Source organism: Perna viridis, chromosome 7 (assembly GCF_037379345.1).
Source record: "Perna viridis isolate PV_CMFRI_1.1 ecotype Kerala chromosome 7, ASM3737934v1, whole genome shotgun sequence".
In the NCBI taxonomy this organism is placed as follows: Eukaryota; Metazoa; Mollusca; class Bivalvia; order Mytilida; family Mytilidae; genus Perna; species Perna viridis.
In genome coordinates, this window is record NC_142451.1 from 43260918 (window position 1) to 43369107 (window position 108190).

The 108190-nt window shown below is 33.4% G+C and overlaps 7 protein-coding genes and 1 pseudogene across 10 annotated transcripts; 6 read left to right on the forward strand and 2 right to left on the reverse strand.

The window, feature by feature from the left end:
* The first annotated feature begins 338 nt into the window (after positions 1-338).
* LOC148612813 (vesicle-associated membrane protein 4-like) lies at positions 339-10778 on the forward strand. The gene is made up of 7 exons (XM_088594574.1): positions 339-521; positions 1837-1883; positions 3418-3459; positions 4734-4834; positions 6888-6967; positions 9472-9523; positions 10336-10778. The coding sequence occupies exons 1-7, from the start codon at positions 462-464 to the stop codon at positions 10365-10367; spliced, it is 414 nt and encodes a 137-aa protein (XP_088450700.1). The 5' UTR covers positions 339-461; the 3' UTR covers positions 10368-10778.
* An 8099-nt stretch (positions 10779-18877) lies between these two features.
* Positions 18878-21415, forward strand: LOC148612814 (neuronal acetylcholine receptor subunit alpha-6-like; annotated as a pseudogene).
* Positions 21416-23226: 1811 nt separating this feature from the next.
* Positions 23227-24643, forward strand: LOC148612815 (neuronal acetylcholine receptor subunit alpha-6-like). Its single transcript, XM_088594566.1, has one exon. It carries the CDS (start codon positions 23279-23281, stop codon positions 24527-24529), a length of 1251 nt encoding a protein of 416 aa, XP_088450692.1. The 5' UTR covers positions 23227-23278; the 3' UTR covers positions 24530-24643.
* A 6967-nt stretch (positions 24644-31610) lies between these two features.
* Positions 31611-47051, forward strand: LOC148612816 (uncharacterized). Of its 4 annotated transcripts, none has more exons than XM_088594570.1 (10): positions 31611-31741; positions 32645-34430; positions 34945-35052; positions 35892-35999; positions 37865-37972; positions 40473-40580; positions 41351-41458; positions 42713-42811; positions 45419-45541; positions 46908-47051. In XM_088594570.1, the coding sequence occupies exons 3-10, from the start codon at positions 35022-35024 to the stop codon at positions 47036-47038; spliced, it is 816 nt and encodes a 271-aa protein (XP_088450696.1). In that variant the 5' UTR covers positions 31611-31741; positions 32645-34430; positions 34945-35021; the 3' UTR covers positions 47039-47051. The 4 variants fall into 4 exon arrangements, with proteins under 4 accessions (XP_088450696.1, XP_088450698.1, XP_088450697.1 ...); XM_088594572.1 differs by having other exon boundaries at positions 31621-31741; positions 34170-34430; XM_088594571.1 differs by having other exon boundaries at positions 31629-33257; positions 34170-34430.
* An 8983-nt stretch (positions 47052-56034) lies between these two features.
* Positions 56035-66426, reverse strand: LOC148612817 (failed axon connections homolog). Its single transcript, XM_088594568.1, has 6 exons — positions 66211-66426; positions 64724-64853; positions 62625-62821; positions 60862-61058; positions 59941-60057; positions 56035-58065 (listed from the first exon to the last, which is right to left on the reverse strand). Exons 1-6 carry the CDS (start codon positions 66312-66314, stop codon positions 57974-57976), a joined length of 837 nt encoding a protein of 278 aa, XP_088450694.1. The 5' UTR covers positions 66315-66426; the 3' UTR covers positions 56035-57973.
* Positions 66427-70059: 3633 nt separating this feature from the next.
* LOC148612818 (failed axon connections homolog) lies at positions 70060-76109 on the reverse strand. Its single transcript, XM_088594567.1, has 6 exons — positions 75952-76109; positions 74380-74503; positions 73413-73609; positions 71758-71954; positions 71226-71342; positions 70060-70180 (listed from the first exon to the last, which is right to left on the reverse strand). Exons 1-6 carry the CDS (start codon positions 76104-76106, stop codon positions 70089-70091), a joined length of 882 nt encoding a protein of 293 aa, XP_088450693.1. The 5' UTR covers positions 76107-76109; the 3' UTR covers positions 70060-70088.
* Positions 76110-84314: 8205 nt separating this feature from the next.
* Positions 84315-101263, forward strand: LOC148612819 (uncharacterized). Its single transcript, XM_088594563.1, has 8 exons — positions 84315-84400; positions 87391-87437; positions 89253-89358; positions 91471-91692; positions 93418-93561; positions 97140-97812; positions 98570-98640; positions 100125-101263. The coding sequence occupies exons 1-8, from the start codon at positions 84367-84369 to the stop codon at positions 100388-100390; spliced, it is 1563 nt and encodes a 520-aa protein (XP_088450689.1). The 5' UTR covers positions 84315-84366; the 3' UTR covers positions 100391-101263.
* Positions 101264-101266: 3 nt separating this feature from the next.
* LOC148612820 (negative elongation factor B-like) lies at positions 101267-107633 on the forward strand. The gene is made up of 7 exons (XM_088594561.1): positions 101267-103052; positions 103520-103622; positions 104099-104194; positions 105052-105240; positions 106014-106193; positions 106721-106840; positions 107436-107633. Exons 1-7 carry the CDS (start codon positions 102166-102168, stop codon positions 107568-107570), a joined length of 1710 nt encoding a protein of 569 aa, XP_088450687.1. The 5' UTR covers positions 101267-102165; the 3' UTR covers positions 107571-107633.
* The last annotated feature ends 557 nt before the right edge of the window (positions 107634-108190 follow it).

Below are 108190 nucleotides of genomic sequence, written 5' to 3' on the forward strand. Positions count from 1 at the left end.
AATTAATACCTAATTTATACCTCTGTACTTGCTTTCTAGTCGAGATATATATAAAGTAACAGTCATATTATACTATTAATTTTTTATAATCACTAATTTATTTTAGGGGTTACAGACAAAAAAAGGGAGATGGGTATAGTATCTACACAGTATTCTGCACGTAACCGTGATTTTTATAACAGATGATAATTTTTTTTAAAGTTATCTGAAAATACTCAAGGATAAGAACAATCACTACATTGCTTTATTATTGCTTTATCATTTTGTACCGAATATAATTTGACCGAGTGCTCATAATTTCATGGGACGACTTCCTCTTGTATCGAGATGACGAAAGTGGATTATTAAAAATATTACTTCCGGTTTGACTAGACGAAACCACTTGGACGAAACCAAAAACATGCATGTAAAATGGGGTCTTCACACATAAATCGTTAAAACAGTCTTGATTTATCGTCAAGATGCCTCCCAAATTTGTTAGACAACACGAAAACTCGAATCAGTCAAGGAGTGCTGAAACGGTAAAAATGATTATTCTGAACTTATTCAATTACTTCAAACTTAAGAAGTCCAGTCACTCCAGTCCAGTTACTAATGGCATTTGCTGAGGCATTTATTTAATTATTTCTCTGACATTTAAAGGGGGCAGTCAATCAAAATAAAAAAAACAGCCTTCCTTGACATTATATCAATTTGAGTAAATTTCCGATTGCCAACAATTGCAATGTACACATTTGGGATTCAGTGTCTGGAGCTGTTTCGTGGAAAAAAAAACACCCACCACTGAACATACATGTATTTGACAATCATTATCAGAGGACAGCTATGGCATCCCATACTCTTCATTCTATGAATTTTGCACAGATCCAAGATATGCTGCTCAGCATTTGGAAATTAAATGTAATGGGAGACAGAACATGACATTGTCTGATTTTTTCCTCTGACCCTGCAACCCTCCTCTTCATTATTTGCATATTGATATGTCAGGTTGGGGTCAGCATGATGTGCCATACCAGAAGTTGGAGATTCAGTAGTACCGCCCTTCAATCACTTGTAACAACTTTCAAGTTGAAATTGTGCATGTCACACATACTTAGTTCAAATCCAGAATCATTTTCCTGTATGCTGATACAATATTTGCTACAAAAATTACATTTTTTATTGAAGATTTGATCATTTCCATGAGAGACCCTGTTTTGTTGACATTTTTTAATCATAATAGAGAGTAGGTGGAGCTTGTTACTTTTTGTATGCCAAGTCGTTCTGACCCCAACCTGACTTATCAATATCCAAATAAAAAAGAGGAGGGTTGCAAGGTCAGAATAAATTCGGACTTAAAATGATACGAGTCAAAAAAACAAACTTACATGTATAATCTGCCACCAAGGATCGAACCATAGACCAGAGACAAACCAATTCGGCTAAAGAATTAATTTCTTAGCCAATTCAATTAACTGGCTAACTTTAAATCTTACTATCTACTACAGCTCAGGTAGGCTGTCCTGCATACATGTAACCACCACGAAGCATCAAAGTTATCTGAATATGATACCATTTAAATGTCAGGAAAAATTTCTTATCACCTTTGAAAATACAAATTTGTGTTGCACATATAACCCAGTACATGTACATTCTGTATGTTTCCAAAGATACAGGTAAAATATTGCACAATTTTATGGACGTTGAGCTACATTTATGGGGACATCCAATCTACATATATGTTACTGTGCATGTATGTCAAAACAATCTATTTTGATACTACATGTACAATTTAAGTAGTAACATAAAGATTTTTATGTAAACAATAAATTTATCATTAAATGTATTTATTTATAGCGAGCACTGCTTGGTGATGATTCTGATGACGAAGATTTTTTTCTTAAGTAAGTTAGCTAGTGTTCATTGTGTAAATAACAAAAGGAGGCCTAGTATGAAGAATATGTTTTCCTTTTAACGTGTACATGTAATTCATATACGTGGCAATGTGTATATTATTAGCTTGTGATATTGGCCAGTAGTTTGATGCCCAAAAATTCAAGACTAATATTTTTTTATCTTGTCAATTACATGGATTTCCCTCATTGGACTAGAAGACAGAAATAATCTGTATAAACACCCTTACTTCTCTTACTCAGTGTGGAATACTCTCTGACAACAGGTATGCTAAAAACCTTTACAAAATACAGGTACATTGCATTTTATAGTCAGTTAGTTCTGTTTAGATACTGTGATTTATTTCATAGATACTGGTCAGTGATTGGGATTAGAGGGAGCCATGTGCTTTTTATCACATTCCTGCTGAAAATGTCCCATTAGAATCAGAAATGTTTGCTAAGAATGTTAATGAATGGGCCATAGAAATTCTGAAGATCATTAAATATGCCCCATTCTCATACATTTCTACAATAAACGTGTTTCAGTTTTATTTTTTGTATCATATGAATTGAAAATTGCATGACTATGATATGATAATCGTATGTTTTTCACATGCCAAAATTAATGTACGATAATTATTCAACTATCATATACGAATTACCATATGATTGTCATATGATTGCCATATAATTATCATATATGGCACATACATGTATGACTGTGTAAACATTATAGTTTCATAGATATGTGTTATCTATAGTACACTTTTTAAATGCTCATTGTAGTAAAATATTACGATGAAAGAAAAGCAACATTTCAAATGGTTCTTGCCTTTTTGCTGTTACACCAGATTTATCAATGAAGTGTGCAGCTTTTGGAAAGTATAATTTTCAGTCCATTTTTATTCAATAAATACTCTTGGGAAGGTGTTAAAATTTAACCATAAATAAACTAATATTGTGAGGCATTAATAACTTATCCAAGCTATAGATCTTGAGTCAGTAATTATCAGGTCAATTCCAGGGAAAACAAATTCATTGGTCTCACTTATCACTAAATCTAGTTCTATGCATTGTAAGTGCATAATCTGTGTGTATATTGATCATAAATAGTCAAATAAAGCTGTTCTTTAAAACCATATTTGTATTTTAATACAAAAGTGTATGAATATTGTTTACATGTGGGAGTAATTTGCCTCCATATTGTCAGTAAGCAGAAAAGGTAAAAGGTAAAAGGTGCATTTTTAGTTTCATGTATTCAAGTCAATTTCGTGAAAAATTTCTGCAATTATTGTACCATTAGCATAATGAATTTGAAAGCCTAATCGTTCAATCTGCGCAATGGTATGCAACTTTAAGATGTCATTTGTCATGGGAATTCGCAGTGAAACTTTGAAAATTACTTTTTAACAGGTAAAGTCATGGAAATGTTGGAAGTGATTACTGAGATTATTGTACTTTATTAGGTTACCCTGTAACATATTCACACAAAATTATGTTGTATTCATCAAACTATTTTAATATTGAAGAGCTATCATTTCAGAGGCCCAAATGTCAAACCAAAGAATGATCCCAAAATCAACAGGTATGTTACAGTGTAATACATTGAAACCAGTCTTAACTGAAGTATTTACAGATTTTAAATACCCGTCCTTATAAAATTCGGACACTGCTAATGGTGAAGAAAAACCAACCAACCAAACAAACAATGCTTTTTCAGTCTACATATGCTGTACTTTCACATAACAATAATCTTTTCTGCGTTCAGATCAGCACTTTCAAGAAAATCATACATTCATCTGCCATTAAAATCAACCAAATGATGCTAAATCCAAAGTGTCAATTCCATTTACAATCTACATGATTTTTATCTCAAAAGCACAACAACCAAATGAAAAACTGAGACTGTTTCTGAACAAGGAATAAAATTGGTTGGTCAGATATCTGTTTGGTTTACCAAGGTTCAAAATACATTTAAATTGATTTAAGTTTCAGGTTTAGACAGTTTTTGGTTTAGACAGGATTTGGGTTTAGGCAGGTTTTGGTTTAGACAGGTTTTACTGTACTTGAGTTGAAGAGATCACCAATAACTAGTCCCCTTCTAGTACAAATATATTTAAATCCAGATGTAGGCTTGTTAATTGTTGATGTATTGTATTTTCATTTGGAGATTCCCGTAATGTAATGAGATTATACAGTGAAATAAAAACATTTTTATATAACATTTAGTATAATGTTGAAATGACTCATTATCCTAAAATTTTATGTGAAACAGTGGTGACTTTACACAAGATTGTGTTTTTATAAAATATTATTAAAGTATTAATTGTAAAAGATTAATAGGATAATGAATTGGAAATAGTGAGTATAGTGAGTAACCAAAGTATGATCACAATTGCTGACGAATGCCCAGATTTATCAACTGTGTCTCACCAGTTCTGTGCACCAGTTAAATCTTCAAGGGTTCTTGATACAAATGATTATATTTTGGTTATTCATCAAAACAAATTGATTTTTATAGATTATATAGATTTTCTCCGTAATTTATTGCTACATGTATTTTCTTCATAATTTATTGCTACATGTATTTTCAACATAATTTATTGCTACATGTATTTTCAACATAATTTTTTTTCGATTTTGATTTTGTGATCGGCTGGTTGATAGTTGTGTTTTGATGGTTTAGCAGAAGAAAATCTGAGAGTGAAATTATCAAAATTTATTACACAGAGAAGATTTGATCAATAAATACTTTCTGTATAATAATGCCTCTTAAATGTATTGAATTGACATGCTGTAAATTAGTTACATTATAAGATGCAATTGGTATGTTCTTGACAGTTTCCGATTTCATTGTAGATTGCAGACCCAAGTCAATGAAGTGGTTGGTGTAATGCAGAATAACGTGTCAAAAATCATTGACAGAGGAGAAAAACTTGAAGATTTACAAGACAAATCTGGTATACATATATATGTATTAAGGGGGTAGACCTAGGGTAAGGGACACAACTCTTACAAATCAGTGGAACGTTTGTATTCACCCTTTTACATCAATCCGATGTTAGTAGCAAAGTAACTCAGACTTATTCCATTCTGTTTCAAAGGAAATCTTGAAAGGCTTTGGTGAAATTGAATATAATACAAACATTTCACTGATTTCAAGAGTTATTTCCCTTACCCTAGGTCTACCTCTTTAATGTGAAGATAATTCATTAATGATGAGGAATCAGTGCATAGAGTGCAGGGAGGAAATATCAGATTCTTTACCAAAAATTTGGACAAATCTTTCTTTGAACTGCATTTTTTTTATAAGTTTTAAATATAGGGTAATTATTTTTCCCTTAAGCTAAGGGTAAAAAAGGAAAATGAGAGATCATTTACTAGAATACTGATACTGCAGCAGTTTTATGGTTAATATTTTGACAACTGAAAAAAGTATTTTAAAATTTTAAAAAGCATTTTTGAAGGAAAAAAAAATCATTGTGTCCTGAAGGCATTCACTTACCAAACTTCTTTTAGTATTGACTCATTACATTCGCATACATGTATTTGCTTCATGGTGCAGAAAATCCCAATGAACAAATGATCATTTTTCCATCTATATATACAGGTACCATATTTGAACAAAGCTAGAGTCCTTTCTGCATACAGTTCTGTATTTTGGTGAAAATCATACATTCATCTTCCCTCCCCCCTCCCCCACAAAAAAAATCAACCAAATCAAGAACAATAACTCGTCTGAAGTGTCAGTGACATAGTCATTATAAAAGTGCAACAATGGAATGTAAAACTAAGACTGGTAATGTCTTGATACCCCACCCCACCCCAACACCATTTAATAACATCCACCTTTTAACCTCCATATTGATTTATATCAAAATCTAAATGGGGTATACGATAGGAGTATGATATACAGATTCTGTGAAAGATTAGTTAAATTCCATTCAGTGTTGTAGGAGGAGTAACAAGTAAGAGATGGGTCCCCCATGTTCCCATTTTTACAATTGATAAAGTCTATATTTTGCTCTGAAACCCCCAAATTGACAGGAATAAAAATCTAAAGCAAGAGGTATACAATGGGAACATGTAATAAAGATTCTGTGAAAGTTTCAATCTATTTCATTCAGTGGTATAGGAGGAGTAATGGATAAGAGATGGGCCCCATGTCCCCATGATAACAAAGACAAACTCCATATTTTGCTCTGTGAAACCCCCAAATTGATTCAGATCAAAATTTAAAATGGGAGGTGCACAATGGGAACATGTAATAAAGATTCTATGAAAATTTCATTCAATCCCATTCAGTGGTATATGAGGAGTAATGGATAAGAGATGGGCCCCTACTCTTGTGTAATAGAAGGACGGAAGGATACCCTTAAAACTATATACCGCCCACTTTGCAGGGGTATAATAAAGAACAGAGTATATATGTTACTGGAGATACAGAATCCTTTATGCTGATCTTACATGTTTTAAACACAAAAACATATAAATGAAAAATATGTCATGACTCCTATGTGTATTTCATCCTAAACACTTCCATCAAAGAAAGTAGAAATAGAAAAGTCTACCCCAGTATTCTTGGATTCAAATTCACATTATATATCACTTGGAAAAAGTCTTTATGGTGGAAATTTATGCATTACATTACACATTCCCTTCACCAAAGTGAAAACATGAAGTTCTGAAAGGAATTTGCAAAATTTAGAAAGAAGACATTGATTAATAGAAAGTTACTTTAAATGTGGGCATCAATTTTTTGGAATATCCTAATTTAGTTGAATATTTAAGTTGTTGATTACCTGTTCAAAAACGAGCTCTTCCACAATGATTTTTGTGCAACTGTAAAAGCTTTTTTTTTTTAAATCACAAATCACTTTTCCAAGCTGTGGTGAACACTGAAAAAATTCTTAATCAATATGTTTTAAATACTTTATGGATTTGCTCAGATGCTTGTGATTGGTGGATGCCTGGAAAATATATTACTAACAAAGTTTCAAATTTTATTTTTAGAAAGTTTAAGCGACCATTCTGATATGTTTAGAACTAGAGCCAAAGGACTTCATCGACAGATGTGGTGGAAAAACTGTAAGGTAAGAATCCGAAATGGTACAGAGAAATATAGAACTTACTCAAATATCTGACCTGATAGGAAGGGGTAGAGGTCATCCTAGTTGAATACTGGTAAACTGGGAAATTTCACGGTTTCTGCTGTAAATCTGCTTTCGCATGTTTTGAATTCATGATCATCTAACAAATTGTACTGTAATGTTCTTCGAAGAAAATGTTTGTGACAGCTTAATTTTCTTGTTTTGGATCTTGGCGTGGTTTACAGTATGTAAGAATACAGAAGGTATATACTTAGGGAGATCCGTTGACAAAACTAAACTACAAAATACCAAGATCAAAACAAACAACAGGAAGGAATAAAAAATAGATAATTAAGTATTCGCATAGCTGTTTACCTTCCTACATTTAAGGAAGACTCACACAATGTGTATATGTAAAATTTGTGGGAGGTTTTTGTTTAATTTTTTTTTCAGTGAAAAATACTAAATAGTTGACTTTTATCCTTTAGTTTTAAGAGTAATCAAGAGAACCAAGACTCTAGCGTAAATCTAAAGAATGTAATCCTGCCCACATAAGACCATGTCAGTGGGTGAGAATCTTCCAAAGGTTAGGCCAAATAAAAATGAGTGCCATCTTTAAAAAAGATAGCCAACACAGTAAAATTTTGTTCTCTTTACTTAAAATTTTTCTAAATTTCATTCAAGAAAATAACAAAAGGTCAAAGGGTAAACTGTGAAACTATACCGACTGCGTCGGAAAAATAGTCTTGTTTCCTGCTATCAACAAGAAAAAAAAGTAGGGTAGGAAGGGAGGAAAATTATTTTACTTTTTAAAAAGCATTTTACATTGAGTTAATGTGGAAAAAAACTATACTATAATAGTACTTGAGCCAAAATGGCCATGAAATATTTAGGGATAAACTCAGATGTTTGGGAAGGGTGTCAGAAGTTCCTGCTTCTTGCAGGATAAAATTCTTGAACAATTTTACTGATTTATTTCAAAGATTTGAACTTAACTATTTACTTGTATTTGGACATCAATTTTAAGGAGGTAGACCTAAGGCAAGGGACATAACTCATGAAATCAGTGATATGTTTGCATCATACTCAATTTCACCAAAGCGTCTCGAGCTTTCCTTTGAAGCAGAATAACATGAATCCAAGTTAATTAGATGCTTACATAAGATTGATGTAAAATGCTGAATATAAACATTACAATGATTTTTAAGAGTTGTGTCCCTTACCCTAGGTCTACCTCCTTAAGACATTCAGCTGTTTAACTCTGAGCCACATGAGGGCAGATACAAGTATATTTCAGTGTCAACCTGCCCCTTTTCAAGATTTTAATCAAATTCAAGTTGCTCAATTAATATTAGTTTTCTGTGGGTTACCTATCAATATTTTTTTGTGCTTCTGTTTTCTTTACTTTGGTTTTGTCCCTTGGACTTTAATTTCAGTAATAACTATAAATTTTACTTTCTCACTTGAATTACGGACAAAAGAAAGAGATAAATGTTGAATTTCTTGTCCAGAATTATGTCCTTTGATTGCATCAACAAGATTGTATTATGAAATATATATGTATTGCCTTTGGTCACTCAGTCACACCCCAGCTGCCACACTGGTTGAACTACATGTATGTATCAGGTATTTTATTGACATAGCTCCTCTATGACATGTATGACAATTGGTCATTTTGAGGATGATTGGGTTTGACTTTTACTGTTTTATATTATGATATGCTGGTCTGGTATAGATTGTATTATATTGAAGTCATCTCGTCTAGGAATATTAACAAAGGGCGGACAGTGTTTGAATTAGTCCATTGTAGAAGGTTGCTTAAGTCTTGAGATTCTCTTTGAAATTTATTCCATTTCTCAATTTTGTCATGGTGAAAATATAAATATTGCTATAAATGTGGGTCATTTCAAGTGCCTGTATATAAATATTTCAGGAGAACATAAAATTAAATTTCTGAAGGACACAATATCTCTGTGGTGTTGGTCAGCAGTTGTCAGTCTTCTTTTCAAAACTTTTTGCCTCTGACAAAGTCTGTAAGGCCAAAAAATTTGGACCCCATATTTTTATATTTATATATTTTTTTTATGTTGGATTTGTATTTTATTTGTATGTAGTTCTTTTTTACATTTAAACATGGCTGTTGTTCGCTTATTCATTTCTTATATACTTTTAATTTGAGCCACTTCACAACATATATTATTTTTGTAGAATTAATTCCTCTAGCTGAAGGGAAAAACGGTTATTATGAAGCAGTCCTGAGTAAACAGGTGTAACCTTTTATAATTTCTACAAGAAAATTACCAATTAGTGATGCTTGCAAGACCTCAGTGTCCTAGCAAGGGCCTAATGGAGGGTTGCTGCACCCTGCCCCATTCACACCCACACCCCTCTGCCCCTATTGAGTACCCACTGACATGAGCTTTGATTATAATCAAACTATAATGGTAACTTTTTATGAAAACCGCACTGTGTAATACTGAATGATGATGATATATTTTTTTTTTCAGATGAAGCTGGTTATCGTGTTGATAATTCTGATACTGTTGGCAGTGATAATCAGTAAGTATTGATTCAATGCACGGAAACCTGTTTAAACTAAATTTCTTAGTTTATGTTTCACAGTATTTGTATTTAAGAGTTAAACAGAAATGATGGTACTGAAATTTGTAGATAATGTTGCTATTGTTGAAATCTATTTGATGATATATTGAAACTCACAACTTTGTGGTAATTAAAAATTCTTCTATTACTGGGTATCTCATATATAGTAGCTATAGTATCTTGCTGGAAGTCATTGAAGACAATTTAAATGCTTATTTTGTATGCTTGACTAGTGGAAGAAAAAGTCGCTAATCATTCTTTGGATGATTTAAACTGTCCTGCAAGTTCAGGCATTTACAGGACTGAATATTGATTCATTGTGTAAACAGTACCACAGTACAAATGCCAGATTCCACAATTTGTTTACTTGACATTTGGTCAGATAAACAGAAAATAAGAACTGATTGAAATTTACCTGTCATTACATCCGGTCTGGCTAATTTTCAAAAGACTGGCTAAAATGTTACCACATTCAAATTTATAGCAAGAAAAAAGAAATGACAGATATTCAGAATGACAGTATTATTTCGCTTTTTTCTACAATAGATTTTTGTATTTTGCTTTTTTTGCTGTTAAAAAGTCACAAAGATAAATCTTCAAAAACTTAAAAAATAATAAGCCATAAATTGTATGATACATGAATACATGTACACGTATTGTTGATTAATTTTAAGTTTGATTACATTACTCAGTGATAAGGTGGATACTAAAAAAATGAATGCAAATTTATGAGGTATTTAATTCTTTTAATTTTTTTCTTTTCTTTTCAGTTCCAATCATAGTAAAGAGTACACAAAACTAAAAGGGACATACAGAAAATAGTAAAATACAGAAGTGTTCATACTAATATTAACATCATAGATGATATCCTGTTTTTTGATGTGTTATAAATATGTACAAGTGGGGTGGTGTAAATTTCATATTGTACATGTAAATCTGGGAGGTGTAAATTTCGTATTTTACATGTAAATCTGGGAGGTGTAAATTTCGTATCATACATGTTAATTTGGGAGGTGTAAATTTCGTATTGTACATGTAATGCAAAGCATGGAGGTGTTCATTTTCAGAGGCCTGTTATTTATTTGTTTTATTACTAAACTGTGATGCCATGAACAAAATATTAAGTATTTATTATTGTTTTGGAGACCATTATTATGTATGTATATACTTATTTAAATTTTATGCCATTAAATTATCAGATGACTAAACAGAAGCATGTCTTAATGAACAGACAAGTTACAGTTACACTTAAGTAGCACTCCAGCTAAGAATCATGCTAAATGGGATATATTTGGAAAACTGGCATATTTTTTATTAAAGATATATTGTTTTAAAATTAATGTAGTGAACAGAACCTAACATTTGACTTTACATATAATACTTGGTCATAAGAGATTTAACTTATACAGAATGTATTGTAGAATTCAAAATTAAGGGGGATAACTCTGTAAATGACACTGAAACACAATAGAACCTATTGAAATTCTGATGTGAATTATCTTCTAAGACCAGACAGTTTGGAATGAATAATTATACATTTTATTATATAGACTCATTAAGATACTTAATAACAAAAATTTAAAATGTGTAGCCTTTTTTTTGAGGGGTGTAATCACATATTCGAGAATCTGCATTATTCTTAAGAAGATTGCTACTTAAGTAGAATTCATATACAGTAGAACACACCACAAATTATAAAGGATTTACTTCAATCAATATGTAAAAATAAATATCAATGTTTTATAACATCATATAGAAGATAAAGTGATGACTGATTAACTTGAAGTCAGAATAATTTGTCAAATTAAGTAGGGGCAAAATGCCTTACATCAAGCTGTTATGACTGAGCTTGCAAAATAAAAAAATCAGTCTCAGCATGTCGAAATAATACAATGAAGCATCTGTTTCATTGGTCAAATCTTCTCATCCTGAAAAAGCATGAAATATTTTACCGCAAACAATCAATCTTAAAGAACTTCGAGACCGAAATCTTTATTCACCGTTTTCTATGGGAGACAAACAGAACAGCTAAAGTTTACTTAGAACCCCAATAGACAATCCAGTAGAAAAACTAAGAGCAAAGCTCACTAAAAATGTAACAAAGAATATTACCTTAGGTTAACGACAAGACAAGGAAAATAGACACGCACAGTAAAGAGCATGACAACCAAATTAGCACTGCATAGACTCGGAAGTAAAATAAGCAACCCAAACTCCACTAAGAACAGATAGCATGAATCGGGTGCAATGGTAGAGTGAGCTTCCACTGCTTTCCCAGAAAAACCTGTTGAGTTGCTAATAGAATTGAGAAATTGAAAATTATCCAGTGGAAAGTAATCCAAAGTATTTAGTAGCTAATGTAAGTTATCCTCTGGGAAACTCGAGAAACCAAGCTTTGAGAAATTGAAAATCAGTTTTTGGATAGTAATCGAATAGTTATATACTTTTACCAAAGGATAGCTTTATCCAGTGGTAAAATTTAACCAGTATTTTTTACTGGACCAAGTCCATTGATTTTAATGTTTTTACATCGAACTGTGACATGTTTCTTGTAACAGGAACGACCTGCATACACAAATAAAATTTAAAAAAAACAGTTACTTTTAAAAACTGAAGATAAGGGAAATATGACAATGCACACACACACACACACATAAAAAACTAGCGCACTAGCAGTATGAACTACCACAAAAAACACAGATGCTCTTGAAAGAAGTCATGTCCTGCTTCGTCAGCGACTGTCGTTACATTGCAAAATCCAGCCGGGATGAAATTCAATAGGTTGTCAAGATGTGAAACCTTACTGAAGATATTTTGTCTCATCTGTTGGATAGAAACTTCATATCGGTCAATCAAAGTTTGACGATGACCTTTAAACCTCTGTAGATCCTTGGTCTACAAAGAAATTACATGTGCATATGACATGCACTACAGGAACGGAACAACTATGAGTTCTATATTTTGTTGGTTGCATGGTGATGTTTTAATATTGCCATTAAGAATTTTTACAAATATTTTGTTTATTATCTATAATTTGTGTGGTCACTAAATCCGTAAATTATATTTTAATTGTTCCTGTAAATGACGTTTATCTATTTCTACCGCACAACTTTTGGTGTGTTTTTTTTTTCTCAAATATCGTATATATGTACTTGGATGCCAACTTCTTTAAAAACCTGTACATCATACCGAAATTACCAATATTTGTATTCATATGACATTTTTGTGTTCTGGTTGTCTTTCAAGCTTCATGCAGCGACAGATGTTCGTTTCTTCTCTTACTAATCGCTGCATACATGCCTTTCGAATTTCTCGGGTGTTATTTAGATCATAGGTCGTTTAACAATTCGATAACGTCGTGTAAAATTAGTCTTTTTCCCCTGACTTTTCTGAGAGGACTGGCTACAGCGTCTAGAGGGAATTTCGAACGTCAAATGTTGTTCGGTGCTTGGTTGTCTTTGAATTATATATAATAGGATAAAAATTACTAATACTCATACCAAAGGAACAATCATATGAAAATAGGAGATGTATGATTGCCCATGAGACAGTCATCCACCAAAAGCCAAGCAACGAACCTATTTAACTTCTACTAGTTACTACGCGGTCTTCAATGATGGCAAAAGCCATACCATAAAGTAAACCGTGAAAGTCACCAAATTAAATAAAGTGAAATTTTCCATAAAAAATTCTGTCCAGTGGTTTTTGAGAAAAAATGAAAGTAATAATTACAATAAATTTGCAAAATACGTCGTAAAAGTGCAATTACTCAAACACGGCTTAGCAGTTTAAAAAAATTACCACAGACAGATCTCATTATGCTAAACACTTTTACACCCATATTCAGAATTTCGATAAATCTAACGGTTTTTGAGATAAATGAGAAAAACTTGTCTGATCCATATGTTCCATTTTTAGTAATGGCGGCCATGGCTTCCGACGGATCAAAAATCTCAACATCAGGTCTTTGAGGACTACCACAAAGAACATTCATACTATGTTTGGCTCTAATTGGTCTTGTAGTTTCAGAAGAGAAGAGTTTTGAAAAATTGTTAACGAAGACGAGCTACGTCGACGGACGCCAAGCTCGCATTGCCCTTAGAGTCATATGAACTGAAAATGGAAGATGGTTTCTATACGGATGCATTTAGGCTACTAGAATATTATTATCCATGTTAACAATATATATATTTATTTTGTGGTTTGTTGTAGATACATGTTCATGTAGATTCGTTTCAGTTTCTTATGTTTGTTTGTTTAAGGTTCTATATAGGTTTTTGCGTCGACGTCATGACTTATACGTTACATAACATACTATTTCGGAATATCATTGGGAAGAAACTTCTAGTGGTGTGTGTGAAAGGATAAGATATGGTTTGTGATATATAGCAGTTGAACGTGGGTAGTTTCGAGTTTGAGGTTAACAAGAACATAGTCACCAACCATCAAAAGAGGATTCTAACAGATCTTTTGTGCATCAATCTTTTCTTTCCAAAAAGACAGAAATAATAACTGTCATTGTACATTTGGTCATGTATATACTAATCGAGTTTCATAACAATTCTTTAGAAACTCAATTCAAGCTTAAAATGACGACTCGGACGTCGACATTGTGATCGCGTGTTGCGTGTACCGATCCATAATGGTCAGCTTTATTACTTCAAAATGAAGTACGATCAAAAAAAATGCCGAAGCATTTTTTATCCATCTATTACCGAATTACAAAATGCGTCTTAATAAGTGTATAGCGATATCTTAGGTAGGTATGATTTGTCAAAAGAAAAGGGTCGAGTTGAATACGAAGGTACACTGTACCACTTTGTTTTACTTACGTTTCATCAGATAAGATAAACGTCATTGTTAGGACGTCTCCTTATTATTTTGATATACTGAGAAATGTTGAAGATATTCCTGGGACAAATATGGCCTCAATTTCACCACTAATTTCCCTCTGACTACAAACGATTGATTGATTGTTGGGGTTTAACGTCCGAGCAGCAATATTTCAGCTATATTCAGGCGATGAAAATGAAAGGGATGGTAAAATGAACATGAAATGATGATGATGAAATAAAAAAGAAGGATGGGACACGAGGATAATAGGGTTGACAAATTTTGATTGCCACAAGAACAATGGAGGGATGGGTAGGGTCGGGCAATTTAGCCTCCTGTGGCGGAGCGCAAAGGTTCCTACCCTATCGAATACTGCAGCAGGGTACTTTAACGTGCGAGGAACGTGGCATCTTTCCCAACACGGTGCACCACTATGGTTTGCAGTCAGGTTTTCCGTATTATAGCCCGACTACCCCAGTTTTAATTTTATTAATTCTACAGAGAGGGCGAAAATGTCTGGATACTGTTTTGAGATGTTCCCAATGTATTAAAGATAAACTCTATTTACATTGACATGTTGGTCAATAGAAGGACAATAGCCACCTATGCACAATAAGTGATTTAAACTATATAAACGAGTGGACCATATCAAGCGAATCTCAAGTGTTTGTTTATTTTTGCACTCTCTGCAAGATTGGAAAAAAAATAACCCTGCCAAATTATAAGTCAGGACAGTTTTTGATTAAGTTTTATATCAACTTTATGTAACTTTTTCATATCAAGAGAATTCTAAGCCTGAAAAAGTATCTGGATACACAGGTTTGTCCGAAGTCAGAGGGAAATTAGTGGTAAAATTGGGGTCATATTTGTCTAAAGGTAATGATGCACCTTAACATTGTTCAGCGAGTTCTGATTTATACACTTAAATATGAGAGATCTTTTCTGAATAACACCTTATCTTGATTATCGATAACTTTTTTAAGAAATGAATAAACTCTGAATTCATTTTATCAACATCAAATACGATATTAATACTATTTTAAACCAAAAAAAAACGAATTCATACAATTCATACCACATGAATTTATGAATGTTTGATTCTCGAATGACAAATCCCTATAACACCATATAAAAAACCCTAAATAAGCATTTACACACTAGATGTTAATAGTTCTATATGTTCTTTAATAGCGTAATTAGTTATTAATTGTGACGTACAAGGTAAAATTCAAGATAAAATGATCATATTTTATGAAAACATTATCAATCGGTCGAAATAGTACTTATTTTAAAGTAAGCTTCATATCACTGGTCGAAGCGCTGCCTTTAATGACCTAATAATGACACAATAAAGTTGATGTGTTTGATATCTTCAAAAAAAAAAAAGAGTTTAACTACGTGCTTTGGGCTCGATGTAACCGTCTTGAAGGCCTCATGGTAGCTTGCTCGCCTCGCGTGCGTTAAATTATTGGTCCATTTTTGGACGGAGTCGCACCGAAAACATCAGAATTGGTAGTCTTTTCTCAGTCAAGTATTCAGTATTTTAGGTAAAAAGAGAATGAATACTAGTTGGTTGCCGTAGGAGATTAAACTACTACCAATAAATCACTATTGGCTCAGCGGAATTCTCTACAAAATAAAGAAGAGTATTAACTGGGTGTGCCATTTATTCTTTAGTTTTTTTTGTGGAATTCCTTATAGTTTAGTTGAGTTATCTATAGTGTTCTGTGTGTAAACGTCTAAAACGCGATTTATCTGTTTCTTGGCCTAGCATGAGATTCGAAACATATAAAACACTGAGGTTTCATTCCTTGAATAAAACATAGGACTCCTTTAGCTGCTTTGAATACTCTAATAGAACGTATCTGTACAAAATTTGTCTACCTATTTCGATATATTAAGTTTTGACTACTTCTTAAATATAATTTATTCTAATGTAAAGTCTTGAACTTTGTAAGTTTTGAATTCCAATGCTGATGATGAAACGTTACATCTTCAAGCATGAGTACAGTAAACCGAACTTTGCAATATCTTTTTATGAATGGTATTTTTGTATCACTAATAAAATTTGCTTTAAACCGATTTTACTACATAGGTTATTATCAAACCAAATTATCACAGCCACTAAATATGAACACAAATATTTACCGATATAAGGACAAAACATTTTTGTCCGGTAAGCCTCAGATAAATCAAACTTTTAATACTTATTATGAAAGGTGAAAATAAGGAAAATTTTAAATGAACAAGTCATAGACAGTTTAGTCTAACGTTTTTAACGTGTATACTTTATACATTTGTACATAATTTAATGCACTAACAACAAAAATATTTAAAACTCACCACACTTAAATACAATTACAAAATAAAACTGATAAAGTTCATATTTCTATTCTATTATAATCGAAGTTTTATTCTGAGGCTATTTTTAGTGCTTTTTTTTTCTTTTTTTGCCGATATATTTGTGTATGGTATTTGGTGTTTTAAGTTCATAACGAGAATAGGTATGATGAATATGACAAAGAGAAAACAATTTCAACAGAATGAGAATGTCAACCCAAGGCCACCCATTGGTATTCGTTGAACGAAGAGGAAATCCTCATACCTCGGGGTAGGCTGAAGCTGGCCCAAAAACATAAAAAAAAATGTTGCCCTCTATACCCAAGTAACATAAAAATGAACTAAATGAGAATACGAAACAAGACATGCAGAGACCAGAAATTCCTGACTTGTGATATTTTGTATTTTACGAATAACATCCACGTGCAAGTACAATCATTTGAATAAAAAAATGTCTACTTCTTTTTATGTAAGAAGGGTAAGGTAAATGACATTCTATCTTAAGTACATCATGAGTACATTTAGTTCTTTGTACGAATAGTGTGTAAAGTAATGAACATTGCCACTATCAATGGGAATCAATCGTGGAATCAAAAGTATTGGATTGGAACGTTGTTGACATTGCTCTAAGAGTTCTTTTTAGGTATATTTTGAATATTGGCTATTACTTTCTTATAGTTACTTCTTAGCTTATTCTAATATGACGTCTTTAACAGGCTTTGAGACCACAACTGTGGCGATTTTCGATTGCCATATGAGCAGCACGTGACTCATTGGGCATGGCTTGTGTGTGTGTGTAAATTACTGTCCACCTTAATCATGTAAATTCAAGTAATTCATATTTAATAAAGATATTATTAAACATAATGTTTTAGAAAAGTTATATTATATTACGCAAAAATCACTTACACACATACTCGATAGCACTCGCCACGTTCGCCATCATGCATGAAACCAAACAATAACTATCGTCAATGAATGAAATATTGTACCTGTCCATGTGTGAACACTGTGACCTTATAATGCAAACGACTATTGGCATATCTAACCTAACATCGTTCTACTTAATTCGCCCTTTCCTTCATATGGACTAATATGGCTGTGAAAAGTTACCGTAATAGGTCACGAAAATGTTAAAAAAAAAACAAAGTAAAGTTATTGTCCTATTAGGATCGAAATAAATCACGGAATCTTCATTTTATCATTGTTTTTCAACAGACTGACTGTTATAGACACGTAACTCTGAGACTTTACTTTGCTCTGTCACGTGATCTCTTGAAATGTAAACTGTCAATTTCGCTTATATTGCTGTAACCTTGCAAATGTATTTTGATGCCAGATGTCACACAGTAAACTTTAGCATGACCCTGGAGTGTACGTAACATTCACATCCCTCTTGTTGAATGAAGACTTGGTCCACAGGGATTATTGGTAAAAAAGATATGGGTCTCCGAGTTACTTGTCTACTCAGTCTAGTATAAAAATACCAAAATTCTAAAAACAATGTCAACTTTAAGCAAACTTCCGTTTCCACAAAGACATGGTTTGTAAAGTTTTAAAAAATCATCCAAGCTTAAAATATAGACATCGACACAATTTGCAAAAAAAAACTACAACCAAAAAACAAACATAAAGCCGATGATAGACATGTCAGTTCAGATGTAATGTATATTTATTAGCTATGAAATCAATAATTTGAGTCTGTGAATAATAATCTGCATAATAATATCATGACTATTTTGATAGTACTGATATACCTTTAAACATCCAACACTTTTAATCTATTACTCTCATTAAGTTTTAACTATTGATTTGTTTACTCAGTTTCACTATTTTGAACATAAAATAATATTGATAGTTTTAGAATAGAAAAGCTTTAGACATTTTTAAAGTGATGATTAAAGTAATGAACAAAACAAACGTTCTAATTTATTGAAATCTAATATAATCACTGTTTTTATTCATCAGTTAACACTGTGATATAACAATTCCCAATCCACCACAGTTCCAACATTGGTTCTATTGGGAAAAATGTCATCTGTTGTTATTCTGTAATTTAATGAAAATAATAGCTGGTGTACAAAAATACCCATTGACATATATGATACCATCAGTCATAACACTTTGGTTAAAGTGTCGTATTGTTCTGTTTTGTAAGGTTGAGTTACCTTAAGTTTGACTAGAATATAAAAATGTGTAATGCAATTCTAATATTTATGAGCGTTGTTATTTCGTGTACGGGGATTACGAAAACGTCGCCAAATAAACAAATTGAGGATTTGTGGAATAACATAACAAAAGACAGAAACAAAAAGATTAGACCTGTTATGAATACATCTGATCCTGTAGAAGTATATTTTTATTTTCATCTTACTTACATTCAAGGGTTCGATGAAGTCAAAGGAAAATTTAGTGTTCATGGATACTTTGGCGTTCATTGGTATGACCACACAATATCGTGGGACCCGGATGTGTACGGTGTAGAGTCTTTGACCTTTAATGAAGAAGTTTTGTGGAAACCAACATTTGTGTTATCAAATCCACATGGAGATCCTAAAAGGCTTTACGAAGACGATTCTGTAAAACGTGTGTTTCACAATGGCAAAGTGGATTGGTTTCCAAGTGGAACTTTTGACGTCACGTGTTAGGCAGATGTTTTCCGATATCCTTTCGATTCGCAGGAATGTTCGATTTCAGTTATCGTTGAGGTTTATGATATTAAAGAAGTTGAAATCATACCAATAGATTTTTATAACTTTTGGTTTGTCCCTCATAGAACATGGGACTTTGTTGGAAAAACATTTGAAAAAATTGATGCACCTCATTTTGTGTATTTTCGTGTGAATCTAAAAAGGAAACCGTTGTTTTTTGTTTTTAATCTTATTCTTCCGATCGTTTTAATGTGTTTCATGAATCCCTTTGTATTCTTACTCCCGGCAGAAAGTGGTGAACGAATCGGGTATTCTGTAACTGTGCTACTAGCGATCGCTGTATTTCTTACTATTTCATCATCAAGCCTTCCAGCAATATCTGAGCCAATAATACCATCGATATGCATACTTCTTTTCGTTGACGTTGCGTTCAGTGCAACTATTGTTTTGTGTGTGATTGCAACACTCCGTTTCTATTTCCGTAGAGAAGACATCCCAGTATCTAAAGTTGCCCTTGGTTTCGTGAAATACTGCCGATATTTAAGATGCGGTTGCTGTCGTAGGTGTTTCAAGGCCACAGTACTCAAACCACAGGAAAAAGACGTCAAGAACGGTAATGAAATATTGCCAACAGGCGAGTATCAATATAGGGGAACAGATGGCTTCAATCGTAAGTTCATATCGCCCACAGAGAAATTGTCAATATCATGGAAAGATGTCGGACAGGAGTTGGATATAGTTTTTGGTACAACAAGCGGCTTGATTATGATTTTCATGCACCTTCTATACATTATGACAGTGATGGAAGTAATTAAGTGGTAAAGTCTGCTAGAGAGCTTGGTTTTTTGTTGTCATTTTTGTTGTTGTTGTTGTTTTTTTTTTTCGCACCATTAGCCTCAAAGATTTGTTTTATAATTTGACTATGGTTTTGCTAATGAACATTTTGAAGGCAAATGTATGATGTATGAGTAAGTGAATACTATGCAGGAAGTGTAAGTTGTGATTACATCCAAAATACTACTCATTAGTAATCCTTCCGCATCCAAAATGCTGTCAATTAGTAATCTCTACCGCATCCAAAGTGCTTCTAATTAGCAATCTCTACCACATCAAAAATACTTATGATAAGTAATCTCTACCACATCCAAAACACTTCTTATTAGTAACCTCTACCACATCCAAAAAACTGCTTATTTGTAGTCTATACCGCCTCAAAGAATTCTCTTATTATTAGTAATCTCTGCCGCATAAAAAAAAATACTATTAATCTCTTCCGCATCCAAAATACTACATCTTTGTAGTTCCTACCGCATATAAAATACTTCTTCTTCTTATAAGTAATCTCTACCGTATCCAAAATACAACTTATAAGTAATCTCTACTGCATCCAAAACACCACTTATCAATAGTTCCTACTGCATTCAAAATACTACAACTACTTATACGCAATCTCTATCGCATACCATAGTATAGTGTTTCATTTGAATAATGTGATTGTAATATCAATTGTCAATGAATGCTTACTGTTATTTGCAAGCACTTCCCTTTTAATTGTTTGGTGAAATTAGTATGTCACCTTTTTTAAGATTATTGATTCGTACTATTTTTTTTTCTGGACATTGTCTCCTTTGATCTATCGTGTCGCCGAAAACTGTTGAATTTTTGGGGGAAGAATCTCGAGTCCGACGGGCCATTGCATGTAATAAACCAATTCAGAAATTCAATTTCCAAACTCGGTAGCAACGTTGCAATATCCTAGCGTACTCGTAAAATACGTCATTAGCAATAGCAATCCCAGACTGCCATATAGTTCCTGAATCGGTCTTTTATGCATAAATAATTGTTGTGATAAAAAACTTTGACTTCCTTTCCGAATTCATGTGAATTTAACTAACTTCCAATTTAAAAATGAAAGAAAATCAAACAAACTGACGTTAATGATAGTTAATTGTTTAGATTTTTTTTGGCTTGTCCATATATTACACTGGGTTTTATATTTATTCTATCAAGGAGGTAGACCTAGGGTAAGGGACATAACTCTTGAATTCAGTAATATGTTTGTATTATATTCAATTTCACCAAAGCCTTTCAAGCTTTCATTTGAAATAGAATGAAATCAGTTCAAGTTACTTTGATGCTTACATGAGATTGATTTAAAATGGTGAATACAAATGTTCCAATGATTTGTTAGAGTTGTGTCCCTTACCCTAGGTTTACCTCCTTAAATGTAACTAGTAAATAATTTGCCAGAGTGAAGACAAAGGATCGGACAAATATATCACATATATTACTTTTGAAAAATAATACCATCATTGACGATATATTTCCTATAACAAGTTGTACGTGGAGCTTTCTCAATATGAGTTTGCTTAAATGAATTACTAAGTTAATAAATGAAAATGTATCTTACTGAATAAGACTCAATGATACTATTAAGTGTTGAAATGGCATACAAAGACGATAATTATGAATTGGAAAATTCAAAGAGGCTTCACATAGATTAATGATACAAAATTACAAGAAGGCTGGACATGGCAAAATATATTTTAAAAACAGCTGGACGTTCAAAATAGTTACACATAGATGCTTGGCACAAAATTAAAAAAAAAACGAACTGTAGAAATATTTTCATATCGATTCAATACACAAAATGACCTAAAAGGTGGACTTTAAATTAGTTTCGTTCACTCTTACGAGGCAGACTTTTTAGCTGATCTAATCCAAAAGAAAGAATACCGTTTAGATAGATCCTTTAATCTTAGTTTCCGCTACATAGATAACGTATTATCCATAAACAATTCTAGTTTCGTGGATTTGATACATCGCATCTACCTCAAAAGAACTTGAGTTAAAGGATACTACAGACACTGTGGAGTCAGCCTCATATCTTGACCTACACTTAGAAATCGATGGTATCGCGCTAGACTTCTCACAATTAGGCTTCTGGAACAGGGTTATATTGCTACAAGATCGAATTCATCAGTACAGAAGTTTTATGGTCGTCATCATGAACTCGTGGATCGTTACGGTGTATCAACCTGCACCATGAAAACTGATTTGTTCAAAGTATCATAGTTTTCCTTTCCTCTTTCGTCTACCCTACCTTGGACTTGACTTTTTATGAGCAAATTTACTTTTGTTACTTTGTAAGTATTGTTTTAGTTACTTTATCTTCTTTGTTATGATTGTCTAAATCCATGTTTGGTCTTCGTTCTTGGATTACATTCTTTTGATTTCCGCTAGAATCTTAGTTCCATTGATTACTCTTTCAAATCGATACATGATGATATAGTTTGACATTACGTCAATTCGTGACACAAAATTACAAAAAAATACTGGACTGATGAAAAATTTCACATTGATCCATTATCAAACAACGGACTTTTGAAACATCCAGGATAGGAACTAAAACACGAATGTTGCAATCGGTCTATGGACGACATCTTTCTTTTTTAAAGTATGTTTTTGGACAAAAGTTGGTAATTAATAATTTTTCACACAATTAAAAAACATTTCTGTCGCAGAGGTATGAAAGTCCTTCTTTCATAGTTTGAGGGGAAAACTATACAGTTGTATTTCCTCTGTTACCTGAAGTAGTAAAAAGGAAGCCAGTGCGATCAGATCCATTCCTTTTCCTACTGCTGTAAATCATCGCACATTAAGGAACTCAAAGTACACAAATCCATTCCTTTATTATACACATAATTAGTGTGCAAACGTAGTTGACAAAGCAAGCTTTTCATTATATCTAAAATATCGTAAAAGTATTGCTAAAGTGACATTAACGCTCCAGTTGGCACCAATGAGAAAGTGTCTTATTATCCTTTTAATAAAGAGTGACTGTAATTTAAAATGACAACGATTATTTTACAAAATATCATTATTTATTATGTTGTTCTGTAAAGTCGTCACTGTTTTTGCTTGTTTAAAGATTGTTTCTACATATTCAACTGGACATATTGCAGCACTGTGGAATGATATAATAAAAGACCGTAACAAGGAGATACGACCAGCAGAAAAACCATCGGATCCTGTCGTTATATATTTTTACTTCCATCTGACTAATATTCTTGAGTTAAACGAAGTTCAAGGAAAATTATCAATTCGAGGATATTTCGGCGCTCACTGGCATGACTCAACTGTGAAATGGGATCCTAAAGTTTATGGTGTCGAGTCCCTCACTTACAACGAAGAGCTTTTGTGGAAGCCAACTTTCGTGCTTTCTAATCCATTTGGACAGGCACCGAAACTTCACAAAGACGATTCAGTCAAACGCATTCATTACCACGGAAGGGTTGATTGGCTGCCGTCGGGCACATTTGACGTCACTTGCGAGTTTGACGTTTCAGCTTATCCTTTTGACTCACAGAACTGTTTTATCGGTGTAGTAGTGGAAGGATATGCGGAGAGTGAAGTTTTTCTCGTTCCAATAGGTTTTTATACAGACTGGTTGGCTCCACATAGAACTTGGGAGCTGATAGAAAAGAATATAACTAGAATAGGTGTTCCACAAGTAGTATACTTTCACATGACTTTGGAAAGGAAACCTATGTTTTTCGTATTTAATCTTATTCTCCCTATAGTTCTTATGTGCATCATGAATCCGTTTGTATTTCTACTTCCGGCTGAGAGTGGTGAACGGGTTGGATATTCAGTCACTGTTTTATTAGCGATTGCTGTGTTTCTTACGATATCATCATCGAGTCTTCCAGCTGTTTCTGAGCCAATCATTCCTTCAATCTGTATTCTTTTGTTTGTAGATGTTGCTTTTAGTGCTGTGATTGTGTTGATGGTAATATTTACATTGCGCTTCTACTTAAGGGATGAAAATATTCCTGTATCAAAAATATGTGCTATGTTTGTGAAGCTAATGAGATTAATAAGATGCGGATGTTCTCGCAAAGTTAATTCCAACGAACAGGAAAAAGACGAAACTGTATGGACTACAGATGAATATCAGTACCGTGGAATCAAACGGTCTGACCTTGCTTCCATTGAGCCTAATGAAACGGCGGCTGTGACGTGGAAAGATGCAGGACAGGAGCTTGATATCGTTTTCGGTTTATTTAGCGGCATTATCATAGTTGTTGTACATTTAATATACATTCTGGTGGTTTTAGGGGTGATAAAATGGAAATAAAAAGCTTATCTATAGAAAAAAACAATTAAGTAACAACATATACTTACTTTTTAATAAAAAAAAAACTAAGAAAATCACTTTTTATTAATACAGAAAAAGTTAATAAATACTTATGATGTATTTAAGATATAAATTTACCTTACCCATTTTACATAGAAAGAAGTAGACATTTTTTTATTCAAATGATTGGATTTTCAATTGGATGATGTTCGTAAATACAAAATAACACAAGCCAGAAATTTTTGGTCTATGGATGTCTTGTATCGTTTTGTCCGTTTGTTTATTTTTTTATGTTACTTGGGTATATAGGGGAAATTCTTTCGTTTTATGATGTCTTAGGGCCAGCTTCAGCCTACCCTGTGGTATGAGGATTTCCTGGTCGTTCATTGAAGACCAATGGGAAGCCTTGTCATCCTGTTGAGGTTGTTGTCTCTCTGTCATTTTCACAATACCTATTCTCGTTATAAACTTAAAACACAAAATACCTTATACAAAAATATCGGCAAAAAAAAAAAATTATAACAAAGAAACCAAAGCACATTAAAAACACACAAATAGCCAATAATAGAAGGACTGTTCAGGGACATCAAATCCCAAGTACGTAAGTCCAAAACGTGAAAGCAGGAAGTAGAGGCGATCTTCATACACAATGAAGATAACAAAATGAACTGCAATAACATATAAAAACTCAAAAATAAGGAAAACAAGGACAATAAAAATATAAAGCATTTACAATGTGAACTCCATCAAAAAGGTGTTTAAGGGTAAGTTTTAAATTTAAGTATGGTTCTGCCTAAAAACCAGGCAGGGGTGATTCATCATATCTTAAGATAATCAATTAAACTGTATAAATACATTTGTTATGTCCTAACAACAACTCTTCCTACGTTCATATCTTCGGATCTGGCACTTATAGTGAAATATTTTTTGACTGGTTATAGTGTAAAAATTCTGGCGGGAAGTTTTCATGCACTTTTTCTGTAGTAGAACATAACAAAAATTTAAGTGTTAATATCTCCACTGGGCAACTTTCATTTGCATTTATAGTTTTGAATACAGTTTCTATGAGGCCTTCTGAAGGATTTCCAATCTAAAAACATTTGGGTTTTCCTATTCATGTTAAAATATTTTTTGACTTATTATAGTGTAAATATTCTAGCGGAAAATTTTTCAACACATTTTTGTGGTAAACCATACCCAAATTTAAGTTTTGATATCTCCAGTGGACTACTTTTATAATTACTTATATTTCTTAATACCGTTTCTATTGGACCTACAGAATTATTGGCAATACAAAATATTAAGTATTAAGAAATGCATGAATCATCCTTAATAACCATCTGCCTGGTTTTAAGGCCGAGCTGTACTTCAATCACTTTTTATGAGAATACGTATGAGAATACGATGTAACAGTTATACTCGACTGTCTGTGTAACGTGTATGACTAATGATAATATTGGCATTGAGCATGAAACACTTTATGGCAACGTGAACTCTTAATAAAACTTTGATTGTAATAGCTTAGAAATATCACCGTATCAGTTTTTTTTTTTTGTAATTGTATTTAAGTGTGGTAAGTTTTAAATATTTTTGTTGTTAGTGCATTAAATTACAGACAAATGTATAAAGTATACACGTTAAAAACGTTAGACTAAACTGTCTATTACATGTTCATTTAAAATTGTCCTTATTTTCACCTTTCATAATAAGGATTAAAAGTTTGATTTATCTAAGGCTTACCAGACAAAAATGTTTCGTCCTTAGATCGGTAAATATTTGTGTTCATATTAAGTGTTTGTGATAATTTGGTTTCATAATAGGTTTAAAGCAAAGAACGAATGATGATAAGCGATACAAAAAAAAAAAAAAAAAAAAAAAACATTCATAAAATGATATTGCAAAGTTACTGTACTCATGTTTGTAGATGTAACTTCTATTCATCATCATCATCGGAATTCAAAACTTACAAAGTTCAAGATTTAGGAATAAATTATTTTTAAGAAGTATTCGAAACTAAATATACCGACATAGGTAGACAATTCCAGTACAGATAAGTTCTATCAGAGTATTCAAAGGAGCTGAAGGAGTAATGAAGCCTCATTGTTTCATGAGTTTCGTATTTCGTAATAGAGCTGAAGGAGTCCTATGTTTAATCGAAGTAATGAAGCCTCATTGTTTTATGAGTTTCGTACTTCGTAATAGATCAAGAAACAGATAAATCACACTTTAGACTAAGTAAACAAACGGCACACTAAGATAACTAAAATTAACACAAAAAAAACCTAAAGAATAAGTGGGCGAACCTATTTAAGAGTCCCATTTGATTTGTAAAACTTCCGCTGAGCTAATATTGATTCATTGATAATAGTTAAATCTACGGCAACCAACTAGTATTCTCTTTTTACCTAAAATACCAAATGTTTGACTGAGAAGCAGTGACTACCAATTGTAATGTCTCTGTTGCGACTCGGTCGAAAATTGAACCCAAAACCTAACGCATTTGAGGCGAGCACGCTACCATGAGGCTTTCAAGGCGGTTATGTCAAGTCTAAAACAGATAGTTACCATTAGCCTTCTATTTCCATTTTCAATAAAAACTTTTTTAAAAAAGCACACAAATGTTTTTTGACCGGTCGAAGCCATTAAAGGCAGTACTAACAACGAGTGACCTGAAACTTATTTTAAAGTAACAATTATTCGGTCGATTGATAACGTTTTCATAAAATATGATCTTTTTTATCTTGAATATTTACCTTGTACATTTCTGTTAATAACTGATTACGCTATTTAATAACTCATATAACTATTAACATCTAGTATGTAAATGCTTTTACAGAGTTGATCTTTATAAATGCATTGTATTGTGCTTTAGCAGGGAGGTGTCATTCCAGTGTCAAACATTTATCAATTCATGGGGCATGAATTCGGTTTTGTTTAAAATTGTATTAACATCGTATTTCTTGTTGATATGAATTCAGGGTTTGTTCATTTCTTCGAGAAGTTATAGATGATTAAGAAAATGTGTTGTTCAGAAAAAGATCTCTCATATTTAAGTGTATAAATCAAAACTCGCTGAACAATGTTAAGGTTCATCATTATCTTTAGACAAATATGGCCCCAATTTCACCGCTAATTTCCCTCTGACTTCGGACAAACCTGTGTATCCAGATAATTTGTAAGGCATAGCATCCCCTAGATATGAAAAAGTTACATCAAGTTGATATAAAATTAAATCATTGAAATGACCAGCCTTTTGCAGTGTTATTCTTTTTTCAATTCTGCAGTTTGGGAAAATAAAGAAACACCTGAGATTCGCTCGATATGGTCCACTCATTTACACAGTTTAAGATACCTATCGTGTATAGGTGCTATTGTTCTTCTATTGACAAGACTGTCAATGTGAATAGAGTTTATCTTAAATACGTAGGGAACATTTCAAAACATTATCCAGAACTAATTCATTTTCGCCCTCTCTGCAGGAAACAATAAGATTAAAACAGGGAAAGGCCAGTTTTTTATATAATGTTACATCAAATGTACTCAGCTTTCTAGTATCTAGGGGATGCCATGCCTTAAAAGTCTTCTACATACACAGTTTCGTCTGAGGTCATTGGAAAGTTTGTGGTGAAATTGAGGCCATATTTGTCGATCGGTAATGAATCGTAAGGAGGAAGACCTAAGGTATGGGACGCAACCCTTAGAATCCATTGGAACGTTTGTATTCAGCATTTTACATCAATCTCATGTAAGCATGAGTAAGCAAAGTAAATTGAATTGATTTAATTTTGTTTCAAATGAAAGCTTGATACGCTTTGGTGACATTGAATATGATACAAACAAATCACTGCTTTCAAAAGTTATGTCCCTTAATCTGATCGAGTCTACACCCCACCCTTAAACAACTATCCAATATACATATGCTAAGAATAAACTAATTTCGCATGCAAAACATATCGTATTTACGATAACAAGAGCCATAATATTTATAGGTTTTCCTAAATTTGAAGTAACCATCATTCCAATTTTCAACCTTTTCACGCATAAATTAGTAAATAGTACTCGTAATCATTTTTTGACCTTTCACCTCGGTAACAAAGAAATTTTAAAACGTTTAAAAACGGAAATGGACTATTGATATTTATACAGTTTTGAATAAGTTTGTTTATACGTTTCATTGGTACACCATGAGGATCCTTTATATGCATTAGTTTTAAATCAAAGCTGTTTCGCCTTCTCACGTCATTATACCCCTCTCTGTTGCAATCAGGTTGTTTTTCCACAATAAGTAGGTTCGCAGGTCTCTTAAAAACATTCTCTTTGAACTTAAAGTGCTTCATCGAAATGATTTATGTGATGAATTGTACCGAATTTTGTCGTTTCGTTCACTGGCCCATTTTCTGTTTTAAAACTACCTGAAGAGCGATGATCTTTTGTTGATCTGGGTATTATGTGTGTATGTTAAAGTAGTAAGAACAAATCAAAACAAAACAAACAAAAAAAAAACACACAAAAAAAAAAACAGTTGCTGATTTTCATTGTTTAAGCTGTAAATCTGAACCACCATATTGTTTTAGAACAGTTTCATTTCAGTATAGTATTGTAATCATATTCACAAACTTTATATATAACTGGGAACTAGTCTTAGTCATTGGGTTGGACACGAAAGTCTTCAGTACACTTGAAATTTAACTGATTTGTAGCCCGAACAAGGGTGTCTGGCCATGAAAAAAAGGTTCACACATCTATAACCTTTTGATGATAGATGAAACCTTTGACTGCATAGCAAATTTCGTTGGGCAGTTTTTAAGTATCAACTGACGTCAATCACTGTCAAATCCGTACAATCTATAATGTTTAATACAAAAAATACCAGCCATATATGTTGCAAATTTCGATATGTTCCAAAAAATGTTCGGCATCAAACTACAAGTGTACAACTATTTAATTTTGTACAGTGACCATTCCATTAGTTAAACAAATAGATTGCTTCTGATGAATTCTTGTTTTACTTTAATTTTAGCCGAAGGAATAAGCATTTCATAATTAATTGATACTTATAATCATGGCTGTTTTTCACACGTATTCATTTGATCAGGATAGTTATTAAATGCAAAATTCCTTTCCACTCTCGTCTATCGCGGACTTGACAATTTTAAAAGCAATCCGGCGGTTTTTCGAAAAGCAGGGACTGCTTAGCCTAACTATACACCTGATCTATGCTCTCAGTCTTTGTGTGGAGTCCAGGTAGCCTTTTTGTTTATTTTTTTATTTTTTTATTTTTTTTTTTTTTGTGTGGGGAATGAAGGTCCCACGGATATCTTAGCCATTTCTTAATATATCAAAACAATAAGGAGACGCTTATCTGATGAAACGTAAGTAAAACAAGATGATACAATGTACCTTCGTATTCAACAAGTCAAACCTATCCAAGAGATCGCTTGACTTATTAAGACGCTTTTATTATTCGGTAATAGACGGGAGTATTGTTCCGGATAGAACAGGCTTCGGCATATTTTTTTTTATCTTACTTCATTTTCGAAGTAATTAAACTGTCTGTTATGGATCGGTACACGCTAAACATAAGCAGAATGTCGACATTTTGATTTGTTTGATTGTCAAATAAGTAGCACTCCAGCTAAGAATCACGCTAAGAAAATGTGATACATGGTTGGAAAGCCTACATATTTTTACTTTTGATATTTTGTTTAAAATGTTTTAGTAAACAGAAATTAACATTTGGTTTTTCATATAACCCGTGCTCATAGGAGATAAAAATTGTATAGAATGCACTGTAGAATTCGAAAGTAAGGGAGATAACTTTGTAAATGACACTCAAATACAATAGAATCTATTGGATTTTCAATGTTGAATATCTCCTAAGAGCAGGCAGATTTGAATGAATAATTACATATTTCATAATATAGATCCATAAAGCAACTTAATTACAAAGATAAAAATATGTAGCCTTTTTTTTTTTTTGGGTGTATCACATTTTTCAGATTTTGCATGATTCTTACAAAAGACAGATACTTAATTTTTTAAATTTTTACTGTTGTACATGCATCTACAACAAACCACAAAATAAAAAATATGTATTGTTAATATGGATAGTAATATACTTGTAGTCGGAATGCATCCATACAGAAATCGTCTTCCATTTCCAGCTCATCTGGCTGGAAGGGCAATGTGAGCGTTTGCCATCATTTAGCGTCAACAATTTTGCAAAAAACTTATATTCTGAAACTACAAAACCAATTTGAATTAAACTTAGTATGAATGTTTCTTATAGTCTACTCTATACACATGATGTGGGGATTTTTGATACGTCGAAAAACATGGCCGTCGTTGCTAAAAATGCAACAGAGGGACACAAATTGTTCGCATAAATCTTCAAAACAGTTAGGTTTAGCGGAATTCTCACATGGGCGTTAAAGTGTTCAGCACGATGAGATCTATTTGTGGTCATCTTTTGTGTGCAAATCTGCTAAGCTGTGTTTCAGTTTATGCCCTTTACGACGTCGTTTTGCTATATTAAATGTAATTACCTTAAAAAAATTATTCTTAGAAACCACTGGACCAAATTCAATGAAAACTGACATAAAAATTGTCTTAAGCGAATAGTTTAATTGTTTCGTTGCTTGGCTTTTGGTGGAGACTCTCTTTCTATGGCAATCATACGACATCTCCTATTTTTATGAAATTGTTCCTTATGTATGAGCGTTAAGAATTTTTATCCAAGAAAAACATAGCGGCCGTTACAATACATTGAATGTTGCTTAACAAGCCAGGTGAGTGATTCAGCCTATTTAAATCCTCAAGTCTAGGTTGACCATGTCATATCTGGTATGGTAAGGGAGAAGGCAAACTATATAACGGACGTAGTATAGGTTGGTGAAATATGACAGCTGGTAACGTTGACAGAATGCGTTATATGTAATTCAAAGACAACGAAGCTCCAGACAACATCTGACGTTCGAAATACACTCTAGACGCTGTATCTTGCCCTCTCAGAATACTAATAGTCGGGAAAAAGTCCATGATTTTACACGACGCTTTCCGATTGTTAAACGACGTATGATTTGAAAAACGACCGAAAATTTCAAAAGCCTGTCTGCAGTGGTTAGTAAGAGAACAAACGAACGTCTGCCGCTGAGTGGAGCTTTAGTGACAACTCAAATTATAGATATTCAACAAAATATTTGCAAAATGAACGTGAGTTCGATGATATTATTCTTGTTTGTTCAATAGGGCTGGTAATCAAGATCAAGTTTGATGGTAGAATTTCGTAATAGCAAACACTTGTTTTAATTATATACGTGTGTCTTAAAAAAGCTGTTCAAATCCATCAAGGGGGAAAAAGAATTGCAATTGTACATGGAAACAGCGTGTGATGATTATTTAATACCATATTTATTCGGACTATATAAACAGAATGACTGATTGTTGGAGTTTAACACTCGAGCAGCAATATTTCAGCTACATTCCGGTGAAACTAAACTAAACAGAAAGAAAATTAATAAATGTTACAGCAAGCACTTCTTGGTTTAATTCATCATCACTTTCTACAATCAATGTTGCGTATCAGACTCCATGGCAATGGAGACTCCAATGATGGATAACTGAACATTTTGATAAAAGACACACTTTGTTTCACAACCTTTATTTGATCAACCAAAATGAACTTGACATTAAACGATACCTGATGTACTTCCTGCTTCTTATCTGGACATTAATCTATACATAGATGAGATTGGACGTTTGGAATTTAACCTCTATAACAAACGTGATAAGCTTGACTTTCAAATTGTAAACTTCTCTTTTCTTAGTTTCAATATTACAACATCACTAACTAGCCAACAAAGTATACAGCTCATAGTTGTTCCGTTACTGTCGTGTATGTCATATACACATGTAATTTCTTTGTAGACCAAGAATATTGTCTAAATAGCCTCTAAATCAGCAGGGGGTATGGTAAACACTACAGAGATTTAAAAGTCGTCGTCACACTTTAATTGACCGATATGAAGTTTCTATCTAGCAGATGAGACAAAATTTCTTCAGTAACGTTTCACATCTTGACAACTTATTGAATTTGACACCTACTGGATTTTGTAGTGTGACGACAGTCGCTGGTAAAGCAGGACCTGTTTTCCCTTCCAGAACATATCCATTAAAATTACTTTAATTAAATAATTTATTTGACTTTAAAGTGAACTTCGGTTTGAAGATAAGACATACCATTCATCCATGGAAAGAAGGAAACAGTTGTTATGTTTATACTGACTTTTTAGCTCTACATGTCAAAAATACTTGCAGTCAAGTTTCCTTGTTAAAATAAGGTCTCAATATATACTGTTAGCTAAAAATAATCATCAGTAGGGAGCTTTTTGTAATATTTAAAGTGGTGTTCATCCTTTCACTACATGAGCGGGAAATGGCTAAAACAAAATAATAATACATTTATGCCATACCTCAAAATAAATTAAAAAAAATACCTTATACAAAAATATATTAAAACTGCGTATTTTTTGTCACTATTTATTATTATCATTATTATTTCGTTATTTTTAGCTATTATTGCCATTTTCAATGAACGGAATAAACCATTTAATTAAAATATCAAATTTTCGAATGATTCTTAAGTGGACAGTTAGTTGAATACCAATCCATATAAAATTCGGGCACTGTCTACCGTACAGATGTTACAAGCTCCAGAAACACTTTGAAGGTAAGCACATATTCATCTCCTAATTTTAATAAACAAAAAAGTGTAATGAAGTGCCCATGTTATGTATAATCAATATAATTTTATCTCAAAAAGTGCAACACTATAACTGTATAGGCGGTCTGTAACTATTTCTGAATGAGAAATAAAAGTGAATATTGTGGGGTTTTACACATGCACGAATCACCTCCTGTTTGATTTTTATGGAGACTGCTACTTGAATAATTCGGGTTCAACATCCGTACACGAACTTCACGATAAAAAGCTGGTATAAAAAAAACTTCATATGTCAATCAAAGTTCATATTTTACATGTTACACAAAGTTCATGGTTGATTCATGTATTGGCTCTTTATAAAAACGATCTACTGCTCCTTAACTTTAGAACAATGGCTGTGTTCAAACCATTCACGTTCCATTTACTAGGAGCAGTAATTGCCCTTTCAGCCCAAGGTTAGTGTACTTTCTTCATTGGTGAATCCTTTTTTATTAACAATTCGTCGTCTGTACAGCGAATGATATCTTTCATATGAGACATGAAATCGCCATGACTTTGTGAAATCTTGTATATAAAGCCCTTTCGTTTACTTTTTTATGTAGACCTTTTCAGCAAATGTTTCTTTGATTCTCAATAAACACAAGAATTTGTGAATTAATAACTTTTAAAAAACTTATTTAGTGGGTAATAAAATTTGGATAACTGAAATGCAAATCCACGTTTAAACAAACAAACATATAATCCGTGAATTTCTGTTGTTGTTCTTAGTTTCAGACTTCCATCAGGGTTACAGTGGACAAGGAAAACAATACGCTACTGTCAGTCAGTTTTATTATTCTTAGTTTCAGACTTCTATCAGGGTTACAATAGACCTAGAATACAATAAGTAGCAGAAAGTTCCTCTGTGTTTTGTTTCAGACTTTCCGGGGGAACCAGGACAACAATACGTGCCAATTAGTTCCCCTGTTTATGGGGAATACTACGGTTACCAAAAAGCATACCATGGTGGTGGATACAAGGTTATTACACATTATCTGTATCCGGTCAGAGGCAGCATATGTGAACAAGTTGGAGGAGTGTGTAGACGAAGTTGTTACAGTAACGAGATAGGTAACGGTCTCTATACGTATAATGGGTGTCCTCATGGAGAAACTTGTTGCACCGCCAATGAATGCAAAGGTAAGAAATAAACATCATAAAAACTTTATTTTTTTTTTTTTTTTGCAAAGCAATATTTATCAGCATTAATGTCAAGCAATAATCGAAAAGAAAGTTAACACAAAAAAATTGTCACATGTGTTTCCAAATGTTTGTAATCATATGAAAACGTACGCATAGAACCATCAAGGAAATATTCGCTTTTATGCATATCAAAACTCACGATATTAACATATAATTCCAGAATCATGCGAAAGTGATTCTCTTTTCATATTCAAAGGCCAATGTAAATCATATGATTACCATATGTATTCAAATTCTTTTTCTGTCATGGATTAATTCTTTAGTTGTAAAAAAATGTTTTCATGTGTTTTATAGTGTTCCTAAACATATGAAAAACATATTACAAACAACTGATTTTCATGTGTTTTTCAAAACATATGTTGCAATATTTTCTTGTGTACATGCGATTAATGTTTACTCATATGGTAAAAAAAGTCAGTTTTGCCAAATGAATAAGCCTTTTGTAAAATAGATGAAAAGGGATGTAACTGTCGTAGATGGTGTCGGCATGGCGAGGAGGAGGAATGTGGAAAATGTTGTGATAAAAGGATGAAGTGCTGCAAATCGGCGGAATGTGTCTGTAAGTAAATAATTTATTTAACAGTTTCTATCTGGCGTTTCGTCTCATATGTTTTCTTCATTCTGTTATGATTAATAAAAATTATCATCTATTTCAACAGGTAAATCATATAACATTTGGAACAAACCAACACATTAAGTTCTTTATATTGCCAATGAATTGCGTAGATAGCAATGGCGGATCCAGAGGGCGGGAGGCCCCCTTTAGAAAATTGCATTTTTTAAAAATTGTTTAAAAATTGTTCAAGAAACCATCAGAATGCAGGCTTTGAGGTTTAATATTTCAAAATTGTCTTGGGAGCATACCCCCAACCCCTAGCAAATTCGGATCACTTCGTCATTCTCACCGGTGATCCTGTCAAGAAATTTTTTTTGCCCCTCCCCCCTTTATCTAAAAATCTTGATCTGCCACTGGATAGCGTCTAGTATCATAATTATCGTCGTGTCGTGGAATCAGAAAAGTTTATGTTTAAATCGTAAGTGTTATCCTTAATGATTACAAAAACTTGCCAATTTTACTAAAATTTTATTTTTACATTGCTGTCGTGTATTCCATTGACCATAAAATGTCGAATAATAAAAGAACGAACGATACATTGATTCGCTAAAATATCACAATTAACATCTAAGGAATCAAATCAAAGGCGAAGTAGTACTAATCGATTTCCGTTTTTCATAAAAGTGAATGAATAAGTGCTCTTCGAGTGCCATATTTCATGGTTTCGTGGTTTCAATTTAACATGTAAAAACCGACTAAAATTGAAAATTGACATCCGTAATCCCCCTTTGTGCATAATCCATCAATACAAGTAAATTTACATTTCACTTTAATTAAAACAGTGGATAGCACTTGCGATTGCAAAGAGTCATGTGACCTCAGCAAAGAAATGGAAGACGGGACAGGAGAATGTTGCAGTGACGTTAAGAAATGCTGTAGACCATGTGATGGTAAGAGTAGTCACATCAAATAAATTGAAACTAAAATCATACAATAATACGAATTTGTTGCTTAATGAGTTGTAATCCGTAAGTTAGTAACAATTCTCTACCTGAAGATGTCTTATCCATGTTACATGAAAATGTGACGCGTTATTCGATGGAACCATGAAATCATTAAACGTGATAAGGCGAAAACGATATAAACCTTTGAAGAAGAAGGGACGATAAAGGGTCTTATTGACCTAAAATTCGACTGAATATTGATCATAAAGTGTTGAATAATTTTATTGTGAATTTGGAGATTTGAATTCATCACATATGAGAAAACATAATGACTTCTGTTAATTCTTGCATTGAAAAGACAGAAAAATTGCTCGAACTTTACAAATGTTCAGATATTCTGTAAATTCTTGTACTTTTTGACATTTTCTGAACATATGTTTAGCAAAGAAATGGTGTCCACACCCCAAGAAACTACTTTATATTTGGTGAATAAATTCATAATTACATAATTCATCATATGTGAAAATATTAACTTGTTTCTTGGGTGTAGACATAATTTTCTGGATGTAAATATGTTCTAACAAAAACAACAAAATTTACAATTCGCGGCAGTTTTTGTTAAATGACATAAATTGTTGACGTCATTACAGTGAAGTAGCCTTCTTTATTTGGTCTCTGATTCATTAAAAACATTTCGTTAACATGTTAGAAAAAAAGAGGTTTTGAAGGCGTTATATGCCCTTAAAATGTTCATTAGCAGTCCATTTCAATTAAATGATAACTCAACCACAATGAAAATGGAACAATGTATCTGTATTCCTTGATTCTTGTAGTATCAGTGGTCAATTACACTGTAAGAGTGGTGGGCAATTTTATACCATGTCTCATCCATAGCCTGCTTTGTTTAGAGACTGGTACTTGAGCTTTAGCCGTTTAGTTTCTTTTATAAGGCTATGTGCCGTTACCGTTCATTGAAAACTATGCAGATAAATTGAATTGCATTTAATAAGTATATTACTGATCTATGCTTTTTTTCTTTTTGATATTTCAAATAAACGTTTTAAACATGTTAATATACTATATGTATCACTTGGATTTCGTTTTGTAATTTATTTATATTTTGAGTATTAAAAACAACAGCTACAAATAATCTTAAATAATACTGTGTTGAAAGAATAGACATGGATTGTTCGTTTGTTTGTTTTTGGGGTTTAACGCCCGAGCAGCAATATTTCAGCTATATTCAGACGATTGAACGTGAATGCTTAAGTAGCAGTCTGTAAATATCAGAGAGGAGCTGGTTCATACATTTCTAAAGTCCACGAATTTTATTACCCCTCAATGTAAACTATTACCTTCAGTTTTGTCTCGGTTAATAGTTAGTACCTCGAAGTAATCAATTTACTGTTCCCTTCATAACCATTCAACAATTATATATTACTGATCACATGACCATTCTACCATTACATATTACTGACAACATGACCAGACTTAGTTTATCACTCGGTTGATGCACCTTTGAAATAAAATTTTATTGATTGTACATGAAATGAGCGCTTTGAAAGAGTTGTCGTTCTTGATTTGGTTGATTTCGGTTAGAAATGAATGTATGGGTTTCTCTAATATAAAGATGGGTATGAAGAAAGGATTATAGTTTGGTAAAAATATGATGTGTGCAGGCCAAAAAGCATCCTTCGTTTAATGTTATTTTTTTCTTCCGCAACTTGATTCTGTTCTACTATTTGACTATGGTACTTCAAGGGTCTTCCTTGGGTGGATTTTTTTTTCATGTAATCAATCGGTTTGAACAGTTGTAATGTTGGCTGTTGTGTTATTATGTCCATCCTGCTGATACAGACTTCCATTTTCAGAAACAAATGTTTGTGGAAAAAATGGCGGAACTTGTAAATCTTCATGCGGCGATGGGGAAGAAGCAGACGGAACATGTTGTAATGGGGATAAATGCTGTGTCTGTGCAGGTGAATAATATTTCGTCAAATTCATTTCATCAACACTAAACACGATCCTGCATTGAAACTCATTTAAGTACATATAATGATAATCGGTATACTCAGTCAAATATTGACTGACCTCATTACCCTGGCTTGACTTTGCCCGGCTTCGATATTTGCCTGGCCTGGTCTCAATTTTGGTTTGGAATGATCAAACATTGGCTTTGTATGGCTTATATATTTTTATACCTCTCTACAAAAGATCAAATGACAGAAATCAATGTCATTTGTATTAAATCTTTTTAAATCTTAGTTGAAGTCAAGAAAAATTAACATAATTTGCCCCAAAATGAGTATGAAATGTTCTATCAAGGGTTGTATATCGTCTTTGAAATAAATACAGCTCAGCCTAAAAACCAGACAGAGGCTAATAATGGGTGATTCATGTATTTCTTAATCCCAAATAGTTTGATTGCAAATCCTTTTATATGCCTCATATAAACTAGAAATATATGGACAACTAAAAGGAGTCCACTGGAGATATTAAAATTTCTAGTTTTGTTGTGTTCTACTACCGTACAGAAAAGTTAGGGAAAATTTCCCGCCAGATTTTTAAACTATAACCAGTAAAAAATTACTTCAAGATATAAAGAAGATCCCAAATATTTTTTATTGGAAATACTTCGGTAGGCGTTATAGAAACTGTACTAAAAAGTATAAGTACAAATGAAAGCTGCCTACTGGAGATATTACATGTAAGTATTTGTAATAATCAGGCGAAGTGAGAAAATTCAGAAATATGCATGTCAAAACTCCACCGATATGACAATGTAAAATCAGTCAAGGATACTTTCTCTATCTGAAAAGACCATTATTTGATCTCTTTTTGATCATAGTTTTTGACAGAGTTATCTGCCCTAAAAATGTTTATTTCCAGTGCATTTCAATGAAATTGTAACTCAATGGTCCAGCATGATATGGAAAATCTTGTCTGTTTTCCATGATTTTGATGGTACAAATAATCAAATACCACTATCAAAAATATGTTTTTTTCCTACCATGTTTCACCGACTGCCCGATTCTTACAGGGACTGACACTTTACACTTAGATTTTGGTAATGTTCTACTATGTACAGAAAAAATACGGGAGAACTTCCCGCTAGAAGTTTTACAATATAAGCAGTTAAAACAATGTTTCACGATTTAGTAGCAGATCCAAGGACATAGAAATAGGGTTGAATAAATAAATGTATTTACACAGTTTTTAGGCAGAAGCATGCTTAAGTAGCGCCTGCTAGGAAACAAGCAAAATGTGAAACGTCGTTGGAAAGTCTAAATATTTTATTTCTTATATATTACGTTTAAAATGCTTAAGAAAATAGAAAATAACGTGAATTTTCATAGAACCCTTGTTCTATAAGAATTGACTAATTTTTTTTTCATAGCCAATTCCTATAAATTAATTTTAAAACATATTTTTATCTTTAAACATGAGAAAAGTGCCTCTGAATTTAACTGAATAGGGGTGTCAATATTTTTTTTATCTATTTAGATATGACAAAATTACTTTAACCAATCATATTACAATATTTATTTCAAATTACTTTATTAAGAGATAAAAATAATAAAGCATGTACAGTAGAATTCAAAATTTAGGGAGATAACTCTGTAAATGTCACTAAATTACAATAATACCACAACTTTGGTTAATTTTCCATTGCTATATGAGCAGCACGCGACTTAATGGGCGTGGTTTGTGTGTGTTTGTGTAAACTACTGCCCATTTTAAATCATTTAAATAAATACACGTAACATTCTGATGTGCATCAGCTATTTTCTTTCATTTCAGTAGCTTAAAAGAACATCAAATTCATATTCAATAAAAAAAATTCATAATAAATAAACGTTATGTTCTTGAAAAGTTACATTATATGCCGTAAAAATCACTTACACACGTACGCGGTACCACTCGCCACGTACTACGTGCGCCATCATGTATAAAAACAGACAGTAACAATCGCCATTGAATGACACGTCCATATGTGAATACTATGACATAATAATGCAAACAACTATTGCCATGGCTAACATTGTTCTTCTTAATTCGATCTTTCCTTCATTATAAAAAATACAAACCACTAGTTTCACTAGCGACCATTTCGACTGACAAAGGGTAAAGTGTACAGCCAAATATGGTCAAATATGGCGGGTCTAAGGTCACCGTAACAGGTCATTAAAATGTGAAAAAGTACCGTATCGAAATGAATCACCGAAACTCCAGCTTCCGATTTCTTATTTTCATCATACAGCTAGAGAAACTTAATAACAAAAATAAAAAATGTGTCGCATTATTTTTAGGTGTATCACATTTTATATCTTGTCTAAATATAACTGAAATATTGCTGCTCGGACGTTAAACCCCAACAAACAAACAAATATTTTATAGAATTTGCATGATTCTTACAAAGACTGCTACTCAAATAATTTCTCTTTTTCGGTTCAAAACACAATAATATGTGAATTACAGATAAAAAGGGATGTAGATGCATATCAGAGAAAGAAACGTGTCTCTCAAGCGAAATCGAAGATGGGGAATGTTGCGAAACTGGAACGAAATGTTGTATGCAATGCCTTGGTACGTGAATTTATACTATTTTGTTTTAAATGTTAATGTAAGATCTACTTACCACAACCACTCCACGGATAGACTCGTGGTAGCCTGCTCCTCTTGAATGCAGGAGGTCGTAGGTTCGGTTACCTGCAAGATTTACCAAAGATATTTGGTTAAAAATTGGTTGTCAATGAAAGGACAAAAACAAGGTTGACACATAGACGGGCGTTCAGACAGACGGACAAGAGGAGTACACTTACTGTATACCCCTCCTTTTTGACCGGGGTTAAAAAGGGTAGGAAAACACAGATTTTAGCTTGATTAAATATTTTGACATAGTTCAACTTCTAATAAACAAAGAAAATTATTGTTTCCTATTACTTGTTTTGATAATTTTATAATTATTTTGATACAAATATCATGTCACAAGGAAAACGCAAAACTTAAGATTTTGACAAGAGGAACGATTTCTCCTGTCCAATTGATCATTTACCCTTCCTTGACAGGGAAATTCCTTTGTCTTCTTCATATAGTGTATATAATTCTCAATTGTTCGATATGCCCGTCTTTGTGGCGATATTTTAAACTTTAATGAACGAAATCTCTGTTCTTGTTAATGAGAAGTTTCACTTCATTTATTTTGGGGCTTGCTTCATAGTATGGGTTTTGCTATCATTTAAAACCGTGTGGTGACTTGTAGAAGTTTAATTGTTCGTTGCTTGGCATTTGGTAGATGACTATCTCTTTGACATTCATAACACATCTCATATTTTGAATGTACTTACATTTAACAGAGGATGCAGTCTGCGACAGATGTAGCAATACTTGTGACAATAAAACTGAAATTGATTCCGGCCCTTGTTGTTCAAACGGATCGCTGAGGTGTTGTAATGATTGCAAAGGTCTGTATTTGATAATCTCAGGATGAAGTTAAAATAGTCAAAACACATTTGATATAGAGAAAGGATACATTATGTTTAAAAAGAGCAAGGATTCACAAAAAAACGATGATTCATAATTTTAAAATAAGATTTAAAAGAAATAAAATATTATTGCTTTAATAAAACGTTTACTGAATACTTTATTCGTTATTCCCCCATCATCTGTCTATAGATTGTAAATGATATTAGCACTTTACAAGAGTTATCGTTCTTGATTTGGTTGATTTTAGTGGGAGGTTAAAGTGAAGTTTTCTCAAAGGTACAGATCTAAATACAGAAAGGACTATTGTCACATAAAAATATAGCATATGTTTACATCGTCTCATTCATTGTTTTTCCTACACCATAGGCAGTGTCTGAATTTTTTTTTATGGACTGGTATTTACAACAAATATTTCACACCCTGTACTTCAGTTCTTTTTTTTTAAAGCTTTGGTTTTAGTGTAGCATACGTGTATAAGGCAAAACTGTAGTATATCAAATCTATTACACAGAACATTCTTTTCTGGCACCTTGCAAATCAAACAGAAATATGTATTTTCAATGAGCAAATAGTGTTTGAAATGATATAAAATATATTGTCTTTAAATCAAAAACATTTTTTTTTCGCATAAATCTTTATATGGTAAAATTAAAATATCAACATGTTATAGATATTTTAGGCTTTTTTATATAACAAGAAAAACGTTGTGTTCTTTTATTAGTATTTAGCGAAACAGACTATATAATCTTGCCTATTTTAGGCTCAGTTATCTCGAAATTAAAACCGATACACGTATTAGAAATAGAGACCCATAAAATCGATGTACGTGTGAGAAGAAGTGTCGCATAAAACCGATTAACAAAGAAGTAGAGTCGCATAAAATCATTATACGTATGTTAAATAAAGCCGCATAAAACCGATATACGTAGCAGAAGAGTTGCACACAAACCGATATAAGTAAGAGAAATAAATTCACCCAAAGTTTATATACGTATGATTAGTAACATTGCATAAAAACCGATTTACGTTCCAAAAGTAAGAGTCGCAAACAAACCGATATATACATATGAGAAGTAGAGTCACAATAAGTTGCAAGAAAAAAGACTCAACATCTGGCGTTACACTTTATGAAAACGTTATACAATGTCAGTGGCAGTCGACTATTTATCAATTTTCTAAAATCGAACATTTACAGTGTGCATTTTATTTTCTTCATTTTATATATTTTTTAGACTTTTGTAAAGGGGGATGCGTTGATAATGCTGCGTCCTGTCCAGATGGAAAATCAGTCATTGGGCCTTGTTGTGCTGGCAAAAAATGCTGCTCCGAAGGTATGAATGACATATTTGTGCATAAACATACTGGAGTTTATTGAGAGGTAGACGTTAAGAAGAGATAGCGGAAAACAATTGGTCTGCACTATCCTCTTTTGGTCTCTCTACCAGAGACAAATGCATGTGATCTATCGTCTATGTACTGGATTCCGTATCTCCACAAGATTCCATACAAACAACGCTATATAGCTGGATCTACAAAATTTACCATCAAAACGCTTTCAAAACTCTTAACTTCTATACTCTATATGAATTTTCAACACTGTATACTTCTATTCCCCATACTCATTTAAAATCCAGACATGAAACATTATACATCGTTGTTTTTCCAAAAAAAGATGGTACACCTATATACAAATATATAGTTCTTGGTAGATACTTTGTATGAAATAATTCCAAATCATCTTCCAAATATACAGAGGAAGATGTTTACAAAATGCTGAAATTTTTAATCGACAACATATTTGTCCAGTTTGGTGGACGTGATTTTCAACAAACGGTCGGCATTCCAATGGGAACAAATTGTGCTCCATTACTTGTTGACCTATTTCTTCACTCTTATGAGGCTGACTTTATAGCTGATCTGATCAGAAAGAAAGAATATCGTTTGGCTAGATCCTTCAATCTCAGTTTCCGCTATATAAATGACGTATTATCTTTAAACAATCCTAATTTCGGGGATTTGATACATCGCATCTACCCAAAAGAACTTGAGATAAAGGATACTACAGACACTGTAAGGACAGCCTCATATCTTGATCTACACTTAGAAATCGATGGTAAAGGAAAACTATTGACCAAACTTTACGACAAACATGATGACTTTTCATTTAGAATTGTCAACTTTCCTTTCATCTGTGGCAACATCCCTTCAGCACCTGCGTATGGAGTGTTCATATCACAACTCATACGTTATGCCAGAGCTTGCCGAAACTACGCAGACTTTTTGTATCGCGCTAGAACTCTAATAGACAGGCTTCTGGAACAGGGTTATGTTGCTACAAGATTTAAGTCATCACTACAGAAGTTTATGGTCGTCATCATGAACTCGTGGATCGTTATGGTGTATCCATCTGCACCATGAAAGCTGATTTATTCAACAGTTCATAGTTTTCCTTTCCTCGTTTGTCTACCCTAACGAGGTATCCATATGCACCTTGAAAGCTGATTTATTCAACAGGTCAGTTTTCCTTTCCTCGTTTGTCTACCCCGGACTTGACTTTTTATGAACAACTGGGCGGGTGTTTCTAGAAAAGCAGAGGACGCTTACCATACCAATGCACCTGGTCCATGCTCCCAGTTTTTAGTGGAGTCCGAGTTGCTCATTTGCTTTTGTTACTTTGTATGTATTATCTTAGTTACTTTATGTTCTTTGTTGTGTATATCTGTTTTCCATGTCTGGTCTTTGTCCCTGGATTGCATTCTTTTGATTACCGCTATAACCTTGGTTTTCTTGATTACTCTTGATATCTTAATTATAGAAACACAATTAAAATGTATCAAATGAATGGGTATAGACTAGTCAAACCATTTTAGCCTTAATATAATTGAATTGAAGATTTCTTGACTCCAACTTACTGGTGTGCATAAATCCGTCAAAATGAGAACTTTTAAGTAGAACATTTAAATTTTCTCTAGGTTTCTTTGTTGAAAATGGGAAGTAACTCGTGCTGAAACGAAAATATCTGCTACTCAGTAAGGATGACTTCTCCGTAGAAATAGTACTTTGACCCAAATCCTTTAAATCACGGGACTTGCTCCAACTATGAAATATGCATCCCGAATAGTATATAAACACAAAAATGGTGATCCAAGATTTCAGGATGCATTGCTTCAACTCATATTTAAAAAAAAAACGGATATATTACTATTTACTGCTCAGCAATCAACTAAGCAAACGATAAATCTAATAAATAAATACAAGTATCACCATTTAATACTTCTAATTAAATCCAAAGGATGATTTGTGCATCCAATCTCCATATTTCAACAATCGTGGACTGAACGTGAAACTACTGCAACCTTGATATCTCTAGACAGACCGGGTTTGTTCGGCACTGATCACGTTGTTTGTGATAAAACTAAGCCTATAAACTTTCTCAAGCTTTCTAGTGCCACTGAAGATCACAAAATAAAAGCCAAGCAAGACCTGTTTGACTATCAATGAAAATGTAGATTCAATTTCGACCTTGAATGATCATTATTATAAGGCCTTATATAGTCTGTATAGTTGTAGAATGACTTTTTTTAAGAATTATTGCCTTTGAAGGATATATATTGATCCAGGTGAGCGATTCGGGCTTTTAGGAGCCTCTAGTTTGTATCAACATGTCAGCGTATTAGGTTTGTTATACAGGTCTGGCAAATATTCACGAAATATGAGTAATGCTCGTTACGCATCCGCAAAGCTGTTTCCAAGATAATGAACTTATTTGAATAGAGTTGAGAGTGACAAAGATGTGAAAGCTCTGCATATGAAATTGATTCTTCCTATAGAAAACAGAGACATTTAGAGCCATTTTATAAGCAGATGGCTCTATATTGTTTACTTCTGTAACGGTAACAGTATACAGACACTGATATTTTCTTTTTGTCTTCTTACAGAACCTCTTTGTCGTAGCACCGACTATCCGCTCGCATGTGCGTTATCAAGTGATGAAAGATGCACAGGAAACTTTACAAATGGAGTGTGTCCAAAGCCTAATGTAAAATGCTGTCAAGCTGAGTGTATGTATCATTATATTAATGCTTAGCATTGAAGAGTTCATTTTGTAAACTGGAGATGAATGTTGTAAAATAATTAATCAGAATAAAAACACTAAGACTATGATGCCATTTCTCATGTCGCATAAAAATGTTATTTTTTATGTTTAATTTCAAGTTTGGAAAAACAAACATATCAAACGAAAAAAAAATCCCTGAAACAATTAAATTTCTTCTAAAGGCAGACTCTTTCTTATTTTTATCGTAATCAAACCTGGCACAGAAATAGCAATAACTTTAATTATTACAAGCTCGTAAATTCTGTAAAGTTGTTTGTTTTTATTTGTTTCTGTTTTTTTGTAGGTGTTTTTGTTTTGTTTTGTTTTGTTTGTTTGTTTGTTTGTTTGTTTTTATTTGTTTCTGCTTTTTGTAAGTGTTTTCGTTTTTTGTTTTGTTTTGTTTTGTTTTGGTATACAATCAAATACAACTAATATAGAAAGACAGATGTCAATCTTCGTATAATTATTAAAATTTTTGATAGTATGGATGTTATACTCTGAACTTGGAGATATCTTTAACCATGGTTAACCTCGAAGCACATTTTAACTTAACCTCGAATTACAGTTTGTGGTCGCGTAGTGGGCTTACTTAACATGCCGCGTCCAGTTACAGGAGATAAAAATACTATACATTAATTCTTAAATTGATGAAGCTGTTCTTCTAGCTATATAAATACAGTGTGCTTAACAGCCGCTTTTTGTATTTGTGAATTAGTATAAAATCGTCCCATGTTTACTTTTTTTTCATTTTGAGCAACACCAAATGCAGAAAATAGTCACCTAAGTTTAGGTTGCTTCCTAATACGCCTTATATTTGATATTTTTACAATGGAATACAGCTGCATGATAAAAACAATACATATGTATGCCGGAACAAATTCATTTGTAATCGCTACGAAACAGTGGGGAAATCGTTGCTATCATACCTGATTTGCTCGTACAAATAAATTTCATACTTCCCGGCAATTTATTATATAAATTTCATATAAATATGTGTCATTTATTTATGGATATACGTATACAAAATCTTACAATTATCTGATATAGATACTTGTTTATAAATAGTCGTGGTTTAATCGCTCTTTTAGGGTGATTATCACTGCGCAAAATTACACGCGAGGTAAATCAACCCTGTATCGAATGTCTTGTGTAGTTAAGGCAAATCTAGATTGAACAAATAATTCACAGGAAAAACAAACAAACAAACGAGTTTTTTTAGGATAGCAGTACCGCTTATTTAGAGGTTAAAGGTTAATTTTCTCGTTGAAGAGTTTAACATTCAAATGTCAGAAACTTTTACACACCCTTATTTACATTATTAAATATTTCAGGTGGCTACACGTGTAAAAATGAACACGGTGGTGCGTGTATGAAGAACGCAGACTGTAAAGGAGACGCGAAGTCAATAGGCACAACAGATTGTTGCCAGCCCGAGATTTGTTGTGTTGAGGGAGAGAATTGATGATATAAATAAAGGCTAGATTACCAATACTTATCCTTTTTTATCAAATTATAATAAATAGTTTTTTTAATACATAAGGGTGAAAATATTCTTACGACAGGATGTATAATTTGGATAAAAGTAACCAAAACTGTGTTTACCGTTATTTTCTTACAAATAAGTTTACTGATCTCCACGTTAGAGTCTTCAAATGCGCCAACATAAACTGGTTGACATTTGTCAAAATTTTCTCCTTCCATATATACATGCACTATAATACCTAATATCACGGGTGTTATAGAAAACATAGGAGGCTTACCCTATAAATGCTTCTCGTCAATGCTCCAAATTTTAGGGTGAAGATGGTAGGGCATCAGTGATGTATTGGCAAAAGTTTTATTGTGGTTATATATAGAAAACAGGGGACAAATGACAGATCAAACACCAAGAAAGCAAAGACATAAAAGGAACAATAGAAAACTAGAAGTTAACATATAAAAAGGATACTTGAGGTTGACATATAAAAAAGGAAACTTGAGGTTGACATATGAAAAAGGAAACTTGAGGTTGACATATAAAAAGGAAATTAGAAGTTAACATATAAAAAAGAAAACTAGAAGCTGACATATAAAAGGATACTTGAAGTTGACATATGAAAAAGGAAACTTGAAATTGACATATACAATAGAAAGCAAGAAGTTTACATATAAATTTATATAACAAGAATTTCATATAATGGTTACAGTAGGGTCATTTTCTAAAGATGACTTGAATGATACTTATCGCATGGGACAATGATAATTCTAGAATATGAAAAAATATATCTTTTTTTTTCACATCTTGTGAAGATGTTAAAAGATTACGGTGAAAGTAAGAAGACCATAAAAATGGTCGTAATTGGATTGAGGAACATGATATTCATAATCTAGGGAGAGAGACGTAACACAAAACAGACAAAATACCACTCATTATCAATTAAGAGGGAGTCCAGGCAGTGGATGGCACACGACGAGTGTTGTTGTCAAAATGTTTCACCCATTCCATATCACAGATGCATCTTTTCTCAAAGTTGATTGTCAGTTTTTTATTAGCTGCAGTGATTATAGAGAAATTAATTACATAGAAGCATTGAACTTCATTGAAGAAAAGGAGATAACTCTTTAATTTCGGCAAAATTTGGTTGCTTTGTTAGGGAAATTTAAAATTATTTTCTGAGCCATTCATGGTCGATTTAAAACAAACTTTATATTATTCGACATAAATATAATGTATACATTACATTAAAACAAAATATGCAGTAGAATAAATTTTACCCTGTACCATCTAAATCATAGCATCTGCCTGACTCTTACCTGGATAACCTCTTAAAATAATTAACTAAAGTTTACAGAAACAAAAGATTAAATGAGCCACCTTAACTTCACTAAAAACTTACCTTATGTCTAGTAGTCAGATTTCAATTGTTAGTATATATACTCCGGCATATACTCCAACGTAATCGGTTATTCGTACAGAGAACGACACGGAAATGAGCAATAAAAATAAGGGTTAATATATACATAACTGGTATACTTTTTTAATGAACACAGAAAGTCTTTTTAACACATTCAAATTGCAAAAAGAGAGCAAAGCATCCATGTTTTTGTTTGATCAGATCTATGTATCATTTAATATTTTTTATCGGAATTTGCAGTAGTGCATAATCATTCAAAACCCCTAAAACATTGAGGCCTCGGCTTTTCTATTACACATGGGGCTTCCTAGACTTTTGTAAGTCTCATCGGTGCTGGATGTTGTTTCCAATTTCGATGTTTTTGGTGTTCTGTACTTCTGTGTATATATTTCTATTAAAATTGTGAAAATTGGTGAGATAAAGTAATATATATAGGAAATATGATGTCTCTATCCCACATACACTTCGAGTACAAATCAATCCTTCGACAGCAGCAAAAAAGTTACTAGTGAACCCAAACCCCTGAGCACCACTTTTTAAGATGAATCAATATTGCACTTAAAGTTTCTATCCTTCAACAAATGATGAGCATTGTTTTCAATTTTTTCTGCACGTTTGTTTCACAAATACACGTATGTATAATATGACAAAAATAAATAACTCTTTCACTCACATGTATGTTCATTTAGTTTTGAACAAACAGTATAGTATTATACCTAAGGCCGTGGATACTGTCGGGCAGTTGACATTTTCCTCAACTTTTTTAATAAAGAAAAGATCTGTAAGATATTAAAAATAAGTACCTATAGCTAACCTACAGCTTATCCTATTTTCCTCAAGTGTCTTGTCTTGGTACATGTAATGTCTATTCATTATGCCTTAATGGGGAGCTTTTCTAAAGCAGTTTTTAAGATTGACATTGTGTTATTTTCTAAAATAATAAATACAACTATTTTTCTAATTTCAGAGGGTATAATAAAGTTTTACAAATTAATGATGTGCTCAGAATTTAGCTTCATGTTTGTGTAGTTTTTTATTATGAGATGTGGACAAATACATTTTCAGCTGCTTCATACTACACATACATGAACATATACCAGCACTTGAGCATCGCTTTGTTTCATGCTTAATTAGCTAGTGTCTGAGCACACAAAAATAGTATGTTTGCACTTTTGCTTTCTTCTCACAAGTGTTGACCAGTGTAAAGAAGAACCAGTGTATACATCAAGGAAAAAGTGTAACAGTGTCTTTAATAAATGCAATATCTTACATAGTTTAAGACATAACTGTACTTAAAATATACATGTATTTTAACCACATGATATACAGAAACCCCTTTTTGTTGGCAAATTTTGTTACATGTACATATATTTTCATGCAAAATCAGGCAAAAATAAGCAAATTATAGTCTGGCACGGTAGTGTTGTTATGACCTACCCTGTTTTTACTGGTTTTTAAGCCACCCTAGTCAATAATCCCACAGTGGTTTATACTGGTCAATTGAAATTTTGCAGAAAAAGTTAATATATTAAATTCCTACTATATTTAAGTATTCTAAAATATTATTCTTAATATCTCTCTATAAACTATAATAGTTAAGAAAAACAATCCTGTGGACACAAAAAATGGAAAGTTTGCTAATGATATTCCTTTGGGCTTCTTCCATGAATGATTCTAGCTACCTGATGTTTTATAATGATGTCTGGACTCCAATTTCAAATAATCTGAATCACTCTCTATTAATTGATTAATTGATTATGGGCAAATAGTGTTGCATTGTACATTAGAAAACAGATTAGATATTACTATATTACAAATATCATAGTTTCAAGTAATACACAGGCAAATTTGCCACATATGATAATCATATGATGTTCGATTCATATGATAATCATATGACAATCATATGATATTCAACATATGACAATCATATGATATTCAACATATGATAATCATATGATTATCCCATGATTCTCATATGTTAATTTTAGCTTGAAAACATATGACAATCATATGTTTGTGAAAAACATATGATTATCATATGATAATCATGCGATTATCATATGTGAATCGAAATATATGATTACCATGTGGTGCTCAATTCATATGATAATCATATGATGCAAACCATATGATTCTCATGTGTGACACATTTGCCTGTGTACTATACTGCATGTGTAATTAACCACATTATTAAGTACATCGACATGTATCTATTGTAGTTTTCAGTGCAACTTTCCTGTTCACAGAAATAAAAATGTAAATTGGCAAAAATGTGACTACTGTTCTGCGCTAGTATGGTTTACAGTAGACCAATAACCACTTTTAAAAACATTTTAAATCATTGTGTCCATACAAAGTGTATGCACAAATAATGAATACTTTCAACACTTACTTTGCATGAATGTCCATGAAAATCTGCCTTTATGAAAGATTTACCTCCGGCTGCTTTGATTTCGATCACATTTTCTATGCATTTTCATGGACATAGAATTTCTAACCTAATTGACTGGGTCTCTCTTTTGTCATAAAAATCCTGCAACTTACTTCATGGTCAGCATTCTAAATGAATGTATCTGGTATATCTTGAAAAGGAACCATATAGATATTCAGTTACATACGGATTTAAAACACATTTATCTTACTATTTCTTTACATTCCATACATTGTTTACCCTACTGATGCACCTGGTCCATGCTCCCAGTTTTTAGTGGGGTCCGAGTTGCTGATTTGCTTTTGTTACTTTGTATGTATGATTTTAGTTACTTTATGTTCTTTGTTGTGTATGTCTGTTTTCCATGTCTGGTCTTTGTCCCTGGATTACATTGTTTTGATTACCGCTATAACCTTGGTTCCCTTGATTACTCTTTGATTACCGCTATAACCTTGGTTCCCTTGATTACTCTTTGATTACCGCTATAACCTATTTCCCTTGATTACTCTTGCATAATCCAGATAGTTGTTTCTACTAGTGTTCACTAGTATTTGTTCATTTTACACAATTTACAGTAGTTTAAGTTCCAGGTTTATATACAAGAATGCATCTATTCAAATCACAGGTCAACCACAGTGATAGGAATTACAAATTTGAGAATTGACTAATTTCTATCAAAATGTATAAAAATAACATCTCAAAAAACTTTTGGAAAATTTAAATCAGGAATGGCATAAGCATGTCCAAACTGGGACCCTTTATGCTCAAAAAGCTTGGTTGACTATATAGAAATAATTTATTTCAAGATCCACCACTGAATGTGATGAACATGCCGCAGATCCGCCACAGATCCACCACTGAATGTGATTAACATGCTACAGATCCGCCACTGAATGTGATGAACATGCCACATGTCAACATTTTAATACATCCATGTTTGCTACATTTATGTTTGTTTACTACATGTATTTGATTTACTTCTGTGCAAGTAGTTAAAGTAATCAAGGGAACTAAGATTCTAGCGGAAATGAAAAGAAGGTAATCCAGGAACAAATACCAATCGTTGAACACAGTCACACACAACAAAGAACATAAAATAATTGAAAACAATACACACAAAGCAACAAAAGTAAACTCCACCAAAAACGGGGAGCATAGACCAGGTGCATCGGTAGGGTAGGCGTTCTCTGCTTTTCTAAGAGTGAACGGATAGGTCAACAAGTAGAGGAACACAATTTGTTCCCATTGAAATACCGACCGTTTGTTGAATTACGTGTATACCACAATAGACAAAAATGTTGTCGATCAAAAATTCGAGCATTTTGAAAACATCTTCGGTATATTTGGAATTATTTTTTTTTACAAAGTGTGAGGAATCTCTACTACCAAGAACTACATATTTGTATCTAGGTGTAGCGTCATTTTTTGGAGTAACAACGATATAAAAGTTTTTTTAGCCGAAATTTTAACTGAATATAGGGAATAGAAGTATAAAGAGTTGAAAAATCATAGGTGTGAATGCTATTGTATTTCTTGAATTGGGGGTTTCCAGAAGATATTTCTAGTTTTTCAGGATCCACAATGAAATAATACCACTACGGGCGTTACAAGTGTCGTAGTAGGACTGGAGACCTTCTTTAACAGCTGTGAGTATAGAAGTTAAAAATTTAGAAAGATTGAAAGCCGGTCTTTAGTTTGTTTGTTTTTTTTTTGTTTTTTTTGTTTTTTTGTTTGGTTTTTTTTTTTGTTTTTGTTTTTGTTTTTTTGTATTTGTACACATTGCGTGCATTTTATGTAAATTCCCGGGATAAACTTAAACGCACATGAACTGTATAGGGTATACATGTACAAGTACAATGTGTATAACTTAAAAAAAATTGACATGTGTAAAAAATGTTTGTATCAAACATTTGAAAACCTACAGGACCCATCTGGTAATATATACTTACAACGCTCACTAACTGTACATTGCAGGTCCGAAAATCTGTCATTAGAAACACCCGGTATCTTCAATAAGGGAGAGAAATGAACATAAAGTTCTCGAATATGATACTCACGTGCTTACGAATATTTGACCTGGGTCAGGTCAATTAAAAAAATAGTCCTGCTCAAAGAGTCAAAATTCAAATAGTTTAAAGTAAGCATATAATCAAAGAAATATTGCAGTTCAACAAATATCACAAAATCCTTAATGTCATAATACTTCCATGTCTTAAGAAATTTTTTTTTTAAATATTGTAAAAACATCCCATATTAAACTTGACACCGGAGTGTGGATACAGTTGTAATTGAATGATCGGCAGCGGAGCGATATACTTTCGTAAACTTTGCAAGTGGAAATGGGGAGAGTAAAGAGATCAGCCTGCAAAATATTTTGGCGGTTCCATGTAGCATTATCCACTTCCGATTGTATCCCAGTCGCCGACGATCTCCAAGTCAAGTTCGGACTATTGTCTTCCTTGACAATAAAACTAGAATATAGGAGCAATAATAAAGTATTATCCATTTTACAAATGTGAGTACAGACATAAAATTATGGTTGAATCATCCTCACTTGAATCGCAAAAGCCTCGTCCACATTTGGAAGCTATCATATTCATCCAAAAAATACGAACAAAACAAAAAATAAAACAAAAACAGAAATGACAAAAAAAAATAAAATATGTATAAGGAACGCAAGATGATAGGTGCTGGTAACAAAATATTATGTATATCAGAGGCATGCAAATTATACCACCTTATGATTACATGAGGCTTCGATATATGATATGCGGCCGCTAGAAAGGTTTTTGCTTGTCATCGATTCAAAATGATTTGTAACCACCATAACAGCATAGTTTTTTTTTCGCGAAAATATCGCATTATTGTGCGAAGGTTTAGCGTTATTTTGCGAAAGTATCGTGTAATTTCGAAAAGGTATTGCGTTATTACGCAACGGCTAACATTATTTCGCCGAATATTTTTAGTGTACGAAAATTAGCTCAATGGGCTTTCCTATTACTTGTAATGTTCTGTATCGTCAATGTTTGTTGCAGCCACCAACCCCCTCTCTGACTTAATTTAGCCTGTATTTCAGACGAATTAGTATTTATATGAGATAAGAGAAACAACAATGGAGACGGTCTGCATACACAATGTAGACAATACATCTAAGAAAAAAAACTGAAGCACTTGTGTAATCCATCGTGTGAAGAATGTTTTGTTTTTATGTTAAATCAAATATGATAAAGTTATTTTTATAATAACATTGAAATCTACCGTAAGGAAAATATGAATAAAGTGAGAATAGATATTGTGAATATGTCAAAGATACAAAGATCCCACCAGGAGGAAAAGTGCCAACTCTAGGCCACCAATGGGTCTTCAATGAACAACCAGGAAACCCTCATGCCACGGGCTAGGCTGCAGCAGGCCCTAATACAACATTATACTCAGATTCGGCGAAAAATTTGCCTCTATAAACTCAAGCAACATAAAAGTAAACTGAAAGTGAAAACAAGACATACAGAGACCAGAAATTTTTGACAGGCGCAAAAAATACGGCGGGGTTTAAATACTTTGACCTGATAAAACTCCTTCCCTTTTAAATCTGGTCACTGTGTAAAATACTGCACAATTAAACAAACCTAAACATCAGGTCATAAAGATCTGAGTCCTTTTAAAACATAATAAAGAAACTGGTTATACGTTACATGCCAGCTACAAACCAGGTTAAACCTACCAAAGTTATGTCCTCCTTGTATGTAATGTCAATCCCAGTTCTTTCCATGAGAATGATGGTACATCATAAGTCATACGATAAGGACACAATCCTTGTTATGTTTAGAACTGCTTTTAAATATAGTGTGTTAGTTTCTATGAAGATTTTATGAGCGAATCAAAATGCTATCTTTAACTATTTGACAACGATATCGTAACTTTATACCTTACGAAATAGCCTATTCAACGTTTTGGTCAAAATATTGGGTAAGTATTACTTTGTGTAGAATATTGCCATAAAATATAGGGTGGGAGATACCCGCACGTATTAATCGTTTACAAGTACATCTGTATTTGAATCATTTTTTAAAAATCATCACATCAGTTTCCAGCATGACAAAGGACCACCATATATCATATTTTGCATATTGACTGGGTATCAGCCAAAGACTACCATACCACGCCCCAGACGTAGTAGAGGCTAGTTATTGTCCCCGAATTATAATGATATTGCCCCGGACTGATACCTGACTTTCACATTCGGAACATTTAAGCCTGAATCAGTTCAGAGTTTTGATTGTGATTAAATGTTTAACACAGAATAAGATTCTGATACAGAATGAAATTGTTAAAAAAAAAACTTAAAAAATTACCACTTAAATATTTCCTTAATTTGACCCGATTTCCTTAACTAAAAATTAAACAAGAGGTTGCATTTATTGCTATGTCGTGCTAAGAATACCGCCACTCAACATGGAAAGGGAAACACCGAGGCGATCGGTAAACAGGAAGGTGAAGATAGAGGAACATGAATAGGGGAGACACAATACAAGTCATCATGCAAAACCAGTATACGTAATATTTTAGCTTTCTCGCCAATAGGATCGGAGAAACCTGTTACAAAAAGTGTGACGGACACGCAGACGGGCTGACGGATAGACAAGATGATTGCAGTAAAGCCCCTAACAAGTCAAAGAATAGCCGTAGTTTCATTTATGTAAGACCACATAGAATAAATATTTGATGTTATGATCATATCAGTGAACAATCACGTAACTGTGTTAATAATACATACTGAATATTACATGTCAAAATCTGTATCGCATGCTATATCAACCCAAGACTCCTATATCATCCCAAGGGTCAATGGCCTGCGGGTGATATAGGTCGAGGGTTGATACTGCATGTGATACAGATTTCCAGGAGAGAACCTCGTAAGTGTGATTCACTTTTGTTCAATCCCTTTTGTTTATATGCAAATAAAATATGTTTAAACTAAAACAGATTTCCACATGTCAAGTTCATTATATCCTATATATTTCAACCGTACATCAAGTATGGTCTGTAAAGGGGTATGATATAGGGTATGCGATATAGGTCTAGAGATGTGATATAGGTTATGCGATATAGGGTTCAAACAAACAATTATAATGCATATACAAAAAACTTATATTTCAATCTAAATATATGATATAATAAAATAAACAAATTTATTGAACTATATATTTCCTTTCTGAATATATTTCAGGTTTTAACATAAAATATACAACTCTGAAAAAACTTCAATTTCATAATAAGGCGGGCTAATGCCACTTCCCTCTTTCCCTTGACCAACCTATAAAAATATACCTAGTAATAAAAAGAGAATAATAAATGTATGTCCCCAAAAACTATTACATTGAACCTTTCTTATTAAAATAAATTTGTTAGTTACTCAGCTGGTTGTAGTAATTTTTCAAAATCATAAAATTTCTCACCACATACTATAAAATAATTATATTAGTATATTACACTTAATTTGTGTGTTGTGCAATTCCAACCAAGTATATTTACCTTATATCATCAACAAATATCATAATATTATAATCAACACACACTACTGATACAGATTTTAACACGTTTAAAATCCAACAAATATTGACACACATACAATTCAGTTAGGATTGAAATTAAATGATTGACACAGGAAATGAATTTGCCCAGAAATGATGTGGCCCCTTTTTTGCTCCTGATCAGTAGATTACTACAAGTTACAAACTAAATTAACTATCCTTGTCTTCCTCTTACTGTATAGGACTTTAATTTCAAGAGATCTCAAATTATTGTCGGGACATCAGGACAATGCCTGTTTTTGGTCCCTTTTATGGCCCTCACTTTTAAATGATTCAAGTCACAACCCCCGGTAATGGCCCTCCTTTGGTTGTGTGGCACCTTATGATAAATTTCAAAGAAATCCAATCCATTTTACTAAAGTTATTTTCTAAACTTAAAAAAATGCTTGGTTTCTTGCTCCTTTTAGGCCCTCATTCTTTAACAGTTCAAGTCACTACCACAAATTCAACTCAAACTCTCTTTTTGTGGAATAACACATTGTGATAAAATTTAAAACATATGCATTCAGATTTACTCAAGTAACTGTCCGAACAAATATAATGCATTTTCTGGCTCCTTTTTGGCCCCTCATTCCAAAATAGTTCACAGCATAAACCTCAGAATCTTTCCAAGCCTTCCTTTGGTAATATGGCACTTTCTTTTTAATATCAAAAAGATCCATTCACTTGAAGTCATGTTATTGTCCACATAATATCAGTAAAATGATTGTTCTTGGTCTCTTTTTGGCCTCTAATTCCTAAACGGTTCAAGTCACAACTTCCAAAAGTCAATGGCTGCACCTTGTGATATAATTGCTTACAGACCTACACCCTTAAATACTCAAGTTATTGAACACACATCATGAAAATGCTTGTTGCTTTTGTTTTTGCTGTTTGTTGTTGTTTTTTCTTTTTTTTTTTTGTTCTTTTGTTTTATTATTTTTTTTTTGTTTTTGTTTTTTTTTGTTTTTTTGGTTTTTTTTCCGTAATTCCTATACGGTTAAAGTCACAAAATCAATACCAGACTCCCTGTTGTGGTAAGGCACCATGTGATATAATTTCATATAGATCTTTACAGTTATACCGAAGTTATTGAGTGGATGTAGCAGTCTCTAAGGCCGACGAGGACGACAATATACGACCGCAAAATAAAAATGGGTGTACCAAGATTTAATATGTGATAATATGTTTACTGAATCAAATATATTTTTTTAACTAATTTGTCATCAGAGCGCCAAAACTAGCATGTAAGGACACCCCACCTCCCCCCTAAAAAATGAACAAGAACAGCAACTGTTGATTCTCCAGTAGACATTCTAGAATATATATATATACGAATAATTTACACGACAGTTTTTAGACAACAAATATTTAAGATAAAAACTGTTGGCTCTAGATCTGCTCTGCAAGGAAATAAAATGACCTCTCTTGGCAGTTTCTCATGGAATCAAATTCGAATATAAAGGTCAAGCTCGAGTTTAAATAATTCGAATGTACATTTAGTTCACTTTCTGTCGAGTTACGCACTGCTCCCAGTCTGGCCAAAATGATGATTTCATCCTTTCACAATAATCACAGAGATTGTTGTATTCTGAAATCATTAATTCAGGAATTGGTAATTGTAATGGCTGCCAGGGATCTAGGGGAGTTCCAGTCATCGGAACCCCCATATGGAACCCCTCTGGACCCCCTTTCAAAATCTTTAAATCCGCCTCTAGTTTCAGAATGGTGGATTTTTTATTCAATAATAGTTCAGTTATAATTTTGAACGACCGTTGTTTACAAGGACTGAAGGCACTTATAAGCTTGTTTGCTCAACGATATCTTTTCTATTTTTTTTGGGTTTTTTTTGGTAGTGCAGGATTTATTTTTCAACATGACTTGGTGTTTGTGTTGTATATCCTTTGAGCGCTCGGTCATTAAATGTACATAGTATACACGACTTGAGATGGTTCATGAAACCCAGTTTGCATTGTTGGGCAATCTTTGACAATATAAGCTGGTGCCTTATTTCTAGTCTTCCATTGATCAAGAACTTGTAGGTTACTCATTTATTGCCAGAATTCAGAAATGTTATGCCAGTTTGAGTTGTTGAGTAATGTTCCTAAAGTTATGAAAATTGACTTTTATTTTGTGTATAAATGAATTTGAAAAATACAGAGGTAAATTTTCTACAGAATTATTGTATAACATGGAACCTGTGAGTCGATTACCACAAGATACCCCTGAATCCCAAATCATAAAATAACAGTCGTCTAACAGGCAATTGTTGTTCCCCAAGACCGAAATAAAATTCCATAATAGCACACCTTTTTAAAACTTGTTTCGAAATATCGGAGATGAAAATTCGAAAAGTTAAGACTAGCAGACGGTCGGTCAAGAATAAAACACTCTACCCCCTCTTTCAGAACGGATGTATGACATGTATTGTTAACAGACATGAACTGTCATTGATCATTTACTATTCAAATGAAGTCCAAGTTTTTCTTTACTCTGACATATTTGTCCAGTATGGTGGACGTGTTTTTCAACAAACGGTCGGCATTCCAATGGGAAAAAGGGTGCTCCTTTACTTGTTGACCTATTCCTTCCCTCTTATGAGGCTGACTTTATAGCTGATCTTATCAGAAAGAAAGAATATCGTTTGGCTAGATCCTTCAATCTCAGTTTCAGCCATATAGTTGACGTATTATCTTTAAACAATCCTAATTTCGGGAATTTGATACATCGCATCTACCCAAGAGAACTTGAGATAAAGGATACTACAGACACTGTAAAGTCAACCTCATATCTTGATCTACATTTAGAAATCGATGGTAAAGGAAAACTATTGACCAAACTTTACGACAAACATGATGACTTTTCATTCAGAATTGTCAATTTTCCTTTCATCTGTGGCAATATCTCTTCAGCACCTGCGTATGGAGTGTTCATATCACAACTCATACGTTATACCAGAGCTTGCCGAAACTACGCAGACTTTTTTGTATCGCGCTAGAACTCTAACAAATAGGCTTCTGGAACAGGGTTATGTTGCTACAAGATTGAAGTAATCACTACAGAAGTTTTAAGGTCGTCATCATGTACTCGTGGATCGTTATGTGTATCCATCTGCACCATGCAAACTGATTTATTATAGGGGTCATAGTTTTCCTTTCCTCGTTTGTTTACCCCGGACTTGACTTTTTAAGAGCAACTCGGCGGGTGTTTCTAGAAAAGCAGAGGACGCTTACCCTACTGATGCATCTGGTCAATGCTCCCAGTTTTTAGTGGAGTCTAAGTTGCTCATTTGCTTTTGTTACTTTGTATGTATGATTTTAGTTACTTTATGTTCTTTGTTGTGTATGTCTGTTTTCCATGTCTGATCTTTGTCCCTGGATTACATTCATTTGATTACGGCTATAACCTTGGTTCCCTTGATTACTCTTTGATGTTTTTGTACAATATATGTACCACATTAACTTACTTCTGATAATTTCTCCAGCCTTGCTACCAAAGGATTGCCAGTACGCCTGTGAAAGCATCCCGAATATAGAACAATCGGCTTTACACGGTTTGTCTCCTAACAGGAACTTCTTCTTTCCTGAAAATCAATTTAAGATTCCATTTATTTGACATTGAAAAACGTGATGGTTTTCAATGTTGTACAAGATGATGTACTGTATTCATTCAAGGTATTTACATAAACTTAATTGCATCATGGAAATTAGAACAATAAATATACTGACGAAAAATAAATTATTTGTCAAGGATATAATTAGTACAGGATAATCAAATATGATTGCTTACAACTACAATGTATGCTAGTATCTCTGTGAGTGTCAATAACAATTATATTTTTTTCCCTCTGTATTTTTGTTTTTGTTTTATCCTTTTAGTCTCGATCTTCTTTTTAACGCTTTATTTTGTCTTTTTCTTCGATTTTTCACTTAATAATAGTAGACACTTTATAACTTGTAATGTGACTCATGTTTTATTGTAAATGCAAACAAGTTTCATACACATTGTGAAAGGCGATAGCACTTATGATGTCAAATAATGCATTTGTCTCGATATCAAAGTAATGTGACGCTTTTGTGCCATAGAAATTTATATCACTAGGGAATTCAAATACTACACATATAGTGTTTCTAGACCCGGTTTCCAGATCATTACAATTATGCTTTTTCTTCGCAAGAAAGGCAAAAAGATATCTTTATTTGATGTATACTATGTGACTTCACTCTAAAGTTGATTTGTTTAAAGTACAAAAAAAATCAATTAACATTACTTAAAACTTGATAAATAAAACTTTTGTTTTATTAAAAAAAAGAGATTTCGGCGACACTTACAGACCGTGCTTTTCTCTTAACTAAAAACAAACATATTTGACACTTGCATAACATACCTAAGAATATAGATAATGCATTCAGATCAGTATCCAGTATATGGTAAACTTCTTCTTGTGTGTGTCGACCGGTTCCCTGTGCATATAGCATATTTCTAATCTTGCGACGAAAAAAGAATGAAAGTGGAAATGGAAATTTTATTATCTTGAACAATGCTTGTGTTGGTTCATAAAACCATCTGTCTATCACTAGCGTCCTAAAAAGCAAAATATTGCAGTGGGAGATCTACAAGTTTTTTTAATTTTTGTGAGGTTCTTCTATACAAAGAAATGTGACTGGAGTGGAGTAACGGTACTGATAAATCAAAGTCGACCATCAAAATAATCGCAATACTTTAACAACTAATAAAACAAATGCGAAAAATGTCGCCATCGAAATACTGACTGACAATTTAAATGATCTTAATATACGACACGACACTGAATAATCGGCCACCAAAATGTTCGCAATATGGTTTTAAGTTATCAAAGATAATCGTTGAAATAATCGTAAAATGTTCTGACTAATCAAAGATTGTATTTGAAATGATCTAAATAAGGAAATGACTAATAAAAAAATGGACATCGAAATTAATACGGCACGGCTATATCGAAATGAGCACATCCACGCAAACAGAGACATGTATCAAAGTAAAGTGAAATAATTTCCTGTTCAGAAAGCTGGCCGTTTACATGCATACAGGCGGAAATCGAAGGACGGGTGAGCCGGGCGTACCCCATCCCCCAAATTTGAGACGTGAATTCATGATTTTTAGCTCATCTGGTCCTTAGGGCGAAGAGAGCTATTGCCATCACTAGGCGTTTGTCGTCGTCCATGATCGTTAAAACTCTTCTCTGATACAACTTGACCAATTAGAACCATCTTGGTCTAAATACCTTAGGGTGTTCTGCATAGAACTGATATGTTCATTTTTTATCCATCGAAAAACATGGCCACCGATAATAAAATTACAATATATCTCCGCATACATCTCTGCAACCGTTAGGTTTAGCAAAATTCCGCCATAATGTCAAAGTATTCAACATGATGATATCTATCAGAGGTCTATTTTTTGTGTAAATATTTTAAGCCACGTCGGAGTTACTGCCACCTTTTTTGACGTTTTTTCGCTATTTTTATGTTATTTCTTTCATAAATCTTCCCCTCTAACACAAACTTTCCAATTAGAACCAAACTTAAAATGAATGTTCCTTAGGGTGTTCTGTATAGAACAGAAGTGGGAACTTTAGATCCGTAAAAAACATAGCCTCCGTTACTAAAAATAGACCATAGGGGTCAGACAGAAGTTTTTTTTCCATATATATCCAATTAAAACCGCTGGGTTTAGCTAAATTCTGACAAAAGGTTAAAAAAAATATTCAGGACGATAAGATCTATCTGTGGTTAATCTGTTGAGCCATGCTGGATTTATTGCCATTTTTTTACGTTAATTTTTCTATTTTTAATGTTATTTCTATCATGAAATTTTAAATTAATAAAAAAAATTAGAATTGATATGATTATTCCTTAGATGTGCATAAGCTTTAGGAATTTTTATCCAAGAAAAAACATGGCAAAAATACAATGTTGCTTATGGAGCCCTTCAGGTGAGCGATTTAGGCCCTTTAGAGCTTCTAGTTTTACAGATTCTACCCCGAGAAAAGACTTGCCTCGCTTCGCTCGGCATTTAATCATATTATCGCCCCTCCTGACCTGAAATCTTGGATCCGTCCCCGTTATGTGTAGAAAGCTTTATTTGACTGGGCAATTATTTCGTACTTACCAGTATGTATTTTCTTCAAACATTTTCTGAAACGCCCTTGCCAATCCAAGGTCCTTCGGACTAAATGGCTCATCTAAATTAATTCCCAACTTTTTATTCAGGTATTCAATTATAAACTCCGTGTCGGAAATTTGTACACCATTATATTCAATCCATGGAAATTTTCCCTTTTTGCTAGCACTAAAAGTAGCCTCGCTCTACAAAAAAAAAAAAACAGCAACGACTTTGTAATTAACCCGTATATTTATATGATTATTACTTGACTTATCGATTGCCGAGAGACCACCAAGATTTAATGAGTGCGCGGACTTGTTTAAGTCATGTTTCACACACTGTTTTTTAAAACACTCATAGAGAATAAATTATAATTCAATATAAATATATTCACGCCAATTCGTTATGTGGTATTGTATCACTAAAACAATCAAGTATAAATCATAATTGATTACCTTTTTCTTCATGAAAAAAAATAAGGCATTAATGGAACAGACGGATGTACATGGAACTTCGTGCATGTGCCCTCCCCTTTTGAAAGAGTAATCAAGGGAACCAAGATTCTAGCGGAAATCAAAAGAATGTAATCCAGGGACAAAGACCAGACAGGAAAAAGAGACACACACAACAGAGAACATAAAATAACCAAAATAATACGTACAAAGAAACAAAAGTAAATGAGCAACTCGGACTCCACTAAAACTAGGAGCATGGGCCAGGTGCACCGGTAGGGAAAACGTTCTTTGCATTTCTAGAAACACCTGCCGAGTTGCTCACAAAAAGCAAGTCCGAGTCTATGAAAGAGGGAGGGAAATCTATGACAGATTGTACAAATCGTTTCTCCTGGTACAGATGGATACACTGTATAACGATTCACGAGTTCATGAAGACGACCATAAAAATTCTGTAGTGATGATTTAAATTTTGTAGCAACATAACCCTGTTCCAGAAGCCTAGCTGCGGCATGACGTATGAGTTGTGATATGAAAATAAGAAAACTGCGCAAGCAGGTGCTGAAAGGATGTTGCTACATATGAAAGGAAAGTTGACAATACAGAATGAAAAGTCATCGCGTTTGTCGCAAAATTTAGTCAATAGTTTTCCTTTATCGATCTTTAAAATCTTGCATCATCCACTGAGATGTTGATGTTCCTTGGACGACTTGTTTAAATGCAAACAGTATTTACCATCACCTTGATCTAAATAAGAAATCTCCAGGTAAAGGCAAACATAATGTCATCACGCATACCGAACATCTACTTTTCAATAGTCCTTGACATTTTGTATTGGCTTATAGGCCAAGAAGTATGTAAAGAAAATGTTTGGTTGATCAGTTATCTTTCATAATACCAAACTGAAGCAAATATGCAATCACTACATGTATATATCCCATCGAACGGAATATTTAAAAGGTATTGAAGTCCGTTAAATTCAAAATTTAAAAAAAGAAGGAAAATATTTAATCTCAGTTCTGACGCTCATGAAAAGTATTTAACCAAACAGACGGTTCAGCATTTCGTGAGAAAATTCCAATACATAGAATAGGACGATTTAAAATTGCCATGGACTAAAAAAACAAACAAAAAATTCAGCAAATTTCTCCTTTCGACATAACAGAGGTTATTTTTTAGTGCAGCAAAAATGGCCGTGTAGTTCCGCTTGTTTGAAAATATACCTTTCCGTACTAAGTCGTAAGCATACGCGACATATTCTTCCACGAGGTACATTGTAGGAATTAGGTAAAATTAAACAAATATCTACGCGGAAGTGTATATTCGACTATCCCAAAGGGTTTACTTATAAAAAAGGGTTCCGATCCAGAAATTTATAAAAGAGTTCCAGACTAGCAGTGGCTCATTTTTGCCAAACTTTCGCATCAGATTAACAAAATTTTCAAACAATGGTGTTCCTCATTCCCCGCCCTCTGCCTGAATCCGTCCTATATATAGTTTTTTTTCTCAAAATTTGAAACTAGTGAATGTCAACCGTTTTGTGAACTTGAGTTTTCACGCAAAGTAAAATTGTAACGGAAGATGTGTTCCATCCAGCCCCATAGTGCTGACTTTTACGAATTTGTTCAATATAAGACATTTAAATCAATTTACCATGTATGGGATTTTGGTGACCCGGAGGTAAGTTTCTAGCTTAACAGCAAACGGCACCAAGCTTGGAACATCTGGGCCTCTTCCTGGATGGTACAAAATCACAGTGTCACGTGGAAAGTCATTTCGTTTCCTTTGAAAATATACAGGTTATGTGTGATCGTTCTAATGCTTGGTTGTCAATAGATTGTACAATATACTTCATAAATTCTTAAGGGTGCAATCGCTCAAAGAGATCGGAAATCCGATAGAAATTCTTAATTCAACAACTGTGAAAATTTATAAAATTGAGTAAATATTACTTCAACAAAACTGCAATGAAAATTAAATTTACACATATTCGCAAGTGATGCCTCATTAATTTATGTAACCGACTATCGCTGTTTAGTATAGTAGGAAAAATAACCTGTTTAAATGTGCACTAAACTTGCATAATATTCAAATGAAGTTAATTTACAAGTTGTATAGTTAATCGGGTGCGTATAAATTGAGCGACATTGTCTTTTCAGCGACTATCTTTTGAGCGACGCTTTTTGAGTAATTGCGTATATCATTTGGGCGACATCAAATCAGAACAAAATATAAAAACGGCATATAAATTCAGCGACATATTTTTTAATTGATTAAATACAGATGTACATAAAATTCACATAAACGGTCCACCAGTTCGCACTGGTCAAAACTAGCCCTTTCTCGAATGTATTAGTTCAACTTCAGTGAATCGACCAGTACTTTTTCCCTTCTGAATATCACTCAAAAGATTAAACGACAATAAATAAAGACAAAAATATACTAGTGAAATACATTTAAAATGGAGATTGAGAAGTACACAACGAATCGAGGGAAAGAAGATATAGTTGTTGATGGATTTAAGTATAGGCTTGACAAATCATATAGTGGAGATGTATAAAAGCCAAATGCAAAGCCCGATGCAAGACAGATTTAACGGATTTGATGATATTGGATGGACGTAATGAGCATAACCATGAAAAGGAAGAAGAAAGAAAGATACAGAGACACAACATCAGACAAGCTTGCAAGAGAAAAGCTGAAGACGGCATAACAGAACGGCCACACAAGCTAATAGTATATGAAGTTGGGAAAACAGAGAACGCTAGTTTAGTCCCAGAAGATGTTGGCAAACACTATATCCTGCTCAAAATCCTACTTCCATCTCCCCGTGGTGAGCAGGGGACACTGACTAACGGAAGAGGTAATAAGCATTTTTCTCAGGTAAATGTCGCTGAATTTAAAAAATAAAAAGTCGCTCAATTTATATGTGTTTTGTCGCTGAAAAGATCATGTCGCTCAAATTAAAAAAATGCAAAATGTCGCTCAATTCATCATCTCCCAGTTAATCAAAACGAATTGTCCCATTTTATAAATCTGTCTATTACGTTTATGACGTAAAAATGACGTAACATATGTAAAATACAATGTATACTATTAAATGATCGAATAAAGTGACTATAGTGCATGTGCATACTTACATCGTTTTCAGACGGAGACAGACTTTGACGGTCACGGCCACAATCGCTACAGCACCAGCTATTTTAGATGCTAGAAACACTTGGTCCTGGTTTAAGAAGTCCATTATTCGTTAGTTTTTGTCTTTTATAAACATTACACAAATACAAAGGTGTCCATGTAGCTGGTACACATTAGTTAAAAGTAATGTAAAGATAAACGATTTGCATGTTTATGTGTAAATATATACACTTGGGTGCATTTCATATTAGGGTACATCAATCATTTAGTAAGAGAACGTAGAGTGAACGTTGCCCTTAACACGGTTAGTGTCGTTGCGCAAAAAGGGTATACAGAAAAGATGCCGCTTTTAGAAAGATGAAAAATGAAATAGCAGGGATTTAATAACAGGATTAGATACTGAATGGGTACCTCGTCAAAGTCAGTGGGATAGTCACATTGAGGCTTGTCGATTCAAAAAGTAATGGAAACTCAAACTCGTTTTGATAAAAAATCAAGTGAGCAGGTCACAGTAATTTGAAAAATTGTATTATTCTACTCAATGACTAAAGACAAGATTTTTCAGCATATTTTGGTTAAATGTATAATGAATTATGGCATCGAAAAGCGCTGCAAATGCACATTGCAGGGGCAGATAACTCGGTCAAAAACCTCAAATTTCAAACATTCAAAAACAATTTCCAAATAAATATATCCAATAATAAACAGAGCACACTGTTATTTCAAATAAAGAAGACTTCATTGGATGCACTTATATCGTTAGATCAATGTTTTTACTGGTATATTTGGAATGTTTTATCCATATTGCCTGATTCTTGCCAAGACTTGTGCGTGAGTATTTTCTGCATCATAGTCATTTTAACCTGCGTCACCAACGGTGACAGCAGGTCTAGTACCCTCTTCACGCTTACGGGTTCTGTAAAACCCATAACATTCAAACTTTGTACAGTATGAAATACATATTCGATTTGTTCACCTCCTGGGAAATTTGACAAAATTTTACTTTTTCCCTTTTATAGCATGTTGTAATCTGGTTACTCATAAAACCAATGATTTTCATCTTTTGTACTGGTTACATGCAGACATCGAAGATGTGCACCTACTAATTTGGAACAATGTGACAAAAATCATCATTCACGTCATTTTTAGCTCACCTGGTTTGGGCCTGTGAGCTATTCCCATTATTTGGCGTTCGTCTTCGTCGTCGTCGTTGTCGTCGCCTTTAGCAATTTTTCAAAACTCTTATCCTCTGACACTACTTGATCATTCAGAACCAAAGTTAGTGCGAATGTTCCATATGGTATTCTCTCTGGAATTCGATAGGTCGAAAAACATGGCGGCCGTTACTGCAGTTTTTTTTCGCATACATATCCCAAACTGCTGGGTTTAGGTGAATCTGACGGAATTAAATTGTTCAGCATGATGGTATCCACCTGTGGTAAAATTTTCGTTTAAATATGTTAAGCAATGTTGGAGTTGTTGGCCTTTTTAGACGCATTTTTTGCTGTTTTTAATATTATTTTTTTAAAATATTTACCTTTGACACTACAGGACCGATTAGAATCAAACTTGGTATGAATGTTCCAAGGGTATCTGACTAGGACTGATGTCGGAAATCTTTTTATCCGTCGAAAAGACATTACTGCCGTCACAAAAAATAGAACATTAGGGTCAGACAGTAGTTTTTTTTGTATGTCTTCAAAATCGTTCGGTTTAGCCAAATTATGACATGGGGATAGAAGTTTTCAGCATGATTAGATCTGTCTGTATTATAATCAATATATCTACTACAAATACAATATTTTTAGACGCATAAACCATTTAGTTAGAAATGAAAACCTTGCAAGATTATAAATAGTCATCGCTCATAGATATGAAAGCGAGCAATGCTGAGTGCCATTTTGAAGGGTTGTCTTTAGAAATTTCAACGCAAGGCCTGGTGGATCCATATACTAGTATTTACAATAAGGGGCAGTGGTTCCGATCAAGACACTTATATAAAAAAAAGAGGTTTCAGGCGACAGACAAGGACTACACTCCCTGTTCCGGACTAATATTTGTCGCTCATTTTTTTTTGCTAAACTTTTAACAAAAATATAGCATAAAACCCGAAACCACCCTGATCTATTACCCACTGTATCTTATATTTTTATAACGATTACCGCCTGGTGACATTGGAAGCCCGGAAATGACGAAAGAAATGAAACTTTGCTTATGTACCATGGCATAGGAATTTCGATAATACATTTCTCAGGAATGGTATTAGTCTGTGGTCTGGTGATATTGCTTTTTGTAATAATAATTCTATTTGGCTATTTTGCCATGTGTTATAATGATAGAGTTGTAGGTGCTTCAGGGCCATAGAAGTGCATGGCGAGTGTTTCCTTCACCGGACATAATTGTTGAAATTTTATTCTAAGACTTTGGTATTTATTTAAATGTTCGTGCGTGTCTCTAGAACTAGGTATCAAGAAAATAAGCGTTTTTACATTATACACAGGTGTCTATGTGATAATGTGTACGACTTGAGCTACATAGCTTATCAACTGAGAGATGTAGCTAGTTGAGAGGGACAAGTAGGGCATGGTTTATTTCAATGATTGTGGCATAAGATTGAATGATTTGACAGACAGTTTCGATCTGAAGATCTTTAAATCGAATTTCGAATTGAAAATATTGGCACTGGGAAAGGCCATACTTGTAGTTTGTAGTTCAATTATGCAGTATGTTGGATGTTTTGTATTAATTCATCTAGGTGGTCCATGTAAACCATCATCGAACCTAAATATTTCACTAACTGTTGCACTGCATGCTACGATGCATTGCGAATTTTGTTGTATTTTTTAAATGTCCTTCGTAATCAGAATGGTGAATTTAAAACAAAATCAGAGTTCAATATTAACCATTTACAACAAAAAGCCTGTGTTTAGATACGTTTGAATTCGATCCCTGTACTTTCCTTTTATTCCTGCTTTTATCCCATATTTTTGCAATTTGACGGTTATTTGAGGCGTAAAAATTCAAGCGATCGATATAAGTTGATTCAGTACATGAGTACTTTGACTAATATTCATAATGATTTAATGCATGCCTTTAATGTTCTAATTTATATATTGTATATTACTGTAAAACTTGTGTCCTATCCCTTTTGTGAAGTTAAATACAATTGTTGTCAACTAAACTATATCTTTTCGTTTTTTACTTATGTTAAATAAATAAACAAAGTGGGGGTCTGTCGTAATATAAATACTTCAGCACAACAATTTCCTTCATAATCCTTAATTGTTTGATTTCAATTGGTTCAATGTATTTTAGAATATTTTTCCCTCTGTTAGAGCGCATTGCATTATCTAGGAAGAACGTGCATTTATGAGACAATATGTAAAAACAAGACAGATCCAATGAAAACGACAACACATAGTTATAATAATAACAAAATTTGGCCATCCATTGCAGAAGTCTTCTATTGTCACCCTCTTTTGTTAGGTATAAACCTAATAATACAGTTATAAAGTAATATCTTTGAAAAAAAGCCGACCAAGTAAAATTTTCTTCTTTTTAAATCTAAGTATCTACATTTCTTTCAAGAAAATAGCTCATGACAAGCGATTACAAATTTTTGATACATTTTTTTTTCGAACGCCAGTAAGTTATCAGTATTTGGCCAATCGGGAAGCAGAATTTCGATCAAGTGACTTGCGTTTCCATGGAAGAGCGTTCTTAAGGTCAAAGTATAAAAAACGAAACTATACCGACTGCGTCGTAATAAAAGATCGTAAGGCAAAAAATTGGTTTTTACGTTCCGTCCTGTTTATGTATTTAGATATTCATTGTAAGATTTGACAATAAAGTGGTAAAAAATGTGGGAATCTATTTTATTTTAATTAGCCGATCCCTGTGCAGTACATTTGTCCCAGTCAGGCCAAAACCTCGTTTTCATCCTTTCACAGTATTCGCAGACGTTCTGATATTCTGTAACACAAATAAATGTCTTACATTTTTTGGTATCATAAATTTATTATGTTTATAGATTGAGTGCTGGGAATTTGTTTTGTTTTTTCAATGAACTTTCAGGCCAATTGCGGTTGTTTCCAATTTTACATTTTTTGCCTTTATATTGTCACTTGTTATACGGACTTCCCTTCTGACTATTCTTTTTTTTTATTGTCTAGAGTTAATTTGTACAAAATAGCATAGGTTCTTGTAAGACAAACTTATAGTAATTGTGTATGTAAAGAAAGACACCGGAATTCTTACAATCTTGCTTCCTTAACTCAAATTTCGATGAAGCAGCTCGCTTTTTCTTTATTGCACCTAAATATTGTCCATCTTTAATATAAGTTTTCCATGCTGATCGAATTGATTTTTCTTCGCGATATACACAGTCATAGCACCAATGCACGTAGGCAGGCACCGACTAATTATCAGTCACCCACCTATCCGTAGTCACCAATGGTGTGATAGAGGCGTCACACCAACCCAGTAACCACCAGCCATAACTCAGGTTCCCCAGGTTTCGCCATAGCTCGCAGACAACCAACACGATTACGTATAAGTACAACCCGCTCGATGGAGGTTTGAAGACGTAGAGGAGGCTTAATCTATCAGTGCACCTCTTTCAAGTCTGAGTGTTCTGTTGAGACAAAGTTCCCGTATCTAAATATCAGTTTTTGTGAAGTTTCTTCCATATTTTGTGGTCTATATACATGTAGCTTTGATCGCCGATGTTTACGTTCGTTTTAAATTGATCCTTTGTAAAACAAACATTTTATATTTTAAGAAAGATCAAATACTCGTAATCACAGAACTTAGCAATATGTTAATCTTCGTCAATCTTCCTCTTTGATTTGTCTAGAACCAAGAGACTGCCAATAGAATTTTGACAGCTGACCAAACACTGCAGAATCCTCTTTGCATGGTGTGTTTCCATACTTACATTTGTACTTCTACCAAAAAAATTGTGACAGCAGGCCAAACACTGCACAATCCTAATGACATGGTATGTTTCCATACTTACTTCGTATGATTTGCCCAGATTTAGAACCGAAGGACTGCCAATAGAATTGTGACAGCTGACCAAACACTGCACAATCCTCTTGACATGGTGTGTCTCCAAGCATGAACATCTTAGAACCTAAAAATACATCATCTGTATTTGTCATTCAAATTCAAACTGTATGCCATTTTATAAGCAAGACATAGAAGGTAATTATATTTTTGGGCACGGTCGATTTCTACGTCGATAATAAGGTAATAGATGACTATTATAAACAGCCTCCGCAAACATATACTAATGTAACCGCTTGGTCACTCCACTAGCTTATAGCCTGTGCTTGACAGTATAAGAAATAAAGTTCACAGGACGTATGTTCAGTAGACATGTGGTACAACAGAGTAATTAAACATTTCCCTTTTTTAAGAATCTACCAGGAACCTCTTTATCACCAACTGTTTACAATCATGTAATGACCAGAGGATTACTCTGAATTTTTTTTCAGGTTGAACAAAAATTTTCGATTAAAACTGCTATAAGTATATATAAAACTCACCAAGATAATCCGAGAACGCTTTAATATCCTTTTCAAATATATGGTGGACCTCGTCCGGGTTGTGTCGACCCATTCCTTGAGCATATGCCATATTTCTAAGACCACGAACTATGAAATATAGCGTTATAGAGGAAACATGAACTCCTTTGGTGATATTTGATTTCTTGTCATAAACCCACCTATCCATAATTAGAACCCTGAAATATGAAGAATTAGAAGTCATCAAAGTATACTTGCACTTATGGAGTAAAGCCGGTGGCCAATCCGGAGGAGGGGCGAGTTCAGGGCGTTGGCACCCCTTCTTTTTATTGGAAAATTTGTTATTTTCATGTGTAAAATTGACCAAAAAAATGGTAAATAATGTCTTACATGTAGCACCTACCCTTTTTCTGAGGAATCCCGGCTGGCACCCCTCCTTTTCAAAGTGTCAGGATCCGCCCCTGAATACATATAGGCTACTCAGTATTGGAAATCTCTGTGGTGTGGATCGGAAGTTGTCAGTTTTCTTTTCAATATTGTTTGCCCCTGACGAAAGTTGTAAGGCCGAAAATTTGGGCCTATTTTCTATAAAATTTGTACGTTTTATTTATATTCTATTTGTATGTAGTTCTTTTTTTACCTTTTAAAGGTGGCTATTGTTTACTTATTCATTATTCTTATTTACGTTTAATTTAAGCCAATTCACAACATATATTATTTTTATTCACTATTGGTTCGGTTTAATATCAACCCGAGACCTCCGTATTAGCTTTTACCACCTTGCAAATGTCGTTTTGAGGAAACGGTTGAGGGGGTAGATAAAATAGCATTTATAAGTCCTTTATAATATTTTGTAAATAAGTTGTAACAGAACAGATAGTTATGAGTGTGTCGAAATTTCGAGTTGTGGTTATGACTGTTTACGAGTAACGAATTATGAAATCGAGTTAGAGTTCGAGATAAACCTCGATGAAATTTAAAGTTAGATTTGAACTTCGAATGAATCAATATTAAGTAGCAGATAAAAATCAGACAAGTGGTAATTCAAGCATGTCAAAACCCATCGAACAAAGACTTATCATTCCTGATTTGGTTTGATTTGGTTGATTTTAGTGGGAAGTTAAAGTGTAATCTTCTTAAAAGTACAGATCTAAATACAGAAAGGACTATTGTCACATAAAAAATATTGCATATGTAGACCAAAAAAGCATCGTCTGATCCATGGGCTTTTCTACACTATGAATCACTTTACCAAAGGCAGTGTCTGATTTTTATATTGACTAGTACTATTGAATTACTATTTAGTTCGAGTTGGCTTTGCATGGGAAACTGGTCGTCGTTCATGTATTCGCTGGTTTTGTCATTTATCTGAATCGTAACACCCACCTGGGTGCCTGGTTTCATATAGGAATCTGAAATTGAGCATGGTATTGGGAAAAATGTTTCCTTTCATATTCAGCCCCAAAATATCGACTGAGATCGTGATTGTTTTCTCTCCTCTCTATATATAAGACTTCCAAAGTAAGTGTAAGTAGTTACTTGATTTAGTTGGCTATCTTACACATCCACACACACACACACACACACACACACACACACACACACGATTCATTCCGACGCTGATAGCATCAGCTCTCTAGTTACTGTTTACTGTTGAACTAACCACAAGAGCTTACCAATACGTGTTTTCTTCGAACATTTTCTGGAAAGCTCTTGCTATTCCCAGTTCTTTAAGGGAGAATTCTTTGTTCAAGTCGATGTTTAAATGGGTGTTCAGAAACTCAATACAGAATTCGCTATCAGCTATTTCTTCTTCATTGTATTCGATCCAAGGAAACTTCCCTTTTTTACTTCTCTCTCGGCTGTAAACACACTAAGAATTTTTTTCATTATTTTTTTTTTGTTCTGCAACTAATTGTGTAACTGTTTGAATGCCAATGTTTAGTGTCACAAAATGGCACTATCTTTGGACCCCCATTCGTATCAATCAATCATACGACCCTGAATCCCAATAAGTATTTTATCTAACGCTTATTTTCTTACTTCAAATAAAATATGTAATCAAGGTTCTGTGGCAAAACATAAAAAAAAAGAGCTTTGCAAACCAGAGGGGGCATGACTGTAATTTTGCTCATTAACTTCCCAAATTTTGAGATGTTTATTGGATTCTTCTCACATGTACATGACACGTTCATGGATAGTGTCGCAAGTAAGGCAATATGTCCATTTAAGTACCATTCTGTGTAAGAATCTGGCAATGAGTGGCACATCATTTTTCTCAAATTGGTCTTTTTTACCTCAAACATATTCAATACATCTGGAAAATAATCGAAAAGCAATTTAAATTTATCCTGAAGCATTTGTTACTTAGATATTTTTTACTGTTCGTGTAGGAAAATTTTCCCGCCATTTTTCTATAGTACATTTCAATTTTTTTTACCTATCAATATCTTAAAAAGGCCAACTTAGCAAATACTTTGACAATAATTTTTGGAGTTTATGAGGTACAAATACCTGGATAATGAAATAAAATCGCTGCGTTTAATTTTTCCTTCTTGTGCCACATCTTTAACACATTTTGCCTGATTCTTAGAGAGAGCAGTACTTTAAAGGAAGATGATTGGATTCCATGGAAGTACTTACTTTATAGGGTATGTTGGCGAACCGTAGATATGTCTCTAATTTGACGGCAAATGGCACGGTCGACGGAATATTTGGACCTCGCCTTGTAAGGTGCAAAATGACTGTATTCCTTGGTTGTTCTTTTCTATAATCAAATATTTTGCATTGGTAAAATAGAAGATAAAGTATTTACATTCATGTCGATAGAAACTACTCAGTGTTTCCACTGAAAAAGTACAAAGATTAAAAAGGTTGTTTTACAGGGCACACGTAGACAAAAGGATGTTGAAAATTTGCAATTTTTAAATTTATTTAAGATTTTCCGCTTTTGGGTCACGGAACTTCATTCAAAAAGGGGGAATTTCACAATTTTCAAACCATAACTAAATAGTGGTTGCACCTATTTTCTTGAAACTTTGGTGAATTGCTTTATATGATTGATTTGAGCTCCTTTTTCATAAACTGATTTTTATTTTCATTTTTTGTTTATGGGACTTTATTCATAAAAGGATGGAATTCCCATTTTTTGAACATTAACATGAAAATGCTTCAAGCAGTTTTCATGATACTTTCTTAAATAGTTTATTTATATTAGTGGAAGCTCCGTTTTGATTTTTATATAATTTGGATTTTACATTTTTTTTTGAGTTACGGGCCTCTATCCATAAAAAAAATGGAATTCCTATGTTTGCACTGTAACCAGAAAATGATTCAAGAAATTTTCATGATGTTTTGTTAAATTGTTTATTTATATTAGTGTAAGCTCCCTTTTGATTTATATATATTTTGGATTTTACATTTTTGAGTTATGGGACTTAAATTTGGGACAATTTACGCTTTTTTTGGACTGTTTCCATCAAATCCCATGACAGTGTGAATTATTTATTTCTTCTGATCTAGGCTTTTGATACCCTACAGAAACAAAATTCTTGGATTTATAGAAAGCAATTTGTGTGTCCGCCTGTTCGTCTGTTCATTTTATATTTTAAAAGTCTTAAAGTATTTTGGTTTTTTTACCGCTTCCATTCTGATCAAATATGTTATACACATATTCACAATCAAAATTGTAAGCTGTATCATGTTAGAATTGCTCCATCTGCTCAGGATTCGACCTCTAAGAGCATATATAGCTGCGCTCTACGAAGCATTGTATTAATTACGATAAATATTTTTATATCAGTAAAAACTAGTTTTAACTGTCATTTGTATAAAGCAGTCAGAATCTGAGTATGTTTTTGGTGCCCTCAACTTCAAATCCATTTGTTCACGTCTATAAATACCACGTTTCACTAGCTATATACTGTTGAAAATCAACAGTAGGCTATAAGTTTAAATTTTATGTGGATCTTATCATTATCTAATATGTCATGTCCCTCAAGGACCGACAGTAGGTTAAATAAAGATCAATATCTGTTTGTTATCATTGGGATCTAGAACAATAAATGCAGAAATCTGTCGAACAAAACAAAAATCAAGATTTCTTTGCGGGCTTGAAATGGCTAAACCATGAATACATGGCGCACACGTATTTTTCAATGTAAACAGTATTTTGCACAATGAATAAAGCTGCTTTTTTATTCTGAATTTACTTACTTCTTTGGGGGCTTTGTAAACAATATCCATGCAATATAACCTACACCAGATGCTATGACTGTTCCTCCGATTACCTTGCCTACTAGTAAGAGCTTTTCCTCGTTCAAGGCCATTATTTTCTCCCTTGTATGCATAAACATGTAGTTAATGCGCATGAATACATTGTAAACTATATGACCTTTTTCATCTTTGTAAAATGGATGACTTCAAAGAACGCGGATGTTAGCTTATGACTAGTCTAGTAATTTGTCTAGGGCAGTCATTTTGGGGAATTTGTAGCGATAAATAGTTGGGGCACCCATAGGCGGGTCCAAGGGGGAAGCCGTATCCACTGGTACACTGGAAATTATTTTAGTACCTAGATATTCAGTTCCATTTTTGATTGTAAAAGATATCAAGAGACCAGAGAGGGACCAGAAGTCTTCATTTTTATGCTGTGGTGGGTATATGGCGCGGTATTAGGGTAAAAAATACGTATTTATGCATAAATTATGCTTAAATAATTATGCATATGATAAATTCGAATTCTGTATGTGCTAAATTATTCAAGCATATGCTTTGTTCGAGTAAAGGATATGGTTTAATATTTTAGCATACACAAAATTCGATTTATGCATAAATAATTCAGCAGAGGGAAAATTCGAACTTTGCATACAAAAATCGAATGGAGCATATGCTTAAATGCTTATGTTTGACCCTGATACTGCGCCACAGGGGGACTGGAATGAGAAAAAAAAATCAAAATTTGATCGAATTTTTTTTAAACTCAGCCATGTACAGACAAAATTATGAATATTTCCCCCATTACTTGGCAATATAGATTTTCAACTAAAAATTTTTTTGACTCCGGCTCCTGCTGAAAAAAAAAATTCAAAAAATTCAGCCCCCACCTCTCCAAAATGGTCGTTGCCTTTATAACTGGGATATATATACTGTTTGCTTGTTTGTTTTGTTTGTTTTGTTTGTTTGTTTGTTTGTTTGTTCTTTTTTTTTTTGGTAAATTTATTTTTTTTTAAATATCAAAAGATTTCTGAGAAACTTTCGGTTCGCTTTGAATAATGACGTTCGCCGAGGCATTAACTTCACATTTGGCCAGGCGACCAAGCAAAATAAAAATCAGTATCCAGAGACAGCTTAATCATCTGCTTTACCCCAGTGATAATAATTTGAACTACATTGAAAGTACGTCAAAGTCATCGGTCCCTTCTAACTCGGAATTGATCTAACTCAGGTCACCAAATTAAAATCAGATTCTTTTTACCATTAATGCTTTATTCCCAATACCACTCTTTAAACCAGTAATAGCGCGCGCCGCGAAGCGGTGTGAGCTCTACCGTTATTACGTGTACTTTCTAAATTTCTAAAAAATGTTATGTCCCGGAAGTAACAAAAAGTGACTGTCCTTACGGAGAAAATTCATCATTTCCTTCGATCAAACAAATAAAAAAAATATTTGTTAAGATTACGTTTCAGTAAAAGTAGATTCATCTTTTCTGATAATTTTCAAGTCTTTTTCTAATTTATTTTACTTATATAAAGAAGTAAAACTTCGGGAAACACGTGGATGTACGTACGTGTATATTCGCTGTTCCACTACTACTGTTGTCAAAAACCTAACCCACCTCGGAAAAAAAACATAACTCCCATTATAATATCAAAATCGAAGCATGGCTTTTCTAAGATAGGAAAAGCAATCGTTTTCTTGTTTGGAATTAGCAGCTGTCGACTGAATTTGTTTACGTCACACGTAAAATATTCCCACCATCCGTGGAGAATATTTCCGGTATCTGTACAGATTGAAACTGAAATGGATGTTGCTAGATAAAAAATGTCAAGTATTGCGAAGTGCTGTAAAGTTATTGACCATTTCGAGAGCGAGGGGAAAGAGGTATGGGGTTGTAATTTTTTTTTTTTTTTTTTTTTTTTGGGGGGGGGGGGGGGGAATGTTAAAGTTATTCATTTGCACTTGCGAATTTTCATCAGGGTCATCATCAACCCCCCCCCCACACACACACACACACACACACACACGCACACGCACACACACGCACACTCATTGTCATGTCCTTTATTATTTTTACGAGTCTCGCACAATGCCTACCCCATATTAGTATTTTTTCTTCCATTTTACTTATTTGAACGTTTCCTTTTTAAAATGCACGTTTTCTTCGTCAGGCTATGGAACGCCATAACTGTCTTATCTTGTCAATTATCTTTATACGCCGTGGTTTTCTTTATATTCGATACTTTTTTTATTTATATTCGGTTGTATTATCTTTATATGTAGTGGTTTTATCTTGATATGCTGTGAAACGTTTTACCTTTATATTCGGTGGGTTTACCATTATATGCGGTGGTTTAGTCTTTGTATGCAGTGGATTTATCTTTATATGCAGTGGATTTACATTTATATGCAGTGGACTTACATTTATATGCGGTGGTTTCATCTTCATATGCGGTATATTTTTCTACATCAGCACTCTCCTTTATATGCTGTTCAAACTTCATTATATGCTGTAAAGCTTTGATTATCTCAATGCAAGGCTTAAATGCTCGGAACTTTTAAACATGATCAATTTTGTACAGCACATAGTGACATTGTGAAAAAAAAAATAGAGAAAATTTTGCAAGAATTATTCTTCAAGAATCTTGTAGAGTCATTTTAAAGGAAAAAAATAACATCCGACATTATTGGACATCTATTTATTTCTCAAATGGAACAGTTAGGTGTAAAAGATAGATCGGAAATGATGAAATTATGCCTGAAATATATGCCTGAACTTCCTAGGTAGTTAAATGAGTCTACCTGTTCTAGTGCGAACTTTCATATTAAGAAGTAACAGCCCATCAATGTATTGCATTTTTAGCTCACCTGGTACGAGACCACAATTATCTGCCCTTAGCTTTTCGTTGTATGCGAATATAGTTCCTATAATAATAGGGGATTTTTCAAAAATTTTTTAGAAACACTTCCTTTCAGAATTTCTCATACTTTTTGTGCTCAAATGGAAGAGGAATAATGAAATTATTTTAGTAGATGTGTTGAAATGAGAAATTTGACATTTAGGTTGTGATTTGGTGAGGTCAAAAAAGGTCAAGTTTGTGACATCCAGAAGCCATTTTGGGTCATTTTTAGGGGATCTCTGTGTTTATGCATAAAATTTGAAAAAATAATGGTAAATTTGTTTATATTTTTTATATAAGTTGTTGGAAGGTTCAAATTAACGTCCCTGAAAATCTGAATTGAATTGGGCCGGTGGAATTTTTTTAAATTACAGAAAGGCTATAAAGAAGACAGTGGGAAAATTAATTGTGGTTTCGTGCCACCTAAAAATAACTGTTAAAATTGTGTTTTATAACCATTTTTCCCTAGAAAACTTATTGGGGCGTTCTTCATTTGGAGTATTTTAGACGTAGCGTACGGTGTTGGTGTCATATTTGGTAACGTGGAAATCGGCAAAATTCCGACGCCTTTTTTTTGTATTGCGACGTACATCGTTCTATAATTGTAACGTGTAAAAAAGAAGTGTGCTTATTTAATTTTTTACATAAAATAACATTTTTTTTGTAAAAAAAATAATTACATCCTGATATGGTAAATAGTTTGGCATCAACCATTTTAAAATGATTTGAAAGAAATTTTATCCTATGAGAAAAATGTTAGGAATTATGAAAACATATTTCGTGATGCGCTAAAAAAATAAAACACCCTCACTAAAACAGAAAGCCAACAAAACTACAAGCAAAAGAGTCAGTACCCCCCGGAAATCAAATTGTGGAAGCGTATAAAGTGAATTTATTTCTTTCCTATTTGGTTTTATATCTGTAATGTAGATATACATTGTATGTTGAAATTTCCGAATACATGAATACATGCACTCGTTTCGGAATTCTAAGGTCGGTTGCTAAACATAAAACATTGCTTAACATTTCGAGACAACAAAACCTTGGCAAAGCTCCCTCTTTGAGAAAATTTGAGAGCGAAATATCCCGTTTTAATTATACGACGAAAAAACTTGCGGTCGTATAATGTTATGGAGCAGTCGTCGTCGTCGTCGTCTGGGGACACTTTCTTTCCGTGCGATAGCTTTAGTTATAGTTGACGAATTGTTCTGAAATGTTGATTTGATTTTACCAACAACTAAGAAGATTCCTATTTAATTTGGACTTTGTTGCCCTTGCCGCTTTAGAAAAAGGGGACAAAAAGGGTAAAAATACGTGTTTTATTGAAACGTTGATTGTTGTTTTTTTTTTTTCGATTTTAATTATTCTATTTGAAATGTGTTCTTTATTTAATTCGGGTAAACAAATGTACAGCAGATTTTATGTTTTTTGGACCGTTTTCAAGTTACAGGGGGTCAAAGTTGGGCAACATTTTCATATTTATTTTCCCTGTTTTCATTTCAACATTTCTTTCATTATTTTATCAGATTCGCTAAAATCTGTTTTTTAATTCATTACATCCACAGTCGTATTAACTCAATCTAGTATCGTAACTTTTCACTACTTTTTATTGTTTTTAAAATTGACGTTAAAAGAGTTTTTACGTCGCAAAACAGAACATTACTTTGGAAACGTCAAAAATGTGCATTGTGACATTTTTGTTAGACATGGTTTTACATTATATTATAACCCATTTGTTAAGCCAAAGAAAAAAATGAAATGATAAAACCATAGAGGAGGATGAATACATTTTTAAGTATATGATGAAATCGACTCAACACCATTTGCCTTTTTGAACAATTCGTTCGAATTTCGCATGGTGCATGCGTGAATAAATAAAATATACAAACTTTAGATGTTGTGACATTTTGGTTAGACACAGACAAAATTCTGCGCTAAGATACATGTTCAAACAAGTACCACTATTTTTAGAATATACTATCTGCAGCATATATACATGTAAAACTCAAAATTTCATAGTTATTAGTTCACTCAAAGCTAATGAAAAAAGCTTTTGATAAGGATCGGGTAGCACGCAACATGTAGAAAACATCGGGAAAAAGACAACATGATATCACAACATACGTGCGTATTTATCTACTATTAGACAATAAAACTCATTATTTTTTAGAATAAACATGACATTCTGAATATTTATACAGTCCTTTAAGCGTGAATATACTTTTAAAAATACTATTAGTTGTTATAGTTTACAACGGTAAGCAAGAAAGTAGCCAATGGCCTACGTCGAAAAAATTAAGATTTGTGACACAATTGAAATACGGACAAAAAGCCATTTAACAAAAAGACTGATTGAACATTTTATACATATTTTCATTGAGGTTATGTAATAAATTGTCAATATAGTTAATAAAAGTCTCGATTAAAAAAAGCATAATTTAAAAAAAAATGTCTAACATTTTGTCTTCAAATCGATTTCTTTCCATTTTTACTATGTCCACATCAAAGGGGTGATATTCATGATATTGTAATACGCTTTGATCTTATCATTACGTCATGAATAATATGACATCGTCTGCAGCACAAACTGCTCTTCTCAAAAAAAGTTTGTTTTATCAAAATACTCCAAGAAACAACTTAGATATATTGGTGAAATGAGAAGCAAGCATTTCTTAATGTTACCCGTCCACATATGAAAATGGACGTTCTTATGATCGAATAATGCTTTCCCTCCGCAATTAATGGCATCTTTCAAAGATTTATGATTATAATCCAAAAACAACAACCATTTTCGAACATTTTAATATCTATATTGCCTTTTTCTATGTATATTTTTAGGGGAACCCTAAATTGTGACATAAGGTTTTTGTCTATTGAGTCTTTGATATTTATCGTTTTTGTTAAGTGAAACCGATGAATGTCCCGTAAACTATGTTTTTACAATCTGACATAACCCTGATAGTAAATTGAACCCAAAACTATATCAGGAAATAGCTTTTTGTCTTTGAAAAAAGCTTGTGACTACGAAAATTCTTATTATTGTAGGACCAACGTTAGGCCAACGTAGAACCTTTTTATGATATGAAAGTATTTCAAATTTCTAAATGTCGTGTTTAACTATTTGGTTGTCATGTAAAAACCATTTTGGTTAGAAATAAATCAAGAAGAAATATTTACATAACTACAAACTACTACATTGGCCAACGTTGGGCCAACGTCGTCTTGCCAACGCCAACTAAAAGCCAACGAACCAACCATCAGCCAACGTTGGCCCAACGGAGGCATGCTGTCTGGGAAATAATTGTTGTAACTTTGACACATTTCCTCCATCATAGATGGCACGAGACCGCAATTAATTTTCAAGTGCATTTCAATATACACATTTGAGCAGATTAAAAAAATTCCACCGGTGCAAACTGAATAAAACTTCTCTGGCCTAAAGATATGTACAAACAGGATTTTATATATCAATTGTAGAAAATTTTACCATCATTTTCTGAAATTAATACATATAATTCGGAGATGGGGTAAACATGACAAATGAACTGAGTTAAAAGTCCTAAATTTTAACCTTCTTCCACTGAACCAAATCACAACTTTTAGTCAGAATTGATTAATGAAAAAAAATCCCAAGTAATTTTAACCTATTTTCTACCAATTAGAGGCAAAACTTCAGCAAATAAGTTTCCAGTAAAAATATGAAAAAATGTGGAAGGTACCTACTACCAAAGTTGGAACTATATTCGTATACAACGAAAACCAAGGGGAATTAATTGTGTTCTCGTACCAGATAGTGGCAGGGGATGATTTAATTTAATGGAAATGCAAACAAACAACTTATGAGTTGATTGATATGAACCATGATATTATATATGAGACTTTATGTACAATGGTGTAGTTCACTTTGTATTATGGGTGCTGTCATCGTAAAAGACTGAACACAGTGTTGTACATGCATTTGTATGTTTTCATGTGCTGTGCATTATGCCCATAAATGAGCACGAGTATGTACATAGAGTGAATCCATACTCTGATTTTGTCAGTCAAAATTGAGGTCAAAACAATCTCTGTTAGCGATCTTGTGGAAAAAAATCTTTAACAATAAAATCAAATGTTATAGAAATGTTCATAGCCAAGACTCTGACCAAGTGCATCCTGGCCAACACAGGCTATTACAACCTATAAGATGCTGAATTTTAAAGATCAACTTTAATTTATCAATTTATCAACAAATTTAATTTCTTGTAATAACTTCCAAACACTTTAAACAGTCATTTATTCCAAATTTTTCATGAGTTCGGTTGACTTCTCTCAATGCCTGTCTAGACTGTTCGTTAATTAAATGGTGTTGGATACAAGTTTGCAAGTAATTCATCGTATAGCTGCTCCTTTGAAACCTTATCCTTATATGTGTAAAAATAAGGATAGCAAACAAAATCAAAATTATGTTAAAACTGTGATATTTTAAACAAAAATTCCCAATTTACTTGCTATAATGCTTGATAATCTGTCTGATTCTTAAATTTCCCTTTTTAAATATTTTGTCATCGGGACAATAACAACATATTTGCTTGACAATATGATCGATAGAAGAAGATCTCCATAATAAATACCAGGTAGACAATGTGTACAGTTCGTCCAAATTTAATTATGCAGTTCCTTGGCTCATTAGAAAGGTTAGATGCTAAATAAATGTGTTTGAATACACAAAAGCTTGATTGAATTAGGGTATTTAAAAAAACAATGTCTATTACTGGTGAAATGGAAGAAAGTATGAAATTCCGAAAATTCCTCATTTTAAGAATTGAAATTGAAAAATGCTTCCATATGGCAAATATTTCAGGCATAATTTCATCATTTCCGATCTATCTTTTACACCTAACTGTTCTATTTGAGAAATAGATAGATGTCCAATAATGTCGGATGTTATTTTTTTCCTTTAAAATGATTCCATAAGATTCTCGAAGCCTAATTTTTGCAAAATTTTCTCTATTTTTTTTTTCACAATGTCATTATGTACTGTACAAAATTGACCATGTTTAAAAAAATCCGAGCATTTAAGCCTTGCATTGAGACAATCAAAGCTTTTTACAGCATGTAATGAAATTTGAACAGCATATATAGGAGAGTGCTGATGTAGAAAAATACACCGCATATAAAGATGAAACCACCGCATATAAAGGTAAATCCACTGAATATAAAGATAAATCCACCGCATATAAAGATAAAACCACCGCATATAATGGTAAACCCACCGAATATAAAGGTAAAACCACCGCATATCAAGATAAAATCACTACATATAAAGATAATACAACCGCCAATAAATAAGAAAGTATCGAATATAAAGAAAACCACCGCGTATAAATATGATTGACCAGATAAGACAGTTATGGCGTTCCATATCAGGCCCTATATATTTTATTTGGTATGAGGACTTACCAAAAAGGTGCATAACTCTTCCTGCAGGTCAACTTCCGTTTGTTTTCAAGAGGATTCAAAGATATTGTGATGAAAAATATTCACATTTTTCTTCTTTGTTTTGGTAGGTATGAAAGTTTTGTCAATATACTGAAATAAAATTATTGGGCAGAAAGTGATGGTTAACAAGTTAAGTACCTGTCCAAATAAAATTCTGACACTGCCAATGCCGGCAATGCCAATGGTAAAGTGATTCATGGGCCATGTCCATGGTGTAGAAAACCCCACTGAACAAACAATGCTATTTCAGTCTACATAAGCTACACATTCACATAACGATAATCATTTCTGCATTCAGATCTGCATTTTTTTTAGAAAATTATACATTTATCTCCCCCTAAAGTCAACTAAATGAACCCAAATCAAGAACGATAACTCTTTCAAAGTGCAAATAGCATATACAATCTACATAATTTTTATCTCAAAAGTGCAACTTCCAAATGAAAAACTAAAAGTTGTTATGTGATCGGTAGTTGCTTCTGAACAAGAAACAAAACTGAAATCGATGGGTTTTGACATGCAAGAATCACCTTCTGTCTGATTTTAAAAAAGAGTAAAGACTGATCAACACTACTCTTTATTATAGACAGTGGTATAATGTTTACATGCTTAGAACCAGTCTGAAAATTCAAAGCTAATTTGTATTTTCAAGGTCACATATCTGAGAAATAAAAATCTCCAAATCAGATTATTTTACACCATGTTATGATTCATGTGGAGTCAACGTGCAACCGTCTGACGTGACTGACACAATCACATTTTGCTTGCGGACTATATATTTTCAGTAGAGGTAACTCCATGTGAATATTTGTTTTAGGATTTAAAACAAATAAAGGTTTTATTAAATTTTATCAACTTATGTTTCTTGCTCAATCAACAGGGGCTTACTCCATCTATCAAATACGCAAAATATATATCCTCAAACCTAGTTGAGCTGCATATTTGATGGTGGGAACAAGCTTATGTGGCCTGATGCTGTTGAATGATGTTAAGATAGTAGTGAACCACTGTTACCCCCATGGTCACATGGAAGATCGGTATTCCTTTTGACACCATTTTGAATTCATATTTTGTTACAAGAATAATTATTTTAAAAAAAGATAAAACGTCTGCTAAAATGGTTACAGACATTGTTCTTCCCAGTGATAGCTAACTTTCGAAATCGATCAGTTTTCAAGTACACCTACACGTCAAAGATCAAAACAATTGCCCATGTTCTAACATAATTTGGAAACTAATTCATGGATGGTTATTTGGAAATTATTCTTATGCCACTGATCATTTTTTTATTTGCATGTCTATACAGTGCCTTATTATATGTCTGCCCACCTAAGAATCCCGAGCGTCAATGTCGGAAGAAATACATAAATACACCATGCTTGCACAATATGATAGTAGAAAGACAGAACTTTTCTCTAAAATAAGACATGATAAAAAGTAATCTGTAAGAACAATAACCAAAGAAAATGATATGATTTTATTTTTCTACCCACTGTTTATTTAGACTGGATGTCTGTATTATAAATCCGTGCATGTTATCCACTTAACTTCAGAGCAGAAGGCTATTCAGTTGGACACTACTATCAACATTATTAATTTTAGGTAGGAAACTTATATTTCAATATTCAAATCAAAGACTTAAGTCTTCAAAGTCGCTAATCGTCAAATATTCTATGCCACCGATTTTGACTTGCTTTCAGCATCCGAATTGACGTCTAGAATCGAGTGACTTCCGCTGGTTTCCTTGATAAGATTACTCTTTCGTAACCGTGAAGACCTGAATGTTTTTGAATAAAAACAACTGGTTACCAGGAAGTGCGGGTAAAGTTTTCGTTCTACAAGTTTCTCTCAAATTTTTAGCAATCTTTCGGTCGCTTATGATATTGACCAGGAAACAGACTAAACAAGTGGCAGTAGCGGGGTCCTGGTAATATATATATGACCTACACAGTCAATTGTGTCGTCGGAGGCTCTGTGTTTGAATCGGAAAGTGGATAACATTCAATGCTAACGATCATTTCATCTTTTAGTGTAAACTTCCCGTTCTCATACATGCAAAAAAAAACACGTAGAAGGGGTACGCTTTGATCTCGTTTGAAGCTAGAACTATGAAATTTGACGGTAAACACGGCACCAATCAGCAGCTTAATGTGGAGTAGTCATATATAATTTTGGAAATCATATGCGTATGTAAAGTACTGTCAGTGAAATTACGAATACAGGAAGTCGGTAACAATATTGGCCTAAAAACAGCAAACTTGAACCCAAAAAAAATCCAAAACACATATTTAAGAAGGAATGGAAATAACTGACATGTCTAACACTTAATTGACTGTAAAAATAAATATTATTAATTTTCTTTTACTCTCTCACGAACTTATTAAAAATATATTATCACCATCAGAGGAGAGCTTGAAATGAAGTACACAAGTTTTGATGTACTCATCATTTGCAAAAACTGCACAGGAAACTATCTAAAACTTTTTTAAGATAGCTACAAATGCAAGATAATTGATGTGCAGACTTGCAAGGTGCGCAGACTTGTAATACGATGCTGTATATATATTGAAAATTGAAGCTAAACCATAATTAAAATTTGTACACCATTAATAGAAAACAATAAGGTTGTGTGCCCATCTTACCCATGTCGTTTTAACGACGTGTCGAAACTACAGGCTTATCTAGATCTGCATATTCATGTATGCTGTAAATGTAGCATTTAGGTGAACTCATTGAAATAGTAACAAAAACAGCTAGTCCTTGATATACATGTATTTCTGATCAAGTGTACCCCAGTAGTTTTGCTGATATTGTCGAAAAAAGGTAAACATATTTTTTTTTCACGATTATTTACATCCTCCCTTCACGATCAAGCTGCAATATTTGACATCTATCATCGATTTGTTCACGATCTGTAATCTATCTTTTATAAGATAATTAATTTCAGTCTCCGGAAAATTTGCAAATGACCCGGATATAATCATTGTGTTTTAATTTGTAATTACTGCCTTCTACAAACTGTATAAATTAGATTTTAATGAAATTTTGTTTTAGGTTTACTGGACTCCCAGAATTCAGTGGAAGCTCGACAACACAGTTCGGTGTGTATGAGGACTTATATTGTTTATAATTAATAGAAACACTTTGTGTATTTCTTTTTAAAAGGCTTTTAGTATACTTCAGATAAATTAGAAAACAATTATCTCAGAACATTTTGTAATACAGAAATATATATGTTTATATTTTTTTACAATATTTTTTCTGTTATATTGTTTCAATCGATGACGTGATTTATCTTGAACTTTGTCAATATGTCCCTTTTCATGCTCAGGACATTCTGTCTAAAAACAATACATGAGGAATTTGTATTTTCAGTAAAATAAAATGCTCATCAATTATCATGGTGATGCGTGTTATGACCACATACAGTCACATGCTCACTTTCATTCAATAAACTGTACAACAGCGGTCTCCGTCAACTCGAAATGGAATCGCTCTGAGTTCAGATATTTGTGATTATTATGTTTCCCTGGCTTTGGTGGAGACATATTATTTTTGGCTTGTCCGTCTGTCTGTCCGTCCAACACAAAGTTTGTCAGCGCAACTCCTCTAAAGCTACAGAACCTAATTTTGCGAAACGTTGCATGTAGCAAGAACATCCTATGCAGTTGTGCATATTACCAGGAAATTCTGATCCCCCAATTTTTGTAGGAGTTATGCTCCTTTGAACTTAAAAATTTGCCAAAAATCCTCATAAATTACCTTGTCAGCGCAACTCTTCTGAAACTATTTAACAGAATTTTACGAAACTTGGTATATAGCAAGAACATATATTATTGTGCATATTACCAGCAAATTTGTATCCGCTATTTTTTGTGGGAGTAATGCCTCTTTGAACTTAGAAACTTGTCAAAAATCTTGATAATTACCTTATCAGATCAAATTCTCTGAAACTACTAAATTGTTCAGCGCAACTTCTCTGCAGCCTCTCAACAGAATTTTATGAAGCTGTTCTCATGGTGGATACTGCAAGTGGATACAGTTTGCGGAATGGGGGGAGTCATATGTTTTTGCAGACAAAAAAAAACTTTAACAGGTTAATCGGTTACGTGTAACATTTGACGAAAGTCCAAGACTAATATAACCGGAAGTTAATCAGTCCCCATTTTCAGTAAATAACATGAACAAAATGCTGTGTTCTTGTAGTTGTTGCAGATAAAAAATTCTTCTTTTTTATCAACGGTCAAGAATTGACTCCGGAGAATAGCATTATACATACCCGGTCGCTGTATCGCTAACATTCCACTTTCATTACTCTACTTACGATCCTATAAAAAGTGGTGGTTCCAGGGGTGCAGCTCTGGAGGTTAACCCTTCCTTTCCCACTTTTGTTGGAAAATTTTGATAACTTTGTCCTAAAATTAAGGCTTAAGAATGATAAAATGATTCTTTTTAAAATCGATGGATTCCTTCAGAATAATTTTGGGCGCTTATATGAGCATAAGTTGTAGAAAATATGCATTTGGTTTGCGTGCGACTATAAAATCTTGTTGGATTGAATAGACCCGTTTCGGATAGTCGTTGAGCATGCATGGAGCATGCTCAATAGGCGCTTGCTCAAAGAAAATTCTTTTGTTCTACCTGAGCCGGAAGTGTTTATTGGGCATGCTCATTAACTTACCACAAAAGAGTCTATTTGTTTGTTTTTTTTTGTTTTTTTGTTTTGTTTTGTTTTTTTTTTAATTAAATAAAGGTGTTGTATAAAGAGTTATGTTGAAGCGATAAACATTTGAGTATGAAAATAGTGTTCAATTGTGCAGTAAAATTGAAAAAAAACAAGACTTTTGACTCCGACAGATTCAAGTAATCGGCCCCTATTGCTATTATATATGTTTGACGGTTGTATTTTCTTATAGAGTGATCAATACAGTAGGCCAAACCAAAATAATGATATGTATTCTCTAGAGAGTTATTACACGAGACAGGAAAGGAAGGTCAACGTTGGACTTCCCGTTAATAGTAGTAAGTATACAGTGGTCATCCTGTAAGTTAGATTATGTAATCAGACCACAATATGTAAAAGAAAGAGTACTAGTACCTCCCGTCAGTAAAAGTAAATCCTTATCTAGAGGACCTACCGTCAGTAAAAGTAAGTCATCAGCAGACCTCCCGTCATTACAGTAAGTTATTAGATGACTTCCCGTCGGTCACAAGACACTATAGGACCTCCTTTAGTAACACAAGCATTTAACAGCTGGTTACAGTAAATGAGTAAAAGTAAAGGTATTCCGTAAAAAGAAAAGTAAGTCAATAGTTCTCTTGTCAGTATAAGTCGGTCACCATTTATGATACCTTCTGTAATAACAGCGAATTGACGGCTGATCACCAGCTAAGTCAATGGTTGGCAAATCTTCAGTGAAAGTAGGTCCAGCAAAAGTCTACCCTTTGTCCATCCGAGTTTATTCTAATAGAATGGTCAACAAAAGTATATAAGGGTCAAAAGCGGATAAGCGGATTCCACCCCACACGATTAAGAAGTGTAGGTAATTGCATGACCCCCCCCCCCCCAACAATAACAGTAAGTAAAAATTGTCAGAAAGCCTCCTGTCAGTAATAAAAACGAAGAAATTTCATAGCTTTATTTAGTAAAGTAATTTAACTAACAATCGCTCCTGTCTAAAAGTGAAAGAAGAAATGACTTCCGTAGATACAGCGAGTCGAAGAAATGCGTGAAAAAAGGAAGTCGACAAATACTAACTGTAATACAGTGGGACAACAGAAGAAGTCAATCTTAAAGTGGCCTCGGGGAAAAAAAAGTATTACTAAACAGGAGGAAGTTCAAGCGATGTAAGGCAACAAAGAATTCTGCATCTGTAAATGAAAGATAGTACAGTGGGGATCCAGAGTAGGTGCAGAGGGTAGACATCCCCTCTTTTTTTGGAAAATTTGCATTTTTCATGTGTAAAATTGACAAAAATGGCTAATAGCCTAGCACCACCACCCTTTTTTCTCAGGGACACCGACTGACACCTCTCCATTTCAAAGTGACTGTATCGGTCATTTCATTATAAAAATAAACTCAACCAATGAGTGACATTGTTATTATTAATAAGTTGAAGTAGTCACCGAGGACCACTCATCATTGGAAGTCAACAAAGCATGTCCAACCAACAAAAATAAGACTTCAGTGACCTGTTATTAAAAGTAAGTCAACAAAAGACTGCGGGACAATAAAGTTATTCTACTGACCACCTGTGGTGAAAGTAAGCCCACAGACGACCTCCATAGTTATAATTGGTCAAAAGAGGGTCCTCTGTAAATAAGTAGTAGTCTTTGTAAGGATCAAGCAAATTTTGTTATATGTGATACACCCCAAAAAAGCGACGAATTTTTTACTTTGTAATTAAGTTGCTTTATAGGTCTATATGATGAAATATATAATTATTCATTGCAATCTGTCTGCTCTTATGAGATAATTCCCATTAAAGATCCTACAGGTTCTATTGTATTTGAAAGTCATTTACAGAGTTAGCTCCCTTAATTTTGAATTCTACAGCACATTTAAAATTTATCTACTAATAACAAGAGTTATATGAAAAGCCACATTTTAATATCTGTCTACCTTAAGTTAACATTTAAAACAAAATATCAAATATAAAAATGTGTAGGCTTTCCAACCATGAGTTACATTTTGCACGATTCTTAGCTGGAGTACTACTTAAAATACTTCACCAGGAGGCAACTTACCATAAAAGTAGGTAAAAATGGGGACGGTCAACAAAAGATCTTACCAAAAAAAAGTATAATTCTCAGTCTCCAATATCGGAGTTTCTGAAACCTAAACGCATTACACATTAAGTACCTAAATCAACACACAAACATACATGTACTTCAGGGGCGAATTTATAGAAGCGGACCCGGCGTACGCCCCATATAGGCTACTTAGAATGGAAAAGATATTTTTTGTATGAAATCTTGATTTTTCACAAATTCTACCTCTTTTTTTTCTTGCCTCGTTTCGCTAAGCCTGTAGTTCTATTTACGCCCCTACCATGAAACCCTGGATCCGCCCTAAATATCCCACGTGTCAAATATGCATTAAGTCATTAAGATATTTTTTTTGTATTTTAATAGTTGTTGAAGCAAGAGGATCATTTCATCCAAGAAGTAACACGTTTACCTGCTCACTAGAAAATGGCAATTTGATAAACCCCGGAAATGCTTATATAAAACGTTTGAACCCGGAGACGAAGAAGTTTGAGTTGATAGTAGGAAGAGTGAGCCCTGAAGTGATTCTATGGTCTAAAAAACAGAAAGTGTCTGAATTCAAAAAGGCCTCTTTAATAGAATCGAACGGTAAGTTTTCTGTTTTGAAAAGATGTATGAAACATTTTACGTCCAAAGAGATGTATTCAAATTTGTTTACGGGCGCATTGCATTTGCACGTATTTTGAGTTATCTTTTTTTCTTACATTGGTACATTTCATTTGTGCCACAAAAAATGAGTAAAACTTTTCTGATATTTCACAGATATATTGATTTTACATTGAATACTAGACTCTTTTGTGCTAACTGTTGGATAAATGATGAACGTGCGTGGGGAATACTCGATGTACATGCACTTACGGAGGACAATGCTTTTCTTGTACCCAAGCCCTACCTCTTTAAAGTAATGTGTCATTTACCAAGATATCTCAGCGGGTAGTTGGGTGTTGAACCAAATACTTAATACTATAAGTACCCTTTCAATCAGAGTGTCAAGGACATTGCAGTGTGTTGAAAAATTGGGATTTATAAAAAAAGATGATCAAAAAGCTTATAAAGCATGGGTAAAACCTGGCGCGGAAAGTAAAACTATCGTTCGACCATAACCATAATCCACACCCATTAAAGATAGCGGCATATATATATATGGGGTAATGTCAACGGTTTCTCGTTTTATATGTGTGCATGTTTGTAATATCTAAATAATCTGTTGGTCCATTTACCTGTGTCTGGGGAAAAATATTATGACGCAAATGAAAGATACTTATTTTGGCACTAATAAAATGATAATTGACACAAAAGGAAAGCACCGTGGTACAAAGTCCGCTATTCAGATAAGACCAATCACTAATACATCTGGATTGAAGCCATATATCTTATTTGTTCGCTAGCTTATAGGCTCTGCTATACAAGATGTGAAAAGAATCACAACGCACCAGCACGTCTCATAACAAATCCGCGAAGCTACTTCCGTTGTACTGTACTTGTTTGCAGATTTGAGGATACCTTGCTTCAACTCATTTTTTTGCAAATAAAATCGAATTGATCACTATTTACTTCACAGCAATCAATTGAAAAATGATTAATCTGATGACTAAACACATTCAGGTATCACTATCAAATACTTTCAATTAAATCAACGCAATGACTCCATATTTATGATGTCAAGGTCACAGATTTGGTCCAATTCAGCGATTGTAGAAATATGGAGTTAGAATGTTCAAATCGTTGTGTTGATTTAATTAGAAGTATTTGATGGTGACACCTGTGATTTGTGTAATGTATTCAGAGTTGTTGGTGATGGAACTTATTTCTTCCTGTAAAATAAATGACAATTTACGTATCAATATCAGACTTTTATTAAACAAAGCATACTGAAAAACTGGTCACACCATTAAAACAAATTAAGGCTGTAGCGTCTTTTATTAAACAGTCATTAGAACTGACAAATGAAGACCAATTGAAAACAGTCTCGACGTTGTGAAAGTTTAAATGTGTATAAATGTGTTCTATTTTCTATTATTGTGTGATGTTATATAATGCTATGACTTATATGGTCTTATGTTTGCATTGATAAAAGTTAAAAAAGAGCTATTCTGTTCAATCTTAAATTAGATAATATATTGTTGTAATGAGCATTACTTTGAATGGTTACCTTTCTTGAAATACTTATTTTTGAAAAGTTATCGTTGACTTTACAAAAACATCCAGTTGTCGACAATAAGATGAAGTTTACAACTCTCTAGAATGACTTTTTTGTTAAATCACACCCTCACCCCTTTTGCACAGTAACTAATGGATTTTTTTTCATTTCAGGCGATCGTTATGATACGTTAAAAATGGTTTTGCCCAAAACACCATGTAGTAGATTACAAGGCGAATATCAGTGTATTTTTTTTGGGAGAGTGAACACGGATCCACAGCTCAGAAAGTATTCTACAGTGACACATGTTGACCCTTGTAAGTTTTGTTACAAATTGTTGTAGTAGAGTACAAGGCGAATATCAGTATATTTCTTTTTGGGAGAGTGAATACGGATCCACAGCTCAGAAAGTATTCTACAGTGACACATGTTGACCCCTGTAAGTTTTATTACAAATTGTTTCTTTTTGCTTAAAAGAAGTTTGAATTCTTGTAGTTCAGTTAAATAACAGCTGTTTTCTGTGTCAGTTTCGTGATCCTCTATTAATCTTGAATCTTTCTATTGAAGAATATAATAAGGGTAACAACAACTGATACCGCGATAGTCCTGACTTGGTACAGGCGCTTAAAACGAAATGGTGGCTTAAATCTAGGTTTTGTAGCGGACTAAGCCTTACTCTTCCATTGCGGCGTGAATATACCAGTGGTAATTAAATTTAATTGTCATAATCGGTAAACCAGTGGTCACATCAACGCAAAGAATAATTTACATAAAACAATCATTACATATTATTTTTGAAGAAAATAAGTATTTTTCAACCAAGGACTGATAAAAAAAAGAATTTGTTAAAAAAAAACTTTTAAGACGCATTTCTTAATACCCCCGATTCAAGAGTCTGCCATGCAGATATTTATGGCATTCAAGGAAATCAGTGTACTTAGTACTTGCTCTAGCGTAGCGAATCAATTGTGAAATATAAACACCATATGCAGGAGATGACTGGATATAGCTGCACAGGTAAGGAAAATTTATTATATCAAAGTCATCTCTTTTATCATAAATCTTAGGCTGAGATGACCACTGTTGTCAAATTCGAAATGTATGGCCAGAAAGATGCAGAACAAGCTGTTTCTGTTGTCTCTTTTATCTTGAGCTCTGGTGGATATATTGAGGGTAACTATTTACCAAAAGAAGGGTTGTTGATGGACAATACATCATCAATATATCTGTATGTAAAGTTGGAGGATTTAGAATCTTTTAATTTTTTTTTATTATTTACAATATTCTGAAGAAATTCAGTCTCATATGAAAATAAAAACAAATCTGTTAAGAGAGGAGCACAGTTAGTGCCCATTTGAATGCCAGCTTGTTGAAAATTGCGCCTCCAAATATGACAAATATGTTATCAATGAGGAAATCAAGCTTATTGCAATCCTGCTTTACTGTGTAGCACACTTTGTCCTTCTTCGATGTTTTAGAAAAATATGTGGAATTGTAACCAAGATCAACATAATTGTTGAAACACCAAAGGATTTACGAATAAGTCCTTTCAAAGAGATTTCAGTTTATCGTGTGGTAACGTAGTGTAAAAAGTTGAGAAGTCAAAAGTTTGGAGAGAACTAATTTTCGAAAAGCGGTGGGATTTTAGGTTTTGAAGTAAATCTTTAGAATTTTTAAGTATCCAAATATGATTAATGCCACTACGAAAGGGGTAACAAGCTTGCTATCCATCCTCTGCGGACAGTATCTTAGTATGATGAATTGACATCTCCATCGTGGGGCAAGATGAAGATCCTGCTTTATACCTTTCTTTGTATGGATTCTTATGGGAATTCGATACAAGAAAAATAAGTTCTCACATTTTGTTTCGATGTTGAGAGAAGACATAAAGGACTTGTGGTTGTTTAGGATTTCATCTTTGTCAAAGGTAGAACATTTGTATGTGCCATTACCTCGGATGTTACTATCAATATCCAATTCCTTAATAAGGCAACTGAGGTAATGCGCTTTACAAACAAATACAATGTTGTTTGAAGCTTTGTCTACAGGGACGATAACTTATTTCTCATATGAGGAAAGGCATTCAAGTGCCTCACGATCGTTGAATATGGACTTGGGTCTTTTATTGACACATTTCTAGAGATTGTCAATACGATTCCGTACCAACGATCGGATGGCATGTATCTATTCGGACAAGGACTCGATTTCTGGTTCTTGGTCCTTTTCTCTCTTTATACATGATCTGGCAAAATCTTCAACAGCAACCATTATGGTTTTGAAATTAAGTTTCCAATTGATGTGCTGTGGTTCTCTTAATTTTTGGCTATGAGAAACTACCTTACGTAAGAGTTCATTCTCAATGATATTCAAGTCTCCAGTGATGACATGACCAGAAGGACTATAAGAGAGAAGCACAGTCAAAAGTCATATGGAATTGATAATCTGTTATGTTTGTGGAAAATATAAATGCATTGAAGAGTTTGACCTAAGTATAGATAGTAATAGTACATATGTCTTTACCTCCCGCTAAAACTAATCGATCAGACTGATCATTGATCACTTATCGGTCAGAAACGAATAATAATTGATTGATTTGATCACTTATCGATTAAATTCCGATAGATTTGATCAGAAAGTCCTGTTCGAAAGCTTTTTGATTCGATTTATGACCGATATGTGTCCAATAGACAACTGATCGGTTAATTATGTCCAGTTACATAAAAAATCATTTCACGGAGTGTTTGTTCAGTGATAGCACATTTTGTTGTTACAAACAGCTGCCCTAATAGAAGTATCTTCGCCATGTTGCCATCTGATAGTAACGAATGAATCTGCCAATATTGTTAATTGTTATTATTTCTAGAGAAACGCATTAAATATGTTACATATCAACACGATTTTTCCATTCTTATGGCAAGCCGTTGTGGAATTTATTACCTATTTATTAATATCAATAAATGAATTATTGATAGTAAAGATTAATTCTTGATATCAATAAATTGTTATTTATTGATATCAATAAATATAACATATTTATTCACACGTTAATAGATATTTATCAACATGTTAATAATAACTTATTGATATCAATAAATTGTACGATTTATCAACACGTTAATAAATCATATATTGATAGCAATAAATAGGTGAATTATTAACGTGTTGATAAAAGGGGAGCCACTATTGGTGGTTTAATTGTGGTCTGAAAAGTGTTTGTAATTGCTTATTTTATTGGATATTGCCCGGCATAGTCCAGAATACAATTTAATAACACGTTAATTAATATTTATTAACATGTTAATAATTCGTTCAATTTATATCAATAAATGATTTATCAACATGTTACTAATTAATCTATTTATTGATATCAATAACTCGTTTATGTACATGTTGATGAATATTTATTAACATGTTGTTAAATATATATTAATATCAATAAATGGGGAATAAATTCCACAACGGCTTGCCATATATTCTCAGCATTCCGAAGACCGCATTCTTGATTTTGTTTTGATGTTTTAAAAAAATTACCACAATTTCCTGATATTAGAAATGAGTTCCCACATTAGTTTTCCAATAGATTTCCCCTCTATAAATTGTCTTTGTATAACAAATGAATGGGTAGCTAGACTTCCGACATTATAATGTTAAATTGAGCTGTTAATCGGTATTAGTCGGTAGAGACTCCAAGGCATTTCATTGTATCCCTTACAACCATTACAAGTATGAGATCTAATACTGCCCTGTACGATTCCTCAAAATTGAATCGATCGGGAATGAGGAAAGTCTGTGTTTCTCCAGGAATTTTTCTAAACAAATACTTTTATATTAGGACTGAAGTCAATGGAGTGTCAAGTTTATGTAACGAATTTATATTAAATTTTCATTGTTTTAGGCATTTACCAAGAAAGCCAGAAAGGGGATGATGGGCGACTTATAGGTCCTCCAGTCTTCAGGGAAAGTACGAGTCAAACACAACATAAACCAGTAACAAAAGGGTATACCAAGGCAAGAAAAACAAAACTACATCAAAATAAGCTTGACAAGTCAACATCGACAAGACCTAAACAAAAAGTTCCTAAAAAGGCAACGTCAAATAGATCAGAACAAGAAAAGCCTTACAAGTCAACATCAACTATTTCGAAGCAAAAAAAGCCAAAAAAGTTCAAGAAAACCATTCCAAAGGAAAAAAGACAGAACAAGGTCAAGCCAACGTCAAAACAAAAGAAACCTTACAAGGCAAAGCAAACTATTCCAAAACAAAACAAGCTTAATAAAGGAACAAGACCCCATCAAATGGAACTAAATAGGCAGGAGTCAAATAAGCAAGAAAAGACTACTGCTAAGTCTTTACAAACAACCAGTGTGAAATCAAAAACAGATAGAATAGGTGTATCGCCTCCACTTGAAGATTTGGATAAGAATACATCAATGGTGAATGATCCATTATGTTTGGATTCGGTCGAGATAGATAATTTAAGAGATTGTCCCGCACAGTGTACAGTCGCTATTCCCTTGGTTATTGTTATTATAATCCTGATTATACTGTTGTGTGGTGTTTTATTTTGGTATGTTTACTATGCTGGTTCTTATCATTTTATTATATTATAGACCCTTTTGTGATAACTGTGGAATAGTCAATGAACATGCTCGTATACACTTTATGACACGAAAGGGTATTTTGTTACCTAAATGATAGCTTTCTGAATATATGCCTATTTCACCAAAGTTATTTTACTTCTGTTAATTATATGTAGGATTAGGAGAGAAACTGAATCGCTCGGGTTATATCTTTTGTAGCTGGATGATATCGCAAAGTTCTGAGAAAAAAAAACAAGTACTATCTTTAAAAAAAGATAGCCGATGCGGTAACATTTCGTTCTTTTTACTTATAATTTTTCTACATTTCATTCAGGAATTAAAACATGGAACGCAATTTTCGGTACATTTTTTTCGAACGCCACTAAGTTATCAGTATTTGGCCAATCGGGAAACAGAATTGCGATCTGTCATCATGTGACTTGCGTCGTTAAGGCCAAAGGGTAAAAAGCGAAACTATATCGAGTGCGTCGGAAAAATTGCCAAGAAAACATCTAGTTTTACGTCCCATCGAAAATTACTCTATTTTATGTGACGCTTGTTATAGATCCGATGACAGCCCATTTTTCCCCTCGGATGGGCTCTCAATTTTGTCACGAAACTCTTGCATTTTGTTATTGAATAGTATATGCAAGATATAGAATCCATTTTAACACAATATATGAAGAAGCGCAAATGTGTGTTTTTATTATTTATTAATTAAATCTATGTTAAACTTTATTTCAGGAACATCAAGTTACGTCAACAACTTCTTTCTCATGGAATAGAACCATCTATATTAAAGAAAAGCGAGAAAGGTATTACTAATCTTTTTTGGTCGTCCTTTTGCGCCAATGTTATTTAATTGCTCCAAAATATTTTCCCTATTGTTGAATTACACCAAAAAATCAGAGACTGAAGTTTTCAAAGTCGTCAAATATTCTATGCCACTGATTTTGGCTTGCTTTCAACATCCGAAATGGCACAAATGCAATACGCTCTAAAATCGGGTGACCCGCTAGAATCTTGGATCCATTGATATGATTACTCTTACGTAACCCAAGCGACCCGAATGTTTCTCAGTCAAAACAACTGGTTCCAGGAAGTGCGGGTAATGTTTTCCTTTCATAAGTTTCTCGCAATTTTTTTGCGAGCTTTAGGTCGCTTGTGATATTGACCAGAGAAACAGATTAAGAATATGATTAAACAACTGGCAATGACAACATACTGAAGACAACAAATAGATATCCGGGCCCAGATAATGTTTATGACCTATATAATCAATTGTAACGAGCCCTGTGTCTGAATCGGAGACTGAGTAATAATACATTAAGTTCAACGCTAACTGGTCATTTTAACTTTTTGTGTAAACTTCCTGTTCTCGTACAAGCAAAAAACACACATAGAACACATGTGTAGGATATTTAAGAGGAACATTTTAATCGCGTATAATCTCGTATGCAGCTAGTATTGACGGTTTTACGACACTGATCAAAAGCATAATATGGTGTAATAATATGATTTTTTACGTGTGCAAGAAGTTTCTGTTCTCATCAACATATTTTTCTTCGGTAGGGGATTTGGTATTGCCAAGCATTACTTACAGAACGCTTAAATCTCCCAATATCAAAGTGTAGGATATATAATGAGAGTATTATATTGCCCGACCTTCCGGCCGTACTCCCTTTGCGCTGTTGGGTATCCCTCTCTTAACTGTTACACTTATTTCGCTGCTAAATGGAATTTAATGAAAATTTCACAAAGTATTGATTTTATTGATAAAATCTCCCATTCCTGATATCGACCAGAATGTTCTTGTTTGTTTGTTTTGTGTGTGTGTGTTTTTTTTTTTTTTTTTGGTTTTTTTTTGGGGGGTGGGGTAAAAACGAACTTATATGAACATGGGTACCGATCTGAAATTCCTCCTACACCACAAAATGGCTGATATAATTCGGGTTAGGGAAACCTTAGTGTATTTTTTATTGAATATCGATGTAATGTGTTTAAAAAATTGGCATCAAATTCACCAAACGAATCAAATAGAAGTTATGCTTGTTCGGTAATTAAGGGTGTGATTTAAGCTATTCACTTCTATGCGCCTATGGAGTTTGCCACGCAAGTTTAGTTACAGACTTACATTAAACCCACACAGATGAAAGCTCGGATTATCAGGGTACTAAAAATAGTAAGTGAAACCTTTAAAATAAAAAAAAATAAATATGATTTGCCGTAGTTTTTTCACTGTACACATGTATATATGGATTAAATTTAACGTTAAGACGTTATGATTTTTTTATTTCAGATGATAAAAATCAAAACCGTTATGACAACCACGAAACTGAAGGCTTACTAGAGCCAGTTCAGACGTATACTATGACACGACCTGAACCTGAAACCAATGAGCCGTTCTATGTGTATGCGGATACATGGCACCAAATGCAAATGCCTCAACATGTGTGTGGTCATTTTAAAAGTAATAAACCTAGACTAAAACGACAGCGAGTGAGGTCAATGCCCGCGCCCGAAGTATCAAGTGATGAAGAGATATACTATGTATATGGCCCTTAAACCCATGATAATAGGGAACGCAACAATGTTTTATTCATATTACTATGTGTATGACGTTAACCAATAGGAAACGCAACAAGGTTTTTTTCATGTCAAATTAATATATGTATACACGTGGTAATGTATGTTGTCAGGAATATTTTTGTTTTGTTATCCACTGGTAATTAAGAAGGCTATGCTTCAATCACATTGTCCTTCTGTTAGTGTGAAACATTCACTCCTAGTTTCTACTGACCTTACGGTATATTTCATAATTTATAACCAGTTTTGTCGTGATTAGTTAGTTGTACATAATCTTCTATTCTGAACGACTGCATCGTTCTTTTGCTAAAAACAAATGATGAAATATAATTAAAAAATTATGGTCGCACTGTTCTCAGCTTTTGATTGAACAGAACCATTCAAGGTTTTGAGTGAATTTTAGATATCATAAAAAAATTACATACTTATACAGTAGCCCCTACTTCGATTTTATTTTCGTGTCTTGGATTTCGCTAAATTGCCACTTTTATTATAACTGTGGTTCATTTTTACTCAGCTTCAACAGGACAGAATTATTTTACACATTATACCAGGTTACACATTATTTCACTTCAGTCTTGTTTAACGGAAGTTAATTAAATGTTAAGTATGCCTGGTATTCTTAGCACGAATATACAATATATTTATAACCTCTTGTTATAAATGTTCTTTGTCGTGGAACTGTAGATTGCTTTTATCAGTTTGTGTATGTATTCTGCCAGACTTTCGTGTCAAAGTTTTGTCTGACTAAATACTCCTCTTGATATTGGCATCAATGTATCGACATCTTATCTTGTTATCTTGTTATTATGTTATTTATTATACAATAAAATACCAAGTATTAATAAATGATATACATATACTCTATCTAGTTGCCCAGGTGACTAAATGCCGTCTAAATCGCTGGAAAACATTTTTTTTTTGGTAATTAGTTGCTTCTAATCGAATGAATGTAAAATTCATGAGAGATCAAGGATTTGTGGCACAGAGTGGGGTAGGATAATTTATGTGTTCAATTTTTATTACTTTTATGCAGAACACAATTTTCTTATTTGAGACCGAACAATTTAGTCCCGTGCCACGCCCGAAATCAGCCTCTGGTTGATTCAGTGATTGATGTAGTATGTTGCTTTTTCCGACGCAGTCGGTATATATTGAGTTCGCGTTAACATCACTTGACACCCATGATGCTAAATTATGGCAACGTAACCGACTTAGATTTTATTCGGTGAATTGTGCGATCACTGTGCTAAATATATATTTCGTATTTCAATAAATTATTTAATTGGTTCAACAAGTAAACTAATATATATGAAAGTCGAAGTACTGTTTCCCGGACACAAATGCCCCCGCTGGAGCTTTGAATATCACGGTTGTCATTACTTTTGACCGATGTAATGGGAGATTGTAGGCTCCATCGGATTGGCTACATACTTTAATAACTGACTCACAAGGCAAGCAATGCGTAGTTTTTATTATTTAAAGATATTAGGACTAGTTTTAAGATATAGTTTTAAAATTTTGTTGGGTGTTTATACATGTAACAGAGATGTGCAGGGTTAAAGGACTTGGCTTTTTGTAAAATATTGCCAACAATAAATAAATAGTTGAACTCTTTCTCGTATCACCTTTTGGTTCTCAGTTACTGCATTTGGAGATCTTTAATCAGGAGGTACAATAGAACTACACTTCCTGTTAGTCGAAATGCGACTTTCTTTCTTAGTTTGGATATAGATTTGCATTATATTTCGGTAATGTCTGGTTTAGAAGATCTTGGCATACCAGGAGGTGACTATCTCCGAGAATCGTTGACAAATTGCTCCGATCCCCTTGCTGCCATTGAAGAATTTCAGACAGAAAATGGAATCTTGCTTCCTTCGCTTCGACCGGCTTTACCATTTCTGGACCTTTTTGACATCAAACGATTAGACTTTCATAACTCAGTACTAGAAGAATTAAGTGAAAATTTAATCACGCGAATCTCGGAATTAGCAAACAGTGAACAGAAAGACAGATACACGGTTTTACAATCACTTTTAGAAAAATGTTTTCCTGTAATAAAGGTGAAAAATTTGAGACCAGTAGTTATGGCTATACTAAAACATCTGCCTGCAATTGAAGATCAATATCTTTCTAAAATTCTGGAGGACAAGGAGCTTTACAATGAAGCTGCAGTTGAGGTGAAGAGACAGATATGGCAGGAGAATCAAGCTCTGTTTGGGGATGAAGTGTCACCGTTATTGTCACAATACATCAAAGACAAAGAAAATTCTTTATTCAATCATGAACACAGTACACTTACATTCTATTTACCTTCACCTAGGAACAGACGTCAAACTGAAATTGTACAAAAACTTGCTGAAATGGTTGGAAGAAATGTTAAGCTGTATGACATGGTCTTACAGTTCCTTAGAACTTTGTTTTTACGCACAAGAAATGCTCATTATTGTACACTCAGAGCTGAACTTTTAATGGCACTTCATGATCAAGAAATTAATGAAATTTGCTCAGTTGATCCATGTCATAAATTTACTTGGTGTGTCGATGCTTGTATCAGAGATAAATTTATTGATAGCAAAAGATCAAGGGAGTTACAAGGCTTCTTAGATGGTATCAAGAAAGGGCAGGAATTTGTACTAGGGTATGCTAATTACATTATATGTTAAAGAAAATTCCATTGTGATGGTACAATGTATCATCACAAAAACATTTTAAATCATGGTTCAGGGGAAGATATTTTACAGTACATGTTAATAAATTAGTAAAATTGCTGTCGTGTGTACCTTGTAGTTTGATGTCAAGTATGCCTAGCTTTACTGTACTTCAAACATACAGTACATGTACATGCACAGTATGATTTATTTAAAGAATTCTATCACCTTTTTACAAGCTAGCGCAATAAATAATGTATAAGTTTTTATCATTAAAAATGCACTTTTAGCATTTTCCATAAACATATAAACTTGTACAAATACATGTACAGCTTAGAATACATTTATTAAGCCATAATTTTTCCCTTTTTTCATGGTAGTAATTGATGGCTTAGACTGATATTTAAAAAAAAATGTTTTACATGATGTCATTGGTGAAAAAGTATTTTATTTGCAGGGACTTATCCATGATTCTGTGTGATCCTTATGCATTAAACACAATAGCCCTGTCGATGATGAAAACTCTGCATCATTGTGTTAATAACGACATTCTACCCAGGGTAAGTCCACTACCAAGGATTATGACTATCATAAAAGCCTTCATTTCAGTTAAGTCAGTTGTATGTAGGGACTAGGGCTATGATTATTTTGATCCATTGTATTGTAAAATATAAGTTGCAGGAAAGTTTAGAGGGATTCATTTCCCCCGAAAAAGACGGTTAAATAAGGTACAATGTGTATGATGTATTGTCTTCTACTTACAAATGCAAATCATATGCAATGGCTTAAAATTTAAACTCATTTAGAAATTATGGAAATGTTCCGTAGATAAAATGTAAATCAGGGTCCTCAGGTGGAACAGTGAAGATAGTCTCTGACATGGGAATCACTTCAATGAGATGTACATTTATATTACACTATCGACTGTTCAGATAAAATTTGGCAATCATCAAAGAAACATGATCAACAATTAATTAGCCTAAAGTTACATTAATATTAATAGACATTTTTATTCATTTTTATTTTTTTTCTTAAGGATAACATTGATGTGGTCCTCCTTACAAGGATGATGGCACTTGGTCTTGGCTCATGGGATATGATAGACAGTCAACTGTTCAGAGAACCTAAATTTGTATGTAATATTTTGTCTACTTATCAAATCAGTAAGGCCAAGAAAAATAATACCTGTGTTTCTTCTAATATGCTCTTAAAAAACCAAGTTCAGGAGGTAGGGAAAGCATTTAATTTTTACTAAGGTTCTTGACTGGTTTATTATGGAGACAGAATCAGACTTGAATTGTGCTTGTCAAAAAATATCCAAGACATCTTAAAGGTAAACACAAAAAATTAGGGTCAGTATGCATGATAGAGTTAGCAGAAACACTGGTATATTTTGTAGGCACAAGCTTAGTTTATTACACGAGAACAGCTAAATATACATGAATTGACAGACAACATTGTTACACTTGCAGACTACAGACTGTTGCTTCATGGACAGAAAAATCCATTTTGATTAATTTTGATGCAGCTTAGTGTTTAAAATTATTAATTTCTTCTCCTTTGTCTTTTGAAAGGGATACATGTACATTGTAGGTATGTAGAACATTAGAGTAATGACTAGTTGTCTCAGAACCTGAGTGGTATGTCTTTTATGGACTATCCTATCCTCACAATGTCAGGGCTCCTATGTCCACTTAGTCCCACAGACCCAAGTGGCCAAGTGGACAGGGGGACCTGACATTTTGAGGATGGGACTTACCTTTTCCTTACTGTTGCTTTGGTTTGATAGCATATTAAAATTCCATCTCTTCAAGTTGGTCTGAAATACAACAAGGTCTGCTCAGTGGTTCAAATCTACTCATCTCTGTAATAAGATATTAAACAGCAATCAGTCAGTCAAGCATTTGAGAGGTTGTTTTGTATTTGAATCTTACACGGTTTGTACATTCTGAAGATTACATTTTATACTGTTTACCCCATACTTTTCAGGATATAAGTTTAATTGTGAAGTTTTTACCAATGATTACATCAATGATGGTTGAGGATCAGATGAGAGGATTAGTTGGACGTCCTGTTGAGGAGTACCTTTATAATCTTAAAATCCCACCTGAATCCTATATGATGTTCATTAAGGACAACTCCATTGCTAGTATGATAGCCATGTACTACACCCTACAGGTAAAACTATAAAAGACAACTCTATTGCTATTGTAATTGCTTTCTAATATACCCACAAGTTGAACTATGAATTCTATCCCTAGTCTAATTGTCATGTGCAGAATAATACTTTTTGGATTAAACTATTAGCGATAACTCTTGCAAGTCTCTACTTTTCCCATCATTGTTCAAGGCTTCTCTGGTACAGATTTTCATGTAATCCACTCTACATGTAAAACAGCAAAGTTTAAGTTCATGTTCAAGAGAGAAAAGTCCTGGTTATTTTTCCAAGTTTCAAATTATGACCCACTTGAGGAAAACTGCAAGTCCTCAATTAAATGTTAATGAATAGGGTTGAAGGTCCAGAACCGAGATACTTGAAAATTCAAAGATCCTAGGTAAGAAAATAAGGTCCCTTGATCTTGGATCTACACTAATTTTAATAGACTTGCTACAAGTCTCTCTGTAATATATATATTATTTGATTAAATATCATTACTATCAAATGTTCATTCACCATCCAGCTGCTGTAATAGTAATGATATTTATTCAAATAATATATATATTACAGAGAGAGAGCAAGTGTATAATATTAATTCTTTAAAACTTTTTCTCTCATGCAGAATGCTATGATATTTGTGAATGATAATGACAGTTTCATTCACATATGATACCGTTACATTCTTGTGGACACCTTAAAATATATATGACTGACCACAACATTAAATAACTTTCAGTATCTAAAATAACTTCTTGTGCAGTAACATAAACCATGAATTTTTACATTAAATTAGGTATGTCGACAGAGGGATAAAGTTGCTGTGCTACAGATCCTACCATCTCTTGTGCATTGTGAGAATGACAGAGCATATGAAGATACATTTCTGCATTGTCTTATTGCCTATCTCCTGTCTATGGGAGATGATTTTGCCTACGATGATTTCTGTGTGTGTATTTTAGATGATTTTATGTTGGTAAGTAGTGGTAATGGTAAAAAAAACTTGGTATTTTTTCTCTCTCTCTCTGCCAGTCTGTCTGTATTACACAGTATTTCAGCACAACTCCATATGTAATTGTGCATAATAGTGGGAAATTGATTTCCTGATTTTGTAGTATATGCATGTCCCTTTGAACTTAGTTATAAATGTTGCAAACACTGCACTGATTAATGTTGTAAGGGGCACCTTTTAATACAGCAGACATTGTGGTAAGCTTTTTGACACATACATGTATGCCTGAAGGGATATTTTACATGCTACTTCTAATATTAACAAGTCCCAGTGTAATTTTACTGGCCTAAGCTGTCAGGCTTTTGGCTTAATTACAAATAAAAAAGATACTCAGCCAAATCTTTTCAAACTTTTGCTCTATGACTTATGACATTGATTTCGTTATTGCATGTACTGTTAGTGGGCCATTGCTCCTTTATCCTTTACCTTTTATAATGTGGTATATTTGTAATTACTGGATGAAGTTGCTTTAGTACTATCTTTTTTTTCAGCCTGCCATATCAAAGGAGAATGTTCTGAGACACCTTTTAAGACTAGTTTGGTATATACATTACAAACTACCACCGGCCAGGTTAGAGGGTTTGTTAGAGGGCATAGCCCCTAATAATGAGGTAAAAAATAGAAACTATTGGGAAATGCTACTTTAAAAAATCCAAATCCTCAAAATAGTATGTGAGTGATGAATTGTTAGGCAAAGATATAGGGAAAATGTTTATGAGGCAACAACCTCAGCTCTTAATTTTTGGGAATCTTGGTGGTTGTGTGGAAACTTGTTTGCGTCAAGTGTGGAAGGTTGTGCATTTGATCCCCTACAAAGTCTTAAAAATGACTTTTAAGATTACTCTTATAAAATTGGTAAACACTGATTCTTTATCAAGCACACTGTATATCATAGAGAGTGGTGACTGATAGTCTCAGAGTTAGTATAGTATGTTTGAGTGGGGTGATATATGTCTATCTGCATGCTATTGGTTCTATTAGCACATTGAAAACTGACTCAGTACAAAGCAGGGGCTGTACCATTGATGAAATGTTCTTTTCCTGAAATGCCATAGGATCTTAAACCATAATCAATCTATTTATGATTTTTGACACTAAAAATAGATCAAGGGTGCACTATCTAGGCAGGATGAGGACTTAATGGATGACTTAAAGTTACATAGAGGAGGATAGGGTTTTTATGTGTGTTCTGCTTTTATTTTTCAGCACAGTGAAGCAGTTCATACAATGTATTCCCTTCTTGTTGACAAAGTGAAGAATTATCAACCACAGGATCCTGTTTTACCTCATGAAGAAATAGACTCACCCTTAGTATGTGTCCCAACTCCTGCACCCATCTGAGGAACATAGACTTTTCCACTACATTCTAGTAATACAAATCATGAATAAATTTTTCACCTATCATTTAATGTTTCTGTTTGTTTATTCTGATTGCTAGCATCTTAAATTGTGATTTCTGAATTTAAGATGAATTTGATTATAATGCTTGTAAATGGTGGTGTTGTATACAATTACAATCATGGGCTGTGTTAGGGAGCTGTTAGTTTTTAACAGTTTTCTGCAAAATTCATCTTGATTCAAGGTGATGATCAAAATGAAAGAAACAAAGCTTGTTAAAAAATATATCTTTCTAACATAAATCTAATTTTTTTTTCATCAAATGCAGCCAATGTTTTTTTTCAAAGTGGATATGTACAAAATGCTAGATATTTTGCCCAATCAAGAATTTTCCTTCTTTTTATTTAAGTTAATTTAGCTTAAAATGAACTGAAGTATGATAAGGCTATAAATAGATGTTCTACTACATTTAACTTGAGTTTTTTGTGGTCAACATCAGATCTGAAGATCTAGATCTAAAATTTAGGCTGATTAAAATTATATGTGGCTTAGTTCCTTGATTGCATTGGCAAATGAGCACAGATGGTATTTTCAATGAATAATCCCAGAATTTGGCAAAATAG

What these genes read in the sequence shown, in the direction of transcription:
- LOC148612813 (XM_088594574.1), top strand. Translation starts at nt 462, where the DNA reads ATGCCTCCCAAATTTGTTAGACAACACGAAAACTCGAATCAGTCAAGG. An exon ending in AGTCAAGGAGTGCTGAAACG is followed by an intron (nt 522 to 1,836) that starts GTAAAAATGATT and finishes ATTTATTTATAG; the next exon opens with CGAGCACTGCTTGGTGATGA. An exon ending in GACGAAGATTTTTTTCTTAA is followed by an intron (nt 1,884 to 3,417) that starts GTAAGTTAGCTA and finishes CTATCATTTCAG; the next exon opens with AGGCCCAAATGTCAAACCAA.
- LOC148612815 (XM_088594566.1), top strand. Translation starts at nt 23,279, where the DNA reads ATGTTGTTCTGTAAAGTCGTCACTGTTTTTGCTTGTTTAAAGATTGTT.
- LOC148612816 (XM_088594570.1), top strand. Translation starts at nt 35,022, where the DNA reads ATGAAGTGCTGCAAATCGGCGGAATGTGTCT. An exon ending in TAAATGCTGTGTCTGTGCAG is followed by an intron (nt 37,973 to 40,472) that starts GTGAATAATATT and finishes TGTGAATTACAG; the next exon opens with ATAAAAAGGGATGTAGATGC. An exon ending in CAAAAAATGCTGCTCCGAAG is followed by an intron (nt 42,812 to 45,418) that starts GTATGAATGACA and finishes GTCTTCTTACAG; the next exon opens with AACCTCTTTGTCGTAGCACC.
- LOC148612817 (XM_088594568.1), bottom strand. Translation starts at nt 66,314, where the DNA reads ATGGACTTCTTAAACCAGGACCAAGTGTTTCTAGCATCTAAAATAGCT. An exon ending in TGTCTCCGTCTGAAAACGAT is followed by an intron (nt 64,854 to 66,210) that starts GTAAGTATGCAC and finishes ATATTTTCAAAG; the next exon opens with GAAACGAAATGACTTTCCAC. An exon ending in GGCTGGAGAAATTATCAGAA is followed by an intron (nt 58,066 to 59,940) that starts GTAAGTTAATGT and finishes TAATGATTTCAG; the next exon opens with AATACAACAATCTCTGTGAT.
- LOC148612818 (XM_088594567.1), bottom strand. Translation starts at nt 76,106, where the DNA reads ATGCGCATTAACTACATGTTTATGCATACAAGGGAGAAAATAATGGCC. An exon ending in TCGCCAACATACCCTATAAA is followed by an intron (nt 73,610 to 74,379) that starts GTAAGTACTTCC and finishes AAAAATTCTTAG; the next exon opens with TGTGTTTACAGCCGAGAGAG. An exon ending in TTCGAAGAAAACACGTATTG is followed by an intron (nt 71,955 to 73,412) that starts GTAAGCTCTTGT and finishes TTCATATTTCAG; the next exon opens with GGTTCTAATTATGGATAGGT.
- LOC148612819 (XM_088594563.1), top strand. Translation starts at nt 84,367, where the DNA reads ATGAAAAATATTCACATTTTTCTTCTTTGTTTTG. An exon ending in TGGACTTCCCGTTAATAGTA is followed by an intron (nt 89,359 to 91,470) that starts GTAAGTATACAG and finishes GTATTTTAATAG; the next exon opens with TTGTTGAAGCAAGAGGATCA. An exon ending in CTCTTTAATAGAATCGAACG is followed by an intron (nt 91,693 to 93,417) that starts GTAAGTTTTCTG and finishes TTTTCATTTCAG; the next exon opens with GCGATCGTTATGATACGTTA.
- LOC148612820 (XM_088594561.1), top strand. Translation starts at nt 102,166, where the DNA reads ATGTCTGGTTTAGAAGATCTTGGCATACCAGGAGGTGACTATCTCCGA. An exon ending in TGTTCAGAGAACCTAAATTT is followed by an intron (nt 104,195 to 105,051) that starts GTATGTAATATT and finishes CATACTTTTCAG; the next exon opens with GATATAAGTTTAATTGTGAA. An exon ending in TTTTAGATGATTTTATGTTG is followed by an intron (nt 106,194 to 106,720) that starts GTAAGTAGTGGT and finishes CTTTTTTTTCAG; the next exon opens with CCTGCCATATCAAAGGAGAA.